Below are 113,906 nucleotides of genomic sequence, written 5' to 3' on the forward strand. Positions count from 1 at the left end.
CTGAGCCCAACCCACCACCCAGCTGGGAACAGTGTCAGCACCAGGGTTTGGCTGAACAGACAGCCCAGAAGTTTCTGTCACACAGACATGTCACAAGCAAGGACAGCGCAGCAGTGACCATACAAGAATGTCAAAAAAATGCATACAAGAAGGAGGAAGGGGAAATGATGCTAAATGACTCCAAAGAGTGAAACATAAAGGAGAAACAGTAAAGAGTAAAAGGTAAAACTTCAGTTTCCTTGTTTCCTTTGAGAGCAGGTTCTGATCTATGCTCACCGTAACACAACTGGAGCTGCAGCATGACACACGAGCACTCTGGGGAAAGTTAAATGTATCTGTATCTTTATATCCAATATCAGACTCTCTCACTACAGTAAAATTGTAAAAGAGGAACATTTATCTGTGTTCTCTGCTGTCATACCCTGTATACACACGCTATAACATCACACCTACAAAACTCTATCCCAACCAGACCAGCACAAAATCTTGCATTTAAAAGAAAACTAGCAAAGTACAGAGCTTGCTTAAAATTTCATTTATTTGTACTGTAAGCCAAGGGAAGTGCACTGCTCAGCCTCCTTGGGAGCTGTAACAATCAGTGCACTTGTCAAAGAAAAATCCACAAGCAATTCAGTGACCGAGAAAAGGGACATTTTCACACACACGCTCCTGCTGTGCACACACGCACACTGAGCAGTTTCCAGTTTCCACTTTAAGCAAAATGCTGGTGAGCTCTATCAATTATACCATTGGAAATAACTAAAATACAGGAGAGGAAGGGGAAATGAGGACATAAAGTCTCTGTAAGTATTTACACATCCCATTATTAAGATAAATGAAGGCTAATTAACATGGAATTAGCCACAAGTATGAAATACAAAATGAATTAAAACTGGTTTCTAAGTAAGATGAATATTACAATCAACTACTGTTAAAACTAAAATATACCATGGTTTCGGGAGCTGTAGTAAAATATAAATTAATAATTCTAACAACAACAAAAATCAAAGTTACATAATTGTTTTAAAACACTTTGGAGAGCTCAAATTATTGCTTTTTTCCTCAGAAAAAGCCCAGCAGGGGGGAACCTCCCCCATTCTTCCTGCCAGCTGATATTACATTAACAAGAGTCTTCATGTTAAAGCGAATACTTCATATATTTAATAGCTGTTAAGAACATAACTCAGTTCTTCCTAAATAAAATGTAGCACCTCCTGTGAACATAAAAAGCACTGCTTTAATCTCTAATCAGTTCATATGCAATAATGCCTTTGTTTTGTAATGAATTCCACTCCTTCATTTGAATGTGCCCATAGTTGCAGCGTTCTGCTGAATCACAGCTTACAAAACCACAGCCTCCAAAACTCCAGAGCCTCAGCAGTGGGGCTGCAATTGTCTGGGCAGCAAGACTTTGCTCTGCAGCTTTCTGTGGCTTGGAGACACCATGGAAATCAGGAATTCAGCCTGCCCAGCACACAGCTCATCCACCCTCGTTAGACCTGTGTCAGCTTTACCCTGATACTTGAAAATGAAGACCAAAAAGTAAGCTAATACTTTATACAAGCTCTCAGAATTGCTGGCCTAAAGGTTTACCTGTCATACATTATTTTAAAGTTTTTAAATCAGCAGCTTCCCATTCTTTTCTCTGCCTTCTGGTTCTGAAATCTTCAATGCTTGTTTGGGCTACATTTCAAACTTCTCTCAGTAGTTAGAAGTGTACTCTCTTTAAATTGGCAACTGCAACTTCAGCTGAAATAGAAAATCCTAAGGCAAGATGGAAAGGCATCTCAGCTCAAGTTTAAGCCTCAGTCCCAGGCTTTCAACCACAACAGTCGAGCTGCCTCTGTCCTTCACATGTCAATTTACTGAGGTGGCAAACACTGAGAGATAAGGGCTGGAGTCAAAACACATTGTTTAATCAAACTGTGATTACAATTTCCAGCAGAGGTGCAAACAAGGTTTCTGTTCCTGTCACGCCTGTGAGGTCCGGCAGTTTCGCTGTCCCCTACTCCAAGCCCCTGTCCCAACACTCCCCCGCTCAGCTGCCTGAAGTCCTGCTCTCTGCCAGGCTGTGTCACAGACACTCCCACACTCCAGGGTCTGGGAAAAGCTTGTTGGAACTCCATCCCGTGCACATCTTATCTGGCAGCCTGGGATGGCACCAAGGTCGTGTTTTCCCTCCTCTCTGGAATTGCCATACAAGGAGAGAGAAATGTGTGAGACAAAAGGAAGACTCCTGGAGTCTGTTTTCTTATGAAACTCTGTATTAGCCCTGACTGGATAGGGGAGAATGCCCAAAACTGCAATTCCTCAGAAATCCTGTTTTAACTTTGGGAACATATCTTTTCCCTCATCTACAGCCCCCAACCATTTCTCTCTGACAAACGCATGATATGTGTACAGGATATCCCATCTGTGCCAGTTTTCCTTTCATTACGGGAAGGCTTCATTATCTCACCCTGCTCACCCTGCTCCTACTTTGCCTGTTAGATACAAAAGTGAGCAGTTCCGAGTCGTGGCTGATGTTTTCTGCTGAATAGACTTGAAAAGTAACATCATTTTCTCTGCTGCTTCCTTGAAGCACTCCTACACACACCCTTGGGGCTTACTCCTAGAAAATGCCCTCTGGGAGTCTGCCCTTGGAGCACTGCTCTGAAGGAGTGAGTCTGCTCTTGGATCGCTGCTCTGTAAGAGTGTCCTCACTTCCAGTTCCCTAGGGACCGGGCCCAAGCACCTTTCAGCTACTGCAATTTAAAGAAGCTCTTTGTGCATATCACAAGATGATCACACTTCGGAAATTTAGGCTAAATATAGTATTTTAAATAAACATCAAAGGCATCTTGTATACTCCTTCACTTTGAGACTATTCATTATGATCCCAGCATAAAGCTCTCAACTCCCCATCTCTGGAAGTATTCAAGGCCAGGCTGGACAGGGCTGGAGTAACCTGGTCCAGTGGAAGATGTCCCTGCCCATGGCAGGGGGTGGAACAAGATATCCATGATTGTTCCTTCCAATCCAAACCACTCTAAAATTCTGTGGTTCTATGATCCCAGAAATGGAAGTGCCAGGCAGAAATACATTTCCATGCAGGAGAGGGGAGTCAGGGGCAGCACTGGCCATCTCCCAAGGCAGAGATGGAAAACTGTCTGGTGGTGAAACACTGCTACTACTGTGCAGGGAATAGCAATTAAAGAGGAAAATAGATCAATATTACCTGGGGTTGTACTCTTCATTGACAATAGTCTTGGACTGTGCCTAATGCAATTCACATTACCAAGCCAGATAATATATTCTTAAACTGTAAGGGACTGGGGAGGCAGGCTACAACTGTACTCCACAAAGAAAGGATTCTCCTGCTGTTCTCAGCAACAATCTCAGTAGGCTTCTAGGATTTCCTGCTTTTTGTAATTTCAAGGGTCATTAGGAAATTGGATAAAAAAATATTTTAATTCTGAGTTTCAGTCAAAGAGTTCATATTCTTCATTTATACCCTTCATGAAATGGAGTACAAGACTTAAAACTTCTGTGTAAGAAGAGAGCTGCAGTTAGTATCTGTGGTTGGCCCCCAAATAGACAATGACACGATTTTCATAGACCTTCTTCATAGTTTTCTCAATTTGCTTCAAAAATACTTGTGGAATTCTCCCACATAAAGTGTGCACTGTATCCAGAAACTTCGACTGCAGAGGGTAGTACAAGGACTGGAAGAGATTGTCTTCAAATGGAAACTAAAGAAAAGAAGAAATAAGAATTTTTAGTTTTCACTAGTTGTGAAATGGCATTTTATAAGTTTCTGTAAGAAAAACCTTCCATAGGTGGGAAACGTCTTGTCCCTCACCTGCCCAAGTGTCACCAACCCCATCACTTCACACCCTGCCTGAGAGTGTGCTTTTACAGGAATTTTATTAACATAAGGATCCTGTAAGGAAACAGGAGTTTTGGCAAGCAGAGCTGTATGTACACAACACCTTAAGTGCACACAGGCACTGGTGTCTGTGGGACAAGCTTCTGCCCTCCATGCGCGCAGAGGCTCCAGGTGCTCAGGGAGGACAAGCTTTCCCTGGCAATTTATGGACCAGAGCTGCAGCCCCAGAATGAGAAGCTCCACTCCTGCACCTTTTTTCTTCCTTCAGTATTACAGAAAATTGGCCTTTTTGATTACTATGTACGAAGGAGCAATGTTTGAACCACCCCTAATGCATACAAGGCCAAAGTAACCACGTTCATTTGGGTCTGATGGGTTTTACTCAAACACAACTACCCAGCCTGCTCGCTGGCAGAGCAATCCCAATGGAGCAGGAATCCACCCTGGGATAGAAGGAGCAGCTCTGTGGAGGCAGCACTTACATCTCGGATCACTTCGTAGAGGGCCCTGAAGGTGGGCTGCTTGTCGTCGTGGTAGACCCCTCTGTTGCCATGCAGGATGGAGACCCCCTCCTCCTCCGCCCCCCGGCAGTTGCTGCCGTACATGCAGTGGTCAGGCCGGTAGTTCCACTGGCAGGGAAACACGTACAGACACTCTGCCCACGTTGGCCAGGGCACACGCAAGGAGAAAAGACAATCAGACAAGAGTTACAGTGAATTAAACCAACCTGGGACTGATGATCAGGAAATATTCAGTTACTTCTTCTGCAAGTATCCCCAGCAGAGACACTTCCTTCCCTCATGGGTAACTACACACCCCAGCTGTTGGTCCTGAACAGGCAGGACAATACAAAATCTGGGACCAAACACAACCCAAGGAAGCCCTCCAGAAAGCTGAAGTGGAAGAATCGAACCAGAGCACACACCAGGCAGCACTGTCCAGCGCCCTCTGCCATAGGAAGGAGTTTTTGGAGTGACAGGAATGTCTTGGGAAGCACACACAGCAATGAGGGTTATGAAAAATTCTGACTCTTCCTGGAGCCAGCAAGGGAAAACTTGCAAAGTACATCCAGTGTTTGCTGCTGAAGCTGTCACAGAGGCCATGGCAATTTGTTACACAGCAGAGCATAAGGGGTGGTGTATTTTATCCACAGCCCTCCAAAGAGTCATCATCCATTAATTTCACAGGTCTAGGTTATTTAGAGATGAACCTAATTTCTCAAAAGGGCTCATAACTCCCTTTCTCCTGGTGATTTTTTTTAAACTCTGTGCACACAGTGCTTGCAATCTGCTTGTCATAAATCACTCCAGTCCCTGCAACCTTTCTGCCTCGGCCCTGGGGAACAATGAATCATGGCTGGTGCCAGCAGGGCATGGCAGAAGCACTGAAGATTGAATTCTTCCCTTGGCCTTTCCCAGCTTCCCGGGAAGCCTGCAGCTGGTCCCATGTGGTTCTTGAAAAGCAGCAGAAAAACTTTCTGAACGTTTTCTTCCCTTAAGGGCTCTCTAGCAGAGTTCTCCAGGAAGGGAGAGCGGTCTTTGGAGATGGGCAAAGGCAGCAGCTCCTCAGGTCCAGGTAACAGAGTTCTCTGTGGTTTTAACTCACATCTGTAAAAAGGCACCTGCAGCAGTCTCGGCCAATTCCCTCCCCAGGCAGTCTCAACAACCCAGAGCTTAAGACCCCAGAAAGTCCAGTTTTCTGTGTTAATTGTATCCAGTTCTTTTGTTTTCTTTTCCTGAGCAGTCTGATATTACGCAATTCATAAAAAATTCTTTACCGGTTCCAAGAAAAGGACAGACTGTGGTGCAGAGGAGTCCCTGCATGTGGCTTTGACAGAGAACACTCATCACAAAATTAAAGGATTTTTACAATCCTTGTTTTTTTCCTGCACACTTCAGTGAGCAGCTTGAGTTTGACTTCACTAGTCTGGCTCCATCTTTTTCTTTCTCCAGGAGACCATACTCCCATAATATTAATTTATTTTTGGAAATTAATTCTCACTATATTTTTCCCTAGGACTGGGGGCAATATATGGTGTACCAGGGACACTGATGTTTGACATCTGTCTGCAGTAAACAGATGTTTGCTTTTTGCTTTGCTTCTCCTCACTCCTGCAATTTGCCTGGATTTGGGTACATCCATTACCTACCCTGTGACTCCTTAGAGAAAAAGAAAAGGGAGCAGAATAAATAAAGATAATTCCAAACTTGTTTTATTCTTAAGATCACTTGAGGTGACAAGATCACATAGGAAACCAGGAAAAGCAGTAAGGATGGATACTCAGCATCCATTTAGAAACATGAAAAAAGGTTCTCAGCTTCTCTGGGAAGTGTCTGCTACTCTCCAATGTTTAAATCCCTGCATTTCTCACCAGCAGGACATCGATGACACCATCCTGGTGCCTGCTGAGGCCGGGTCACTCAGTTCAAAGGCTGGAAGCTGCTTTAGATGAGATATTCCAACGGCTATCTCCACTTTCTGTCTATATTAGCTTTGTTACTTATATGCATAAGTATCACAAGTCAGCTGAATTTCAGAAAAGCAGGCCTTAGCTTTGCAGGAAGTTTGGCACTTTCACATTCAGATAAACATATGAAACAAAAACATTTTTGCAGCTACACCCTGGTCCAGTGACACCCTGAAGCACAGACACAACGTGAACTTCACCCCTTCACTTCATCATTGATTTTATACCTCATCATTTTCTCAAATCTCCAGAAAACAGATTTACATATTCAATGGAACCAAGTCCAAGCCCCATTACCTGCAGTAATGTCAGAAATATTTTTATAGGTTATAAATCCTATGAGGTTGCAGTAACACAGTAACTCCATACCAGAGTATTTATGAATATTATAAATAACAAATAGCAGTTTAAAAAGAATCAAGTTCAAGGTATTTTCTCAACACAGATAATCACAACTCCGAGAATCATTCCTTACCTGGGTTAAAGTAAAAAATGATATTTAGCAAATCCTGGTCTCCCCACGTAATGTAATTTTTGTACTTTTGGTATAATGGATACAACATTTCCTCCCAAGTCAAACCACCTGGTATCAAGCTGTTCTGCAGGGCATGAAAACAAAAGCAAGGGGTTAATATCAGGATCAGTGCTGTGATATCTGACTCAGAGAGGGGCACACAGAGATATCTCTAAATTCTGCTAAGCCATGTCAGACACCCAGGTAAAAAATTAAGAACTGCCAGGAATTGTTAGACATGGACAGGGCTGTAACAACAGAACCCACTGTGTTAGTCTAAACAGGAAAACAAGGTCTCCTGGGCCCAGCTCTGATGTCGGCTCCTGCTATTCACAGTCTTTCTATTCCAAGAAACAGGAGGGGAAAAAGGTAAAAAAGTGGAAAAATGCAGGGACAAGGTGAAAACCAAGGTATAAAAGCAAGGAAAAACATAGACCAAAGGTCATCTTCCCTTGGAATTATGGTAGCAAGAGCAATGTTTGTTGTTTATTTTTTTACTCCAGCTGTTCCTGTAAAAATGCAGGAAACCTGTGGCCTTGCCTGAGGAACCACTTGGGGTAAGCAAAGTTTTAGTGATTACAGAATATGTGCTCAATAACACGGATCTGTCGTGAAAATGTTCCCTTCTCACTTACACCAGTTCACAGAGTCATTTATCTGCACCAGGATGCAAAAGTCTATTTACAACAGCTGCAAAAATTCCCAGTTTCTCTTGGTACTCACATCAAGCTTTCCAATTTTAAAAACAAGACAGCAACTGCGCTGAAGAGCCTTGAGTTTGTTCTTTCATGTATCTTTTCAGGGAAAAGTAAGAAGTTGGGGAAGCCATTTTTAACATTGCTACCAGACTGCTTCAGCTGCAAGTTCTCACTGCTCCAGCCTTGAGGAAGTTTCATTTATTTTAGTAATCATGTTCACAATTGCTTTTAGTATCCAATTATACATATTCCATATTTCTCTGATTCTTTGTATTACGAACTTTAAGTAATTTTACACTAAGCTTTCCAAGATGTGAAAAATACACCAATCCTGAGCTTCTGCAACAGCTGCATCTGTTCTCACCTTGAACTGAGTGCTGCGGATCCGTGTCAAATTCATCAGCATCACGCCGGAGTTGACGCCAGTGCTGCCATAATAAGGGTGACGGGCGAAGCGGCTGTACCAGCCTATCTTGGGGATCTCGTGCTCCGGGGCCATGGCAGCCAGCTGGGTGGAGTTGAACTCTCTCAGGAGGTGCCAGATGTCATCGATGGGCCTCAGGAACAGCACATCAGTGTCCACGTAAAGCAGGGAATCCACGTCCTTTAAAATCACCTTTGGGGTTTGCGCAGCGAGATGAGAAACAAATCAGTGAGACCACAAACAAAAAGAGTATTGGCAAAGTACCTTTATTTTAAACTGATAATTTGGAAGAGGATATTGATTTATCAGCTAAATGTAATTACACAGAGGAACAACAGTTATCAGATTATTGGCTTGTTGTTTGCGGTGGGGTTTTTTTGAACTGCACAATGAAACAGCTACCAGAGCACTGGGGCTGAATTAACCTTCACATAAAGCAGCAATCCACCGAGCTCCCAAAAATACCTGCAAGGACTACTTAGTATCTGCTCAGAAGTTACATGTATGTAACATATATTTACAGAGCTCTTTTCAAGATCTCTAAGTGGTGAAGCATACAGTGTTCTCCACTGGCAGAAAGGGTAACCCAGGAGAGCAGAAAACTTCTAAGCTTATATTCAGTATTAATATACACAACTGTTTCACATTAATTAAGACAACCCCATTGACCACAAATATATGTGCATCCCCCTGAAGAACAAAATTTGGATGTTAAACAGAAGTGTCACATTGGAACATACCAGGTCGTATTCTGAGCTCTGTTACCAGATTCTGTATGAGGAATAACCACAGTACAGCTGGTCAGGTCACAAGGGTGTAAACTGCAGATTAGAGCCAGGATATTCCAGCTGGTCCTGCTGACCATGTTCCCCCTTGTGGTTGACCAAATCCTTACACACTCGTTCATTAGTACCCCATGGTGGGACAAATGATCTGGTGCTTCAAATCTTTCTAAAGCAATAAAGATCATTACCTACAGATGACCACCAGTTCCAACTGCATTCTTGCTGCTCTTCTTCATTAATTGCTAGAACTGTCCAAAATTTCCCGAAGGACTGAAATTTTCTTACTTTGGTTTCAGCCAAAACCCCTATTTGTTTCTCTCTCTTTCTTTGAAAAGCAAATCCAAAAGGCTTTGGATTTTTACCATGTTGTGGAACACAACAACCGCTCTCTCATCCAACTGCAATGACAAACTCTCCTATTTATGCAGGTTACAGGAAATTCTACCAAAGAAATTGGGTTTTACATAAATTCTAATGTATTGGGACTGAGGATTACCTGTGAAATAGAGTGAACATTAGGATTTTCAACAAGTGAGTGAAAAATATCACCTCTAAGCATGCTCAACAGGAATCCACTAAGATGCCAAATCCGTGAGTAAAGACTTAAATGAGATTTTTCACCTGACTGAACACCTTGGGATTCAGACTGACATTTAGTCAAGTTTAACAAATCCCTGACCTGTATTTCTGACAGGATAACTACATGTTCTTCCTACAGAACAGGGCAAGCAAGCAGGAGAAGGAACTGTCTCTGCATTTTAAACAAAAGTTATGCTTACAACAAACTCCAAGTAATCACATTCAACACAATCCAGATCGCTCTGCCTGGATGGAAGATTATAGCAAACAGCATTTTCCCACAAAAAAACCCACAAACCAGCATGTGGAGGTATCAATAAATGAGTGACAAACAGTTCAATAATACACTAAGAGCTCAGAGTAAATATTTGCAGATGTTAAGTATCCTCAAGCCCAGTACTAAAAAACCAAACCAATAAAAAAGACAGCTACTGTAACAGCAAATCAATAGAAGACAGACAGCCTGAAAGGAGAAAAGGGTTGCAGTATAAGGATATCCTGGATATTGTGTATTAATTACTCTGCACTACCTAATTCATAGGGGCCTGCTATACGAAGTCACATAAAAGCAAAATACATTAAAAAAAGAAAAATCACCCAAAATTTTATCTGAGACAGGAGGTAACTCTGGAACACAAGCAGAGCAGACTGCAGACCACAGCACACTGCAGACCATGTAAGATTTTTGTCTAAAGGGGCCCTGGTAGAGAGACAAGTTCAGGCATTTTCCAGCAGGAAAAACTTACCCCAGTTCAGGGGGAAATTTAACAGGTACCTACAGACCCTTGTCATCCTCCCCAAGCATAAGTGACAGCCCGGCCACTGCCTCTTCCTGCAGAAAAACATTCTTTCAGCAGCCTTCAATGCACAAGTAAATTTAAGTTTGTGGAAGTCCACAGACTGTAACAATTTTCCTACAGATTCAAGCAGGTACTTCAGTTCTTTGTGCAATGGCAACCTACCAGCACCTGACCCTACCTGGTATTCCTCCTCTCAGGATTCACATGCCCTCCTTTCTGCTGGTCAAAAGATTCTTCCTTCTCCTGTGTCCAAGGTGTTGCCCTGCAGTGACACCCAACCGGCTAAAAAAAGAGCTCTGTTACCTCCTTTAAGCCCTTCACACTTTCTCTTTCACATGTTAAGACTCCTTTAAACCCTGCAGATGTCAGTTTGAATTGCTCACATCTCTCCTGGCTGTGCCTTGGATAGGGGGGATTTAATTTCACCAACTGCAGCTGTAGGAGTTCCTCACAGAGCAGAACCTGCAGCGCAGGTTAAAAGCGACACGCAGTGAGCTGGAGCAGGAGCTTTGCCACGCTGTGTCTGGAGGTCTGAACTCACACAAGTCATGCAGACACACCTGACAGCCTGGGATTTTGGAAAGGGATGGCCAGAAATACGGCTTGCTGTGCTTGTCTTCCCCTTGTTCTACAGGCACTTACAGCTTAAAAGTGTGATTTTTTTTTTTTTTTTTTTTTTTTTTTTGCAGCTATACAGAGTATTCTTAGTAAATCTGTCGAAAAGTTCTGCACAGAACTGGCTATATTTAGCCTGGCACTTCACTTAAATACTCAATTATCTGTAATTTGATTTCACAACTTCTGTCTCCATAGATTCTCTCTGTGTTAGCAAGGTTGGCAAGGAATAACACACTCCTGAGTAAACACACGCTGGTGTACTGTGAAGCTGGGCTACCTAAGGGTTTGTGAGGGCTCATATGGCAGCTTAGCACAGCTTTATCCAAAATTAGGGACAAATCACAAAGCTTGATGCCGGAGTAACAGTACCACAAAGTTGAGTTACTAAACCTCATTGTAGTAAGAGATTAACTCAAGTTACAGCAGAGACTTTTGTCTAGATAAGGCCCTGGCATCTATTCCCACTGGGCTGGATACTTGAGCATCCCTCAAGAGGAGAGCTGTAACACAGGGATATTGCTAATCTATCTTAAAAGCTCTTAAGTAGATTAAGTGTTTTCAGAAGGACTCTAAATGTTCATCCAAAAATCCATTAAGCATTTCAGGATACTTTATCTGATTGTTTTGGTAGCTCCAGAAGAGCAGCACAGAGACAGCTGCAGCCAGCCCTAAGGGACCAACATCCCTGGGACCAGAAGACGTCCCTCACCTGCTGCCTTAAAACCCATGCCAGGAGTACAAACCAGTTCTAAGTGACTGCTGAGAGCACTGCCCTCCTAGTTTAGTGTTAAAGTTTCATTCTGTATTCACAAAAAGATCCACATCTTCCTCCCGGTGTCTCTGCAAATGCCCTGGATGGTTTTATTGCAGCAGAGTGCAGCAGGAGATTGACTTGTAAGATTACACAGAGCCTCCATCTACATCCCCTGCATCTAAGTGGCAAATGTGATCAGATGTCTCAAAATGCCTCTAAAAAATGCAAGATGCTGTACAGTCTTCCTTAATATTTCAGCATCCTGGGTAGTAGATTCAACAAGTTGGGAAATGTGCACCTCAACCTGTTGCCCAGGACAGAACAGTTCAGTACTGCAAACCACAGGGTCACATCCCACAGCTCTACCTTCATCAGTGGGTAAAACCACTGAAAGGTTCTTACCCTATTTTCCCTGAACACATTCCTCAGACCCTCCTGTCCACTTTCACACGCCTGCTGGTGCTGCAGAGGAGATCTCTTTGGCAGGAGAGGCACTTGTGAATCAAAGACTCACATTCCACTCGGGCTTAGCATTATCAGGAGCAAGACAATTTGCACAACTGAGAGCTAAACAGCTGATAAACTCAACTACTGCTCTCCTGGGGTCCTCCCTAAATCCAGGCACATTTCATGCTGCTGCAGGGAAAAATGCTCAGTACGGGGAAAGATAAGAAAAAAATTACGCTGATATTTTGCTGGTATTTATTAAAAATAAAAGTCAAACTAGTTCTCTAAACAGTAACACTTGGAAACCTCTGCTCCCAATGTGTGCTGCCACTTCAAATGGGATATCAGAACCCAGTTATCAAACACCAAAAAACCAAAATAATGGCTGGAATTACCCAGAAACAGCCCAAGGTTATCAGCCTGTGAACTTGAGCACCAAAGCTCGGGGGACCCACGGGACATTTACCACCTCAGCTACGACTACAGCTTGTTTTCTTTACCATACCCACATCAGCCGCAACTTTACTATACCGTGTCAGCTGCAACTCCTCTTGGACAGCCCCTCCTACACAAAGCCATAAACCTCAGCCTGACCACATACAGCGTTTTGCAACTGCCCCTAGAGAAAGAAACATCTACAGTCCCAGCTGCCCTCTCATTTTTGTAACACGGAGTGCAACAGTGTAATATTCCTTAAAGGAAGTTGCTGGAGAACTTCAGCAACGTGAGGGACAAAAAGGAATCAATAAAAACACTGTCCAGCCTGAAGGAATCAGCATGAATGCATATCCCCTTTCTGTCATCAGAACAGTGATGAGAAATAAAAGCTAAATCATTCCTATGATTAGTATTCCAAAATGACAGAAAATACCACAGAAGAACAGAGATTTCTGTTTACCCAGTACATCCTGGCACTCTGTATGGAACAAGCTAACACTTAGGGATTCTTTTCCAGGTGATACAAATATTTACTCAGGGGAGAGAGGACCCCTGCTGAAGTTGGAGTTACTTCCAGCCCATCTGGCCTTTGTGCTGTTGATAGTCCACCCCTAAATGGCAGATCAGCAGAACTGCTGACAGCACATATTTTCTCACATATGTATTCACAGGCTACGTATCTGGACGTGCAGCTGTCTCCTGATTGCTTCCATCTGAGAGGGGAAAGATTTCTTTGTCGTCCCCCCCCACTTCTCCTAAGACAGCGATGAAGAAATCTGGATTATGTGAACAGCTTGTCACTTCACTGGAGTCACCCCAATCAACAGCAACCCACAAGATATTTTTGATAGATGTTCTCAGTTCCACAGAAATTGCTTTATGCAAATGTTCTTTCCACTTCTGATATGCAAAACTGGTATCAACACTTCTCCCCAAGTTTATGACACTGAGTATAATACAACTTTTCAGTGAACTTGAAGATCCCAGGATACACCAAGCTCTTGCATGAAATTCAACTTCAAACACACTGGAATTATTACCTTAAGGGCAATTCTGACAGTCTTGGAAAAAAGAAATAGAACTCAGGGAAAAGGGGTTGCTGAGAGCATCAGTTTAAGGGCTAACATATGGAAAGGAAGATGGTGGGTAAAGAGGACAGGTTGTAAAGAATGTTATTTACGAAAGGCACGCAGCATCTACCCCAAAAGATCTGCCCTGAGAGAGCTCTCACACTCTCTCTGGAGCCTGGAGAGCCCTAGGAACTGAAGACAAATCAGAAACACACATCCTTTGTTAGCCAGGAAAAAGCCAGGCTGGATTTCTGTGGTTTTTTTTACAGTGTCTTAAGCACAGACTAAAATATCTTTAAGCAGATGTTTCAGCCTGAAAATGGCTTTAGTATTACACCAGCAAAGCTTCCTTTCTGTGGAATTAACCTTTTCCTGAAGCAACCTACTCAGAAACCCAGGTGCCTTACCGGAAGAAACAGACGCTGGGCAGCACATGGTTTGAATAACTTTTTCCATTCCTGAGCATTTCCTACTGAGAAGGTTATTGGGTAAATGTTGGACTCAAACTTCTTTGTATACGAGGAAGGCCACTCCTTTAACTGAAAGAGACGGTGGGAGGAAATTAGACACTACACGTTATACAGCTTTTGTAAAAAAACGCATGCATAAGGAATTTGTAACTGTGTACAGTAAACAACACTCTCAGCTGCTACTCGTTGATTTCAATTTAATTTTTCGCAAAAATTTACAACTTATCACTAACTCATTTATTTATTTACCAAATGACAAAGAAACTCGCCTTCTTCTCAAATTCAGGCTTAAGGGAATCCTCGGCAAAGATGTGGAAGCAGAGCCTCCTGTTGCTGAACAGAACTGCTGATTTCAGCATGATCAGCGTCTCCTCCAGCCGGTCCCCACATGCCACCACTGCCAGATGCATGCACTGCAAGGATGGGGGCTCCTTTGGATGTTTCTGCTCCCCAGGCTTCCTGAAAATTCAGAGATAGGCATATAAAAATTACTGAGGTAGACAGTATCCCACATTAACAGACATCAGGGTGGTTGATTTTTTCCTTCAGCATCATTTTGCAAGGGATCGGGAGTTTTTTTCTGGTTAGATGTCCACAAACATGCAAACGGCATGCTAATTTTTGTCAACGGGACCAATAAATAGTGTTACAATCACAGCACAAAGATACAGGCTATTTTCAGAAATTTTGTCATTCCTACATTTCTGCGTTTGCAAAAATCACTGCACTACAGACACTGATGAAGCCAATTCCACAGCACCTCAAACCAGACACCACCTTGCTCCGTGCAAGTGACAGCTCTTTCCCCAGCCCAGAGGTCAGGAAGCCAGAACAGAGTTAGAACTACCCAGCCAACTTTCTAACACAATGCAGATGGCACAACGGCATCCAGCAACTTCATTTCCAAGCCCGTAATGGAAGAAGACATCCATACTTTAAAAAAAACCCCCCACTCCATCCATATGTAAATTGTTCTAACAGTTAATTAATTTTTTGCCATTAAAGATGCATGCCTTAATCCTGGCCTGAAGGCACTGGCAGAGTTTCAAAGGACTGCTGTCCATTTCACCCCATGGAATCCATGAGATTTTGCTAAAACAGAGATTTTTGAAAACAAATACAGTCACATCCCAGATGAATCAGACTATATTCCAAGGGCCAAACTGTGGGATTTTCACCTAGCACCCACCTGCGTCGGCTTTAAGTACATTTCAGCCAGATACAGGGAGCACAGTAAGAGGCACACTGAAGCTCCCTGCTAGCCAGAAAAATCAGGTTCTCCTGGGGAGTTGAAGACCTTTTGAAAATATTCTCTTGGTTCTGTGTTTAGTGTGGAAGTAAAAATTGCATCCTCCAGGAATGCTTCCACCATGGTGTATCCACATTCCAGCACAGATGGCACTTAGCCTCTATTACACGGGATGGAGCTGACCAAGCAACTAAATCCCAGGCACAGTAATCATTCCAGGAGAGTTCAAAAGGCAAACCATAGATCACTGCTTGTTCTGGACATACCTCTGAGCGGAGGACATCAATCCCAGCCCCTGCTCAGCACACACAATTACACACACACGATTCATCACCGAAGTTAATGCTACAAACAGAAGTTCTAAATAAAGAGAAAAATAACAGTTTTAAGCTGTTATTATTTTTTTCCAGACATTGAAGTGCTGCTCTGTGTTAACAACAGCATTCTACCCTTCAGAGTAACCCACCTCTGTGTAAAGGAGCACCAGCCACTGGCACTTCACTGACTATACAAAGCAACACATTTCATTAAGCGCTTAAAGTCTTCTGCTTTAGTCTTAATTAACCCCCAATTTCATCAGTGTATAAATAATGGAATACTACATCTATGTGAAGTGGTATTTACTTTCCAACCTATTAGTGTAAAAATCGCTGAATTATGGAAGTGAATAATTAGCTGCTCACACAGATCACCTTTCCCCCCTTCTCCCTATCTGTTTAATGTTTCTCCTTAATTGAGTCTCTAAATCAAGCCATACACAGTCTGGGAGCCGCTTTGATGTAGCTTCTGGCAGTGGAATTCACTGGGAGAGGGACTAAACCCTGCACTTTTATTGCAACATTTCAAAACCCCACACCAAAGCACTCAGCTTTCCAGGGCAGTTTTAGCCACGGTGAGCTCTGCATTACACAGCTGTTTTGCAGTGAAAAATCCAGTATGTGTGGACAGCACTTCCAACGGACAGACTCAGCAGAAGCAATCCTTGGTGAAAGCAGAATGCCTGGAAGGCCCATGGGAGTAGGGATAACAAGAGACATCCAACATAGACACTGTGGGAGAGAAAGCTGAGCCTTGGAGGTGAGGAATTACCAACAGTGCAGGGGTTCAGAACTCTGGAGTGGCCTGAATTGGAATAAAAATCCCAGAAAAAGGAGCTATTTGAACTACATCAGTCATAATCTGGGACACTGAGGGCAATAACCACTGAGAGAAGTAGCAATGAGGTACTGAAAGAAGAATTTTGGTTTTTTTTAAAAGTAGCTAAAGAAACCTAGAGGACTGTGAAAACAAAGGTGAGCTTGAATGGGAGATAAAAAAGTGCCACAGCAGGATGCATTGACTGCAATTTTAACTTAGCCTTCAAAAAATAACAATTATCCAGATGCCTGAGAAGGGGCAGGTGTAGAGGCAAAGTCAAACTGCTTGGAGGGCAGACATGCAGATCATGGCAAAGAACATCCCAGCTCTTCTTCCCTCCTCTGATCATACAAGCACCTCATACAGGGCAAGGAGAACAGAAGGGACAGAGAGGAACAGCTGGATGAAAGGACAAAGTGTAGGATACAGCCAAGTTGTCCTACCTGTAAAATGGGAACAGCTCTCACAGTTCTAAGAATTTCTTACCCCAAGAGACTCCCAAGATATTAAAAAGCCCATAGATCCATAGAGTAGTGCAATTATTATCATTAGTCAATTCTTCCTAACATTTACATTCACTCCTTTATAGTTCAACTTGTCTGTTATGAACAGTCTGTAGTTGGATTTTATAACCTAAATTAAATGTTTAAATGCATCAAAAGCAATGCAGAGACCTGGGCCCTAAAGTTTAATGTGTTTGACAAGAACAAATACAGAAACGAAGATTAAGCACTCCAGAAAGCATCACAAAATACTTGCAGAACACATCCCCATGGAGTGGCTGAAGACAGAACTCACTAAGATGGAGCACAATAAAATGTTTATAGCAAAGACCTTCCAACAGTACAGAGCAACTCCCATCCAGTTGCTCACTGGTATTTTATTTACTACATACAATTTTTTCAGAAAGGCACTGACACAGCAGGAGCAGCCTGAGTGCTCAAGCACAACAGTGTGCATTCCTAGGTCTTAAAGTTTAGATTACATGTAATTTTCTTATTAGTCACAGCCAAAGTGTCTCAAACATAATTAACCCAAAACCTGTCTAAATCAATCCAAATCCGTTCAAAATAATGCATTACTGAGCCTGCTAATCTATTCAAGCCTTCAAATTTATTCCTGAGAGAAAGATAATGCATGCAGACACTTCCAAAATGCAATATAGTTGTTAATTTTTGAAACCTTCTTCCTATTATGATCTCATTTACTTTTGCAGCACAAACAAGGGTAGATTTAGGCATTGTATCAAAACTGGTGATTCACTGAACAGGCTCCTTCCCTGAAAACCACCCCTGAGGCAATGTCCCAACAGGGGCTCCATGGTATTAAACACATTTCCTTGCACACTTTGAAATATAAATGTTTTTAAATCAACATTTCTCACTTTGCAGCAATTGCACAAAACCAATTGTAGCTGCCATCAATGCAAAAATGGCTGAAGTTTCCACCTTCTACAACTCAGAGAAAGGGAAACCCACTGAAAACCAGAATGGATGTTTCTCTCTCTTTTCATGAAGTGGGTTCTTTATGAAACAAGTATGAAATACTTGGGGCTTCAGCATGTTATTATCAAACTCAAGCCAAGCTTGCATGTGTGTGCACACAGGCTGCACAGAAAGAAAAAGTATCTTGACAGGTTGCCATGCAAGGGATGTTTTGCTTTGAAAAAGTTACTTTCAGGGAACTAAATGTGCTGGCAAAGGTTCACTTCCCCAGCATTGCCATGCTGGTTTAAGAGAGAGCGTGGTCACATCTGCCCTTCAAACGTAAAACAATCCTGCTTCTTTTTGATACTTCGCACACATTGGTTTGGCATGTATTTAAAATTCTTCATATAAAAAAAGTCTTACTGAAGGCATAGGAATTGCTACTACCAAGAGAAATGAGCACTAAAACCACCATGAAAAATCAAGTTTTCAAAGCTAACCAGAAACTTACTTAGATTTGTCAAAATTATCTGATGACCAAAGCAGGACACATGAATGTCATTGCTAACATTTGTGAAGCACCAGCCAGCTAATGACGTGTGCCTACACTAAGCTTTTATCATGTACAGCTACTTATGCTATACAAGACTTCTGCACTTCTTAAAACCTGATGTCTTCTGTTCTTTTGTGACTACAGAAAGCAGTATTACAAATCCCAGTTAAAATACATCTTCCCTGCAAGATGTTGATTCTCATGAAGCAAACAAAAATCCTAAGTAACACCTTTGTTTCTGAGCTGAGCCCAAAACTTGCATCCTCTGATCCAACTACACAAACCAACGTGGCAAAACTGAACTCAAACGTTTTACATTCACGCAGACAGAACTTCACTAAGTTTCTGTTGATCAATCATGCAGTCTCATATAAGCATGTACACTGTGATCACATCACAAGATCTTACACGGTCCTGATCAGATTTGTTATTATCATGAAGAAATCTGCTAGACAAGGTAGGATTTCTCACATCAAATTAAAAAATAATGTTCCTTTGCTCATAAGGAAGAATTAAAATGATAATCATGACCTGTTTCTTACAATCCAAATTCAAGCCCCCCCCCTCCCCCGGCTTTCAGTTTAGCTTGGATCAGGCTTTTTAAGGCCAGCAGATCCCACCACCTGACACCTTTCCAAGCAGGCAAGCATCACCTCCGCTTGAAACACTTATGTCACACCCCCCACAAAAATTCATTTTTAATGGATACCCTCACCTGAGCAAATTTTAGTACTAACTAACACAATGGAGAATCTTTCAGCAAGTGGCTGAACAGGACCCACAGAATTGTGCTTCTCAGTTATATAAATTCCTGCTGGGGCCAATGGCGCAGGATCATGAGGGGAAAAAAATAACCACCAAACCCCACAAAACCCCAAAATTTTGAAGAACATGCATGGTTTGAATACTGAATTCCTCCTTTTTTGCTGTTGTGTTGTAGACCTTGTGAAAAGTACTTGCAAAGTCAACAAATAATCAAAAAGTTAGATAACGTCAAATTGTGAAACAAGATGCCACTGAAAAGCTCATTGAAATGGAATGGTTGTTTGCACTCTCTGGCAGTTCCATACTTTCCGGACTCCCTCCTTCAGTGTTCTTCTTGTTTTCCATGATAATCACAAAGATATGCCTTAAAGAAAAATGACTTCAGGAGGTACAGTTGCTAGTGGAAATAATCCTGCTTTAATACTGGCATTTGAATTCTGTCCGTGGCCCACTCTCAGCCCCAGAAAACATCTCCTGCATTCAGTAGGGCAACAATGCTGGGGAGAAACCAACTGCTTTAATAAGTTAAGGAGTAAGAGCTCAAAAAACAGGAATAGTCTTTCATTCAGAACATCTCTGTGAAATCATGAATCAGAGACACAAAGACATACCAAGTTAATTAGATATATGAGGTCACACTGACCATAATATAATTGGAATGCAAAGGGGAAAACAAGTCCTCCACCCACCGAAAGCTGCCCTTTCTCAACTAATTAGTTTTTTAAAAAAATACCCTGCCTGTAAGGTGCTGGGAGAGGAAACACAACACACCACGATTTAAAACTCCTTTAAAGTTCTGCTAAATTAATTTACATATAAAAAACATTCAAAACAAAAAGCTCGAAAGCTTAAAATCTGCCAGTGCCTCTACAGTTTGGAACCCAGAGGCAGCACACGGCAATAACCAGCCGTCCTCCCTTTTCCCTGGAAAACCCGCAAAGTGCAGCTCCCGAGGTGACAGCAGCTCTCATTCCGGACAGCGAGTACCACACTGCCCACGTCAGACTCCGAAACGAGGCCAGAACTAATGGAAAAGCCGCTATTTCAGAAGCTGCTCACGCAGAGGAGGGAACCCCCCGCTCGGGCACAAGGAAAACCTCCACGCGCTTTCGTGGCATCTCTGGCAACTACGCTGCCGGTGGAAAGACGCAGGGGAAAGTCTGTTCTTGTGAACCCCGGCAGCTCGCACAAGGGTCTCTCATCACCGGTCAATCGTGGGGGAAGAACATCTGGGAGAGAGAAGTGCCCGACGCACCGGCACCAAAGCGACACCGCCGAGGGGACCCGCGGGGCGGGCGGGTCACGCGTGGGGCTGGCACGGACACAGCGGGCAGGGAATTCCCGAGGGCAGGGGCCGGGGGATGGAGCCGCCCCCATTACCTGGCGCTGGCGCTGCCGCCGCCCGCGGGGCTCCTCCTCGGGGGGCTCCGGCCGAGGCGCGGCGGGCGGCGGGCGGGCGCGGAGGGCGCGGGCGGCGGGGCCGCGCTGCCCGCCAGCAGATAGAGCAGCAACAGCACGGCCAGGCACAGCAGGGCCGCCGCCACCTTGCAGGGCCGCCGCATGGCCGGGTCAGCACGGCCGCATGGCCGGGTGGGCACCGCGGCACGGCCGGGCCAGCAGCGCCGCGCGGCCGCGTCCCGCCGGCCGCATCGCCACAGCCCGGCCCGAGCGGGGACGTGGCCGCACAGCCCGGCCCGAGCGGGGCGGGGCGGGGCGGGCCGCGCCTACCGTACTGTCTGGAGTAGCCGCCCGGCCCCGGACCGCTCCGTGCCAGAGTCTGGTGTTCCTTAGCGGGGCGGCGCAGCGAGGAGCGCCAGGCACGGACCGCGGCTACTCAGAGGTGCCTTTGGTTTCACGGGTGGGCAGTGCCGGGAGAGCGTGAGCGTGCACAGCAAGGTGAGCAGGAGAAAAAGGGGAAACTCGTCTCGGCAGCGAGTTTCCTCTGGCTGTGCTAACAGGGAAACCGAGTCTCCCTCCGCCTTGCAGCCCCAGTTTATCACCTACAGACAGTACGCATTTCTCACTCCACCTGCACTGAAGGCAGGTACACGATAAAGTGCAATACTTGTAGAACTGTAAAGGAACAAAGCGCTCACTCACTTGTGGGTGGCTTTGAAGTTGTCCCCATGTGACCCATCCTAGCAGTCTTCTGTGGGATATCAGCAGAGATCGTAACACTGAATTTCACAGAAATAAATCTTACTTGGGCTCATATTCTATGACCTTTAAATGTAGAGGATGACAGAAATACAAGAATTCTTGCTGCCCCATGGAGCTGGACTATCAGCTGTGCAAAGAGTGGAGACACCAACGCTGGAATGGGGAGGGAAGGGAAAGTGGAGCCTCACAAGTCCCTCCCAGGGTTTAGTACTGGAGGAGCCTCACGTGTCCCTCATGGAACCACTGGAAGTGACACTGGCATTCACTTGGCAATGGCCTGTCCATTTTACACTGCTGACCGCACATGCTTTCAACAGTGGTATCCCAAAATGTACTTTGCCTTAGCACCAGTCCAAATGCAATGAACAACTACTCTTTCAGAGTTTCATCCAACTCGGATTGTGGCCAGATATGAAAATGTAAATTCTTCCATGCTAAGAGAAAATAGCAATACTAAATGAGAAACTACAGAAAAACCACAATGCATAAACATATGCTCTTTCCTGAGAATATATATACTATAATAAAACCCTACCAAACTTTATACTTAATGAAAAAGAGTAGCAGTAGCAACCTGCTGCAATCCTCAAGCTGTTCAAATGTGTGATTTTTGTATCATCAATACAATCGCTTTCTTCTCTAGATGTGTAAATTAAGCCCTTTTAGTAAGTTGGTTTGGATTACCATTTCCAAGGCAGCCAGATTTACTCATTATTATTAGCCACCTAGAGCCAATTGTGCTTATAAATTGCAAAGCTTCATGTTTCTATTTCTCAAGCAGACAGCAAGTTGTCCTAATTACTTGCCCAAAACATTGTAGTAATGCATTTTAATTCTTCAGTGCTCCATTAAGTATACACCAGCCAAAGTCCCCTCATCAGAAAGATGCACTAAAAGATGTAGTCTTTGACGTTTTCACATAAAACTTTTTCATTACAGTTCTAAAAAAACTCAGCATGTATTATTTTACAGAAGAAAGCAAGACACGCTCATTAGAGATGCTACTTCATCCTTTACTTGGATGGAAAAGCAGAATGCCCGATGCACCGCTTTCTTCACTAAAATCAGTATATAAATAGTTCTTTTACAACAAAGGTATTAGCACAGAAAAAAAAAAGGCTGGGAGTTCTTAGGCTCTAAAAAAATAATTCTGAGGCAGTCTTGGAAAGTATCAGTTAGACAAGAATAAATTCTCAGATGAAACTTCTCTATCTTTCACAGACTTGTCCTGCAAATTTGAACTTACCCAGAGAAGATGGTGGTTACTGGTTCATAATCCAGCTTCCTGTCCAATACACTTATTACAGATTACTTTGGCAAGGTCCAAAAGTTCATTAGTACTCAAGTTCTCTGGAAATGCATCAAAAGTTTCTGAGGACATGACTGAGGCCTTGGTCCAAGCCAAATCAGCATCTGAAATGAGAGAGCATTAACTTCTTAATATAAAAAAAAGCTTTTTCTATGCCATGCATCTTCAGTTTCTGCACGTGAAACACTGGGACACAAGGAAGTTTCAGCTGAACATTAAAACCATCCATCAGTTTTAAATTTTGGAGAAATTTAAAAGGGAGAACTATCTATTTTGAAGCAAATTATTTAATTTTTGTGCAGTACTTGAACTGCTGGTTCAGTTCAGTTCAAGAGTGAAGAAGTTTTCTCATAAAGAGTTGTCATATTCACTGGATTTCCAGCCTGGAAGTTTGTCTACTTTTTTTTTTTTCTTTTTTTTTTAAGAAAACTTTATTAGGAAAGGTTACATAATTATGCTTTTTCCCTCCAGCAAAAATATTTGAATGCATTTCAGAGGGGGCAGTAAGAAGAAGACAGTCAGTACCATTTAAAAATGTGGACAATTACCTGGAACCAGAATACCTCTCATGGTGTGAAGGCAGAAAAATTACCTTAATTCTACATTAGGTGCTATATTTAATAAATCATAGCATTTATACCAACTTTTCTGCTATTGAAGCTTCTTGTTCTCCTTAATGCTGTATTTCTTTTGATCCATCAGGATATGCCTGCTGTTCACGCTTGTTAATGTTTGCATTAATCCAGTAGCTTAGAAGAGCCTTATGTAATTGGCAATTCCCACTCTGACACTGCTCGTGGGGTCACTCTTCTGTTTACTCATCTTCTACCTTACCTGCAGCAAAGGAGAAGACAGATGAGTGTAAACGTAACAGAAACAGCGCGTTTGTTCACAGGAATTAGCACTGGATTACCCACTGGTTTCACAGGAAAGAAACAAACCATCTCCCCACCGCTCAAGTTCAATTTCCACACTTCTTTATAAAAAGCAGCTGCTGAAATAAAGTATGTTCCGTCTGCGCAAGATATTTTATGCAATCGCAGGTAAGAATTCATTCTTTTCATTTGTCCAGATGACAGATTGCGATTTTTAACCTAAATGACCTAGCTTTACACAGTTACACTGCCCACGTTCACACTGTTAATCGTTCCCTTTCTAACAACGCTTGCAAACATCAGGAAACTTCAAATTTACGGACAGCGAGAATTTAAAGCAGCTCTTTAAATCGCGGCACGTTTCTGCAAAGGAGCAGAGCTATAAACACCGAGCCCCGGCGCAAAGCCCGCAGGACGCGCGGCCGGAGGCCCTGAGGGGAGGCGGCCATAGGGGGCGGGCCCGTCCCGACTGCGCAGGCGCAGCTCTGCCCCCGGTGCGGGCGGGCGCGGGAAGCGGCGGCGTGGGGGGTGAGTGAGCGAGCGAGCGGCGCGGGCGGGCACGGTGGCGGCTGTTCCCGGCGTTGTTCCCGGGATTCTCCCGCTCGCAGCCGCCTCCCCCGAGGGCTCTGTTCCCTTGGGGGACCCTCAGGGGGGTGGCTGGGGGGGGGGGACGGCCGGAGGTCGGCGCGTGGCCCGGTGTGACGGCAGCGGAGGGAGGCTGTGTCCAGTTCTGGGCTCCTCAACGCAGGAAAGACAAGGAGAGGGTCCAGCGGAGGGAACAAAGGTGATGAGGGGTCTGGAGCGTCTCTCTGATGAGGAGAGACCCCTCACGATGAGGGAGCTGGGCCTGGTTAGGCTGGAGAAGAGAAGATTGAGAGGGGATCTCATTAATGTGCATAAATATCGGCAAGGGGTGTCAGAGGACGGGCCAGACCCTTTTCAGTGATGTTCAGCGGTAGGACGAGGAGCACTGGCCGTAAAATGAAACCCAGAAAGTTCTGCCTCAACGTGAGGAAGAACTTTTTCCGTGCAGAGTGGCGGAGCACTGAGCAGGCGGCCCGGGGAGTCGTGGAGCCTCCCTCTGTGAGGACATTCCTGTGTCACCTGCTCCAGGTCACCCTGCCTTGGCCGGGGTTGGACTGGAGGATTCCCCGGGACCCTCCCCGTCCCAGCGATTCTGTGTTTTAACGCCGAGCCTCTCATGCACCATCCCTGTCCCTGCCAGCCCCTCCCGGTCCTGCTCCTTCTGCATTCCCCTAATGCACAGCTCTGTCCGTACAGGAAAGGCTGGGAAGCGTGTTTATTTGGGATACCTGGGGTTTGAATGTTGTATCTCAGTGGTTCCTCGGCTGTGAGATACCAGGGATTTGTGTGGGACCCCTCAGAGGTGTTTGGGGTGATTAATTTGGGCCGGGGATGCTCCAAGTGCAGCAGGAGCACACGGCAGTGAGAGCTTTGGGGAAAATAAAAATGCAGGCTGGCAAGTCATCCCTGAAGGCTCCAAATGAGCTATTGGAGTTTTGCTACCTCTTACCCCAGCTTGTGTTGAGAAAAGAAGAAAGTCCACAGGAAAGCACATCAGGTGTGCAGGTGTTCCACAGGCCAGGTGTTTCCTATTTAGTTACAAGTCAGTGAAACACGTGGCAGCTTCTCAGCCTGGAAAGGGTGGGAATGTTGCCCCTGGAATACATGATATGGTGAAATGGGGAGTTCTGATTTTTTTCATACTTGCTAAACAAGGCTGAATACCCATATGAGAAAAACGGTGATCTGTTAATTTAGGCTTGTTAATAGTTAATGGTTTCTGGCTGTTCATGAAATTGTCACAATGGGGGTAAGTTCAGTAAAGATAACTGAAAGTTAGTGAAAAGTAGCTCTTTTCCGGGTAATAGTTCTATTCTGTGTGTTTTGGTTAAACATATTTTTGTTTTGAAAAGTTAAGTTTCAAAACTGTGTGACCCTTTGTAAAGACATCCGCCAAAGCAACGAAAACCCCAGTCCTTGACTGGGTTCTAAATTAAACCTGAGATAAGAAGCTATTGAGGGGTCAGACAATTGTACATGAGGTGAATAGTAGTGTGTAAATTCCTTCTGTCATGCTAATTATATACATATGCCAATGTATATACATACATGGGGTTCTGAGGGATGTTATTCTAAACTGTCCTTAAATTTGTTGCCCTTATTCTGGCTAATATGTGTGTGAATTATAAAAAACAGCTCTATTTTTGTAAGTATTACTGGGTTTTAGTATTTCTTAATAGTGATTTGTATTCAGTTCACTAAAGAATTTTAGAGACCTAAGGTCTGCTATGTGTGAAATTATAAATAACAAAACAAAAAAAAAAGATGGAAAGTTTTAGGACTGAATTTTAGTGTGGTTTTCATGTGGAATGTAACAGGTGCTTTCCTGTACTCCAGCTTTACAATCAGTTGTTTCATTAAGGTGCAGAGAGGTGGTACCTTCACATTCTTGATGACACTTTGATGTTGTTGGTGTTGTCATGAGTTTTCATCTTGACCACGTGGGAGATAATTTTGTGGGAATCTGAAATGTTCTCACAGGATTTTGAAGAGACACCACTCACTCTTATAAATTGGAACCTACAGTAATCTTTTTTTCTTTCTTTTCCTGTTTCTGTAGGGCCCGACAATTGGTGTTTGCTTTTCCTGCTGGATTCATCATGATTACTCCAGCTTTTGAACTGACCCAGGGTCCGGATTTTCTTACTATAAAAATCAGAGTGCCTTATGCCAGAGCTTCAGAGTTTGACGTTTATTTTGAGGGGGAAGATTTCAAATTTTATGCTAAGCCATACTTCCTCAGGCAAGTAGTGGAAAAATTTTTCAAAAATTGACCTTCATACTAGGAAATGAACTTAATTTTGGTCCCTTCAGAGTGTTCTTCATCTGCACCTTTTAGTCTGTTGACTACAGACAGCGCAGTTCATGCGAAGATTTGGGGTTTTTTGGATCTGGCCTCTTTGTTCCTAGGCATTAAATCATGTTAAAGGGAGTTGAAAGAAATGCTCTTCTAAATTTACTGGACAATGGCTTTTTAATTGTAAGTGGCCAGACAACTCTCTGGGTGTAAATTCTGTGGAGCATGTCTTTTCCTGGGAGGAATCCAGGGGGATTGAAGTGCATGGATTCCATTACTGTGAAAAGGAGTCACGTAGTTAAGGCCTTTGTGCTGCTTTTGGAATGTGCCTTACATTTTTATAGGCTGAGACATTAACTTGCAGAATTAGTCAGAGTGAGGCATGTCATTTTTTGCCTGCAGATTGACACTTCCTGGAAGAATTGTAGAGGATGGCAGAGAAAAAGCATCTTATAATGCAGATGAAGGTATTGGTTGATGTATTGGTATCTGTGTCACAGAAAATGTTGCTATTTCCAGTAATTTATACTTAAAAGCAATAAAGCAGTAAATTTGTTGCTTGCAGAACTTTTATTGCATGACTTAAGACAATAATGAGATCAGTGAATGTAGCTTCTGTGGATTGTTTGGTAGAAGGATTAAAAATTAAATAAAGCTTGTATTCTTCTGTTGGTTTGTGTTTATACAGTGTATGTCAGGAGACTCTAAGTAGTTAAATATTCTTTTTCGTGTTTTGTCATTAAAATCTTGAATTGTTATGAAATAAGGTTAAAAACATGCACAGGGATCAATGCGTAATAGAACACTACCTGCAAGTGTCCTACTTCCTCTGAGCCTTTCTCATTGGAGGAAAAAGGCATGTTTTTGTTTGTCTTGAATATCTTAATGCAATAATTACATTCTGACTTTTTTTAAGGTACTTTTACAATTCAGTTACCCAAGGAGAATCCTGGCCAATATTTTGAGGGGCTGGACATGCTGACATCTCTTCTAGCACCGAAGAAATCAAGATCAGCGAAACCTTTGGTAGAAGAGATGGGTATGACAAAATCAATCTTGTTTATGCAAGATGATACATGTGTGTAATGAAACAGTTATAGACCTGTAGAGTGATGTATGTAGAAAAGTACAATGTTTCTATTACTGACCAGTCCAAGGTATGAGAAAGGTGTGAATAAATCAAAGTATGGATAAGAGTGGAAATAAATATGTAGTAGATGATAAGCATATCAACTTTATAGGTTTAGTTATTTTTAAATTTTTCCAAAATGTGCTTTAAAAATATACTAATGCTCTGTAGGTCTTTGTACCCCTCTAGTGGCTGTAGAACACACACACAGTTGAATCTTCTCCTTTCTACAAACTACAACTGGACTTTTAGCTCAAATGAGAAGCTAATTAAAACCACAGATTCTAGTGCAGGTCTTGCTTAACACCAGTATTTAACAGACAAAAATGTTTGGGTATCTCTGTTTAATTTTTTAATACTTGCCTTAAATTATTGATAACATCACTTAGGTTCTGTCAGGGTTCTCCTAGCATCAAATGCTGATCTAGTTGAAATCAGTGGAACAAGTATTTCGGTCTGAGGGAGTGCACTTAAAATTTAGTGTTCCTGATGTTCATTTTTGAAAACTGGGGAGTTTGAAGCAGGACCTGTGGGTTACAGATCTGTATGACCCAGTGTTGAGTAAAATTTCTTAAGAGATGGAGTAAAATGAGGGAGGTTTATTGTGCTACCAGTTTTACCTTTCTAGGAAATAATATATATTTTTTTGTGTAATAATTTTCTTTCTCTGACCATGGCATAGCTACAGCTGCTTCTGCTGAGCTATCTGAGGACAATGAGGAAGAATTTGACTGGGAAGTGGAACAGATTCCTTATGAAGAAAGCACTCCACCACTGCAGCACCCCTATGGATTTGGGAATTTGCGCTCAGGGGTGTTCCAGAGGCTGCAGGTAGATGCATTTTTGTCTTTTCCTGTCTTAAAAGTCCCGGGTAGGCTTCCTGGCTCACAAGACAACTTTTGAAAAGTGCAACTCAGTTATGTGACTCTAACTCATTATTGTATGAACTGTAGTAGTCACAGGTTTTGGAGCAGGATTGCTGTTTATGGGGAAGGTATTTACATTCTATTAGGACATATATGTTGGTTTATTGCCATGAAATTTGTGAAGAAATACATTTCCCATCAGCATTAATGGGATGGGAAATAACTACTTAATGATGTTTAAAAGGGCACTGCAATTGCCTCTTAATTAATGTACAGCCACTTCGGAGAGTGAGAGTATTCTCAAAAGTCACAAGAATGGTGTTTGATTCTTGTCTTTGTTGGGGTTCTGTGCCTTTGTTAAACATTGCAAATTTATCTTAATACAAAATAACCTCCCTGCCTTATGATAAAATGGTCTGAATAGACTTGATAATATCATGAATTCTAAGGAGCTTCAAGTAATTGCGTTTCCTTGGAATTTTGATGTTTTATTTGCACAACGGAGCCTGAATTTGGAAGACTTGAAAGGGAGGTTGAAGCTTTTCTAGGGACTTCAGTGCAATAGTGATAAGCATCCTTCTTAAATTCTTACTAAATAAATCTTGTGTGTCATACCAGTGGCTTGGTCCTATAATTTTGTTCCCATTTGCAGGATGAGCTCAGTGATGTCATTGACATTAAGGATCCAGACCAAACTCCTGCAGAGGAACGTAGGAGGAAACGTTTGGCGGCTGAGGCTGCCAAGTTTGAGCCTGATCATTACCTGTGAGTACTGATTGACTTCATCTGGCCAAGTACCTCTGAAACACATTCCCTTTTCCTTTTTACAAATGATTGGATTTAAGATCACTTTTGGAAAGAATAGCTTTACTTTTGGGCTGGTTTAGTCTCATGGGAGCAGGCTATAATGGGTGTTCTTAGTGTGACACTGACACAGAGCATTGCTCGTCTGTTTTGGGGTTACTCAAGTGTTTAATTACTGCTTAAGTCTGTGTGCAAAGGGGGGCTGCTGTCAGCTCTTTGCAGAGCATTGTTTCATAGTTAATGTCTTCAGCAGCTGAGCAGCCACTCCCTGCCAGCATTTTGGGTTGACAAAGTCAGAACTTTGTTTTCCTGTTGTGAAACAAGGACTAATGAGCCATCCTGGTCTAGGAAGAGAGAATTTGAGTTTTGAAGTTACAAAGATTTTTGTCTTGGCCACTTTGTTTTTTGCCTTCACCACATGTAACCTGTTTTAGAGCAGAATGAGGAAAATGTCCAAGACTTTTTGTGTTTCTTTTGTGCTTCATTCCATGTGGTGAGGTGAAAATGATTCTTTATGCCTTTCAGGTTGGAGTATTTCAGGTCAAATTAGATTCAGATAAGTAAAATAAATGAAAGCCATGAGATTACTAATGTAGATTGATTCCTGCAAGATGGGTTTGGTGGGAGAAGAGGGTAGTCCCCAATAGGGAGAATTAGCACTGTGGTGTGTTTTGTTGGGGACAGGAAGGCTTAACCTATTTTGAGTTTTTCAGAAAGTAGCTTTGCAAGCCTGGAATTTTTCCTCAGTTGGATGTTTCAGAGGCAGCCTCATGTCTTCCTGTAACACACAGAAAACAGAAGAGCTTTCTTGAACTACATTTCACTAGAACTGAAGTAGTTCCTAACCTCTAATGAGATACAAATTGCAGTAATTTTAAGTTTCCATTTTAGACTCTGTGTTCTGGCCTGGTAGAGCTACACTATTTAGTTTAATGGCTCTGTCTTGGTTGTTTCAGAACAGATGATACCAGCCTTTCTTCAACAAAAATTGTTTCCTGAGGAGAACTGAAGCTCTGGTAGAAATGGGGGCAAACAACTGTTCTGGTGGCTTTGAGGAAAATGTACCCTAGCTGATAGCTCTAAGTTGCTTTGACATTGAAGGGAGGCAACAAAAAAATCTGTCAGTGTAAGAGTGAAGCAAATTGCATTCTGTGTTCAGGTTTTGTGTGGTGGTTAAGAAGGTATTAAGAAATTTCCTGGTGGTTTTTATTTTTTTCAATTCTCAGTAGTTATACCATTGTTTGGCTTGAAGAACAAACTCAAATGGTAAGAGGAGGCTTAGGATAAATCCTCCCAGAATTATTAGATTGAAATTTTTACCACAGTGGCTTTGTGCTGAGGTGGACGTGATCTCTCTTCCAGAATTCATGTACAACTCTCCTTTTTCCACCTTGCTGCCACATGTCCTTGCTTACCTTAAAGTCCATCCCCATCCAGGCTTCTCCTTCACCCTTCAGCTGCACAACTTCCTCCCCACAAATTCCCTGGGTCTTAAGCAGGAGAGCTACTCAGTAAAATCATGTGATTTGTGTGAGAAGCCTTTGGAGTGTTTTCCTTTAGCTACATTCAGAATAAATGGGGTTGGTTCAGTTTCATGTGATGCTGCAAGCTCATCAGTTTCCTGAGCTTCTGGGTGGCTCAGGGAAGGTGGAGGAAGTAAGGAGGGAATACTGAAAGATAGAGAATATTGGGGTTTTTTTTTTTTAATAATTATTATTCTCTGCTTTAAAGTCAAAGAACATATTTCTAACATGGAAAATAACCTGGAGCCAAGTGAGATGTATTTTATGGATATGTTAATATGTATCCACATATAATATGAATTGAAATAAATAGCATATGAAAGTTCTTTTTATTTTTCCTAGAGCTGATTTTTTTGAAGATGAAGCTATTAAGCATCTTTTAAAGTACAAACCCTGGTGGATTGATGCTCATAAAAAGATGACAGACTTGCAGGGAGAAAGTCATCAGGAACATGACAGTCCTGCATTTGGTGAGAATATACATATATATGCATATATATACACACACATCTGCTGCTTGAATGATAATTGCTGTGGTGCCATGTTACAGGTTATTGTTCTTAAAGGAAATGTATTACTCTACTACATTTATTATTTATTACTTTATTACATTACTTTATGGATCTCAGAGACTTTTCAAAGAAAACTCTTTGTGTCCATTTAGAAACCTAAAGGCATGTTTCCAGGGTGAGTCAGTGACCTTGTTGGGAGCACTCTTAACAGATAACTGAGGCTGCCTCCCTGCACACAGTGATTGCAGAGAGCACTACAAGTTACCATTGTGCATTTTCTTCTATTGTTCTTTGTTCATTTCCTATGTCGTATGAAAATCTGATATTACTAAAGTAGATGATGATAATCCCTTCACCAGAGGTTCTCAGTACACTGATAATACTTGCACTTCCACATTTTCTCTGGGAGAACAATAGAATTTGGGTAGATGTTGTGTATTTTACTGTGAATGTAATCTGATCTTCATTCCTGGTCTCTTTTCAGCCTCTGAAGCCAAAATTGTTAATTATGTCCATCATAAACACTTGATTTAAAAAGCACTGGACAAAGGTACAAGAGGCTTGAAAACACAATAACGAGGGGTTCCTTTGTTTGTTTTTATCCATTCACTCCTTCGTAAATGAAACACTTCTCTGTTTGCTTGGTTGAGGAATATAATTAAAGTGAAGAGCTGCTGGATGATTTTATTGATAAGGAGTGTTTCTCTTCCAAATTGAGGTAGTGAGGAAAAACATGTATATTGTTGGGTCTTAGAGGCACCAACAAACTCCTCAAAAGCCTGGCAAGCCTGCTAATGAAAATTACACAGAAAAAGGATCATCTTTTCTCCAAACCATTTCTTATAACATATTTAATAAGAATGATCCAAAAAATGTCACCTTTGTGGGGCTGAGTGGAGAGGCTCATGCAGCTTTTTGAATCTTGAAGAAATTTAAGTAACATAAGAGGCAATCTGGAGTTTGGTGATGTTAATGGCAACAACCCACCCTTTCCCTTGGAAAGACCTCAGTTTTGGTAACAACTGTGCTATTTGAATAAGTGACTGAAATCAGTGGAGGTTCCTAAACCTGAGTGAGCTGTGGTGAAGGAAACCACCATGAGAGGGAGTGCAGGTTCTACTTGAAGGTCTCCTGTGAATGGGAATACAGAAGGGCAGGATGTGGCTCCAGGCTGTTCCACCTGGAATCTGCTCATCAGCAGGATGCATCCCCTGTGGTTTTATATTGCTTTATCCAGCCAAAGGAATGGTGCGGTTAATCAGGAATTCCTGTCTGTCCCGTGTGAAGGAAGGATTTGTTCTTGATTAAAGATGTGCTGCTCCTCAAGTTAAACATGTAAAAGTGACTTTAGGGTGGGAAAGACACCTAAAAATCAGCAGATTCTTTAAAAGTTTATTTTCTTATTCAGAAACACTGAATGAATGGAATTATTTTTTTTCTTCCTTTTCCTGACTTACATTTATGTCTTTTCAGTTGTTATCTTCATTGGTTTCTTAGAGCCAAAAACTCGATTACTTTTGTCTTTATAATGTCTTTGGCTGCAAGGAGCAATTAGAAGTACAGATGGCCTTTTTTATTTTTTGCATGACATTGCAATTAACTGAAGATTTTCTTTGGTTGATTGCTGCTCTTATATTTATCTCTGGTTATTTTCTCTTTTGTTTTTACATCATCAGGTGCTTCTAATGTCTCATTACCAAATTTTTTCTCTTTTTGGTTCATCTCATTAACATTTAGAGTTTTCATCTCTCTTCTGTCCTTACTTTGAATCTATTTTTATTTGACCTTTTTACTTTTTCTCCAGCTTGTGTGCATAGTTTGTGTATATTGCCTTTTTAAAAAAATCTTTTCTTATCCTAAGTGTCTCTTCTTTCTTTTGTCCTTTTTGTACATCTCACTGTGTGTTCTTTTCCAGCCCTTTTTGTTCACACTTAAAATGTCTTAATTCAAGTCAAGTAATACTCCATAAAGCCTTACTAATTACACAGCCTTTCCCATGAGGGGATAAAATTTTTGGAAACCTTGCCTTCTGCTGCTGCTGAAGTTTACATGAGTATCTTGCTTCTACAGATTCCAGATGAAACGGTTTGTATTTTCTAACAGTCACATTCAGCTTGGTTAAAAGTTCATTTTTATTCTACTTCCAATTGCACAACTGTAAAAAACTCCTCTTTAGGCAACACAATAATCTTCAAAGGCTCAGGCTGACATATGTATTTAATCTAACATTTATATGCTCCAAGGATATCTTATTTTGTTCGGGGTAACCTCTCATGCTTTCAGTGACTGTTTTCTTTCTCATTTCTTTATAGAAAGAGAAGCAATTTCCTTTTAAAGTTCCACCTTTCAGTAAGGCTCAGCTCAAATGTATGCCATTACTGCTAGATTCATAAGTTTAAGATGGATTACTTTTCTTTTTTTATCAAATTTCTGCAATTGTGCTGTCTACCTGCTTTGCTCAGTTTTCAGGGCTTTGCATCATGTGTTCCTTCCTGGCACTGCTCTACTGCAGAGCAGGTTTTTGTTACATGAGGAAATTCTGCATTTTATTCATGCAAAACTCTTAATGATCAGTCTCCACTATAAAGTATCTCACGTTTTAAAAGGCAAGAGCAGTAGGAAGAAAGAATGATGTATGGTGTTGATGTGTTTGCAGGAACTGTGGATTTCTTAAGGAATAGTAAGGAAAATGAATATAAAGGAAAGTGTGAGACCCAGGAAAGGCTGTCCAAGTCCAGTGATTCTGTGGAGAATGCCTGGAGGAAGAAGGTCAGAAGTGATGTGGAGGAAATGTGCTGGAAATGTTGATTTGAGAAGTGGAGGTGGAGGCTTGACAGTGAAGAAAAGATAAGTGGAGGAGATAAAATTTGGATGAAAGAATTGCAAAGACAGGAGAGGGATGAACAAACCAAACCGTAGTTAGCATGAATATGGGTGTGCTGAGGGGATGATTTGTGTTTTTAGGACTTTTAGCTCACTTCCTGAAAAACTGAGGCTCTTCTGATCACAGTCTACCAGACAGAGCTTTAGGGAGTATCAAAGGTGGTCACAATCTGCAGCTTTCCAAAAATGGCTCCATGTACATGGAGAAGAGCTTTCACTGAATCTTCAGTGCTACCTTTTGAGGGGCAGAGTCTGTACAGGAAAGAGGAAGTGGGAAGTTCCACTAACCTCTCATTCCTCTGCAGGCTGCACCAAATTCAAGCAATTTAACAGAAAATCAGCTTTATTATTTCAGTTACTTGTTTAAGTTTACATTATTATTGAGTATTTTTAAGGCAGCCCTGGGGAAAATGCTGACTCTGCACAAAGGCTTTGGGCAACTGCAGTCAGAGTAGTGCTGCCTTTCATCTTGTAATGGCTTAGGAAGAGCTTGAAGAGAGACTTGTTTGCTACTGATTAATATCAATAACTGACTTTATTCTGACTAATCTGCTCCTTTAGCTGGTGTTGCTGATTCCTTAACCTGTAGGGATAGAAGCACACATTTAAAAACCTTAGAATTGAAACACACTAGTTTAAAGAAAAAAAAAAAAAAGAGAAGAAAGGTCAGTTCTGCTCAGTTCTCTCCCTTTGGGAGAGCTGGGGGGTTCAAGACTTGGCTTGAGAGGGCCATAAACTGAGGCTCTGCTCTCATCAGGAGATTATCAGAGGTACTTCCTGACCTGTACTTTCCTGACTGACCACTGAGTCAGCTCTCTGTGTGGGTCCAGCACATTTTATCTAAGTGCTCCTAACACATTTAGAACTGGAAGTGTCATAGTAGTCTCGAGATACAGATCTCACAGTGATTTAAGTGGTGTTATCACAGTGTAAAATACCAGTAGGGCTGTAACAAAACACCCTCTGGCTGTCAGACCTCATCCTCTCCTCAGAGATTAAACTCTGCTTCACTGACACTCTGCTACTGAAGGACAATTTGAAGTATCTTCTTTTTTGACATGAGGAATGACCAGCTTAAAACAAGTAAAAGAGGTGATTAAAATGTAAAGGTAATGTCTGCAGTCTCATCTGTCTGTAACTTTGTGAGATGAATTTGTCTGATTCCTTTAGATGTGGATCTATTAACACACAATTATACTCTGGCATGGTTTTGCCATTGGCAAATACACAAAACAATTTTAAATCAAAGTTACAAAAAACTTGCCAATTTAGCTTACTTGATAAGTAGCAGCAAGTGCTGCTTTGCATTAGATTAATACTGATTGTGGTACAGATTGTTAGCTACAATTTGGCAGTGTAAGTGTACAAAAGTGTACAGGCTTAGTACAGCAGAAAATGTAATTAGAATTTTAATTGTTCTGATAATTTCACACCATGTACTTGGAAGTTTTGAACTGGGAAAACAAAGTAGGTGGTGGTTTGGACATGTTAATTATGAGTTTCAGGCCTGGATAATTAATTGTTCAAAAACTTCAGGCAATGGGTAGATGTTTTGTTCTAACATTGAAGTATTTTCTCCAGACAAAGATATTTTATTTAGATATTTTTATTTAGAACACCTGGCACTTTGCAGCAACTTAATGAACATCTTGTAACATTTACCTTTGGGAATGGTCTAGTGTACATCTTACTTGCTGTTATTTAGTAGACTTGGAATTCCTGTGTTTATGGTCCAGTTGTAGATGTTATGATGCTTCAGAGTTTGAATTTTAGAGGAAGGAAACTTTACTGCTATGTTTTATGAATTTCACTTGGAGTTTCTTTGCTTGCTGTTTAAAAGTGGAGTGTGGCTCACATTTTCATTGGAGAATCAACTTATAAAGAAATTTACTGATAGAGATACATCATCTATAGTTGTGATTCAAGGGATGGTACTGAACTGCTTTGCATGAACAGAAAACCAGAGTTAGAACTACCCTATCTTTCTAAATTGTCACTTGCCTCTGGATTTTTATCCCATACAATGTGGGCTTAAGAATCCTCATTTTACTCAGATCCTGATTGTATATTTATCTCTGTATAAGATATCCAGGCATCCACAGAAATCCTTAGCATCTGGAGAGGTTCAAAATCATCAGTGTGCACATGCAGTGCTGGAGCTTGACATTGAAAGGAATACACCAGAGCTTAATAAAAGTTAAAGAGGAAAGTAAGAGAGATTTAGGCTTTTACTTGAGTGATGGGTGACTTGTGATTAGTTACATGCTCCTTTTTAAAGACACTGTTGAAGTAGTATTACCACCTATTAAAGTGAATGTGCCAGCTTTAAATTCATAATCAATTATCCTTTTACTTTTTATAGTTGTCTTCTCGGAGGAAGAGAGAGAGCAGATGAGAAAGTTCACAAATAAATCTTACCTTCTGGATAAAAGAAGCCGTCACCATGTATATCTTGGATTAATTGATATTCTTCTGGCATATTGCTATGAGATCTGTGTCAATGAAGGGGACAAGAATGTAAGTTTAAAGAAGTAAAAAATAATAATATATTTTAGGAACCTAGTGCTGGACCCTGCACTGCCATTTAAGAAACTTACCTTTTAAAGCGAGCTTACTTCCAGGCATCAAAAATACATGATGAAGTTCAAATGAAAGACTCTCCATCTCTAGACTTCATGCACGTGGGGTTTAGTAGGATTTCTGAATACTTGTGTTCTTCTACAGCAGCATTGTAATAGGAGAGATGTGGAGTTGCAGGAGATTCCAGACAATTCTCTGTATTTCTGATTTGTGTGTCTTGATTTATTCAAATGCAAATTTAACAAGATAATTGTTCTTTTTTGTTCTGTGTGGATCCCTTGCCCTCTTGGAAATGGAATTGCTTCCCAGATACAACTTTGTGCCTTGCATCTCCTGTGCTGTTATGAACCAAAGAGATGCCTTTTCAGTGCTTTTGATCAAAATATTGGAGCATGTAATCAAAACCATTCTGTCTTAATGAGACTGACATGCAGGGCATAGATTGTAGAATGACAAGCAAAATGTCCAGACCTGCTGATTGACCAGAATGATCTGGAATTGCTGTTGTGTTGCATGTTAGTGCTGCACAGAACTGCAACTCTGCCAGGAACACAGTTGTACAATTCTTTATTGGTTTTGCAGTAACTGTATGGTGTATGTGGAAAACACACTGGGGTTTTTTCCCCTTGCCCCTACCTTTTTTTTTTTATTCCTATTTAACAGGAAAACCAAGACATTTGGGCCACACAAATCTTCACTAGAGCCAGGATTATAGATCGAGGTTTTCTGGCTTTTTGCCCCAATCATCCCACTAGACCACACTTCCACTCAAATACTATGAATCTGTCACATATTAAGAATAATGACATTTTACATGTACTGCTGGCTTTAGGACCCTCTCTGAAAGCCAAAAGTCTTGAGCTGTTTTCATGAGACAAGGTATTTGAGCTTGCTTTTGTTGATTGAAGTGTCTGTTGCTTTGTGCAAATGGACTGAATTCCACTAAAGTACCATTTCTCAGTGTATTGCTGTTCCATTTTAAAGATTTTGTGCATGGGCTGCATCTTCCCACTATGGAAACCAACTCAGTTACTCAACATCTGCATTGCAATATAATTTTTAATGCTGTCCTGTGGCCATTTCAATGCACATAATGTAATGACTGCTTCTTATTCACAAAGGTTCTTAAATTGCTGCCAAAATGTTATCTTAAATAGTTTGCCAGCAGTGTTGGATTAGATAATACTTGTTTTACTGTCCCCTCTGAAAATCAGGTTGAATCATCTTGGAACATCAGGAAACTGAGTGCAACGTTGTGCTGGCTGGAGGTAAGGTAAAAGTAAAGTTTTGTGTTATATTTTTGCTGTATTACTTGAGGATTTTTTGGTATTTTATGTTGTTTCTGTGCCAAGTTTACTACTCTTTCGGTGTTGAAGATGAATTAAATGCATGTCCTGTTTTTGATGGTACCTGAAATTGATTTCTGGGCTTCAGAAATTAGTGGGCATGTGTTGTTTTACCTGCCCACTTCTTTTCACCCTTATTCTTGGAATAATAAAGGTTGGAAAAGACCTTTAAGATCATCAGGTCCAACCATAACCAGCACCATCACCATGTTCACCATTAAACCACGTCCAAGGGCCTCATCCCTGTTTGTTTAGTTGCTGCTCACTCCTTGGAACCAACACAGGTTAGAGTAAACCCTGAATTCCACTCTCTCCACATTCAGATTGTTCACTGAAAGCGTCCAGGCCTGTGTAAAGAAATTGTTACAGCGTTGGAGGTGGAAAGGACTTGACCTGGCCTGAAATCCGTTAATTCCTAAAATGCAGGAAGGTGGAAAGGACTGTCCCAGCCTCAGTCCTGAAATGACTGAGCCAACTCTCACTTTGCAGGATCAAAACTGAAACTGGACAGGATTTTTGGGTCCAGTCCTTCAAACTTTTCCAGTAGTGGTGAATGTTATAGTCAGTTATAACTTGTCCTTTGACAACAGGTTTTATTTTGAGTTCTGCAGTAGCAGGTTACAAAGGAGTGCAGCTAAAATGCCCTGCCTTAATTCACAAGTTTTTTTTGTTTTCCAGATCTATGTCCTAACATAGTGAAGGAGTTTTCTGCATGTGCTTACTGTGTGATAGAGCAGTTCTTGGTGCAGCCTGTGCCAACAGTGTATTTCACACCCAGAAAACTCACAATCCTGGCACCAAGCTGTTAATAACTATCTCTGTTAGACAAACCGTTAGGGCTGAGAGTTTTCATCACTCTGTAAAAAAAAAAAAAAAATTCCCTCAGCTCTGATTTGTTTGAGCTCACTGCCATTTTGCTGGCCATGGCATGTACACACCTTAGCCTCTAAATATTCAATCACAAACCATAAATGATTTAAATGCTTGCTGGTGATCCATTAAAATGAACAATGGGTTGAGGTAGTCACAGAATGCAAAGAAGTGCTGGCTGTCAGCATAGTGCTTTTATTAATTTTAATAGATTGAGAGGTCAAGATGAAATAGGTATTTTTTTTAATTATTAATTAATAAATGGAGTATTTTGTCTCAAAGTGAAAGCTGGAAAGGAAATGACTCTTAAGAAAGTCTTTAATAACTCCTTAATGCCTCTGGCCTGAGTAAATTAGAGGTGTTCCTCACTGATAAAGGAGGGCAATGAACTGTTCTCCCCAGGCAGGTATATTTATCCCTGTCTTGAATATCTAGAATTTCCATGAAAAGCAGAGTTGTGTATCATTTTTAAAGATCTTATATGTCCACATGTATTTGGTTAATATCATATGGATTTAATTTTTCTTTATTCTTAAAAGGGTTTTTATAGCTTCTCCTTAATATATATAATAATGTGGGGCAGATGTAATTTATTACTTTAATCTAAAGGATGGCAACATCTTGAGTTAGATGTTTTATTCCCATGTTCTTTTTTTAATCCCAAACCACTAAAATGTAAAAGACTTCTGTTACCTTGCCATGCAAACTAAATGTGCAGGGTCTCGTTTCTATTTAACATGTACATTTCCATATCTATTCAAATGCAGATTTTTAGAGGCATAATAAATCAAAAGGTGCTTTTTTTTCCCCCCCATTCTGCTGTGGCTTTTTCCTTAAAGGAAAACAAACAAGCACACAGACTAATGCATATGTTTCACTGATACACACAGAGTTTCTCCAGCATCCACGATGTCCTGGTATCTTTTGGAAGAAGAGTGCTGTGCTATCCCCTGTACAGGCATTTTGAGCTGGTGACACGTGCCTTCAATGACACAGTCATGATTCTACAGCTGGGTGAGTGTTTAGGGACTGCAGGCTGTACAAAACTGTCTTTGTATCTTGGGTTCTTGAAGTTACCTGCGACTTTTCTATTTAGCATGAGTTACTTCTTTGAAAAAAGCATTAGATTTATTTTTTGGACAGAAGGATCACTGAGAAGCAGTGCTTCAGTGGTTTATTTTAAATGCTTGGGAGTTGCAGGATTAAAAACCCACACAAATAGCAATATTAATCTTTACTACTGCCAAAAACTGTTGCTGATTGAAAATACCATTGACATTATAACAGTCAGGGAATGAAGTTTCGAGGGGAAGATGAATGCTGTCCCTCCTCACTTATCTCCACTGCCTTATGTTGCTGTTCATAAGTGTGAAAAAAGAAAATTCTGATATCAAAACTGCGGTGATACAATGCTGACAGCCTTTGGGGGTTTTTCTGAGGAGGGTAGTACATGAGAGGTAAGAAATTTGCTTTTCTTTTAACGTCATGGTGGAAAACGGTGTTGCAGTGAACATTCAGTGATCCAGTGAAATATTGCCTGACTGGGTAAGTTATTACCAGGATGTTTCAGTTTAGAAGTCAGTAGAGTTCTGTTCTTGTGTGTCAGAATACTGTTCCATTAAAAGGAGAGAATAACAGCAAAGTTCAGTTTATCTTTAGATGAATGCTCCTCCTTGAAAATGTGGAAAAACACACAGAAGTCTGCGGGGAAAAATAATGTAAAATAGAAATATATGACTTAAACTTGCCTTCCAAATACACAGGATGAAAGCTGCTAGAATTTCATGGTGGTGTAAAATCAGATTATCATATCAAATGGCAGATACAGAGCTGGGGTTAAATTATATCTGCATTTTGAAATGGTCTGTGGAAAGAGGACTGGATTTCTGCATCTATAAAATTCAGGTTTCAGGCTGTTGTCTGGCAGCTCTCACAGCAAGGAACTCCTGAAGGATCCAGCGATCTGCAGACCATGCTCTGACTTTATGTTACACATGTTGGAAGCTTTTTGATTTGTACTTTTAAATACAACTAGTGGGGTTTTTTGAATAATCAGGAAGTAGTATCTGCACATAACAAGCAATATATTTATTGGTCAGAGTAATGCAGACCTGTAACCATGCAAAAACTGTTAAATCCTATGGGCCCATGTTCTAAAAGCAGACATTTGATAGTTTGCCTGATGCAGGATTCCCTGTTTCAAGTCTGGCAAGATTTGCAGCCTCTCATTAGAGACCCATTAAGCTACTATAATCCAAAACTTTTCATTTATGAAGAAAGACATTTTTTGTTGCAACTTACTGTAACATTCACTGATGCACATTGTTACTTGGCAGATGAGTAGCAGGAGTGGATGTTGGAAATGGGTTGGGCTGACAGCTTGACAGCTGGAACCTGAAAAAATCAGCAAAATTTTAATTCCACACATCATTTCTTTGTAAAAGAGCATGCTTCCTTTTAGTCAAAATAGTGATGTTTGACAAGCACTGATGGGGATACAATTTAAAAGTTATTAGTTATATTTGGGATTTTATGTTTTCTTTGCTGACTTAGTTGGTTTCCTGCTAGTGAGGTTTTTTTGTTCTGTTTGCCATGGCATTTTGCTCTCCACATTCCTTCTCCTTATTGCCATCTTCCTCACTCTTAACTTTCATTCTCTGGCTGTATTTTTTCAGCATGGGATTACTTACAAATAAGCAAACAAATTTTGTGCTTGAACAGCAGGGGGAGTGCTGATCTTTTTTGTTTCTTTTTTTTTTTTTTTTCTTTTTCCCCTCTCCTCTCTAAATCTGTAAAATGTAATTTCATCCCTGTTCAGGTTTCATAGCCTAGGAGGAGCCAGCCTCTTGGGAGAGGGTTATTAGATTCCATTTGCAGTGGTGGCTGTTTTCATTTGAATGTGGGTTTTTTACCCCCACCATTAAATGAATGGTGAAAATAATTTTTTTTAAGGTTTCCAGTTCTTAACCCTTTAGCAGCTTAGTCATCAGAAAACTAAGGGAGGGGATTCCAGCTAATTGGATGGATGCATATGAAGGAAAAACCAAACTGACAACAGAAAGCTTTCTGATTGTGGAATGAGAAAGCTCACATTTTTTATCTTTTACTGTATTTATTGACTGTGTGTCAAATGGCTCCTTCCTGAGCCTGAAGTGAGTTTTTTCTTTCATTTTGCTGAACTATTCTGTAACTAGCAGAAGTAGGAAAAGTTCTCCCTAATTCCAGGCCCTGGGCTGCTGTTAGGTAATCACTACATTGCCTCACACAATTCCATGTGCTTGACCCTGCTGTGAGCTGTGTGTTCCCAACCTTATTATTTTCCAGCACTGGTACTGGTGTAGGCATAAAGGGAAAAATGCTCCTCTTAAGAGAGATGATGTGGCAGAACTTCTTGTTATTTGTGAGGTACTTTCCAGCTTGCTTTTCTTTTTAAATTCAGTGCCCTGGCTGTGCCAAAGTTTGGGCCAGCAGAGCTTGGTGCAGTGGAAAAGCTGGGGGAAGGGGCTGCTTCAGCTGTGGAGAATTACACGCATGACTGGGCCTGCAGCCTTTGGTCTTGCAGAGATTCCTGCTGAATCCAGAGGCTCCCATGCCCAGGGATGTGGATACTGAAGGACACAGTTACAGTGCTGCTGTTCCCAGCCTGTGAATCAACCCCAGTTTCCAAGGTGGTCGTGGATACTGTGGTTACTAAACCCTCAGATGTGAGATGATAAAGATGATCCATTATGATTTTTTGTGAATTACAAAAATAAAAATCTATTTCCAGGAAAAGCTGCAGTTTTGAAGTGTCTGCTGGACATTCACAAGATTTTTATGGAGAGTGACCCTGCCTACATCCTTAATGATCTCTTCATTACGGACTATTGCATCTGGATCCAGAAAGTCAAGTAAGTTCTTCAGCAGTTAGTGATGTGGGAGATGTTTTTAGCATACTTCATCTATGAACAAGTGTCAGTAAAATAAATTGTCTCCTATACACAGGAATATGATAAATTTTTTTTGTTTAGTAACAGTGTCTGTCCAGCAATTCTTGATACAGAAGCAAAGACATTCAGTACACTTTTTAAATGCAGTGACATCACTGGAGGAGGGAGGGAGGAAGGAATTGCATTTGAAATAAAAATGTGAATTTTCATTAATATATTAATTGAGGTTTTGGGGGGAAAAAACAAATTCTGGGGAATTCTCATTACACTGTGATCTTTCTTAGGAAGAGAAATGTTTATGCAGCTCTTATGTAACTTCAGGGTAAAGGTTGGAAGGAGCTTCTAGGTCAAAATTGACAGCACATGCAGAGCATTCCCAGCTGTATGGAACATTGATTTATGGGCTGTAGCAGTTGCACCAATTGATTATTAACACCAGAACAAGTGTCACAAATCTCCATGTGCTCTGCGCTCCTGCTGCTGCAGCTCTCCCTGGCAGTGTGGGAAGCTTTGGCTGCCACTACTAGAGAGGAAGGAGGGACTCTGCCACCTCCAGACAAAATCCCTGCAGTTGTGTGTCTCACCTGTGTTCTTTTAAAGGAATCAGCATGGCTTATTTCCAGAGTTTTGGGAAGTTTGCAGCCAGACTGGTTGGAATACCAGCATGTTCTAGTGGCTTAAAACCAAAGGTATCAGTAGGAAAACAGTGGGAAGTGGATTAAATGATTAAAGCAAGCTGCATGTTCAAATCTTACTAAGCTTTATATTGTTCTTGTCAGATTTATTCTGTTTTTCATACAGCTTTTGTATTACTTTTCCTTCCTTTTTATGTCTTCACAGCCTTCTCTGAAGGCCCACAAAAGAAGGTGTGAGTTGGAACAGGCATGACTAATATACACACAAAAAATGGCATTGTCTTATTTGTTAATACAGCAAGGCAGACTCCTAAACCAGTGGCTAAAATAGTCTTTGTATTTAACGAGAGACTGTGGGGGATAAAATAACTGAAGTGCACAAGACAGTGAAGGGGATATAGAGGGAATTTGCCAATAATCAGGATCAGAAAGGGGAATGAGACAGAGAATTGAGTCAGCCTGCACAGGCTGCATGTTTAGGTGTGACTTTAGCAGTACTTCTTGGAGAATTAAAGAGCTTCAGTTCATAGCTGTTTATTATGTGTTGTAGATGTTGATTCTTATTCTGTGTGTGCTTTCAGTGACTCTGTTCCTATAGGTAACAATATATAAAGTACTTTAAAGCAATTACAGGTGTTTCCAAATGTTTTGATTCATCAATCCTAATGAATTCCTGAAACAGCCGGTTTATTTTACACTGTCATATTTGAGGAGGCTTTTTTCAACCACGCCTTAAATGTGTGGGAAATTCACCAAGTGTGGGGAAATTCAGGTTGAAGTTGAGTTGAAAAAGTGCAGTAAATAAAGGAGAAAGTTATTTCATGGGTCTTTCACAAAGAAATGAGTCATTAAGCAGTAATACCTCTGCTGCCCATATCAATGAATATAATGTCTAGCAAGTTAGTCATAAAACCCAGTTTTCTTTAAATCCAGCCCAGGAAAATGCACAGTAGCTATAAGTGACTGATAGATTAACACATTTCCTCCCAGACTCTCACATTATGTCCCAGTTAAGCAGAACTGACAGCTGCTGGAAAGAGGGCAATTAAGCTATCTTATTGTCAGAGAGACATGGCACAATAGCTGTCTGTCATTAGGGGAGCAAGAGAGAGAGAGAGGAGCTGCAGAACCCAGTCCTATTTTTAGGCCTAAATCAGGACAGCATTTAAGCATATGCTGCAGTCATTGCTGTGCAGTTCAGCAGTGTTTGAAGTTCAGCAAGTGCGAAGGGAATGGGAACACTTGGTTTTGTTCCTTTATGTGGAAGGGAGCAACTAAGCTCACTTGTCACTCCAGAACATACCCTGACAGGGTGGTGATTTGTCTGTTCAAGGCAAGGGGTCCCAGCTCCCCAAGGTGAGGCACCTGGAGAGGAGGGTGCTGCATCTTCCCTTCCAGGGGCAGAAGGGTTGTGACATCCCTCTGGTAATTAATTCCCTCTGAAGCACTGGCACAGGGTGCCCGGAGCAGCTGTGGCTGCTCCATCCCTGGCAGTGTCCAAGGCCAGGTTGGATGGGGCTTGGAGCAGTCTGGGATAGTGGAAGGTGTCCCTGCCCAGGGCAGGGGATGGATGGAGATGAGCTTTAAGGTCCCTTCCCACCCAAACCCTTCTGTGATTCTATAACTGCTGTTGTGGTGGAAGAGTTTTGGGAGGGGAAGGTATTTATAGATGTTATTGTGGTGGTCTTTGAGTGTTAGAGTTATTTCTACCACCAGTCAGTCTGGATACTTCCCTTGTTTTGTTTCTTAGCTATTATTTGCTCCATACAGGCTTCATTAACTTCCTTTGTCTCCATTTCCTCCTGTCCTTTTGTGGCTGAGAACACTCTCAAAATCCATGGAAGGTTTTCCTTTTCTTCTCCCCTTTCCCTGTAAGTAACAAATTCCTGGTGGAGGCTGAGCCCTCTTTGTTTAAACAGTTAAAACAGACTGTAGGTCCTTGTTAGTGAAGAATTTGGGCAGTTTAAAACCAGCTGGAAACAAGCTCTTCAGCTCACCTGTGCTAGCAGAGATCTCTGGATTTAGGAAGAAAGTTTGGCACTGGCAAAACCATAATGCATATATCCACTGATAGAGAGCACACAGTCCCATTCCAGATGAAGAGAAACACCCCTGGTAGGTACTAGCTTTTAAATATTCCATGTGGAAACAAAAACCTTATAGCCAGCAGTGTGTCAATAGCTGATTATAAATTTGGTTTGAGATCATAGTTTGGCTGTGGGTAAATTAGATGAATAAGTGAATGTGTCACTGGGCTGGCAAAAGCTGATTTATTTTAAGCACAGTGTATCTGGAATTGGAAATGATGATGCTGAATAAAACACAGGTGGCTAATAGTCAGCTGAGGATGGGGAGTACAAGCTAGGCCTGGAATTCTGAGGATTTGTTTGTTTGTTTCCAGAAAAATTACTTTATTCAGGCACCTGTTACTGAGAGAAAAGTAGATTCTCAAATGTCTTAGACAATGCAAGATAGTAGCAAGCATAGTTAAAATTTTCTCTTCCTGTTGGCAATCTTAAAGCTAGTTTTACCTGCTTTCTAGGTTCCTAGTATTTCCCTTCAGGCTGCTTGTGAACTGACTATTAATAATTCCATCCATTGTGTAAAGGGGCATGTAAATCCTTCTAAGTGTTGTTAGGTTTTGAAGAAAGGGAGCATGTTGCTCAGCCAAACTTATCAGAAAAGAGGGAAAAGTAAATGTTAACCTGGGTAACAAAAGCTTGACAAAGACCTATGGAGGCAGCTTGTGGTAAATCTCAGCAGGTGGTGTCAACATTTCTGTTGAAAAGCCAGATGCAGCCAGATGGAAAATTGCATCTTTAACCCCTGAGGTCATAATGACATGTCATCACTTCATTTGATCCCCCTGCTAAGTGAGCTTATCATCCACCCTGCTGTCACTTCTGTTATTGCTTTCATTTCCATAATAAAATTAAATTTAATTTGCCTGGTTTGCATGCTTTTGTTCTTTAGGTCCGAGCTTTTTACAAGCCACTCTGATACGTATGGCAGTCTCTCCGAGGTGAAATTAGAACTGAACGTGTGTTCTAAGTCTGCAGTTTTTTCCATCTTTCACACCTTCCTTTAAGCAGAAGGGGATGAGGGAGAGGAGAAGGGTTTTTGGGGAAACCACTGGTTGGTTGATGGCTGCAATATGGGCAGCTGGGACCAGGGGAATCCAGGTGTGCATTTCTTGCAGGAGAGCTTTTTCTCCCTCAGTCAGGAGTCTGTCTGTGACCCCACAGGAGTTGTGTCCTTTGTAGAAGTCAGAATAGTTTACCCACTGTCTCTTGCTGTGCTGAGGTTCCTTTGTGTGGCCTGATGTCTTTCTCCAGTGTTTTGTGTTCCCCTTTGTGCCAGGCCCTATTCACATGGTGTTTTTTGGCTGCTGTTGCACATGTGTGCCTGCTGGCCATGACATGGGTGAGAGGCTGAACAGCTTCCTTCAAGTCCTTGGCCAGACAGGCAGTACAGGCAGTTGTGCATCCCTGCTTGAGGGAACAGCTCCAGCCCATGGCAATTTAAAATATTTTTACCTAATATTTACATGGATATTTAACTTTAAACATGTACCACTTTAATATTGGTAAATGTGTATTTTCTGTGTACCTGAACTGGAGGTGAAGCTGTGAGTGTTCCTGGCAGTTTTCCAGGGTTTAGTGCACTGAGTATAGAATCACAGAATGGTTTGCATTGGAGGGGACTGTAAAGATCATCAGGTTCCAACCTCCTGCTGTGGGCAGGGACGCTTCCACAAGACCAGGTTACTCATCCATCCAGCCTGGCTGTTGTACAGTTGCTTGCTTCTCACAGTTTTATAGTTTTATGGGTATGAGGTGCGCAGGAGAATGTTTGATCCCATGTACAGTTTTCATTATCACTATTTTTCTACTTTTTAACTTAACATAAAATTATAAAAAGTATTGTTTGTGTTGTATTTTGTAATAGCTTCAACACGTGCAGTGAAGGAGAGCTGCGAGCTAAGACAGATGAGCTGTTAAATTGCCTTGCTGTGTTCTGTGGAACTGTATCTGCAACTTGCTTTGTTATCCTTCACAAATACGTGCTCTGCACCCTGAGACAAATGTAATGTTGCTAATTTTGGTGACTGTAGGTGTAACATGCCAGTTCGAGCATGGACTCCTTGATTTACAGTAAAAACCAAGATTCCTGGTGGCATTTTTACAGTCTCTGTAGAAGCTGCTGTCTTTATTGGAACTAACTAAATTAAAGGCAGATATCCTTGAGCGTGTCATATTTGCCTCTCCTGGTTTGCAGGTGAGACAGCCCCTGAAAGGTGGGTTGGCCTCGTAGGTCTGTTTTCCCTTTCATCTCTTCCTTACAATCGAAGCCTAGTCCTTGTTACACCATAATTACCCGCTCTGAAGCCAGCAGGGAGTTGCTGCTTGATGTGTAGGATCTGAATTTCCCCTAAATAAATGTAGGATTAATTACATTCACAGCATGTCACGGAGGTGATGAGATCGACTGTGATTGTTCAGCCCCCCTTTTCTTTTCCCCAGGTTTTCTGACTCCCTTGTTTAATCAATACAGTGTAATGTTGCCCTGAAGTGTTAAGGCCTGATGCTGCAAAGGCATGAAGGAGTCCAGGAGTATGAGGAAAAAGAAGATTTGTGAGAAAAAGGATTTTTACTGCCTGCATCATGTCAGATCCTAAAGTGCACAAGGGAGTAAAGAACTCAACCTTAAAGTATTGTAGTTTCTGTCCATTGCATTGGTTTTACTTCAGGCTTTTGCTAGATTTGGGAAAATGGTTTGTAACATACAAACATGTTTAAGTTTCTGTAGTCAAATATGATCTTTCAATGAATGTAAATAGAATTTTAACATACATTCTGATGGTATATTAAAATAATTTGTGAAGTGGATCATTTATCTGCAAACTGAAGAAATTTGGTTTGGTTATTATTTGCTAAAATCTGTAAAACTTTGAAAAATGATTCAAAGTATGTAAAAAGATCTTGATTCTGCCATTTTGGCAGCTGTTTCTTCGTGGCATTTTTGTTTACTTTAGTGTTTTGGGATTTTGTAAAGCTCAAAATACTTGAAAAGACACAAGCCAGGCTTTTGAAAGTATTTTGGTATTTGCTTTTTTGCTGCTTGTAGGGTTGATATTCATAGATTAATAGAATGGTTTGGGCTGGAAGGGGCCTTAAAGCTCATCCAGTGCCACCCCTGCCATGGGCAGGGGCACCTTCCACTGTCCCAGGCTGCTCCAAGCCCCAATGTCCAGCCTGGCCTTGGGCACTGTCAGGGATCCAGGGGCAGCCCCAGCTGCTCTGGGCACCCTGTGCCAGGGCCTGCCCACCCTCCCAGGGAAGGATTTCTTCTCAATATCCCATCTAAACCTGCCCATACTCATGAAGTTCTATTTTACCTTTATGGCATTTTCATGTTCCTAGGAAGGGTTTAACTGTAACCTTTGAAACTCAGGACTGTCCTACTAAATGAGGAGTAAATGGAGTTACTCTTGCAGGCTCTGCACCTCTCCTGTGAAAATACTGATTTCAGGCAGGAGCATTCAGGAATAAAACTGTCCTAAAAGGTTTTCAAATGGTGCACTGCTAATGTTAGTTTATTAAATTTTTGATTTGTGATGGGGGGAAGAGGGAATGTGTTAACACATAATAAAAATGAATTCGTGCTTTAAAGCATTCTCAAATGTTACAGGAATATGCTAATTTTCAGCTGTTAACCTCCTGGATCCAGCAGCCGTGATTCCAAAGAACAAAGGCATAGGCAGTAATATATTCTGGATGAAAATCCTGCCTCTTGGCTCTGTGGGATTAATCTGATTTGTACAGCATGTTTAAAGCACTTCATCCCGTTGAGGCGTGAGGGAAAATGCCCCTCATGGTATTGTGTTTCATGTGTGTTACAGGGTCATGGGCAGCTGTTCCCTGCTCTGGCAGGGTTTGGGTTTGACTTTACCTTCATTGCTGCCCGTGTCAGCCTTAGTTTAGTGGAGGCTGCAGTAATTTCAGGTTTGATAAAAAACTCAGTTTTTGAAGTGTGTGGTGCAGAGAAAAGCCAAATTGCTTTCATGGTGCTGCTTTGAAAGCAGCTTTGCCATTAGCATGTGCTTTTAGTGTATGCTCTTCTGTAGCCAGTTGTGTTTACTTATCAGGTAGAATAATGACCCCATCACAGAATTCCTTAATTTGATCTGTTTTATAGTGAGAGGTTTATATTTTTGATGATATCCTTTTTAATGATACTGTCATTCTGGATGCACTGAAGCCAGGTAATTCTCTGCCCTCACTCCCTGCAAAACAAAAGCAACTCCTATTTAGCAGAGTTTTAATTTGAAAGCTATTCTTTCCTTTGCTCTTTGGTTTGAAAAGAGCCATGCAGGTACAAGGGCAAACCCCAAAACCTTGGTGCTGCTTGTGATCACACCTTGAGCACAAGTGAGGCAGCTGGGGTTTCTCGGGCTGCACCCTGACTGTCCTGTCCGGACTTGCTGCAGGAGCTCAGGACTACAATCCCCAATATTGTAGCTCATGACTACAATCCCCAATTACTGTAATTCCTTCTTAGCAGGTTTTACAAGCTGGCATTACTACTGCTGGCAGCCAGTTCAGTGTGCAGCACTGTTTGCTGCCTGCTTGGAGTACTCATGCTGTGCTGGCTTTGCTTCCCATTCACTTCCTTGGTGGCCTGGAGTGCTGAATTAACTTTGAGCTGCACCAGCTGCTCTTACCAATAATGGGAGTAGCTAATTGAAATGGTCTCTTTGAGATTCATTTTATGCATATTTAAAAATCTGTAAGAAAATATATGTGTCTTGTTAGAAATTTTTTTGTGGCATTAAATGTTATTTATTTAAAGGTATAAAATGAATTGCACAGGCTGCCCCCGACTGGCCATAAGTGCTTATTTGAACAATGTGCATTTTAATACAAGCAAGTCTAAAATGACACACTCAGTAAAAGCTTGTAGAGCACAGTTATGGATTGGAGAATAAAAGACAGCTGAGGGCAACAGCTTCAGAAAAATAGGTTGGGTCATGCTTGAGAACAGTTTGAACCTGAGCAGGTGAGAGAGTGAGTACACTTGAGCTGAAGAAGCAGAGTAGTATCATTTAGAAGAAGGAAGTGGCATGACCTTAAAATGCATCATTTTAAGACTGTTAAAACACTGATTCTAGTGCTTGTTCAAAAAGATGTTGAAAAATGGAGAGGATTACGGGGGAAAATGCTTCATGAATGTAAATGCCTGAGTGACCTGTGTTAAGCCAAGACAGCAAACAAACCCAGGAGTTCATTGGTAAGAAAATTAAAGGTTGATTAGGACTTGTCTACAAGTATGATGTGACAAAGATTGCAGGTTTTAGCCATTAAGTTTTATAACCAAAAAAACAAATCATGCATCACAGTCTATTTGAACAGGAAAAATTCAAACAGCAGTAAGTTCTCACATTTTCCTATACTTTTTAGTGAAAAGTAATTGAGTTGACTCATTCTCTCTGTGTTGTTGGGTAACTCTGTACAGTCTTACTTGTTTTCTATCAAAATTGCACAGCTCAGATGAACACCTTGTGATTCAGCCCCAAGCTCTGGGTCTGGTGCAGAAAGTATTGGAGATTCTGAGCAGTTTATTATGCTACTAAAGCAGGAAATCCTATCATTTTCCTTAAAACTTAGGTAGGACTTTACCAGTTTATCAAAGCTTACATTGACTGTTGCTAGAAAACCCAAATTTATTTATTTTCATCCCAAGTCATCTGTTCTTATACCTTGGATCACAATTCTTGGATTTAAAAATAATAACTACTAATTTGCAGGCACATTCTGTGTGTCTCCTCTTTCACTGTTTTGATGCATGTTTTTAATACAATTTCTGTTTGCTGCCATCACGAGCTGCCAGTGCCTCTCCTTGGGTGCTGCATCTTGTTTAGGGCCTGAGCTGTCACTCCTGTCTGTAAAGCAGGAGGTGCACACAGAGCACTTGTAAATAACAATACACAGCTAATATAATACACTGACTTAAGAGCCTTAAGGCAAAACACTGCCCTGAGGGCTCAAAAGAGTGATAGACAGGTGTGTATAATACCAGAAATTCCCCCTCATGTATGTTTTAGCAAGCCCTGTAAAACATGGATTTTTAACAAGGGATTTAATCTCTCCTTCCAGCTGCTAGCTGCAGTTTCCTTTGATGTTTTTGCTCTCCTGCCCTCTCTTGTTTTTTCCTATTTATTCCATTGCTTTTCTATAGCTCAGATTCCTTCAGGCTGTGTCTGAATGCACCTTGCTGTGGGCAGAGAAGGCAAAGAAGAAAGCCATTTTTTCCCCCCTCAGGCTACTGCTTTGATTTTCCAAAGTTGTTGGGAGGCAGTTCCTATGTGCCTGCAGAAGGGTCAGTGATCTGTGTCGTGTCTTTTCAGTCAGCACAGCTCAGCTGAGTGGATTTCTGGTTTGATGAGGGGAAGGATGAGCTGCTGCAGCCGTTGCCTTTTGGAGCAGGTGGAATGTGCAGCTCTGGTCTAAGGGGGGGAAGCTGAGCTGCAGGCTTGGGAACATCTTCCTGGTTTGTTTCCAATCTGCTCAGCAGCTAGCATAATAATAATAATATAATAATTTCTCTGAGGCATGATCATGGACTCATGGAACAGTTTGGGTTGGGAGGGACCTTTAGAGGCCCTGCAATGAGCAGGGCCATCTTCAACTTGGTCAGGTTGCTCCAAGCCCTGTCCAACCTGGCCTTGAATATTTCCAAGGATGGGGCAGCCACAGCTTCTCTGGGCAACCTATTCCAGTGTTTTATCACCCTCGTTGGTAAAAACTTCTTATATCTAATCTAACTCGACCTTGCTGCAGTTTAAAACCATCCCCCCTTGTGCAGTCATGCCCCGGAGCAGCTGGTAACAGGTGCCCAAACACAACAGGGGGTGTGTGGGAGGAGCTGGGAGCAGGCTGCTCACTTTAGGCCCTTGGGAAAATCTGCGTTTCTGCCAGGAATTTGCAAGATGCTTAGGTTTGGTGTCTTCTGTTCAGACTGTGTGAGTTGAGAATGGACTGAGTTGAGAAGGCTGCAGGTAGTGTTTTCCCTTCAAGTGCTCCGGGTGTCAGAAGCAATGGAGCACTGGAAGAGTTAAACTCTGATCAACCCCACTGTGTTGTTTGGGGGATAAACTCCATTGCAGAGGGGTAGAATCGTGTTGGAGTCATATTTGTAATTGTGCCTTTAAGCCTGTTCCCTGCCACTGTTGTTATTTTTGTAATACAGGCCTTTGCTAGCATTATCCTGACACTAAAATTCACATTTTCTGCCCTGCTGTGTGTACCTTTCATTCCCATACTTTAACACAAATTGTGTAATTTGCAGCATGAGAAGAGCTTTCTCCTAGATCACCAGCAATGATGGTGAAGACCAAGTTCTAGATAATGGCAGCAAAGAAACTTGAGGGAGATGGGGCTAATACAGAACAGTTGTCAGCGTTCCATTTCTGTAACACAGCCAATACTGCTATTGTTTTATATAATCTTTCTTTCTCTGCATCTGTTTTGTGGTGAGTTACCAATTCATCTTTCATTGTTTGTGTTTATCATATATTATTTTGGAAGCTGTGCCATTATCAGATGTTGGGACTGGCTGCAACTTACTGGAGCTATTTTGGCAACAAAGCTCCGTTGAACTATTCTTAAAACATATAAATACTCTTCAGTTTCTTTTTATAGTCCAATGTTAATTCCAAGTCTGTTTCCTCTTATGAATATTTTCATAATATCATCTATATAAGTAAGCTGTACTTGATTTCTTTTATAATCCATGATCTGTTTGGTTTCAACTTATCAAAAAGACCAAGTAATGAAAGTAAGATGTTATACTGGAAAGCTTCATCTTTTTTTAAAATATTTATAAATGTGAAGTTCAGCTCATGCAGTATTTAGATTCATTATGAAAGAAGCACTGTGGAATTACAGAGTAAATATGGGGGAAAGTCACTTGAAACATTCAGACTTATTAACATAAAAGAAGTCACTTAAATTGAAATGATGGTGCTATGTTTTATATTTGATTTATGGTTAACAAACTGTAATACTTTGAGCTATGCAGATAGCAGTTCATGTTTACAAGACTGCCAGTTGGATTGCAGTGTAAGTACATCACTCTCTTGGTTTCGGAATCCACATAATGCCCTTTGAAAGCCAGAATTCCAAGATTAAAGCATTTTATGTTCCCCTTAAGCCCGCTGGATTCTCTCCATCAGCCGTTGTTTATGGCGCAGGGCTGTGTTCTGTCACCTGCACAGAAGGGGGGTTCTCATGTCCAGAGTAGTTTCTTCATGCTTCATTTCTGCTTTTCTGATCCTGTCCATTTGAAGTAGGGGCATCTTACTCATGGGGAGATGCATTTTCCAGACTTTTTTGAACCCAGTGCTTCCTTTTTTTGCGGTGTGGTTTTCCTGTTTGCAGTGAAGATTTGTTGTGCAGGGAAGGCTGTTCCAGTCTCTGGTTTGTCTGAGATTGTGAGGGAAGGAGGAAAAAAGACTTGATAAACTTCCCAACCCAAGCCTTGTGCTCTTGTCCCTTCCCCACGTAATTTTGACACCTCCCAGGCACATCCACAGCTGGAATTAGCAGGGATCAGCTGGCTGGTGGGTGCCTGCCCTGGCCTCCTACTAAGACAAGACATAATAGCTGTGTCCTGCCAGCCTTGTCCCAGGAGGCTCATTATTTATCCCTTTGCTTATTTTCATGAAATATGTAGGAGTTTAAAGATCCTTAAATTCTACTTGCTCTTAAATTTGATGAAGTTGCCTGATGTTTCCAGGAGTTGTTAGAAAGGAAATGATTAATGGTCAGTATGGACATAGACAGTGTAACTGTGTAAAGCTAGGTTATTTAGGCAAAAAAATCAGAGTCCATCATCTTGAGAGATAGAAAGCATGAATTCCTACCTGCAGTTGCATAAAAGATCTTACACAGACTGAGCACCTTTTTTTTGAGCACTGACTCTAGAAGTTGGGGAGATGGTTTGTTTCTTTCCTATGAAAACAGTGGTTAATCTAGAACTAATTCCTGTGAACAAATGTTGTGTTTTTGCTGTTGTGTTTACACTCATCTGTCTTTCTTTTGCTGCAGATAAGGTTGAAGATTAGTTAAAGTTTAGGTCAATTTTTACCTGAGTCCTGAAGAAAATGATTCTGTTTTTCCTTTACTAACATTCTTCCATTATCTCCTGTACTCATTGATCAGAGCCAATGAGATTTTAATGGAGTTATTTATGGCCTCTGCCTCTTACTATAAAAGTGTATAATAAACTGAGCACATGAAACTGTTGGATGGTGCTGTTTGTGTTTATCTCTGTTAATTGTATGACCTCTTCTGTGATTCTTTCAGACCTCCTAAGCGAGGTAGGGTATGATGAGCTAACCAGCTAAAAAAGGCTGGGAAGGAATTTAGTAGATGTTACACATTCACTTTTCTGATGATTATAAAGGAATATTTTCTGTGCTCTTCTGAATTAGGGCCTTTTGTTGCTGTGAAAGGACTGCCCTGTGGTTCAGGTGCTGTGTGTATTTTCCAGTTCACGCCTTAACCTTCATGGTAGTATTGTTGTGCTTTAAGTTTTAGCTTAAAAGGAATAGTTGTGTTCCCAGATCTGCATGAAATAAAATTTGTGCCCAGATTCCCCAAACTTGTGGAGAATTGGGGTAGAAGTGTGTAGGAAGGTACTTTAGCAATAAAAACAGTGTAAAGTTAGTTGTTGTCCTGGTCTGTAATACAGCAGTGTGCATGACGGGCCAAGTGGGTGGCACTATCTGTTAACATTTACCAAGATTACTTTCTGCTCTGAATTTCCTTCAGAACTTCCCTTGGAGTATTTTTGTTCCCTGCTCCTGGACTTGCTTTTTCAAAGCAATTTCACTATGATTGGAGGTCACTGACTGGTGTATAATTGAAGCACTCATTATAAATAACCTTGAAAGTGAAATAATAAATGGTGAAATATGTGAGATGCTATAAAATACACTCTAAAAGGCGTAATTGAGCCTTAGTCTCTTGTCTGCAGGCAGATTTTGAGGCTCAAGTCCTTCTGTAACCCATGACTTTTTAAAGAGTGGTTTGGGCAAATGGATGGTGCCTTTAGTGTGATGAGTTTCTTATTATTGTACCTAAATGTCCATTTGTGAGGGTTCTTTTCCTGAACTGGAGGGGTTTTGTGATATAACCTCATTGTTGGACCATTTATGCAATTTTGTGCCTGTTGACTTGAGCTGTTTCTGCATTAATGAGTTCTGCTTTAGTATTCAGTGCCATCATCCTTATTGCTCCTGTGTCTCACCAGTCAGGGCTGATCAAACTCAGGCTCTTTCATGTCTTGAATATTTTATTAAAATCAAATTGTCTGTCAATTCTGTATCATAAGAATTCAATCATATTTTTTTCTTTCAAGCTGCTTGAAAGTGCATATCAGGTATGGAGGGATGTTTCTCATTTTTAGTTGCCTTTCTGAAGGAATTGTGCTACTTTTGTGCTAAACCCCTGAAGTTTTAAGTTCTGTTACAGCCATTCAAGAATGTGCCTTTCCTCTGCTTTATCCTCCACGCCTGGCTCTCAGAATGTGCTGATCAGTGACCAGGGTGATCTCAGTTAACTATCAGCTTCAAGCTTTCCCCAAAGATGACCAGTTTGGTTGCTCCAGTAGCTGTTTGGGGCTAGATAGAAGCTGCATCTGAATTTTAGAGCAAAGAACAGTTTATTTTCTTCTTGATGGACTAGTTGGGTGCTTTGCCAGCTGTGTCATTCTTGTATGAGCTTACTTTCTTATCTTTTGCTTTCATGTGTGGCTGTAACTTGTTGAGCCTTCTGCTTTGAGAGAACTTGAGCTGTAGGCTTACTGCCATAGGGATATTAATTTCCATCAGGATCGTGACAGAGTTCCTGTGGGGAGTTCATTTGGCATTATCAGGCGACTGGACATTGAACAATGTCTCTTCACACCCCTGATGTCTGGGCAGATATGGCTTGGGCTGGAAGACAGTGATGGATGGAATCCAGCAAGATCCACTGTGGGCAGGGGGAAAATGAGACCATCTGAAAGGTGTGGAGAGGCTGTCCCTTTGCAGGTGCCCTTTTATTCACTGGTGACAGACCCTGCAGAAATACCAGGGATGTCCTATTGCAGCCTGTCCTCAACCAGCCTGGTGGCAGGGCAGAAAATTCCATTATTCCTTATAGTTTAACTGACATTTCAATGTCCCACAGATAGTAAATTTGCACACTCTGTATCTGAACTGCTGAGACTCTGGGATAATATCTGGTGATGTCTGAGATAATATTAACTCTAGAATTGTCTTAATACTTACAGTGCCTCTGGCTAAATGAATAATTGTGGGAAATTGTGAGCAGTGCTGCCAGGTATGTAATTTGGAACACATTTAAAGTGGGGATACTTGTCTGGTTGTATTGCTTGGTATCTTATCCGTTTTATCAAAGAAAGATGTTGTCTGTGAAACTTTCTCTCCTAAGTTTGAGTTTTGCCAGGCCTTGTGAAGAAAGGTAGTGTAAACATAGCCTGATGCTTTCTCTTTAAACTTGGTAACTTCTTGTATGTTAAAGAGATAAAATTGAGGCTCTTGTGATGCAGCAGACAGGAAGCCTTTTGCTTAACACAGCAGCTTTACTATTAGATGGATCCTGTGTGTCCAGAGCTCCTGCTGAGTGGAGATAAGTTAAATAACTGCCCTTTCTGTGTCTGTCAGCCCTGCTGAGTGGCACAGCGTGCTGCTGGTTTGTGTTTGAACGCATCCCAGGGAGCTGCAGGCCCACCAGGGCCAGCTGCTTGGCAGGGACACAGCCCCGTGTTCATCCCTGGTGGAAGCCACGCCGCTCCAAAGGCACGTCTGCGCTTGAAGTCTCTGCTGCCTCTGAGACTTGTTTATCTTGCCTGCAAGGCGTAAAGATAATTAATGGAAAGTGTTTCACACTCTAAAACGGGGCTTGTCAGCCCTGTGGAGCCGAGTCTTGCTGGCATGGAGGACTGATTCCCACTGGAACACTGAGTGGGCCCTAACCACATGGGAGCAGCATGATCTTTAGTTAGTTCCAAGATCGGTTAGGTCGCGTTCAAACACCAGGCTGGCCAGCAGAGCTGCTGTCAACGTTTGTGATACTGAGGGTCCCATGTTTGGTTCCTTTTCTGCTGTGCCAGGGCAAGAGCAGCTCGATATGTCAGCAGCTCTGTGCTGTCACTTGGCTGGGACTGAGCCCGGGGAGATAGCAAGGTGATTCTGCTGGGTTTTGCCATGTCTTACACCTTGTTTACACTGAGTACTTCAGAACAGGGGATGTTTGTACACATCTGTGAATGCAAAGCCAAATTGATGAGGCAGTAGAAATAATCCTCCTATTGTTTACAAAAACAAAAGCAAGCTGGAGCTTGTGCCTGTGCAAAGTCACTTTTCATTCCACAGCTGGATGTTACTGACTCCAGCTTTGGGAGGTTGTGTTGCCAGCGTGACTCTCTCATAGAATCATGGAATGGTTTGGGCAGGAAGGAACCTTAAAGAAGATCAGCCAGTTTCAACCAGGGACACCTTCCACTATCCCAGGTTTCTCCAAGCTGCATCCAGCCTGGCCTTGGACACCTCCAGGGACCCACAGGGAAGCCACAGCTTCTCTGGGCAGCAACATTCACTCCCATGCTTGCAAATAATCTGCAGAGTGTTTTAGATCTGTAATTCCCCTGCTATGATTGAGTATGCAGTGCCATCATCATTTGCAATGAAGAGCAGAATGCTGATTTTCATATTTTCAAGTTCTCTTTGAGTTGTTTTGTTTTAGCAGTTACGTTAAAAAAACCAGAGTACTGGATGTAAGGGAAGTACCAGGCAGATGGGAAGGTCTGAGTTATTAACACTCTTTGTTTAAACCTTTTTCCTTTCATAGTGCTGACTGATGGACATAGTGTACAGAAGCATAATTATTCTTTTATTTCATCATTTGGGAAAAATGAGAGGATTTTGTGGCTGGATGTACTGCCCACCCAAGCCCTGCATTTGTTTTTTACTGTTAGGGTTGACTTTTGTCTTCCCTTCCAGCTTATGTGAAATCTTCCTTGGAAACAATCAAATCCCTGATGTCTGTCTGCAGTGAGACTTCTTCCTCATAGCTCTGTGTTCTGGAGATAACAGATCTCTTGACTCTTCAGATCCTGGTGCTCTCTGTACTCCCTGGAACAGAAGGCAGAACTGAAGCTTGTAGGAGTTTGGCTTTTCCTGGAGCTGTGTCCTGCTCTGCTCCCACCCTGGTTGTCACTCTTGTCTCAGCCCTGCAGTCAGTCCCATCACTATCACTTCTCTTCATGCTGCCACAAGTGGCCTTTGCAATAAACCTCTAATGATTTCCCTTTCCTGTTGCCATAATCCTCTTTTTATTTTTCTCAGAGTTTTATCCATCTCCCTTTATTTGCTAAATCTCCTTTGAGTCTTTGTTCTTTTCAGCCCAGTTTCACTCCTTTATAATCTAAGATCTGTAGAACAAGGTTTTTTTTATTCTTCTAGCACCTGAAGAAACTCTCTTGTGCCTAGACAAGGATTACTGTAGTTCTGTCTTGGAATTTTAATTCCAGACTACATGGACAAGCCCCGAGATGCTTCTCTTATCTGTTCCTCAAAGCTATGCATTAAACAAAACATGCATCTGATCAGTTTAACCTGTAATTAAACATTTTCCTTAAGCAACTGACATCGTGATAACTAATAATTATCATGTGTAGCACCTTTAAAACCTATTATGCATGTTTATGTAAGAACACTATTACCATAATAATAAGATATCATTACCACAAATGTGCATACTGAATGAGCATGTCTTAAAGTAATCATGGATTCCATTAATCATACTTGAAAAATTAAAGTATTTGCTGTCTAATCTCTCAAACACTACTCGAAAGATTTTGGAAACAGCAGGGCCTGTTTACTGCAGGTCTCTCATACATGAGATCTTGTTTCTGGTGTCTAATTTTTGTTTCCTGAATTGTTGCCTATCTTTCAGCTTGGAAAACCATCAGCTCCAAGACCCATGGTCTCCCATTGAAAGCATTTCCATGCTCTGATTTTTAGGCTGTTTGCCTGGCTTTTTGTCCAGGGAGTGCTGCCACCTTTTCTTAAGGTTGATGTGAAATGCACTCCTGAAACTTGGTTCTCTTCAAATTAGATAATTGCCTTAAAGGAGATGAACTGATGGTTAATTGTAATTCTCTTAGTCCCTTGCACAGGGGCAGGAAAGAAACAACCTTATTCTTCAAGTGTTCTTTGTTTGGTTGTTTTTTTTAATACAAGATTGCAAAGTTGGGGAGTGGAGTTTTTTGAGTTTATGTATAAAATTGTCAAGAGGTGACAGTTTTGAGTTTGTCTCATATTGCAAAGTTGAGCTCTGTAGATTCTGATTGAGACTGGATGAGCAGAGTGAAAGTTGGGAAGAAACATTTGACCCACAGAGAAAACAGAAATGAGACTTTTTTGTAGAGTCAGAATATTTAGGGTTGGAAGGGACCTTTAAAGGCCATCTAGTCCAACCCCCATGGCCAAGAGTTAAAAAAACCAACTTACTGCTCTAGGGAGATTGTTCTTTTACCTGTCAGCAGGACCATGTTGAATTTAGTAGCATAATGTGTGTTGAGTCAAATGAGTTTATCACTGTGTATTTTCTTCCTTAACATTTGCCATTAGGTAACCTGGACACAGCAAAGTATTTATTAATGCCAAAAAGGCACATTATGTCTTAAACTCCTTAATACTTGATGCAGTTCTGTGATATGTTTCTGTATCTTAATATATAAACTGCATTATAAGGGAGTAGTGAAGGAGGTAGAGAGGATTTTAAGTACTGAGAGTCTGGAGTAGGGGAAATAGGCATGAAGAGGTAGAAAAAAATAGGCAAAAATAGGAAAAAGGAAAAAAAATACACATGGAACTGGGAAGCAAATTTACAGGGTCAATGGAAGTGTGGGGGGAAACAGGACTTTGAAAATTGCTTTTCTGTCTGTAATGGCAGCAGTAAAACAGGTGGGTGAGACAGGCAATGGGAGCTGGGGGGTATCCCCAGAGGAAATTGTGCCAGAGGGTGTGAGGAGTTGCTCGTGGTGTCAGTGAAATTAAAGGGAACCACATAAAATGGGGACAAAACAGGGTTCTGTCACAGGGCACATCCAGCCTTGGAGCTCCTGTGGCTGTGGACAGTCAGGGAACAGGAGAGGAAAAGGAGTTGAATCTTCATGTTCTGAGCAGCTCTCACAGGGAAAGGGACACATGCACAGAGTTAAAAGGAAGGAAAGAGGCTGTTTCAAAAGCAAAGCAAAATGCTTTCTGAAGGGGTTATAAACTCTTGTGACTCGGGGTATAAATCAGCTTCTCCCCAGTGTGCTCAGGAAGCAGATTTCCCTGCAGCCACTTGTTTTGTTCCCACCTACCTGCAAGGCTCCATGAACCTCTCAATGTATCACTTGGCTTCTTTTCCTTTCTCTTTACTGATGGAGCAGGGAGAATGCTCACTTTGTTCCAAATTAGGTTGGCAATTTCTCAAATCCCCCCTAACTTTTTGAGAAAAATGCAAGTCAGTGACAAAAAAATGGAAATAAGTTGCCAGAAAGAAAACATTAGAATAATGTCTCTTTAAAATTTGGTACCCTTCTTTATATTAGAGGCTGCTAGGATGATGTTGTAGTTAATTTTTAGCTTTAGATTTGAAAATTCTAGAAATATTCATTGTTTTCTGTTGCTTTACTTCTGGGAAAGTTATTTCTCAGTTTCCTAGGCTATGGGTTGAACTAAGGAAGTTTAGTGTGTTCTATTCCAAGTTTTTAAAGCATTTAAATGTTGCACTGTCTGTAAAATGTGTAAGGAGCTGCACTGAATTTCCCTTCCCCCACTTAAAAATACAATTCCTTTAGGAGCAAAAAAAACCCAAAACCTGGAAGCATCTACGTTATACTGAGTAATTATGCCCCCTGGGAAATAGAATATAAAGATCTTTAAAATCATTCAAGTGAGAGAGCAAGCACTTTAACTTCTGCCTCGCAGGAGCTGTGTATTACATCCCCAGCTCCCTGCTCCAGTGTCAGTGTGTCGTGCCTTGCAGGTTCACAGCTCTGGCAGAGGAAATGAAACCCAGTCAGTTACTGCAGGATTTATAGCAGACCTGCTGCTGCAGGAAGTGGTGAAAAGCTGATTGATAGTCTGAGGCAAAACTCCACAACAAGAAACAGGATGTATGTTTGGGTTTTCATGCCCATTTTCCCCTCTGCCCTCACCCCCCCTCCATTTCAAGGCACTCTCTCACTTTTTAGTCTCTATTTATAAATCCGTGGTGCCCTTTTCTGGTAAAGCACATGCTGGCTTCCAACACTCGAGGAAATGGATAGGGCTGGACCCGAGATTTGAAGCCAATGTGGTGTGTCTGCTTTATTAGGGGCATTTATCTAAATGGTCCTGTTCCTCCTGCTGAATTATATTTCAGCTGAATTCCAAGTGAAGGGTAAAGTACATCTGCAGACAGAGTATTGAACATCTCCTGTGTTCGTGGGTGCACCAGGCTGGCTGGGAGGGGAGGAGAGGGATCACTAATCAGCCATATTCCCTTGGTTCATAGGCATTTCACAGATATATTTGGGAGGGTAGGAAACAAGAATCATTTTGCTGCACATAAACTGCAGCCAGCCAGCCCTCTGCTGCAGAGTGTGCAGCTAAAGACAGCAAACCTGAAAAGGTTTCTTCTGAAATCTCCCTCACTGTGCACGGCTGAAGCATCCAGCAGCAGGATCTTTCCTGAAAATATCCTCAAAGCCTTTCAGTGGGATATTGTCTAACCTTGGGGGAAAAGTTACCCTAAATAATTGTAATTATGAATCCTTCTGATATTTTTTCCTCCTGTAACAATCAGAGTTGAAGAAGAAAGTTGTTTGCATCCCAAGCAAATGAAAGAAATGTTTAAGATTCATGTTCTCGTTATCAAATGGGAAAGTTCTGTCAGGTTCAATAACATATCTTGTTCTTTGTTAAAGGTCAAAAAAGTTGGCTGCACTGTGTGAGTCCTTGCAGAAAACCATGCTCAGCAAGTCCCACATGGGGCTGGAGCTGGAAGAGCTGGAAGCAGCAGCAGTGCTGGTACAGGAGGAGGAGAAGGCGTTAAAAGCTGCTGGCACAGTTTCCAAGCAACAGCTGCTTTGCTCCGAGTCGGAGACAAGTGACTCTGAAGAATCCAGCAGCACTTCATCATCTGAGACAGAAGGCTCTGATTCAGATGAGCAGGAGTCCTCGACCAGCGAAGATGGGGAAATAAATTCTTTCCAAGGCACGCTCCAGGAGGAGAGGACAGCTCCACTTATTGACTGTAATGGATTAAGGCAGGGCACAAGCACTTCGGCGGTGGAGGTCGGTGATGGAAAATCAAAGGTTTCCTTGCAATCCACGACTCCTGGAAAACTGGTAGAAGAATTAGAAATGCAAATCCACTCTGCAATGAGACTTTCAGAGCAGCCTGAAGGATTGGCTACTGCAGGCTGCATTTCACAGGAACAAGAAGAAAACCCTGTACCCAAGCCTGACAGATTTTCAGAAGATGCTGCTGGGAAGGGAAATTTCTTGGAGGTGTCTCCCAAGCCAAATCCATTTCTTTTTCTCTGCAGCACAAATGAAGATGAAGACTAAAGGACCATGCAGGAGTACAGAGTGACCCACTAGCTCACAGCTTGTTCTGTAATGAGCTGTCCCAAGGCTGTCCTGTGCTGCACAAAAATGTTTTTCTTTTTTGTTGGAGGATAAGACTGCTTTGAAAAGAATTGATAGGACTGTATGATACTCTCACAGTTAATTTTTATTTTCCTCCAATTCAACAGAGCCTCATATTTGATGTGAGAATGTATAATTTCAATAAACTTCTAGAAACTGTTTTCATTAAGCTTATTCAGTGATAGAATGATGTCCTAATCAAATACAACTGAAATGACTCATTTTAATTTCTTTTAGATGTTGGAATTTACTTGAAAAATATCCTCATTATGTTTGTATAAACTTGTTTATGGCATTGTACTGTTATTTTTAATGCTTCATAGCAAACCACATAATGGTTATAAGTTTAAATAGTGATGGCAAATTATTTTAAATTATATAAATTCTGTATTTTTTGTACAAAATAAAAGAAATTTCTATGCCATCAATACAAGATCTTATATGTTGTGTATCTTGTATGGTTGTATCTTATACGTCTAAGAGCTAGAGGTTTCTATTTCTGCAGATCTTCTGTAAGTTCTTTCAGTTTTGGCATGTATTCATTCTTTTGTGCTGTTTTTGAAATGTTTCTATGTGGGGACACTTCTGATGCTGTTCAAAGAACAGAAATCCCAATTATTTAATGTTTCTTTCTGCACATGCTCTCAGTACCGCCACAGTAATGTGAACCAGAATGAAGGAACAACAGAGTTTGTGCATCTTGGAACAGGACTGAGAGCAAACCTGGCCTCTGTAGTCCTGGCTTTGTTAGTCTGGCCCACAGCTTTGGCCAACTTGTTTATCCTTTTTTTGCCTTTATAATGTTCAAATAAGCCAGTCAGGTTAATACAGTTTGTTGTTGTTGTTTTCTGTTACTGAAATCGGGTGGCTGCTGCAAATCATCTGCTGTTACTACTCTACAGAAGGACTTGGGAAGATGGAACATGGACCACCAGGTCTGGCTCAGTAGGAGCACAGACCCAACAGGAGCACCTGTTTCATTCCTCTGCAGAAGCAAGTTTTGATTACTTTTCAACCTTTTTTCTATTAAAAAGTGTATAAAAATCCTAAGCTAAAGGACTTACTCTTCACCAGTGCTGTTCCCTGCTGGAAATCAGCAGGTGATCTCTGTTCCTGCACCAGCTCCTGCTCAGTGAGAGCTGCAGCCCTCACCTGCCAATATTTTTTATGTTCTTAAATACCTGCTGGTCGCTTAATCAGTCTCTGTGTTCTGTTCCCTGGGGGAGAAACCTTTCCCATCCTGTGTGTCAGGGAGCACTTACTCTTCTAAATGCCAGCAATAAAATCCACACTGGAGCTGCCAAAGTCTGAGAGAAGGGGGAGAAATGCATTTGAGGAGAAAAGAGCAATTGTCCTGCTCTCCCCAAATTCCAGGGATGAACTCAGGAACTTCCTGCATCTGAACAGGGGCTGGAGAAAGCTGTGTGAAACTTGGTGTTTTCTGGTTGTGCAGCTGATAAGGGATGTTGATTGTTGTGGATTGATTGATGGCAATTTTATGTGACCTCTGTAGGCGTGGGGTGTGAAGTTTTTCCATGGGGGCGATTGGAATTTCACCTGTGACTGAATTACCCAGCACACGTGGAGTGCTCAGGGTGAGCAGTGTCTGTGTGAGAGGGAAGCCTTGCTTCTCCGGAAAGAATGCACACAGACACTTGTGAAAGAAAAGTGGAGCTTTAATACCGTTTAACCAAAATTGAGGCTTACTGAGTCCTTTTGGGAAAAAAACCAAAAGTTAAGGAACTCCACTAAGGAGTCACATTTATGTAGAGGGGAGGGAGGGAAGCCTTTGCATCCAGGAGTTGGCTGGAAAAGGATGGAGTTGTCTTAGGGATGTGCTTATTCATGTAGTGCTTTAAGAATAATGTGTTAAAATCAACAAGTGGAATACTGGAAACCATCAGAAGGAGCTAAACAAATGTGTTTTGATTTTTATTCCTTTTTCTCATGGGGACAAGTGCCACCTTTTCCTTTCTTTCCCTGAATTAAAAATTAGAACCAAATTGATTAAATATCTTTTTTCCCCTGGCTTTTCTTAATTCCAAACAGATTTGCGAAAAGCTTGTAGAGGCTTTGCTGCACGTCAAAAAAAGAAAGCATCGATTAGCTTTGATTTACTGCAATAAATGATAAATATGGCAAAGGCATTGATTCACAGCCCTGAGTGAAGGGGACGGGTGACCCTCCACCAGTGCTACAGCTGAGTGTTGTCACAGCCCAGCCGATGGCTCAAGGCTGCAGAAAACAAACAGGGAAACACATGTCAGGCAGATAAATTGCTCTGCTGTTTAGAGCTCTCCGTGGAGGCCATTTGTCTCCAAGATAAGGAAGAATGCACTCCAAAGCCGGCGGGAGATAAGCTGGGAGAAGAAAATGAATGTGGAGCCGCTGTGGTGGCACTTGGGCGGTGGCACAGGGAGCAGAGAGGGTCCCCCCCAGCCCAGGGTGCCTGCAGGGAGCAGGGTGAGCACCCAGGGAAGTGTCTCACGGGAACTTGCAGGCTTTTCCTAATCGTTTCAGTAGTGGATGATATTTATACCTTTACAGGAAACAAACAAATGGTGCCGGTGTCAGTTGTCTGAGTCACCCAAGTGTTTCCTGAGCCTGTCGTGGATCTGTTCCTCCCCTTTTTCGTGGTACGTGGGCTGCAGCCTGTGGTTATGTGGGCACATGTGAGGCATGATTTTGCATTGACACAACAACTCTGGGTTTGTAGTACTGTGGTACCCATAAATCAGGCTATTTTTATATCCTTAGGTTTTGGAGAAGTGACGGTCCCACTTCGACAAATGCTGAATTTGGTGACCTGACTTGAGATCAGATCCAAAATGCACTTGGTAATGTTGGTTTGTATTTGTTTAAATGTTTTCTCATATCATAAGCCACCATACAGCATCAACTGAGCATAGCTGGTGGCACTTTGAGGATACTTGGAGACAAAAACAAGATCTGTGTCCCTTAGGTGAGGACTAAGATGTTGGCAGAGCTCCATGATAGACAGCTCTGGCCCCAGAGCAGCTCATTTCTGTGGGAGAAGCTTCCTTTATAGTGATGAGCATGGAAAAAGGCAAAAAGTTTGATGTTTAGAAAGCAGCAAGGTCAGTAGGTGATAATGTTACTCCCCAGTGACCCCAGGAGCTCTGTGGCCAGTCCCTCTTTAATGCTGATGTGCTGAGTGACTTCAGAAATAATTTTCCCTGGTTTCACAGAGGTACCAGGCCTAACTCAGGAAGGTCCAGACTCTGGAAGAGGAGTGAAAAGGAGTAAAACTCAAATCTGGCAGTGGAGATTTCTCAATCTGCTACCGACTTGTGCAGGGCAAGGGCGAGCAGCTAAAATCTGCCATTTCTGATGTATTCCTAAATACCCTTCTGTGTATCAGTATCCAAGTGACTCAAGGTGCCTTGGGAGCTGTGGTGCTCACCCACACCAGCTGGAGTCACTGCTCCTCTAAATCCCTGGAAACGTGACAAAGCTGGCCAAAATCAGATCCCAGAAACCTCTTAAAAAAATGCATCGTGTCTGAAGGCTTGGCCTCTATTCCACTGTGTATCAGTACCTCCATAAAACACCTCAGAGCCCTCTGCCCAGGGCATCTGTGAGGCCTCAGCACCACCTGAACAAGACTTTGGTGGCTCTCAGAGACAGGTCCTTTTCTCAGGCAGTCCTGGGGCACAGCTGACTTTGATTCCATAACCCAGGATCAAACCACTGGGTGTGTCTGAGACCATTTCTAGCACTGGAAACAGATCCCTGGTGCTTCCTCTTGGCAGGAAGATTGCCTTCCTTGAAGAGCCAGAAATGTAAACGCCTCTCTCACTCGTCACTGATTTGGCTTGTACCCCTCTTCTCCATGCAGAGCCCCCCTTCTTGAGTGTTACCCTGCTCCAGGAGGTCCCATCTCTGTTCACAGGATGCTCCTCCACAGCACACCTGCTCTTTATGGCAATATATTTTATTTTACATCATTTTTCATTTTCTTGTTCTGCCACTGGGATATGGTGAGACCTCACCACGTCCTGCTTTCTGCAGGGTGGGAGCTGCAAGGGCTGGAGAAGCAGCAGAGAAGCTGCTGAGCAGGGAGCCAGCGCTGACCTTAAACAAAGCTGTGCCTGGGGAGCGACAGGAGGAGAAGGTTCAGCAGCCACTTCTGTCAGGAGCCAGCAGCTGTGTGTGCTTGGCCTCTGCCGGGCAGGCCTTGGCTTCCCAGGGAGGGCAGGGATGGCTGCTGCTTGCAATGAGCATTTTGCAACCTTCAAAACCTTCAGTTGTGCTTTTGGTCTGGAGTCAGTGGTGGGGTGAGTGGCTGCAAACATTCCTCTCTCTAATTGTGCATGTGTGAGAGATTTGGGAGTATAACTCATAAATGGTAATGAGATGTTTAAAGCATAAATCAACAGTATATCAAGATGAGAGCAAATCCTCTCAGCTGTGCTCCAAACAATCCAGGTAGTGACCTGCTGGCTGCACCCTACCTGCCAGGGCTGTGATTACATTTCATCTCCTGTCCGCAATTTTTGGCAATTATGCAGAAATATCCCGTTTCCTGCAGTAAATAAATAGGGATCCGTGTTTTGCCTTGATGTAACTCCACCTCCTCTAATATGCTGCATTGTCCATTGATTTGCCTAATTATGTGTATTACAACTGCACGAGGCGCTGGGTAGCAGCAGGGGTCCGTGCTGGGGAGAGGAGGAGGGTGATTGCTCCATCTGTTCCTCCGAGCTGCCGGGAGAAGCGTCGGGAGTGAAGTGGGAAATGGAGGGAAGGAATTACCATTTAGTGCAGGTGCCTCTGGAAGGGGAATCCCACTGCCAGGTGCTGGCAGGCGGCTCTCCTGAGCTCCCCACGTGCTTAATTACCCTACAGCGAGTCCTCCCATCTCGAATTAGAGCAGGCAATTGCTACTGAAGCCTTGAAACAAAACGGGGAGCGTAGCAGGGTTTCATCCATCTCGCTGCAGAGACCTGCATTTCCCATCCAGCAAGATTCATGCCCCATTCAGCTGAATTTAAAAGCACTTACCTGGAATTAGATGATTAATTTTAAAATCTGAATGTAGGAGTGCAGCAGACAAGGTCAAAGCATTCGAGCTGTGAATCTGGGTTCCAGTGATGACATTAAAAAGAAGCAAGTGCGATGCTTTGTGCTGTGGATTTAGGAAGAAGTTGCTCAGGACTGTGGGAGTCAGTGCAGGGAGAACCAGGAGAGCATGGGATGAGCTGTCAGTAGTTGCTGTCCTGAACAAGGAGCTTTATTCCTCCCCAGCTGCTTCTCTCTCTGTCACGCTCCCAGATCCCTGATGGATCAGGGGTGGCAGTAGGGTAATGTGCTGCTCGTTCTCCTGCTGGTTCCTGCTGCTGCCAGCAGGTAACTCAGCAAATCATTTTGTTAGTCCGACTGGAAAATATCCGAGGGATAAAAACTGCCCAGAACCTGTTGTGTGCCATCATAACAAGCAACGCACAGGGACTGTAACATCCCGGGAACAGCGCACCTGGGGGGGAACACTATCAAAGTTAAAGTTGTGGTGTGTATCCTGTGGCGTTTTAAATTGCCTTGGCACTTCTTTGTGGGCTTCTGCACCCCAGGGCAGTGCTGTGAGAAGTTACACACAGTCTGTGCGAGCTGGGCTTGTCCGGGTGATCCTGTGGCACCATGTGGGAGGATCCCAGCTTCATCCACACAGGCTGCATCGAAGAGCTGTGGGTATCACGTACAGGAGCTGTGAGACTGAACCAAGGTGCCTGGCAGTGCTCCAGTCCTTTACCCACGGTGTGAAGGATTAGACAAGGATTTGGCATGGGGCACCAGAGGAGAGTTGCCTTTTACCTTCAGATGTCTGACAGCAAACCCCATCGGTCTCGGTGGTGGAGGGTATGGAGGCTCTCAGAGTAAGGGAATAGCACTGCCTAAAAACTGGGATAAGTCTCTATTCCAAGAAGAGACTGGTGCTAACATGATTATGCTCTGAATTCCCCAAGGTTTGAGCTATGAATAATTGCAGTGATGCACCTTTCCTGAACCTATTACACAGCAGGTTTGGACAATGCTCTCAGGCACAGGGTGGGACTCTTGGGGTGTCCTGTGCAGGGCCAGGAGCTGGATTTTCATGATCCTTATGGGTCCCTTCCAACTCAGGATATTCCAGGATTCTGATAGCTGAAACTGCTCTTAATAACCCTAAAGGAAAGTCCTAAATCACACTTTGCTTATAAACTGCGAAGCTGTTGGGTGTCAGTGCAAAGCCAGCATGGGCGTGTGTGCGCCCACACAAGTGTGTGTGTGTGTGTGTTAATCAATTTGTTTTTCAAAGTGGCTAAAAAGAGAAGCCTGAGGAGTTCCCCCTGCGAGGTGATTTCCCTGGATGCTGCTCCTTGCGCTAATGGTATCCTCTCACCAGAGAAAACATCCCACTCCAGAGCTGAAGTGGTTGGCAGGAGCTGTAATTAAGGTGTGAAGAGACTTTCCACACAAGAACCTGCCTTCCCATGTTGGGCTCCTCGCTTGAGAACAGAGACTCTTTGGCAATTGGCTTTTACAAATGGGCTTGGAAGCCTGTTTGTATTCCTGCTATTCTGTTTGGATTGCTAATCCTCCAATTTGCACCTTAAATCCCTTAAAATAAAACAAGGGCAGAAATGTTGTTGCACCGATTTGCATTAATAAGTGTAAGAGAACAAAATATTTATAATTTAAATATTTATAATACAAGTACTTCTGGATCCAACTTTATCAAAACCTCTTTCCCAAACTGCAATTAATATATTTTTTAAATTCTGCTAGTTGCTAGAACAGTAATTCTGAGGCTTAGAAATATGGTTTAGATATTTTTTTCTTAAAGAATTGTTGGCTTTATTAATTTAGTAGAGATTTATAGGGGGAAAAGAGAAACTAAAGAAAATAGTGACGCATTAGCTGGGTAGGAGAAGTGATTCAAAGTAATGTGAGGAAAGTCACAGACCAGTCCATTAAGAGAATCTGTTGGATCTTGGCGAGTCATGGGAAGATATTTCATTGATAATATGAAGCAGACCCTGGTGCACGTGGGAGTGCGGGAGGCTTTGTGCTGGGAATGCCCAGCCCTGAGCGTGTGGCTGCTCAGGGATCCACGTCCTCCTTCCCCATGGGCTCTGACCTGACCAGGCCCTGCAGAAAAGGCTGGAGCTGCAGTATCAGCTTTTCTTGGCTGCTAATGTTGCTTTAAACCAGCCCTGAGTTCCTTGAAATTGGCTGGGTATTTCCACAGGATCCCACCCCAGGCACAATGAGGGATGAGGATGAGTAATTTTCACTCATTACTCTGTTTTCTTGAGTGACCACGGGCACCTCCCTTACACTCCTGGCACCCCACATCCCTTAAGATTCCAGCAGTAAAGCTCCCTAGCCAGGCAGTGGTGCTCCCCAGCTAGAAGCAGGAAAGAGGTGAAATCTGTGTTCATATCCTATTTTTCTCTTCAATTTACATTTTGCTGGCAAGTTCCTGAGGTTACAGGTTAATCAATGGTGCAGAGAAACTGGGTGATCTGGTGTAACTGGGCCTGAACACTGGAGCAAAGCAGTGGCAGCTACGAGCTGTCAGGGCCCTGCTGGGATATCAGTATTAGATGGATGTTTTATAGATTAGGGAAAAGGGGCCGGATGAGTGGCAGCGGTGGGGAAAGTGCAAATACCCGGAGACATCCAACGCTGGGAATGTGGTTTGAGTGCTGAACTGCCCCTCGCATTACACACGCAATTACAAGCTGTGTGGTGAGCAGATGGGAGCTCCAGGGAGGCTTTAAGCTGGCGGAACGCGCGTGAGGGAAGGCAGGAGAAGATATCCAAACCTCCCCTGGAGAGTGCGAGCCGCGCACGCCGCGGTCCCGGCTGGATCCGCTCCACGGGCGTGCTGGTGTAACTCCACTCTGGGGAGCTGGATGCTGCTGCTGTGTTGAATCCATCCTAAAGATGCCACAAGAAGTGCCTGTGGAGGCTGGCTCTGTGCTCAGCCACAGGAGATGCCATGAGCCCACAGGCTGTGCTGGCCTTTCCTCAGCATTCCCTGAGCTCCAGGACTTCCAGGCTTTGATGAGACTTCTGGGCGCTGCCGTGTGCTGGAGGAAAGTCCCCTGGGAGGACAAGGATATCGTGACTGGAGTGTCCTTTGCTTTTCAAACTCACTTGTGGCTGCTGCCGTTCTGTCCCGAGCTTGACTTTGTGTCCTTCCAGCAGCCTGGCACGCTGGAGTCCGTGGAGAAAGAGGTTGGGAGCTCGGCCAGAGGTGCGACCACAGCTTTCCTGGCCTCGTCCCTCACTGGTAAGTTTGCATCTTGCTTTGGGGAATAAAGACAGGAAAAAATGGACACATTTGGCTTAAAAATAAGCTGCTGAATTGCAATTTCCATCAGCTCCAAGAGGCTCCAAGGTGCCCAGCAGTGGCCTCTGCCCGCTGCGGGTGGGGTGGGAAATTGAAACCTGGAGATTTCACAGGCGACAGAAGAGCTCCATGCAAAACACACTGCACAACTCGAGGAAAAAAGGTCTGCGAGTCTCCAGCCTGAATTTTCACTCCACCCTAGTCCGACACCAGCCCCTGGCAATTCTTTGCTGGCTGAGATTAGTCCGTGGGCGTCTTTAATCTCACATGCTAAATCGGAGCAGAGTTTCAGTCTGTGCAAGCCCGCCCGCCTGCGCCGGGAGTTCTGATTCTCTTTTTCCGTTACTTTTTCCCTATTGCTACAACAATTAATTAAGAATGGTTCTGCTGAACCCTGTTGATTCATTTGGCACTTGGAAGCTTAATGAGGTGTGAACCTGCAGACTGCGGCATCGGTGTAGCTGACACGGTAATTTATATCAATTGCCGTGATTAGTCCAGGTCCTCAATCACCGCGTTGTTTCTCCGAGCAATCTGTCACAGCCCGGACGGGGGGACCTCAGTGCTGGGTTTCTCTTACACTGGCAGCAATGTTCTCGAGGTGCTGCTAACAAGGAAAATACAACTCATGGGATGCTTTGAGAATAGCAACACACAAATTGCTTTGGTAATTACATGTGCTTTTCTCTCCCGAGATGACTGAGATGCAGCCCTGGTTTGCAGTTAGAGCAGCTGCGGGGTTGGGGTGCAGGTATCTGCCCGAACGGCGTTTTGGGAGGGTGTTCTTTCGAGGTCAAAAGGTCTTGTTGCTTCAGCCTGTCAGGAGCTGGCTGTGAAAATCACTCTGTGGGCTGCCGTGTTCGCTGTGCCGTGACGAGATTATTCATCAGGAACTTTAACTTCTGCAAATTCAGCCCAGGGCCGTTGGAGCCACCCCGGATATCTTTGCCCATAACATGGGGTTGAGTAGAGCACAGCAAGGGCTGTGTTACCTCTGCAACCACACTCCCCCCCCAGTCTGTCCTTGGTGATGCCACTGCATCTTATTAACTTCCATATTCTAACAAAAATCATGGAATCGTGGAATGGGTTGGAAGGAATCCTAAAGACCATCCCGTTCTATCTCTGCTGCCACGGGCAGGGACACCTTCCACTGTCCCAGGCTGCTCCAAGCCCCAATGTCCAGCCTGGCCTTGGACACTTCCAGGGATCCAGGGGCAGCCACAGCTGCTCTGGGCACCCTGTGCCAGGGCCTGCCCACCATTACAGTGAAGAATTTCTTCTTAGTGTCTAATCTAAACCTGCCCATTCCCTCTTGTCACTACAGTCCTTGTGAAAAGTCCCTCTCCAGCCTTTTAAGCCCCTACAATCATGCAAATGCAACTGTTTGGAGTTTTGAAAACAACTTGATGTTGAGGCATAATGAGAAAGAGAGCAGCAAGCTCTCTTTTGGCAGCCTGAGCTCAGCAAAGCCACCACAACATAAATCATCATCTGTGCTCTCCAAAAATACCTGCTGGATGGGTTGAAGGTCCATTGCCTGCTGCTGCATCATCTCCAGGTATACCTGTACACACCTGCCTTGTCTGTTGTGTGAGGATGGCACTTTGTGGGCCACCAGCGAGCCCATTGCCACATCCTGGCTGGGGACAAGGGCTGGGATGGGCAGGGAATCCCTTGGTGGCAGCTGCTGGAGGCAGAGGAGCATTGAGCACAGCGGGACGCGGGAGCGGGGCCTCTGCGGCGCCGGGCAGGGGCTGTAAATCAGCCCTGCTGATGGGGAGTGGTTTAAATCAGCCTAATTGAGCTGGTGTGGTTTCAATGGAGCTGGTGCTACTTTTGTTTATTTTATGCCTGATTAATGGGAAAATAAACAAACCACCCCCCTGAACTGAAAGCAGAAATGTGAGAAACTGAGCTACAGCGAAATAAACCCACCTTGAATTATTCCCTTAAGCTGGGTCTCTAAACAGGAGACATGGATACATGAATAAATCTAAAAAGCTGAACAATTAGGGTAAAGATCTTTTTAATGTTCACAGGACCAGCAGGAAATCTTAAAGTTGATTTTTCTGGAAAAGGAAATTCTGCATATTCAATGTTAATGCTTTTAAACTGATCAGTGAGGCAGGGGCACATCATTTCTGTACCATTGCAGATGTGTAAACTAATTTTAACACCCTTTCTATTTTCAGCACAGAGTCCTTAGAGTAAGTGAGCGTTTGACCTGTAACCGCTGAGAGTAGTGTTCACTTTGGGGCCCATGTGTAGAGAAATATAATTTATTTTAATGATATTTAAGCTAATGAGCTTGGCTAATAGATATTTTTGAAGCCCTTTATAGGGGTTCAGTCACGGGACAACACGCCACTGGGTACAAATGCTCATTTACTCTGCGAAATGTCAGAGAATGGCCCAGCTATTAGTAAAGTGCATTCTGTTTGATTTTTAAGAATATATTTCCATAAATTACTGGCCCTGGAAGTGAAATAAATCAGCCAGCTATTCAGTGAAATCTTAAATGTTAATTGAGAGTCACGGGAGCGGCTGGAGCCGAAGGAGAGGAGGACATGGGGGATCTCCCTGGGTGCTGGCTCAGAGGCTGCCTCACCCCATGGCTTGGCCAACAGGCCTCCCATCGATGTGTCCATCCCAGGTCTGGATTCACTTCTGCTGCTGGGGATCCTGGCAAGAGCCCTCCCCATGGCCGGGCCATTGTCCTGCCATCCTGGGTGCCACCAGTGAGCAGGTTGGGGTCGGCTGGGCGGGCTGGGGCTGCTCTCCTGAGCAACTTGGACAGCCTGGAAGTGAAAAGTGAGCCCTGGGGGAGGATGGGGATTGAGAAACTGGGGACCACAAGGGTGATGGTCAAATGAATCACCTGGGCTCCACCCTGAGTGTCTGGGTGCAGGCACTTGAATTACACCATGTAATGGTGTAGGCTCAGCTTCTTCCCTCTAGACCTGCTTGAATTTGCGATATCAGGATGGTTCCTTGCATGTTCCTTTCTTATTTATTTTGCTTAATGCCAGCAAACCAATGATTCCCATTGAGGGAAGATGTTTCTTCCACTGGCACCAGCTTGAGCTGGTCACGTTTTCAGCAACCCCAGAACTCTGCAGGACTGGGCAGGGGAAAATGTATCCGTGATGTCATTGCATCAGGGAATACCAGAAGGAAACAGACCTTGCAAGGTCTCTTTTCCTGCCCTCAGGCAGGTTGATCCCTGTCAAAATCATTCCCAGAAGCTGTTTATTTAACCCCTTCCTGAGCTTTGCCAGCACTGGAGATCCTACAGTGTGTCCCTGTCAAGCATTGTTAGAGTTCTGGTTACAGCCTGTGGCGTGGATGTGTTGTTACACAAGTGCTTCACAACAAGGACAGCGGGTTTCTCTTCTCTCCTTATTAGCAGCAAAGATGTGAAGCTCCTCCATGCCCCAGAACAGCAGTAGCAAAGGGAGGGGGCAAGGGCAGCAATTAAATCTGTGCCAGTGCTGTCTGTGGGCAAACCCTGAGGCTGCTCAAGACCCCGGATCTGAACTCCCCCATCTCCTTTCCTCTTCCTTCTGTCAGGTGCAACGGTCTGGGTTTGTGCTGTGCATCCTCCTCCCGGTATTGCTCCAAAAGCTCCGTGCCTCCAGACATGCTGATCCACAGGTAAAGCTGTGGCACCTCCACATGCCAGCAGCCCAGGCCTGCGCTGAGCAGATGAAAGATTATAGTGATCAATTTGGTGAGAAGGGAGATTTTTCTCCATCTGTCCACCCTCAAGGCTCTATTTCCTCATAAACCATTCCCCGAGACATCAGGAAAATTGAAGCTGTTCAGAAATGGAAAAGATAGTTAACCCAAAATGAATGAATATCTGACACACTGGCTGGCTCTCTGGAGCAGGAAAGGAGCAGCCAGCCGAGCCCACGGCTCTCCTGCACCACGCTGGCTTCTGCAAAGAGGAAAGTGCCTCAGATGCTGATGTTTTCACCCAGCATCACTCCCCTCCAAGCTGCTCCGCTCAGCCAAGCACATCCAAACCCTCCTCCACTCTGCTCAAAGATGCCTCTGCCCCAAACCACGCAAGAGGAGGGCTGGGATGGACCCCCCAAATGGAGCTGTTGCATCCGTGTGGGAAGTGCTCATTAGCAGAGCCCGGGGCTGACGGGCTGGTCCTGGCCGGCCACAGCGATTTCCTCATTTGGAATACGGGCTCCGGGCCCCGGGGCTCTCTGCTCACTCAGCAGTTCCGAGTGTAATGTGGTTGCACTGGTTTGCATTTTAAGGGAGCAGCAAAAGATGAAGAAGACCGTTTACAGGATCTATGTTTGTGCAGCGTTCACGTCCCGTGATTCCAATCCTCCCAGCTTCATTAGCACTCAGTGCAAAATTTTTTGGAAGCAGGAGGGTTGGGGCAGGTTTCCAGGCAGGACTTCAGGACACAGCAGGGCACCTGCCTGCATTTCCCTCTTGGGGCTGGATGAACCGAAGGGATGTAATTCTTGTCCTTATCCAGGTGTGCCTCCCTCCCCAGCCTGGTTCTTTTAAGGAATTTAACTCTCTTCCTCCTCCATCACTTCTCCTTTTTTTTATTTTCCTTTCTGCTGCAATGGAGAACATTTGTTACAGCCCCACACAGACTTCTTGGCAGCCAAAGATCTTCTGGCCATTCCCCAGACAGAGCAGAAGAAAAGGTGTGAGCCACTGGGTTTGGAAAGATCCTGCAAGGAAAATGGTGTGGATGAATCTGCAGATGAGCCTGCTGAAGGAGAAATCCGAGGGTTTTCTGTAGGTGCACAGGGGTGGCTTTCCTGAGGGGCAGGCATGGCCAGGGATCAGGAGTGGGAAGGAGCTCCTTGGAGAAGTTGGGAGCTGCAGGGCAGACCTCAGCCTTCCTCTTAACCATGCTCAGCCTACGGATGCTCCAAAGCCACGAGGAAACGCTGGCACTACATGATTTTATTTTTGCCTAAAGCCAAGTTTCTGCCAGGAATATTTCTCCCACGTATCCTGAACTGAGCCTGCGTGGGCAGCCCCCAGCAGCTGGTGCTGTCTCCCACCAAAGCCCAGTGGCAGCAACGGTGGCAGGGAGGCCAGAGCTGCATCCCAAAATAATTGGAGTCCTCACGAGATGGAGAGCAGTGAGCTCAGCCTGGGGGAATGAAAACCACTTAATCCTGCAAAGATACCCCTGGAGCCGTGGGTGATGCCGGGGGATGATGGTCCAGGGGAGAACCTTGTGGCAGCACCTCAGCCCACTGACACTGCAGGAAAGAGCTCAGCTCTTCCCACAGCCACCATCCTGCTGCCATCCCTGTCCCCATCTCCCTGCCATCCCTGTGTCCCTGCCAGCCCCAACCCGCAGCTCCCTCTGGGCTTTCAGATGCTTCTACAATGCCAGCTAGGGTTGGGAGCAGCATGCTATTGTAAGCATGAATGCAGAACCAGTCCCTTTCCTACCAGCTGTCAAAAAGTATTATTTAATCTCAAATAGCTCTCAGTAGCTTTTTTTTGTTGTTGTTTCCTCTAGTTTGTTTTAAGAAGGTTGTTGAGTGTGAGAAAGCAGGAAGCAGTGTCAATAACACAGTGGGTTTTTTTCTTTTCACAGACACCCTTTGAACTCCTTTTACTCTGCCTTCCCTCCAGTTACATTTACACACCCTATAAATAACCTTCCAGGGCTTTGAAATGCTTTTATTAAAGCTAAGAGTGGAGTTTTTTTCCAAATCCAGTGTTATTTGCTGCATTATCTGTAGACAACCTTCAGCATAATTACTATAAATGGCTTTAGATTTTAACCCGTGCCTGTGTGTGCTGAATGAGAAGGAAAACTGGGCAGGAAAGTGGCAGAAGCTTGGGAAGGAGATGATGGATGTGCTAGGACCCCATGGCCTCGGGTCTCTGGGGTCTGTGGGGTGAGGGGAGCTGAGGCGAAGCCTGACCCAAGTCACTGCCCACGCTCATCCTTGGGGACAGCTGCCCTGGACACTTGCAAGGTCCTACGTGAGCACTGGATGTCTGAATCCTCCGGTCTCTGCAGCGACAGCTCTGCTGGGAGGCACTGAGAGCAGTGTTTGGGGAGTGAACACAGTGGGTCCATGAGCAGGGTGTCCCCAAGTCCAGCCTGCCCTGCCCAAAAGCCCTGCAGGTCACCTCTGCACCCGGGGAGGGAACCTGGACCAACATCATCGTGTTTGGGGTCAGTTCAGCACAATCTGGCTTTCTGGGATGGATATTTCTGTTGCTTAGTTGTTACTTTAGGCTTTACCTTGGTAAATCCCAATTTTCATCCATTTAAGCCAGAAAATGATGGTCTTTCATAATAATTCTCTGCTGCTTGAAGTGCTCTGTTCCTTGGCTTCCCATGCCAGAAGCTTTGCAGATCTTGCAATAAAGTTTTGGGATTTCTCTGCTCTGGATTCCCTTCCTTCCCACTGTCCTTTGTGGTGCAGCAAATTGATGCAAGCCACCTGTACAGCTTTCACTGACCCTCATTTTGCTCTTCTCCCTGTTTTTTTTTTCTATTAGTCATCACGAAGGCTGTGGCTTTAAAGAAGTGCTCAGGTAAGTTTTGCTGTCTCCTGGAGCCAAGTCCGTGGAAAACCACCAGGTCCCCTTAGTGTAGCCCTCGGTGACAGCAGATGAAGCTTTCTGGTCACTTAACGAGGTGTGAGGTAAGACCACTCCCACCAACCTTGCAGCCCCCACAAGTGTTTATCTCTGCCTCTTACCTCACTAAATGATGAAAATCTCCTTCACCATCATCAATCTCCAATTTTCTGTGCCACCAGGCTGATGCAGAAAACTCCTGCAGCTCACCTGGGCTGGGGGTGGCTCTGCTCTGATGAATGTCCCTTGCAGCCACCTGCCGCAAGAGCTGGATCTAGATGGCCTTTAAGGTACCCACTAACCCAAACCATTCTCAAATTCTATGATTCTATGAATTTGAATGTCAGGAAATGACTGAAAACCAACCCACGATATGTCGAATTAATTGAAATATTTCTGTTTGCGAATGAACACTTTTTTCTTGCTTTCTTAATATCTACGGATGTACAATTAAAAAAACAGCTCCTTAATATGATATTAACTAGAAAGTTAAGTCTTTATCGTAATTTTAAATAGAATAAAATATTACAGTTGTGACAGTGGCGGATTAAACAGTCTTTAATGCATTTATTCCTTCCCGATGGATTTCACTGTTTTCAGGTGGACACTTTTGGTAAGGGGAATGAAAACCACAAAAAAAAAAAAAAAAGACTCATGGGAGAATGTTATTACTACCGAAGAATAAACCCAGTAGTCCTGAAATATTTATAGACACATTGTTGGTATTATTGGGATGATGCATTTTGTAGGAACTGAAGGAAGGAGGAATTTTCCTGACCAGTGTGCTGGGAGCCTGGCAGGTAATTTTCTATTCTAGATGTAGCTTTTGCAGGCGAGTGCGAGCGATGAAGGGCATTAGCTAAATAAGAGATGATTTAGTGGTGATGGCACTGTTGGTCCACAGATCCCACAGCTGCTAAATTTCAATATAAACTCCATAACTCTGGAGGCAGAAAGAACTGAACACGCACAAGAGACTGTTTCTGAATATATTTTTCCCCCTCTCTCCAATAAAAGGCACAAATAATAGCATATTTTTCAAAGTGCAAAGCACTTTACATTGCAAATAGTTGCATTAAATTTACATTTCATGGGTGAGTGGCCATAGCTGCTGCTTGCCATATCCTTGCTGGTGGCACTCCAGCAGTCGTACATGATCTAGTGCCCACTGGGCTGTGTGTGCCTGGGTTGTCCAGGAGCAGAGTGGCCTGAGGGCAGAGCACTCTCGAGCTCCATGAGCACCTCCCACAGTTTTGTCTTCAAAGTCAGAAGGCAAAGGAGTGGGCGCACAGGGAAGCAGGTGCTGGGAGAAGGCCTTGTGCAGCGAGGTAGTGAATTCTGGGCAAAGCCAAGGGGAAATCCATTCTTCTGGCACAGGAGGGACATGATTGCTGTGCCCTCGAGGCCGGGGGAGCGAGACACATCCTTTTGTTCAGGGTAGCAGCCAAGCTGTGCGTTCCAGCTCGGCAGCGGCCGGCGCAGATACGCGGTGCTTCCCTGGAAAGGTCAGCGCACTCGCTGTCCCCGTTCTCTCCAGAGGTGATCGATGAGATGCAAACACTGTGCTGACAGTTGTTCTGGCCATGGAAAACTCATTTTCTGCTGCTCCTCACTGGGAGGTGCAGAATGGCCACTGTCACCCTGATAATGGGTGTGCTGCTCCTGCCACGCGCCACCTTTCTGGTTTGTGTTGGCAGAGACAATTTTCATGGAATCACAGAATAATTTAGGCTGGAAAAGACCTCTAAGACCATTAAGTCCAACTGTTAACCCAGCACTGCCAGTGCCAGTCTCCAAGTGCCACATCCACATGTCTTAAATCCCATGTCTCCAAGTGCCACATCCGCTTCTTTTAAATCCCTCCAGGGAAGATGACTCCACCACTGCCCTGGGCAGCCTGTTCTAGGGCTTGACAACCCTTCAAGTGAAGAACATTTTCCTAATAGCCAGTGTCAGATAATTTCCTATATAATATCCAATCTAAGATTAATTCTCACGCCCTCTTTGAGGAGCTCCCTGCCGGAGCCACCCTGGCAGTTACAGGCTCCCTGATTTTCCTGCTTAATCAGAAAAGGTTGCCCTCCCCTCCTAAAGAAGTGAGGGCTTTCCCTGCCCCTGCAGATAATTGGTGCTGTGCCCAAGGCCACTGGCCAAAACCTGGGTGCTCCCTGGGGCTGGGTGTGTTGTAGGAATGAGTGTGCAACCCCTGGCCATAGTCCTGTCCCTCTGCAAAGTCCCTCTGCCACCAGCACGTAGTGTCGGGCAGGAGCCCAATGCTCCTTCACTGCCATAAGAAAATGTGAGGGCTTTTTTTTCCTTTGTTTATTTGCAACATCCTTGATGGCTTTTCTGATCAGTCCATACCATGACCTTCTCACTGAGTGCATAGTTTCACTTCTAGTCTCAAGGCTTACTGTTTGTCATTTTTCTGTGTTGGCTTTGGCACCTGTGAGCCCAGGGTCTGCACCCGAGTCACTCCTCACCTGCAGGGATTATTCCTCATTAGTTGCTGTGCTGGCATTTACCATCCTGGCAGCCTCTAGAGCCTGCCTGGTGCATGAGGCCAGGCTGAGTCACAGCTGGGTTTGCATCTGTGGAAAATTAGTGGAGACCTGAGAAGGCAGAGTGGGGTCTGATCCCATCTCCAGAGAGCACAGCAGGGCAGGGGTGCCGGCACGGGGAGCCCTGGTGGGAGTGTGTTCATTCCAGGCATGGAACAAGCATTTATTTCCCGTGGGACTTATCCTGCTGTGGTTTTTGTCCACCAGTGCCCACACTCACAGATTAAAAACCCACATGGGTTTGCCTGCCTGTGCTGCGGCTAGGACTTCGCCGATGTGTAACTGTAGATGCCTGTTGGGATTTGCTCTTCTGGATTTGTTTGCAGGCTCCTGGGAGAGTTCTCCCATTTTATGAATCTTTTTCCTGCACACTGTGCTGCTGTTCCCTGCGAGCAGCAGCGCAGCAGCACCGTGTCACCGAGCCTCACACCGTGCCACGGCCTGTGCCACGTCCTGGGGCCAGCTCCTGCTCTCAGCATCATCATTGCCAGAGCGGTCCCCCATGAAAGAATCTCAAGCAGTTCCTTAATAAACTAGTTCAGCGTATAAAGTATTTAACTGTTGTGTAATTTCCTGGCAAGCCAGCGGGTCCCCTAATAAATGCAGGAGCGTCGTGCTGGCTCCCAGCCAGAGCTCAGGCGTCCCTGGCCACTTGCCCTGTGCCAGCTCATAAAATCCTCCCTTGCTGGCTCCCCTTCCCATCCCACTCCCCACTCCAGATCCTTGCAATGGCACAGCCAGGCAGGGGGGTCTCTGTGAGCCCCTCAAGGCCTACTTAAGGCTCATTGCCCTGTCCTCTACAGGGGGGAGGCTGGACAGTGTCACCTGGCCACCATGGCCCCAGCATTCGTGTGACAGAAGCAGTTTTTCTCCTCCCGTTTGCGCACATGGAGCCCTTTCCCCAGGGGTCAGGTGGTTTCTGGCGCCTGCAGCAAAGCCACAGGAAATATCACCAACTTCAGGGGTTTCTCTGGGTTTTAGCAGTTTCTCACCTTTCCGGGCAGGAGGAAAAGCATGGAGAAATGATTCATCCCACCCCTGAAAACCAAGCCAAAACCCACCAGGGAACCAGCTGAGCCTCGGGCAGCAAGTCAAACCTCCCCATGCTCTAACCCAAGGTCACGGCTGTGGGGCCTGACTCACATACCTCAACCTTTAGGGTCTGATCCCAGGGGCCTTATGCCTCACCACAGTGGCCCATCCGTTCTTTCTGTTCATTAATTCCCTACAAAACCCCCAGCTGCTGCCTTCCCCACAACTTTCTCCCTTGAGGCTCCTTGCTCCTTGCCAAGTACTTGGGGTCTGTTGGGCTGCTGATGCATCTGCTGAGGTGTTGGAGGGTCTGCTGAAGTGCTGGTGGGTTTTTTAGGGTGCTGGTGGTCTGTTGTGGTGCTGGTGGTCTGCCAGGGTGCTGCAGCCCCCATCCATGTGCTGTCCCAATGTGCTGGCCAGCTGAGGGAGGCACACGGGCCGCGCTGCGTTTGAACCCGGAGGGAGGTGGGACTGGGATGCAGCTTCAAAGGCTCTGAACCGGTTGCCAAGAAGTTCAAAGTGGCAGATTTGGGGTTTGTTTCAAGTCTTGATACCTTATTTTCTGAGCTGTTGGGATGCTGTGGTGGGGTTTGGGAGGCTCTCGTGGCCTGGCTGGGTGTGTGGATGTGAAACAGGTCCTGTGTTTGCTTCAGACCCCTCTGGGCAGGGGATGATGCAGCAAAGCCTGCAGGAGAGAGGAGGAGGGGGCCAGATGCCTTTATGTGTGAAGTGAAACCGTCTGGTCACAGATAGACAGACATACATCCCACACTCGGCTGTGTGGGCCTGGGTGTGTGGCAGGGTCTTTCCAGGGAGAAGGATGAGGAGAGAAGGACACGGAGCTGGGCTGCCTGAAAACACCTGGGCTGCAGTGTGGGAAGATTCTTATTCACCTGGCTGTGGGACTGGGCACACTGGGCACACTGGTCTGCCTGGGTTTCCTGTGATACCACCACAGAAGGCAACAGCTGACCTGAGCTGCCTGCACAGCAGGGTCTGCTGGAAGTCCTTTCTCCGCCTGAAATCAGTTAGGATTGTCCAAGATGATCTCTAGGATCCCTTCTAACCCTTCTAATGATTCTACATTTTACATTTTTATTCTTCAGATCCTCCACATCTCTACAGAAACATCCATTTGGGTGTGAGCGAAGGTTAAGTTCCCACAGACGTGTGTGGGCCTCCCCTGTTAAACAACCCCCTCAACCCCATTAAAACAAAGAGTGAAGGAGATCTGCTGGCACCAGGCCCTGTGCAAAGCTCACTGAGGCTGATGAGTTTTCCTGATAACTTTGAGGACTTTGGACCCTGCCCTTTGGCACTTGTGGCTGAGTGCCCTCAGAAGGGATTCGTGCCACGTGTGTAAGAGAGGGAGCTGCAGGGAAGCCCCTTCCATTTTCTCATCCACAGTGGTTTTTTGTATTAACAGATATGTTTTGGGTAGGGCAGATAAAACTCATGCAACATTGCTATCCATATTTCTGAAGGAGAATCACAGGCTGTTTCACACTGTTTGGAAGCATGTGCTGGCCTGAATCTGCTTGAGGATGCAGTTGTGCTAGGGATGGTTTGGATCTGTTTGGATCACTTGTGCCAAGCCAGAGAAGCAGCAAAACCATCATGCTCTAAATGCTCATTGGAAGGATTTCGTTCTTGTGGGATTTCTGTTAATTGTCTTAGTAGGGAGTGGCATGTTTGAATTTGACAATTCCTACACTAAGTGCACAAGAAGGCAAAATCTACTGGCAGACCTTCCCCTAGAAATGCTCCCAAGCCCCCACCTTGAGCCCATTCCTTATCAGGTCACATTTTAGTCCTGTACATGTGAATTAGTGGGACTTACACGTACGTCCTCCCCACAGGGAAGACCTGAGTACCTGCTCAGTGCTCTGCTGAACCACAGCTTCGGAGCACAACTTGTGGCTATGATACAAATCAGGATTTTATTCACTATTTTATACCAGCCCTATCCGTGCCTTGCTGCTTAATGTAGGGCTTTTGTCTCTTTCCAGGCCAGTTTCAGAGCAGTTTCTTTGCTTGCCTATCCTGCATCTATTTGCTCCAACCAGCTTCTGCTACTGAAGGTTTCATTTGGAAGCACCATCCCATGAGGAAATCAATTGTGTTTTTGTTTGAAATTGCACAGTTCTCCCTCATTCCTTATCTTTGGCTGAGTGGCCATCACCTCCTAATTATAGTTTCCTCTTTTTTTAACTACTGTACTCAATTTACAGCCTAATTACTCTTACCTTGTTTGTTTAATGAAGCTTATATAATGTTCCTGTGATCTTTATGAAATGTTAGGCTGGGATTTTATTTTTCACTTTATAAACTGCAATTTTATATTAATGTTTTTAACCTCAGGTTTCTAATCATAAAGTCATAAGGAGTTTAATTGATTTGACACTAGCCATGCCCTGAAGTGTGTACATGTCAGATTGATTCAAATTGATCCAACGTGTTTAAATAAAACTCGTGCCAAAAGCCCGTCACACCTTATGCTACCAGATATTTGCCCAAAGCCCTCCGGTTACTTAATCATGCTGTAATAAATTATTGATTAGGATGTGTTTTTATGTGTGTTTGTTGTAGTTTGGGGATCCAGAAAAGCCCCCCATTCCCACAAGGCAGCGCAGGCACATCGTGTTGGAGGGAAGTGGTGCAAACCCACGTGGTGCTGGTACTGGAGGCTCCAATCACTGCTCACTGCAGCAGTTTGCAAGTGTCTGGTCACATCCTTGTGTCTTCTCACAGTTTGGGTCAGTTTTGGTGCTCTGAGAAGCTACTCCTGCAGTTCAAAGAAACAAACAGGTGGCCAGCGGGAGAATACAAGGTGTGGAGCCAAGCTGACACAGCAACAACCTCTTATTTCAGACTGAGTGGTCAGCCTGGAAATCCTCAGTGTCTGATCTGCTGGGTCTGCTTTGCACATGGACCTGCACAATTTGTTGAGATCTGACAGACCCAAATGTTACCAGCTCACAAACATTCAGCTCTCTCGTGACAGACACAGAGGCTGCAGCCCCCAAGGCAGCCCTGCAAACTGTGGCCAGCTGCCTCCCACAAGGTGCTAAATTGGGTATCTCTGGCTGAGGGATGCAGCAGCTATTCCTGCTGTTGAAAATACCCAAGAAATACCAAAAATCCCTGTTTCATGGTGAACACTCTGAAGCCATGGAAATGCCTTTTGGAAAGTAAGATCTGATCCAACCAAAGACGTAATCAGCAAAATCAAAGGCTGCTTCTTTATCTGAACCTGCCCAAGCAGTGCTCAGGTTGTGTCACCATCAGCAGGGTGTCTCTCCAGGGCCCTATCCCTCCCCTGGAATTGTCTACATGCCTAGAAAAGCCTGATGAGCTGACTGACATGAGTACAAATTTGTGAAGTAAAACAAAGACAGTTCAATCTAGAGAGATGGCAACAGATTTTCATCCTTAATTAGACCTCAGTATTATTGTTGGATTTTTATTTATTCTGTAGTTGGATTAGATTTTAATAAAATAGCTACATTTGTCACTACAGATGAGCAGAGACAAAACTGCTGAGTGGCCTAAAACATGGCAAAGTTGATTACAGTGACTGGTACACTCAGAAGTAATGGAGTCAGTTTTGGTTTTACCATCTTGGATTATTTTATTATAAATTTATGCCAAAAATCATTGGCTGAGCTGTGATGTATATTAATGCAAAGGTGCATAAATAAATAAATAAATAAAAACCCAACAGATGGATGTTGAAACCCAGTAAATATTTCCTGGCACAGCCCTCTGTCACAGCTGTGTCTCCTTCCCAGTCCCAGGGGTGAGAGGTTGTGCCTGGGGTGAAGAGCTTGAGCCGGGTGAAGTGAATCCCACAGAAAAACTTCCTTGGAGTACTGCACTTCCCTGGTGTGCCAGAGGCAGCAGAGCAGGTTCAGAGAGCAGGGATGTAGTAAAAATGCAAAATGCTGTTATCAGTCAAGTGCCTGATTTCCAAGTTTCAGGGTAGATTTCCTGTGAGCTTCAAGTTGGTGCTCCAGAGTTTGAGCCTCACAGTGCTCTTTTCTGTGGAGCTGACACTAATTAACTAAATGAGCAGAGACAGGACTTTTGGATTCAAAGAGACCAGAAAACTCAGAGCTCAGAAAAATCATGTTTGTTTGCTTTTATTTAACTGTTCGTGCCCTTGAGCCCACGGGTAAGGGAGGGCTTTGTGCACACTGGAAGTGCACTGGAGGTGTGACTACATCTTGTCTACATCACTTGTGTGCTCCATGTGCCATCTTGGTCTACAACAGACACAAAAATCCTGGCTTAGGTTGTCATTTCTCCACAGGCCAAACAGAGGCATTGTGCCTTGATTCCAGGGGAGAATTCCCCATGGAGCACTTGTGCTCCTGTTGCCCACGCTGGGGTAGCCCTCTGCACACAGTGTGTAAATCACACATCTCTATGTTGCCTCGCTAGTAAAATATTGGAGCTCTAGAAATAATGTGCATTGCTCTCATGAGAATATTTTTTATCAATTGGCCCATAAAATCCACCAAGGAATTATGTGAGTACCAATATATCTCTACCATCCTCCCACTGATGAGACCATTTATTTGGTATAGACGAAATTGAATTTTAATTTGTTCTCTTTCACGGGGGCAGTTTTCTTCTCCGGGTGTAAATACTGTGCTTAAACAAACCAATGAGTCTTCTGGGACGTGGGTTATGTGCATCACTACTTTTCATGCCTTGGTGGCACTGGCTGATGGCAGACACGGCAGCCCAGTGTGTCTGTGGCCAGCCAGCTCTGTTTGAGCCTCCTGAGTGCCTTGTAACCACTGCTGGATACATTGGAAGGGACAGATTTCCCTGGGTGGCCATGGCAGCCCTGAGTGCCCTCAGCACCATCTGTGCCCACACTCTGGAGTTACACACACTGCAGGCAGTGGCTGTCTCTCTCTGTATGCACATCCTGAGATTTGCAGCAGGTTCTGGCACCTGAGGACATCTCCGTGCTGCCTTCACAGCTCTGATGGTCCCTAAGTGCTGGCGGTGACATCACCCACACGGGGCCTGGGCTGCTCTGACAGCCCAGACTGTCACTGCTGTCCCCTCTCCACACCCACCACAGTGCCAACGCTGCCAGCAGTGCTTTGGGCTGGAGAAAACCCTCGCTGCCACAGCAATACGGCAGGATCATGGAATCACAGGACTGTTTAGTTTGGAAAAACCCTCTAAGATCATTGAGTCCAACTGTCACCTCAGCACAACTGTATTCACCACTAACCCACGTCAAGTGCCACATCCACAGGTTTTTTGAACAATTCTAGAGATGGTGACTTCGCTGCTTTCCTGGGCAGCCTGTTCCGGAGCCTGACCACCCTTTCAGTGAAGAAATTTTCCTTAATATCCAACCTAAACCTCCCCATACAATCATTTGGCCCATGTGGTTTTCTGCATCTCATGGATCTGGTGCTGCCAGAGGTCTTGGGGGAAAATGTGAGTGGTGGAGCCAGATGTTTCCATGGGATTTGTGTCTAGTGGTGCAGCAGAGCAGCAGCAGGGCCTTGGGGGGCTGATGGACATGGGATCCATGGGACCTGCTGGGCAGCCAGGTTGAAGGCAAAAAGGGACAGGGACACCCGTGGAGCTGGTGATGGCTGTCTCCAGAAAAAGGAGTATTGCCCAGCCAGCCCCTGGTCCCCAGCTGCCCCTCAGGCTCCAGCCTAGGGATCCAGCTTGGAAACCAACTGATCCAAACACTGTTTTTCCTGGTGCACATATTTAAGCTGTGGTCCCGATGGCTCTGTAGAACAGGGCATTCACAGCTGCGCTGTAAATTGAGCATTCTCTGCTTTCCCTCACTGCGGGGAGAGCCCCAGGGCGATGGAAACAGCCCCAGCCACGCTCCTGGCCCTGGCTCTGGCAGCTCAGTGGTGTGACAGTGGGAAGGGGCCAGGCAGAGGTTAGGCCTAATGGCAGCGTGAGGACAGGATGATTTATCCCGAGTCACTGCTGGGCAGGGGGATATCTTTATCTCTGCCGAGCCCCACAGCTGGCTGATAGAGCACAGCTCGCTCTCCTTGATAAGCGTGTGGGCAGCATATATAATTCTTGCAGAGCTTTCCTGCTAACCTAAACAGAGATTCTGCAAACTTTATGTGCTCGGAAGATAAAAGGTAATGAGACTCCATACATTTCCTGGCTGAGCCCCTTTACCAACCTTTCAATTGCTTCCAAAATGCCCTCTCGTAACCTCTCCATTAGAAATAGATTGGCGGTCTTAATTCTCCTCTTATCACAGACAGCGCCCAGGGGAAAGAGTCATGTCCTTCCCCTGCTGCTCTCCGGGAGAGATTTGCTTCCCGATCCGGCTGTAACCTGGAGCAGGTCCTGTGCTGCCGGCTGTGCCACACAGATGGGGAGGCGGCAGGGATTTGTGGCAGTTCATATATCTGCACTGATGGAGAAGAATTAAAGGAACAGGAGAACACTGAAAGCAGGCGATTGTATTCCTGAGGTCGGGCTATTACATTTTATTTATCATTTAAAAATACCGTGTCTGCTGCCCTTTGAAACCTGCTGAAATCCGGCCCTGCTGGTGCTGTCCTGGATTTGCAGAAAAGAGCAATTTCTGTTCTTCATTAAACAAAGATGCCATCCGCTCCATCAGCTTTTGGGTTTGGTTTCAAGCAGCTCAAAGCTATTTTATGCTTCCTGATTTTTTTAAACCATGGCTGATGCCCACTTTTCTTTGCTCCTGGCTCCCTGGTCAAGCCAAGGAACAGAATCACATTGCTTTATCCTGGTCCTGTGCTGGCTCAGGAATCCAGGGACAGTTCCCAGCCCTGAAGCAGTGATCCTGTTTCTAGCCCTGAATTCTGTAATTCCTATTCTGTTTCTGGAGGTAAATAAGCCAAGGTGAGGTAAATAAATTGGTTCCTACACTTCGTGCCCTGTAGTCTCTCTGGACGAGCCTGTGGCTGATCTGTGAGCTGGCCCCAGGATGTTCCCTCTTCCTGCACTCCTGCCACAGAGGCTCCAGGTACCCACACTCCACTCTGGGGCCACCTGTTGCTGGTGTAGGCTGGGATGTGTTTCATACAAATTTGACATATAAACCTGTCAGGGCTCTAATGAGGATGATGCAAGGTGTGCTCCCTGTTTTCCAGGACTTTCAGGATGTGTTGGGAGAAGTGGGACATGTGCTACCCTGCTGGGGGAGAATGTGGAGAGCCCTGGCTGCTCTCTGCCATCTGATGGGCTGGGGCAGTCCCTTGGACAGGCACAAAATGAGACTCCTGAGGTTTTGGATGGATGTATCAGGCTGTGCTGCTCACATGGCCCCAGAGTATCTGCCCAAGGCCAGTCTGACCCTTGCTGGTTTCTGCTTGCTCCAGGGACTGGCGAATGGGAGCTGCTCCTCCCAAGCATTGTGATGCAGCCAGCCAAGTGCCAGAGTATCACCAAATGGCTATTGATTTTCTAGCAGGGCGTCTGAGCTGTAAGGAAGAGAACTGCTATTTAGCCTGGCTTCGTGTGGTGAAGAAGAGAAAATCAGCAAAGTGTCACTTACAGGCTCCAGTGTGCCTTGCTGACCCCTCACACCCTGGGTGCCAAAAAGAGTGTTACTCCCAGGGGCAGCAGCAGGCATTGGAGTTGTTCTGTATAACGTGGATTGAACACTCTAGGGCCTGTGCAGGCAAAGGAGGCACACGGAGCTTGCTTTTTTGGGAGTCTGTGCCCACAGGTGACAGTGAGAAAGTGTCTGGGGAACTCCCAAGGCACCTGAGGCAGGTGTGTTGCAGGAAGGGGGCTCATGCAAAAGAATCACAGAATCATTTGGGTTGGAAGGGACTTTAAAGACCATCCCATTCCAATCCCCTGCCACAGGCAGGAGCACCTTCCACTGGACCAGTTCGCTCCAAGCTCTGTCCAACCTGGCCTTGGCCACTTCCAGGGATGCCCAAGCTCTTGCCCATGGGGGTTTTGATGGCTGTTTCTGCTCAGAGGTTTGTGCAGCGAGTTGCACTCTCTGAGGAGCAGCTGGGAGTTGTGTAACTGCTGCCATCAGGACAGTGCCTGTTGCTATAACTACAGTGCTCAGGATCCTGCCTGGCCAGCAGCACTCCCACTGTGGAGAGAGCAGTAGGGCTTGTTTGAGTTCATGTTTATGGTATCACTTATGATGGAATTGCATCCTGAAAACAAATTCTGACAGATTTGTATCTGTGCTTCAGAGATCCCAGGAGGAGATTGTATCTCCTGTTTTTGGTTGGCAGAGCTGGGGGTGTCCCACAGCCAGTGTGTCACGGTGTTGGCAGCTCTGGCCCTGCTACAGTGCCTCCCTGAGCTGCAGAGCTGGCCTCCAGCAACAGGCAGTTTCATCCCCAGGAGGGATATATGTCTGGGTCAGGGCACTGGAGCAATGCTCCTCCAGCACCTTGGGAACTGTTTGTGGTGCAGAAAGTGCTGCCTCAGTTTCCCTCCATCTCTCCAATAATCTCACACCTGCCCACGGTACAAACACAGCTCCTCCCCCCATCTGTTAGGAAAACGTGGCAAGGGCAGACCTGACCTGTGTGGACAGTTCTGTCCTTGCTCCTGCATCCCCACTGCCCCCAAACATCCTGGAAAGCCCTGCCTGTCCCTGCCATGGCTGCTCCTGCTCAGGAATCTCCACAGTGAGTCACAGTTCCATTCCCTCAGGCTGGAGGGGTTTCCCTGAAAGCCACGCTCCCAGCACAGTCTGATCACAATACTCTGGCCCAAGATGGCATCTTTTGCATAACCTGCTCTGATTCCTCAGTCCCAGGCATCGTCCAAGGGATGTTTTCCAGCAGAAAGAGCATTATGGTAGAAGGAACATGTCAGTTCTGCCTTGGCAAGTGCTCCATCAGAAGCGATGGCCAAAATCCACCAGCATTTCTTCCCACTCATACTTGAAGCTGCAGCATCTGGGGCAACGAGGGAGGCAGCAGGCAAAGCCCCCCAGAGTTTATCCCTTGCTTTATTCCCATCTGCCCCAGAGTGGTCAGTCAGCTGTGAGGGAGGTCAGAGGGCATGAAACCCTCTGCAGAATGTGGCCAGGCCAGGTCAGGGTGGTTTGGAACAAGGTTTATATGCTCCCATCAGCTCCTCCTGTGCTGCAGCAGGACAAGGTGGCCGCTCTGCAGGGCCAGTGATTTGCAGCTGTGCTTCATTTGAGGCACTGAGGGTTTCCTGCGATAAGTAAAGCCTCCTAGCAGACTGTCTCTGTCGCTCGAGGAGATGCGTGTGCATCCTCTGCTGCCTTGCAGTGAAGATCTCAGGCGGGTAATGACTTTGCTTGGCTAATTTAGCCCCTGCCCAACTCTGACTAATTACAAGCCCTTTTAGCTTTATTCTTGCGTAACCCTTTAAGTGTTTCCTTTGGAAAAGGCATTGCTTGTGCTAAATGCAGAGCCTGCGAGCTTCTCAGAGCCTTTTTTCCAGGATCGCATCAAATGCAAGCTGCCAAGAAACCAGGCTGCAACATGTGTGGAAGTGCTGTTGAGCCACCTCGGGAGTGCCCGGGGCAGGGATGGGGCCAACAGCAGCCAGCAACTTAATTTTCCTCCTCTCCTTTATATGGAGGGAGGGAGAGAGAAGGAAAGCCGCGTTGGACATCTTCTGACTGCACTTTGAACTGAGTAATAAAACTGTACTGAGGGATGGATTTTTTGGTGCCTCTAGGCACCTCTTGCAGGAGAGGTGTGGGATGTAAATTTTTCTGTCGGGTCAGGCTTTGCAGCCAGCTGAGGAGGGAGTGTGGGGCTGCTGCCCTGGCCACTGCTCCGGCCCTGCTCCTGCATCTGGGGGGTGATGCTGTGCCCAGGGCAGGTGTTTGTCACGGACTGGGCAGGGGAGTCACCGACGGCCTGAGAGGGGCGGGAGAGTCGCTTGCAACCTGAGAGGCTCCTTCTGCTCCAGCTGTGCTATCCTAGGGCTGCTCCATGTGCAGAGGTGGGTGTTGCAGATGTGCACCCTGCTTTGGCCCTGTTTGATGAGCTGGGGGTCATTTAGATTCATTTAATAAATGAGGTGGAGCAGGAAAGGGTCTCCGTGGGGGATACTCCCTGGAGGGAGCAGATCCCAGCTGTGGCTCCCCAAACCCAGCATCCCCAGCAATACAGGCTGGTGCTGCCTCTAGCCCAGCACCCTGGCACGGGTTGGGGCAGCTCATGCCCACATCTGTCCTGATTTGTCAGATTGGAGAGGCAAAGGCTGGGGCAGGGAGGGGAGCTGGCAGTACCCTCCTGCTGGGCACCTCTGGGCTGGGATCCGTGCGCAGCCTGGGAAGTAGATGGGCAGTGATGGTGTTAAAATAAACACAAACTGTGTGGTGTGAGCAAAGGTGATTAATGGCTATAAGCAGCTACCAGAGCTATGAAATGGGTCTGACAATGGCTTGGTGTAATAAGCTGTGAGGGGAAGATGCAGGGGTAACATGTGGCAGAGTTATGCAGGGATCAACAACCTCTTCAAAATTCATTAACAGTAAAGATTCAGTCTTGATGTTTTAATTATCTGCTAGACACAATGCCCTGGACAACCAGTGGCTTATTTTCTCTCTTGGGCTCTAAACCAGGAATGATTCTCTCTCTCTGAGCTTAAGAAGGGATGGAGCACTGTTGGAAAAAGCCAGCATGCAGGCTAGGGAGATGGGGAAGGACCTGGGTGTGTTGCCAGAATCACAGTGTAACTTCTCCTGCAGCCCCACGGAATATGTGGCACCCACCACGCTCACAGGACAGGGAGGTGTGTGTGGCATGGCCGTGACACAGAGATGTGTTTGTGAATGTAAAAGAGTTATTTAGCAAACCGCCAGAACCAGAGGCTAAGCGATGGTAAATGGAGCAGCTGTTGGCGTCTATTTTCCTCCAGCAGCTTATCAGAGATCATCTCTTCAATCAAAGGCACTTAAAAAATCTTTGACAATCAATTCATATTCTCCTCTGTGCTGGGGAGAGAAGAAGTACTAATAAAAGACCTCCCATGATTGCCTCTGTAATTTCCTTTGTACAAGATAAGTTTAGGTCCCAGTTCATAAAGTACAACACGTAGAACATTAAGTTGTTGTTTTATTCAGAAAAATGCTGCCAGCCCCTAAAGAATTCAATTTTGTGATTCATAAAACCTTTATTCCACATCTCTGTGTCACGGTTCTTGAATACATAATCCCAGACAGACTTGATTGGTAAAAAGATAGTCCTATTTTTAGCTTGGAAAAACATCTATACAACAGCAAGGAAAACTTTCTTAGCAGAGCAAGGAAAAATATAAGATCCTGAAACATCAGGTAACAACAAAACACTCATTAAAACTGATGGCTTTGTAGAAGCGACCTGGAGCCAGGGAAAAGCCCGTTCATAAATACTCGAATGGCACTTTGTTGTGTCGTTATCCCTTGTTATTCATGTCCTTGAAGTGTCTCCTGCAGGAAACAAGGTGCATGTTGGGATCCCATGGAGATGAGCAAGACTGGTGCTCCCAGTGCCAGGGGAGGGTCTGACTGGGACACGGGAGGGGAGGAGCTGCTCTGCTGCTTGCCCGGGGCAGCCAGGCAGCGCTTCTGCCCGAGGAGGGCAGGGGGCACGACCCAGGGGGTTTCAAGGTTAAGATGTGACTGTGCTGCTGTGGCTTGTTTTAACCTTTGTACCCCAGTGAAACAGGTTTGCAGACTTTGTGCTGCTCGGGGATCTGAGCTTTCCTCTTTGAAGAATGAACTGGGGTCTGTAGTTTTATTGCCTTTTCCTTTTGGTTAAGGTCTGGACAAGAGGCTGGCTGCCCCGAGAGCTGGAATTGGGATGCTTGGGATGCTTCAGAAAGGAGCTCCACTCCACTGGAGCTACAAGCCTAATAGGAAAATGCAAATTCACCAGAGAGCAGGTATCAGCTGTAGATATTCTCCCTGTCCAGGTGTTTGTGCTTAGGATACAGGCATTTGGATGTGCCAGCCTGGATTTTGCTCTTTCTCCTAATTTTAAGTAATGAGAAAGCAGATGTTGAGGGCCATATTCAGCAAGGCACTGAGGTATCTAATGACCATCGAAGGGTTTGTGAGCCCCAAACACACATATTGAACTCCCTTCCTCCAAAACCTCAAATCCCAAAATGTCGGGTTTTTTTTTTTCACATGATGCTCTTTTATCAATTAGAGATCAAACGGATGAGCACACGGCAAAACTGCACCTGCAACACCTCTGCCTCACCCTCCCCTGGACCCAGCTCCCAAACCTCCGCAGTTCCTCCTGGTGGATTTGGGGTTTTACTTTGTGATTGAATTTTTCAACTGGGCAGCTTTGGGCAGCCAGGTACAAAGGTGCCCAGCACTTTCACCCTGACCAGGACCCACATAAATCCCCAGGATCCCTGTGCACCCACTTTTGCCTCACTTTCTGCCAGTCCTGCTGGGAACAGAGCTGTTTGTGTCTCCTGATTGATGGCAGGCATAAAACGCTCCTGCTGAGACGAGCGTGGTTTATTGCTCCGTAATTCATCCCCGGGGGGAGGTGGCTGCCCTGCGCCCCGGCCGTGATACCCGGCCGTGCTGATGAATGGCTCCAAGGCCGCCGTGTGCCCCGCGGTCCCCGGCTGTGCCCCGCGGTGGGACGGGGCTGGTGGCGGGGGGAGAAACCCCTGGGACTGCAGGAAGGGTTTGCTTCAGGCTGCTCAGGCTGGAGCTCTGCCGTGCACAGTGCCAGGGTGTGCATATATGCGTTTCTATATGTTATGTGTACGCATACATCTGAAGACCGTCCCCTCAGGTTGGGGGGGTCCAAAATCTCCCAATTAGCTGGAAATCAGCCACCGGGCCATGCAGGGAGCAGCAGCCTGTGGGCATCTGCCGCTGTCTCAGGGCAACAGGTAGCAGAGCCAGCGTGGTGCAGGAGCATCCCATCGCCTCACGCCTGACCTTTATCTGCCCGAGGAAGGAGAGTGATAACTCACCGGCAGCACTGTCACCACCGGCTTAATTGGTCTCATCCCACGAGTGAAGATAAAGGTCGCCTCGTAGCTGAGTTCAGCCAATATGTTCTCCATATGGACAAGAAATGTTGCTTTTGTGTTAGCCATGTGCTGAAGCAGGGCTTTCTTTTTTCTTTTCTTTTTTTTTTCCGCGGAGTTTTAAACTTCGATGTAGCTAAGCACCAGTCATTAAAAGTAGCTCCAGCTATGAGAAGAACTTATGGTATTTATAGGCAGTTAAAAGAAATCGCTGCTTCCCATTTAATGCTCCAGTTCAGCAAATCACTTAAGTGCACGGTTAAATTGCAGCGTGTGATGAATCCTCCCCACACTGGGCATGTATGCACCTTCCCGTGCTCTCCGAGGGACTTAAGTGTGCTCTTAAAGAGAGAAAAGCAATAGTTATGGGCTTTACTCAGGGCTGGGCTGAATCGAGGCCATTTTATTAGGAGAAAATGTAGCGATATTACATCAAAGCTCATGTTATTTATAAAGAGCTGCAGTCCTCTTCTGATGACAAGACATTTGTGGGAAGCGATCAAAGAAGGTTTGAAAGCTACGGCGAAGGCATTGTTTGCGGCACATGGCAGAGGACTCCTCACCCGCTCCTGCTTATCTGCTGCTGCTGCTCCCGAGCCAATATTGACACGGGCTCCCAAACACCGGCTGAAGGGCACCGCGTGTTTAAGTAGTGGTATTTAACATAACAAACACGCTAATCATTGTATCAACACTCCTGGCTGGGAGATCTTGAATATCTGAGGAGGGTTTCAGCCCCCTGGAGCTGGCTCTGTCGCAGTGAAGGGGGTGGCAGGGACAGGGGGAGCATCCTCTCCTGACCCGCCTCTTGCAGAACGAGGATAGCTGGGGAACAGAGGTGCCCAGTAGTTCTCCATCCTCCACCACGCTTTTCCAGCAAGCCCTGGATGAGCAGCCGCACGGGCATCGAGGGGGACACGGATTTTGGACTCCTGACCCTGAGCACTGTGTCCCTGCCCTCTGCGGGGCATCGCTCCGCCGAGCTGGTACCAGCAGGAGGGGACTGGAGGGTCGTGGGATGCTCATGCCCAGCGCAAGCAGCTGTGGGACATCTCCCAGATTCTGCTGCCGCTGGGCACAGCTGAAATCTGGACTAAAAAGCTGAAGTCTGAATTCTGAAGGCAGTCCTGGAGCAAGGAGGCAGGGGCAGGGTGACATGGAGCTGACATGGAGAGGTGGGGTCCCTGGAGCCCAACCTGGCAGGGACATTGCCTGAGGAGGCAAATCTGCATGGGCCTGGTGGGACAGCAGGCGGGAAGGGATGGGAGAAGGCAGGGAGGGAAGCCAGTATGTCTCTGTGCTGAGGAGTTCCCCTTCCATGTCCCAGTGTGTAGGTCTAGGGATGGCAAAGCACATTTGTGAAGGCTGTGTTGCAAGCCTACCTGCTCTGACTTCCTCAATCCTTTGCAGCAGGGTTGACAAAAAAAAGGAGCATTTCCTTTTTTTGGATTTTTTCCCCTTTTCTTAGATTTTTTTTCCCTCTTCTTGGAGTGCTGGCTTTCCTGAGAATATAAATGCCTGAATAATCTCAGCTGATCTTTCTTTACTCTCCTCTTGGGACTGAGATGTGGAAGATAAAATTCCTCCCCCTCCTTCCTGGAGACACAATTTATCCAAAGAAATCCTGTTGTTCTCTGAAGAAATACTGTCCCGGGGAACTCAGCACTGGTGCCCAGAGGGGGTGCCAGTCCTGGCCAGCCCGGGGAGGTGGGAGCAGGGCAGCATCCTGCAGGGATTGCCCCGGCGCCAGCCTGGGCTTCATGGGGGTTGAGGTGAAATTCGATTGTTTCCTTTGCAGATGGCAGTAAGGCTGTGACCCAAGGGCTCGGGAACAGCTCCGGTTCCTGAATTTACTTCCCTTCGAACGCTCAATGCCAAAAAAAAAAAAAAAAAAAAGGGAAAAAAAAAAGAAAAAAAAAGAAAGAAGTAGCAAGATCCCAAGATGTTTTGGTCTCTCAGCACTGGGAGCTCAGAACCACTTGTGTGGGAGATGGTGAGGGCAGCCCTGCCCCAAAACGGGGGGGGGGGACAGACCCACTTTGGGCTGCCTGGGAGGGGAAGCCTGCAACCAGGACCCCTCCTCCTTCAGATATCTGTGAAGGCTTTGAGCCCTTTAAATCCATTATTAAAAACTCTCTTTGACTTCAGCAGGAGCAGGATTTCATCTTTAGTCCGAGTTTTGAGCAGAGAAGGGATTTCATCTTGGGGAAGCTGGGCTGGATTAATCTTTTGTGTATGGGCTTCAAACATCTTTCACATTCACTTTAGCTTTACCTGTGTTGAACCAGGAAATAAATAATGGATATGGGAAGTAGAGTAATGCATTGTGGCACCGAAACCCTGGAGATGGCTGAATAATAAATAAAAGCCTTTTATCAGTGGCTTATGTCCTCGCTGGCTGAGTATCGAGCTGGGCAGCGAGAAGAGCAGTGCAAGGGTGAAGGGAGAGGAGAGGAAAAGGCAGCAGGAGCACAGCATCTCTGGGTGAAAGCCCCTGGGACAAACCAAGAGCAGCAGCAGGCTGCCAGCACACTGGAGAGGATGGGGTTTTGTGCCACAAGGCAGTGTCTCCCTCTCAGAGGGCTGTGACTGTTTACAGGCTGGTGCTGAGAAAGGATTTGGTGAGTTTTGCTCATTGCCTGGCTGGGAGGTCCCACCGAGCCCTGCCAGGGAAACATCCCCTCCAAAATTTAGAGGGGAATTCAGTTCAGAGGGACTAGTTTAGAGAAAAGTGTTAACTCCTGACCTCCATCAAACTTGGAGTCATGAACTGCAGGAAATGCTGGGAGAGACCATGGGGAGGGGGGAGCCTGAGTCTGAGCTGAACCCCAGGAGGAGAATGGGGTATAAGTACCCCAGACCAAGACCCTTTTCCAGGGAAGCAGAACCCAGCCTGTGGTCCCAGACCATGCTGGTGGGAGCTGTGTGTGTATCCCAAGAGCCACTCAGCTGCTTCATGCAGAGGATGCCCTGGAGCTGAAATGAGGCATTGGCAGCTACAGGCGTGGATTGCTTCTCTCTGCACATCTGTCTCCATACCCTGTAACTGCATTGTTCCTATTTGCAGCAAAAACCGCCTGTTTTCAACTTAATGTCTGTCTTCTCCGAGGACGGATCCCAGGGAGCCTGGCAGGTTTCTGGGGCCTCTTGCCCCTGTGTGTGCTCCTGGAGGGTTTGGGACATCTGAGAGAGGGAGCAGATGGGGACTCAGCCCACAGTACTGCTCAGGGGAGGAGGCACAGAGGGATGAAACCACTTCCCTTATGGAGAGAAACACATGGAGGAGTTTGTCTCCGTGAGACCTGCTGAATCCCAGATAATTCCTGCAAGTCTCCATGGCCGCTGCAGTTAATCGATGCCATTTGTTTGCCTTTGGGGCAGAGGGTATCGATCCCTTTGTCTCCCTCCCTCCTTGCGTGATGCCAGGTGTCTGAAACGTGTCCAAGTTGTGCCACTGCCAGGCCGAGTGGCAGCTGAATTATCACCTGGGTCAGCCAGTTGCTGTTGGAAATGCATAATAAGCTCCCAGCCATGAAAGAGAAAAAAGAAAAAGCCAAACAAAACCCCCAGCAGCTGCAAGCCCTCTGTGCCGGCTGGAGAAAAGCGTGGCCAGAACAATGCCCTGACCTGTGTGCTGGGACTGCTGGAGAGGGTGTCCGACTCGTCTGGGGCAGGGACCCCTCCAAGAGGGCTGTTCACAGGGCCTGGGTCCATGTGGGTGCTGGACCCTGGGAGGTGGCTGTGGCTCCCCAGCTGCCCCAGGGATGGTTCTCCCTGCCTGGCGAGCGGCAGTGGCTGTGGCACAGCTCTCCTACTCCTCCCCCTCCTCCTCCTCCTTGTTCTCCTCCCTGCAGCTCTGCTCTCATCCATAAACAGCCTAATGCAATTCCCTCCAGCCTGGCTCTGCAACAGGTACCAGCTCTAATGAGGATAACTCGAGGGGCTGCGTGCTGGCTCGTGAGCCAACTGAGCCTTGTCATTGCTGGGCTACTGGAAGGCGTCCCTGCCCATGGCACGGGGCTGGAACTGCAGGGTTTTTAAGGTCCCTTCCGATAGAAACCATTCTGTGAGTCATTGGTTCTGCTGGCTCCCAGCATGACAGCTTCCCTGGCAAGGTTTGTGCGGGTGAAGGGGTCCATGGGCCACCTTGTTACCAGTGCACTTCCACCCTGTCCAGCCAGGAAGGGGAGCAGGATGAGGCCATCGGTGCTGGCTCCATTTGTGTGAGTGCCTGTCTGTGATGTGTGTGGCCAGCCATGTACGTAAGTATATCTCCCTATAGATGTGCTCCATACTGTGTGTGTGCTGAGGGCACGGAGCAGCAGCAGCCTCCCCTCTCGGGCTGTTGGACCCAGCGTGGTGAATTTTCCTCTGACAGCCAGGACTTTGCCAAGTGCTTAAAACTATATAGTGGGTGCTAGAAATGATCTAAGATTGTGATTCTGAAAAAAACAATTATTGCTGCTTCATTCTTTTGTGCTGTGGTCATTGAGGCTCTGCCTAGACTTTTTGGGGCAAATTGGAGAAGAGAACTCTACACGAGACAGTGACAGTCACAAAACTGCTGGAGATGGAGGTTTGGTGCAAGGTGCTTGGCATCAATCAATCAAACAGTGTTGTCAGTGCCTTTTCAATGCTAGCAGAGCTGGTAAGAGCCATGTCTGGTGGTTCCTCTGGTGCCAGCCAAGCCTGAGTGACCAGAAAGGCTCAGCCTACATTAACTGCAGCTGGAATCTCCCTCCTGTTTGAGCACAGGGATGATCTGGCAGCATCCCAAAGCACCCAACCTTTGGATGCTGGCGCCTCTCAAACTGGCTAAGGCATCCACAGAGTGCTCAGAAACCCATCCCTTGAACAGCCCAGATTCAGTGGGAGTTGCCTGCATGCCTCTGGGAGCAAAAGCAAGCACTGAAGTAGCAAAGCGTGTTATTCCAGCAGAGCAGAAACCGTCAGGAGTGCCCCTGCTAGGGCTGCAGAGGCAGGTTTAATGCCTCTTTTGATACACAGCAGAAGCATTAATAGGAAGCAAGGAGCATTTATCAAACACCTGAAGCATTCGCCTCTGTGCGGCTGATGGGAGCCACCTGCACATGTTTATATGTGTGCCCTTGCTGGGAAGCAAAGAGGGGTTTCTTCTGCAAGGAAATGGTGTCAAAGCTGCAACTGAGTGTGTTTGGGCTGGGGCTGCTGGGCCCACTGATCTGAGATCTGTGTCCCTTGGGCTGGGCAGTGTGATGGGACATCAGTGAGTCAGTGATGGACTGTGAATAAATGGCCAAAGAAAGCTCAGCACAGGCTGGTTCTGGAGCCCCACTGAGAAGAGAGCAGCTCTCCTCAGGTGTTACACCAGGCTGACTCCCTGGGCAGCAAGGGGAAATCCCAAACCAGGGATGAATTTTCACCGCAGCAGCTGGAATGCTTGCACTCACATTCCTTGATCGCTCCTTTTCATTTTCCTGTGGGAAATAGTAGAAAACTCCTTCCTCCTGTGCCATGTGCCACTGGGGAGCTCCCAATTTCCCTGTGCAGCTGGGAGGATCTCTTAGCAGTGCCAGGCATCTCACCCCCACAGCGTGGCCCTTGGGTACCCATGCTGTGGGAGACGGAAGCTGCAGGGCCCTGGGGAGCTGCAGGGCTCTTGGAAGAAGCATCTTGCAGATGTCATGATACCAGCCTGATCTGCACTGCCAGCTGTCGTGTCCCCAGACACCTTCCCTGTAACAGGATGTTGGGGGACAAGTGCCTCAGGAGCAGCAGCACCCACAAGTGCTGGGGATGGTCGCCACGTTTGTATTCTTGCTGCTCAGCCAAGCGTCGAGTTCCACAGCTGCTCTCTAGATGTGATTTAAAATCCTGTGCACACGTTATTGCCATTCACCAAAAGGTATTTTGACAGGGCTCTGTGATACACTAATTAGAAACAGTCACTTAAAATCCACATCTGAAATGCGTTGTGGAATTGAGGTTCAAGGAGTGCAGGTTTGCTACAGACACCAGATTCCTAAAGAACAATTTCCCACACCTAAATAATGATGTTTTCCATCATGTTACATCCATTAGCTATAACTTGGCAGTTGCATCCATCATAATATGGTATTTCAGGGAAATAAATGAGTGTATTTTTCTCTGTGAGAACCAAGGCAAAAATATCTCGCTGCTGAAATATCGAGCAGGTTTATACAGTGAGACCAAGCACAGATTCCTGCTCTAATACATTGATTCAGCCATTAACATACAGCACAGACTAGTCTGCTTTCTCCTAATCCTGTAACTTCAAAATGAACATTTTCATAGTTACTTCTTATTAAGGTTGCTTTTAAACCATGCAATCAGCTTTCCAGCAATGTTATTAAACAATATCATGACTCTGCCAGAACCAGCCTGTATTTGTGGCTGTTCCCAATAGCTGAAGCGCTTTTTAGTCTCCTTGTCTTGGGAGCGTGTTGGCTTCCCTTTCATTTTTTAAAAGCATTTCAACTGAATTTTCCAAGTTCTTTCCCACCATACATATGTGCCAGCAGGTCCCTGATTTTCTATTTCCAGAATGGGGACTCGGGTAGTGCATTTCAGGAAGAAGAGTGACACAGTTCCACACACATATGCTTTCCCTGTTTTCCCCGTGCTGTTGATGGCAAGAGCATTGACATTCCCGTCGTACTCCGTCAGCGTCACTTCTGCTTTGCGTTGGAGCGGGATGTGCTGCTCCGGTGGGATGAGCCAAGGAGGAGGAGCAGAGAAGTGTTTTGCTGTGCCCCGAGCAGCACCCCTCACGCGTGCTGCCCGGGTGTCCTGGGTGCCTGTCCTCTCGCATTTTTCCAGCTGAAAACTGGGAATGCAGGCAGTCCACCGTGGGAGGGATTAACAAGCAGCTGACCCTGCTGGCAGCACAGGGAGTGCCAGGTAAAAGCTGCACCTTGCCAGGCTGAGGGCTTCCCCAACACCTCCGAGGCTGGTGGGATTTGAAACAGATTTACCACCCCTTGGAAGAAGGAGAGGGCCCATCTGGGCTTGATTTAAAACTGGCCCAGGCTGTAGTTTATCTGCATCCATGAGACTGCTGGTGTGAAACTGCTCTTCATCTGGGAGAAGGAAGAGGAGGAAGCAGCGGCTGCCAGATGGGCACTGCCTGTCCACTACAAGCCCCTCTCCCTTTGAGGGATGGTGCATCACCTGCCAGGGTGCAACTGAGTTGTGGGTGAGGTGGACAACACTGAATGGGAATGAGCAATCAAATATACCACCCCTTCCATGCTCCAGCTCCATAATCTGCCAGCTGGGAAGCCTTTCCCTGAAAAACAGGGGTGAAAAAATGCTTTGGGGATTGGGGATTGTAGTGGGGTGTCACTCTGTCTTGCTCTGGGACTGACACCCAGGCAATGTTGTATGGAAACAAGTGTATTGAGGGATAGAGAACCCTGGGATGATTGATAAACAAACCACATACAAACAACACAGACTTTGGAAAATGTGCCAGTTAAAGATTTCCAGTGATATAATCACAGGATATTTAAAAAGCTTGATTCTCAGGGAGCCTAATCAAAGGGCAGCTCCTGAACCTCAGCTACAAAGCGAGACCACATGCTGGAACAACATGAGCACTAATCTCAGGCTTTAATAGACTACAAGAGCTAAAAAATACTCCTGGGACGACGGCAGCAGACACCTCTTGGAGCGAGTGAGCAGCAGAGAGAAACAGGCTCTGGAATCAGCACCTTCCTCTCTTCCACTGGGTGCTGATACAGGAGATGGGGAAACACCAACAGGATCTTCTGTTTCCAACAGTGCAACCCCCATTGATTTCTAAAGCAATAAAATCGGCCTTTAGTCAAGCGCTGCAAAGTTGCATAAAGCATATTTGATGGATTACACCTATCAAAACTTTTAGCGAGAGGAACAGTTACAATTAACAGGCTACGAACAGGATCTTCTCTGCAATTTTTTCCTTGACATCATCAGTAATTACCTGCACTAAACGTGCTGCTGCTGCATGGTGGGAGCTTGTCAATCAAGAGGCAGCTCAGACCCAGAACATCATAAATTTGCTGTCATAAACCTTGCTGCCAAATTGAGGGAGAAGCACTGACAGAAGGGTATGAAGCATCTGCAGGGCTTTGCACCCCTCCTTGTACCCTTGTGGTTGAGAATGAGGAGGGAAATTACTCCAGGGCTGTGCCTCACACACCAGCTGAAAATGCCAGTACTTGCAGCTCTCCAGAAGAGCCATCCCACAATTACCTTATGTGAGCCTGGCAGTTCCCTCCGCTGGAGAGATACAAGGTTATTAAGCAAATATGATTAATGAATAAAAGAACCTCTGGCATGCTGGAACGAGGCTCTGAGGCCTGTTGGGCTCCAGGAGGATTCATCGGCTTGTGCTTTGGGAGCTGCGTCAGATTTCTGCAGTAATATGATTAACACGCTGTGTAATGGGCTAAATCCATCCCAAGCGTCCCTCCAGTTAAGCCTCTGCGTGGACACCTGGGATGAATTTGGCCCCTTTTACAGTGGATTCACTTGACAGAGCTGGAAGAAAGGAGGGTACCGAGTTACTGCTACAGCTGGGAAGGGGGATGGCAAAAAGGATGGAGAGGAGGGATGGCTCTGGAAGGGATCCAGACCAGCCCCTGCCCTCAGCACCCTCCCGAAGCAGAGGAGGGTGGTGGATTGGAGCAGATGTGTGTGGAGCCCGTGTGCCTGCTCTGCCGTGCCTGCCATCCCCACGGACAGCTGCCACTCCGTGGCACCTTCCAGCCAAACCCGTGGGAGCTGGCCACGCGCTCGTCTGCCACGTGGCGCTGCCGTCCCCAGCTCCAGAAAACGAGGAGCTGCCAGACCTCACCGGCTGGAGCAACGGGAAGGATGGGGAGCGCTGCCTTCCTTATCTGCGGGGCCAGATTGCGAGCAGCTGTGGGCAGATAAAGAGCGATGGAGATCGGCTGGAGGAAGGCGTTTGCTTCCCCTGCAAAGCAAACTCGCTCTCCCTTTTCCTAGTGTACTCTGGCAGCAGCCAGGCTGGCTTCTGGGCAGGGAATCTTCTCTGCCGTAGGGGTAAGAGCAGGAGGGTGGATGATGTAAGAGCAGCAACCTGAGTGACTGATTTCAGTTTATTTGCAGAGTACTGCTTTATCTTGCCCTGCCGGGGCTGCTGCTGCTTCCTATCTCCTGCAGCTCGGGATGGGTGTCCCCCAGCACACTTGTCAGGCTTGGCCACAGGTTTTGCTCCAGTACTGGAATGCTCTTTCATAGGTAGGCTCTGTCCTGCACTGCATTAATTGCAATATGATATTTCTTACTCGTTCCAATGTACCTTCCATTTTGGGTAAGTTCCATATTTTTGTGCTGTTTTAATAATTTCCAGCAAGTACCTTTGTTTTCCAGCCTTGGATAGTTTCATCTGTGTGTTCACTGTGGTCCCTTACAGTTCACTTTAGTCTCGTAATTCCTGAGCAAGGATCCTAGTCTTTAGAGGAACTGCGTAGAAAGGGATTAATCGCAACCAGACCTTGTTAAAATCCCGTTGCCACACCAATTCCCCACACTTACAGAACCTGACCACAGTGTGAAAATTGATATTTATGCTGAGGAGTGTCAATGCACTGGCTGTGCACCATTCCCTGATTTACTGTCCCCTGGGGTTTGAGCTCTGGGGATGGGATGCCAGTGAGATGTGCTGCTCCATTTCCAAGCCCCCAAAAATTAAATAACTGCCCACCTGGGCCCTTCAGCACCAAATGTGATCAGCACATTAATGCTGCTGGATTCTGTGGATGAGCAGCTTCCAGCTTTATTGCCTGATCTCTTGCAGCCTGATTCCTGCAACTTGTTGAGCTGGATGAAAACAGTAGCAGAACAGCCAGATTTTGCGATAGGGATTGAAAATCTGTTTTAAATTAATTTCTCTCAGCCTGTGGTCTTCCTCCATCCTGCTGGATAACGGGGGACAGCCTTGGCACATCAGTGGCAGATTTCCAAGGAGACCCAAACCATTGGGGAAAGTTTTTCCAGAGGGGACATGACCCTCCAGGATTCCTGGGGACCTGTCTTTTCCCTGAGCACCACATCCCACGACTGGCTGAAGAGAGCTCCTTCCCCAAGGTCTGCGATGGGTTTCAGAGTTTGTTGAAACTGATAAAAATCTCTCTTAGCTACCAGGATTATGACAAAACAAAATAGAAATTTTTGTGATTTTCTCTACAGTGGAAAAACTCTGCAAAATAAGTGTCTGTTGGCTTTGAAAGTCCCTTGCTCCAATACTCTTACCAGATGGCCGACGGCTCACAGGGATGTGGCTGGTCTGTGTTTGCAACCCTTTGGCTCCCGTGGAGACGTGGCTGTTTTGTCAGGAAAGAGCAAGTTCTGCCTGAGATCATGGCTGTGGACTCTGGGGCTTTTTGGGGTGCAGGAAGAGAGAGTGGGAGCCCCACACACCACACCTGGCAGGGCACAGCCTGCCCGGCCCCGTGAGACACCCAAGGCACTGGCGTGGCAGTTACACCCTGCAGCTTTCCCATGGGATGCTGCTGTGGCCTGGAAGAGCATCTTCCCAAAAAGGATGCCAAGGCACATGCACTGGAGCAGGGGCAACGGGTGCTGAGAGTTCTAATGGTCCTGGTGTGACCAGTAATGGATCTGTTAACGTAGTGTCTGCAACTGGGAAAGACAGGCTTATTTCTGTACCTCCCAGGAGACAGGCTGAAGCTATTATAAAGTTATTAAGCTATTATTATACACAGGTATTAAGGCTGAATGAAGAAGTCAAGGGATAGGAGGGCATAAAAAAGAGAAACCTCAGAGGTGTGCAGCAGAAGTCAGGGAAAGAGATGGTGAGGCATTTGTTGTGGGAAGGGGCTGGTGGATCTGTGGGATCAACCAGAGCCAGAGGAGATAAACTGTAAGTCACCTCTGAGCTCTTGACAAGGTGTGTAAAGCATTCTCTTCTGCCATATGGCTGATTTGTCAGGATTCCTGCAGGGAGCTGAGCCAAAGAGCCCTTGTGCTGAGGACATCCTACTCACCAGATCACTGAATGCTGTTGTGCTCTGCAGCATGAGCAGGGACCAGCCAAGCTCCAAAACCCAGGGAAAAGCCCACCTGGGATTGCATTTGTTATGGGCCTCTGCAAGAATTATGTCATAGCGTGCAAAGCTTGTGTTTTTGGTGTGAGCAAGTGTGCAAAGCCTGTAAGGCCTGAATTCAAGCAGCCAGCTGGAGGAGGGAAGCTCAGTGAGAAAGGAAGGTCCCTCAAAACCCAGGATGGGTAGTGTCCCTGATCCACTAAGAGCTTAGAAGCTCTAAACACAGTGGGATACAGCAGCTGGATCTTTTTCCAGCAATCTGAGCATCCACCACAGGGAGCAGAGCCAGGGCTGTGACACACGAGTGCAAAATGTTAGTCAGAAAGGACAAATGGAATGTGAAAAACCACCAGAAACTCCCAAAGTGGGTCAAATTCCTCGATGCATCTAACAATAGATGTAGGACGGGAAAGACAGGGTGGATTCGGTTGTGTGCCCTCCTGTGCCTCCTAAAATTTGGGCTGCACTGTGGGCCTCAGTCTGTGGTGGTGAAATTCAAAGCAGGTGGCTGAAACTGTGGAAGCTGGTGGCTCCAGCTCTGCCTCCTCCACCCGGGCCTGCCTGGCATAATATTATCTTCACGCCTGAGCGAGGAGGACTTGGCTTATTAAACTTGCAAACCTGCCTTGTGCTCGCCCTTGGGTATCCAGGACTGCCGGGTCTCTGGGGCAGGATGTTCTAATGCTCCTTTTATGCCACGTCTACCACAACAAGGCCTCCTTAATTGGCTTGTGGTTCCCACCAGCACTGCCAGCACAGAGCGAGCGATGGAGGAAAAGCTGCCAGGCACAGCTCCCGCTCGGTGTTGGTGCATCATTAGCTCACATGTTGTCTCTCTCCCCGAAGACAAACACACTGTGTAGCCAAAAAGGTCTGTGGGGAGGATGCACAGCAAGATCCAAGCGCAAGAAGTAGGGGGGCACAGGTAGTTCTAGTCTCTCTGCCCCATTTGGTTTCTCCACTCTGCCAAATCTCAGATTTTCAGTAGTATGGGAGAAACTTGCAGTGAAATATTCTTTTATTTTTCCTCTCTGTTTTTAAAAGAACATCCTCCCCCTTCCTTTCTTTAATCACTTTAAAACAACCCTGGAGGAGCAACACTTGGGAAAATAAATGTGGGAACCAGGGGAGTTCTTGAACTGTTAAAGAAATCAATATAAATCAGAGTAACCTTGCCCTGATGTCTTCCTTATCACCTCTGAAGCTCTACCTGCCTTTGTCTAACAACAATCTCAGTTAATTAGATAATTAATCTAATTATCTAATTAGGTGGAATCACTAATAGCTATTCCACCTAATTAGGCCAGTGGCTGTATCTCAGCGGTAGTGGTTCTCTCTTTCTGGCTAACCCTCCACCTTCTGCCATGCCTTGAAACCAGGCTCTGACACAATTCACAGCTCTTTGTTTGCTTTAACCAAAACCACCTGGAAGCAGTTTTACATTTTTTTACTCAGGCTTTCCTTGAATGAAAGCAAGGTGGCCAGTTGGAAAGTAGAAAAGGAAGCTCTCAGAAGATTAATTTTTTAGCAATGAAAGGAGGAAGCTCTTCATTGTTTTAATTCATTCTCCTGGTGTAAGATTAATTTTAGCTCTGAACACAACAACCTGTTATGAATTGATCCGAGGGAAGTATGTTGCTCTGAGGCTGAGGAAACAACTTAAGTAGCTTTTTCCCCCTTTATTTGGACAAGTTTAGCTAACTCATGGCTGCACTCCTAACTACAGTCTCTTCCCCGCAGAAATGCGGATTGTGCTCCTGCTGCTGCTTTCCCAATCCGCCCTCTGTGTGACAGCACGAGGGAGCTGGCAAGAATTAAAACCAGCCTAAGGCCATTGGTCCCCTGGCAGCAGAGTCCCACTGCTCATCTCTGCAGGGATGCTGTGCCTGGCAGCCCCATGATGCTTGCTTTTGATCAGCACCTCTGTCCCTTCACGAGCTGCAGGTGCCTTTGGGGCTGCAAAGCTGCCATACGGCACTCCTGGGGTTTTTTCCCTTTAATGCCTAAATTGGATTTAAGGGCATTTTTGTGCATTCCAAAACAAACCAACATTTGTCTGCAAAACAGCCAGACTTGGGCCTGAGAAGAGATGGATGTGCTCACGCCTCACACCCAGAGCTCTGCTTTCCTGAGATGCCACCTTACACACCATGAAAAGCCATTCAACATCTGCGTGGTCACGAACTGAGACTCTTCCAGCCCTAGGATTGTTTAATGGCTCACTCCATCCCTACCTGTCACCGGAGAGCACTGCTGGATCCCCTCTGACAGCTTTAGTGGGCACAGCTTGGAGCACTGCTCTGGTTGGGCTCAGCGTCATAGAGTCCATGGGAACCCTGGCTGGAGTCTGGATGAGGTAAAAGGCCCAGGTAGCTTCTGCAAGAGCACTTCAGGAGCGAACCCCTTCTCTCACCTGGAAATGCTTCCTTCCTGTAGTGCTCTCAGCTTAATCTGCTGCAATAGCATCCAGATCTATAATCTGGTTCTGGGGAGAGTCCTGCTCCTGCCTGACTGGAATAATGGGCAACTCATGAATCCACAGCTTTTCATTTTGCTTTTTCTGTGTTTTGGGGTTTTTTTCTATGTGTATATGTAACTGAAGCACCATAAAATGTCTCCTTGGGGTAGCTGGATTTTTCTTCTAAAAAAACAAATTCTATATTATACATATATTTGAACTGCTTGGAGCAAAGTTGTCTCAGCATTCTCATTTTGAAACCCCCATATTGAGGTGTTTATTACAGCGTCATGAAAATTCACATTTAGTTGAAACTTGGCAAATGTTTTCTGGCTTGAAGCAAGTTTTCTTTTGAAGGAGTTTACTATTAAGTGTTTAAGGGGTTTTTTTTTTCCTTTCTCTCTATTTTTCTTTTGAAAAAGCAACACCTTCCAGAACTGGGTTCAGAAGCAGAAGGCCAGCTCTGCAGCAAGTGCGAAAGCTGTGAGTTGAGCACAGAGCTGAAGCCATGTGCTGCAGCATTCATGCTTTTTTTCTGACATCTGTTAAGAGAATGGGAGGAAGAGAAATCAGCTGTACTCTACGAGAAAAGAGGCTTTTTAGTTGTTGTTGTTTTGGTGAGTCCTGAGTAGCTGCACTCCCACCAGATGTTGGTGATCCCAGAGCCAGCTGCACAGAGCACAGCATCTCTGCCTGCCTGGAGCTGGTGCCTTCACACGCCCCAGAGCAAACCAGATCTGCTGTACCTGGGTGACAATTGAGTGTGCAGCAGGCTTATTGTTGATGTGTGACTTAGATGTGTATCAAACAACAACATTCCTGACAGGGGCTGGGATCATGTTGTTACAGTTCCAGTGGAGTAAACGCAGCTACTGCTGCTCTGGTTTGTGCTATGACCTCAATATTGATGACACAGTCTATACTTCGCTCTATACTCACAAGTTTTTCTACTTTTTCAGATGTGCAGACTCATTTTTTTCGAAGTCAGGCTGTGCAGGTAGATAACCAGGTTTAACCAGGTTTATGCAACCCCTGTTAGCAAACTGGACATCCCACAGAGCCAGGAGCAGGAGTCACTGGTGGGAAATAGCTGTTGCTGCCCAGGGGAGCCCAGACTCCCACCAAGCAGTGCTGCCAAACTCCTCTGCCCCTTTTCAGCCTGCAAGTTGGGAGATGGGTGAGGATGAGGACGGCCAAAGCAGACAGCCAGATCTCAGGCAGCACATCAGCAGGACCAGCCTTAGTGGCCTTGTGTCTACTTACAGAGCTGGACAAACATCTCAAGAGAGAGAGCCAGGACCTCTCTGCTGCCTGAGCTGGTTCCTGAACCCAAACAGGATGGCTTCTGAGATTCTGAAATACTGTGGACAGGGCTGATTGAGTTTTTTTCCCCACTTCCCATTTCTGGCAGCAGCTAGAAGTGGGAGTACCTAAGTCTCCAGAGTGAGCCTGCTTTCTCTGGCTCTGCCTTGCAAACTCAGGAAGTTTGAGGTCTGATAATCACCCTTACCTTGCTTATTTATCGGCTTAGTCTCCACCCGAGGGCGTTCCCAGTGCCCTACCTGAGCTGGCTGTGCTCACACCATTGTGCTGGCTGGCTGCCACCGCAGTGCTCATTGTGGTAGGAATACACAGCGTTGGTACTTTTGGTCCTACCCTCCTGTGCTTTTTCTATTTTTGCTCTCCTGTTGAAGATGCCACAAAATTGTGCTTGTGTTGTGGAGATACCGATGGACTGCCACCATTTTGTATCACAGACAGGACAAATTCACTGCAATATTTAAGGTGCCTGGCTGGAACACCTGCAGTTGGACAGGTGTGAATTTGACTTTACCTGTACCGGGGCTTTTCAGCCCCTGCCACGATGCATAATTCACTTAGGTGATTGAATTGCGATGTTGACTTCCTCTTCCCTCCCTCACGTTATCCTAATATTTTTTAATATATCTTATTAGAAGTTATTCTTTGACACTGCTCCCACACATCATTGCCATGCAGATGTTACACAGATCTATTGAGCATTTTCCACTTGCTGTGTTTCCTCAGTCTGTCCAGCAACTTTGCGTCTTTCCTCATTGCAGGCTTCAATGTTCTACAAACAGCGTGGACCTAGGAGATCAAGGTGCTTTTTCCTAGTTGCCAGCATCTAGCCCAAAGGGGGAGGCAGATTTGGAGATGTTGCTTGTTTCTATGGATAATAATCAATAAGACCCATTGGGGAGACAAGTACATGCATCACTAAACTTTGACCTCTGCTCTCCAGATCGGTCCCAAGATGCCTATTCATATGCTGGTGACATCCAGATTGCGCTGTTGCCAAAGCCTCTTTGCTTGGGAAGGGATTACAGATTTAAATTGCACAGCCTTTGCTATCTGTAGAGTATAGCACACGGGATGCTTAGCTAGAGCCTCTGGTTTTTGTTGGCTTTCTTTTCTACTCAGCCGAGTTTTATATTTAACGCTGTTGCATGCAGAGTGTTTTATGCCTCTCTACCTTTCAGGCTGTTTTTCACTTCAGTCTGTCTGGCATTTTAAGGGTTTACAGACCCTGGAGATTCCTGGCACTGGCTGTTGCTTGCATATTGCTCCTCATCTTTCAGACCCTTTTTCTCCTACGTTGCTCTTCGGCAGGCTGTTTCTGATAGAAAGTTTTTGGCTTGCTGTTTGAAGTTCCTGATAGTCGGCATTTGATCACTTGCTAATTCAGTTCTACAACTTTTTCCAAGGAAACCATGAAAGACTATCTAAAAATAGATTTTTAAAAAAAGAAAGAAAACTTTAAAAATACCCTTATTTTGCTGAATACAGGAAGTTTTAAGTTTTCTGGGAGGAAAAAAACCACATACCAAATTTAGAAGCAAATCGGAGATCCCAGAATGTTTGAGAAATCCATTTCTAGGCACAAAAGCTGGATGAAGAGTTTTCTTGTCCCTGTACATCTTCCCTTCCCTTGAGAGAATGTCTATTGAAATCTGTTGGCTGGGAACAAGCCAGATGAGATTCTTTAGTGTGGGTGGGTGAGAAGGGAGAGACAGAACTCTGGTGATAGCAGTGGGGCCTGACCTCAGCAGGGTGACAGGGGCAGAGGGACTGTGAGCAGCTCCTCTGGGTGATTCCTTCTGCAAGTGATCAAGGTCCATCTTTACATTGAGTGCCTCTGCTCCTCCCACTGCAAAGCTGTTTCTGTTTTGTGTTCCTCTGAAGGTTAGAAACAGATGTCTAGTTTCCATCCCACATGTCCAGCATGGATCAGTTGCACTCTTCATTCTTGTCTAAGAGCTCTTTCATTGCTGCAATGTGCTGCCTCCTTCCCCAGTGCATTTTAGAGTGGTCATATCTCCTCCTTTGTTTCCCCAGGCTGAGCAAGTTGAGTTTGTAGAGACTCCTTTCATTAAATACGTTTTCCATTCCTCTGACCATCCTAGAAACTCTTCTCTGTGCTTGTCCCTGCTTGAATACATTGCAGAATTGCCTGGAGAATTCCAACAAGATCTCTCCTGTGCACTGTTCAGTGGCAGTAAAGCTCCCCTGTCTCTGTTTATTGGTACTTCTGACACCCCTACTCAACATTGGCCTTTCTAGGAGCTAAGTCACACCAGTGGCACACAAACACCTGAGACAGGTCTTCTTCCTCCTGTGTGCCACGCCACTGAGCTCCTGCTCCAAGTGAGAAGGGCTGATTACAAGCAGCCAGCTGCCAAAGTCAGTAACACTGTATCTCATCCCATTTCCATTTTGCTCTCTCAAAGCTCCTCTCTGCTTCCAGTGTGACGTTCTGCTTCTCATCTTCAGGTTATAAGCACAACCCCTCCTTTTCCTAATGGAGTCACTAAAGGAAATATCAAGTAATGTTCATCGCCAGGCAGTTTTATGAGGACCTCTATCAATGATCTCTCCAGCTTCTTCTTGCTTCATCCCTTGCCCACTTTGCTATCCTTGTGCTCCCAGCACAGCTAAAAATATCACATCACATTGCATCCAACTCATTCCTGAAGTCTGGAAAATGGAACACTGTGTGGTAACTTCTGCTTATCATTTCCTCACCCCCCAGTTATCGGTAAAGTCTCTGAGTGTCCCTGTATGAATCCAAAATGGTTGTTCATTCAATATGTTTTGCTGGAGCGTGCATAAATGTCTATGTTGCACCAGGGCCATCCATCAGCCAGCTATGTGTTTACACAATCCCTAGCACAATGCTTTTCCCAAAAAGCTTATGAACTCAGCCTGGGCCACATAGTCAAAGATGTTGTCAAGTGCTAAGTGAGATTTCCAAGAGTAGTTTCCTCCTGACTTCTCTCTGGAATCGGCACCCAAAGCCGATGGCAGTTAATGCTGTGCTTTGAAAGCAAGAGAGGGTGCAGTTGGTTGGTCACCAGTGCCTCTGGGCAATGCTTGTTTTCTGGTTTGGCATTTATTCTGTGCTGAAGATTTCCAGGCTTCTGAGCACAGGCTCCTGCCTCCCTTGCCAAGGATGCTCTTATGTATGGCAAACATGCTGCTTTGTGTGAAGTCTGCTGGCTTTCACACAGCCTCTTTTTCTTCCGTCCCTGGATAGTTTCTCCTCATGCTGGAAACCTGTGGAGGCTAGACACATTTAACCCTCTTCAGGAGGACACAGTGAAATAAATGCTGGCTGTTGAGGTGCTCTTGTGTTGCTGGTTCACCATTTCTACCCTCAATTGCCAATTTCCCTTTCTACCCACTTCTACTAAAAGGTGCTAATTGTGTGGTGATACACAACTTCCCTGCCCTGGAGAGCGGCAGCATCACTTCTGGTCCTTTTAGGTCTGGCTAAACTAATAGAGAGATCTGTGTCCTGAGCCTGATTCCAACTCCTATATAACAAATTCCTTATTAAATCCACAGAAAAGTCATTTACTAGTGGTTAGACTTTGGGCTGTTCAGGGCAGCAGTCACTTCTGAGAAGTTACGCACGTCTAATGCAAAATTACAAAAATGTGTATTTACCACAGTGACCAAGGGGGCTGAGAAGCTCAAGTTAATATTTATACTTGGCATTGAGCTCTATGCACAAATAGTGACTTTGGCTGGGTGCAGCATCCCCATTTATTTTTAAATCCTTTTATACCAATGGTCCAGGTGCAGGGAATTATCCCTGCACTCTTGGCACCTCAGGTTTTGGAGATCTCACTGTGCTGAAGAAGCTGCCAACAGGGTGTTTATCTCAGGAGTGCATCTCGGAGCATCCCTGGACAGCTGCTCTGGGGAGGGTATGGACTGTTGGGCTGTGGGTTTGGATTGTTGCCTGTTTCCAGGGCTGAAGCAGGGAAGCAGGAGTAGCTGCCATGCCATTGGGGTGAGGGGGATGCCGAGCTGCTGCAGAGGGGGAATGATGCTCCATCTATCTCACCCCAACATCTCCATACTGATATGAAGGATATACTCAAGTAGTTTGCTCTGGACCTCCCAGCATAGGCTGTGGCTGCCAGGTTGGCCCAAGAGTTTTGTGGCCTGTGCTGTGAGACTGCCTTCCTTGTTGCCATGTCTCTTGTGCCCTGAAAACGGCTGCAACCAGTGTCCCTTTACAAGGTTTTTTGTCATTAAAAATCCACATGGAGAGGGAAGGGTGGAAAGAAGTGTGTTAACAGGACCCTCTTGCAGATGGCAGTGCTCTCAAAGAAGCACACATTTGGCATCAATGAGAAAGCGGCATCTTCTGGAGGCTAGGGTGGGAATTCCT

At 45.0% G+C, this 113,906-nt stretch overlaps 2 protein-coding genes across 9 annotated transcripts; one reads left to right on the forward strand and one right to left on the reverse strand.

The window, feature by feature from the left end:
- Positions 1–512: 512 nt before the first annotated feature.
- On the reverse strand, positions 513–23,829 carry GXYLT2 (glucoside xylosyltransferase 2). 6 transcript variants are annotated; one of them, XM_032121309.1, is made up of 8 exons: positions 23,731–23,829; positions 22,470–23,366; positions 14,202–14,391; positions 13,870–14,001; positions 7,912–8,163; positions 6,811–6,934; positions 4,351–4,523; positions 521–3,731 (listed from the first exon to the last, which is right to left on the reverse strand). In XM_032121309.1, exons 3-8 carry the CDS (start codon positions 14,340–14,342, stop codon positions 3,549–3,551), a joined length of 1,005 nt encoding a protein of 334 aa, XP_031977200.1. In that variant the 5' UTR covers positions 14,343–14,391; positions 22,470–23,366; positions 23,731–23,829; the 3' UTR covers positions 521–3,548. The 6 variants fall into 6 exon arrangements, with proteins under 6 accessions (XP_031977198.1, XP_031977200.1, XP_031977203.1 ...); XM_032121312.1 differs by having other exon boundaries at positions 22,470–22,636; positions 23,177–23,818; XM_032121313.1 differs by having other exon boundaries at positions 22,470–22,636; positions 23,125–23,818.
- Positions 23,830–23,895: 66 nt separating this feature from the next.
- Positions 23,896–63,559, forward strand: SHQ1 (SHQ1, H/ACA ribonucleoprotein assembly factor). Of its 3 annotated transcripts, none has more exons than XM_032121305.1 (12): positions 23,896–23,935; positions 26,052–26,234; positions 26,691–26,755; positions 27,205–27,327; positions 28,100–28,248; positions 28,936–29,048; positions 30,953–31,080; positions 36,368–36,522; positions 37,800–37,853; positions 39,692–39,815; positions 42,571–42,691; positions 62,398–63,559. In XM_032121305.1, the coding sequence occupies exons 2-12, from the start codon at positions 26,092–26,094 to the stop codon at positions 63,041–63,043; spliced, it is 1,821 nt and encodes a 606-aa protein (XP_031977196.1). In that variant the 5' UTR covers positions 23,896–23,935; positions 26,052–26,091; the 3' UTR covers positions 63,044–63,559. The 3 variants fall into 3 exon arrangements, with proteins under 3 accessions (XP_031977196.1, XP_031977195.1, XP_031977197.1); XM_032121304.1 differs by lacking the exon at positions 23,896–23,935 and adding an exon at positions 24,000–24,191; XM_032121306.1 differs by lacking the exons at positions 23,896–23,935; positions 26,691–26,755 and having other exon boundaries at positions 26,157–26,234.
- The last annotated feature ends 50,347 nt before the right edge of the window (positions 63,560–113,906 follow it).

The sequence above is a fragment of the Corvus moneduloides genome, chromosome 11 (assembly GCF_009650955.1).
Source record: "Corvus moneduloides isolate bCorMon1 chromosome 11, bCorMon1.pri, whole genome shotgun sequence".
In the NCBI taxonomy this organism is placed as follows: Eukaryota; Metazoa; Chordata; class Aves; order Passeriformes; family Corvidae; genus Corvus; species Corvus moneduloides.

Coding starts and splice junctions, on each gene's coding strand:
- SHQ1 (XM_032121305.1), top strand. CDS start 26,092: ATGATTACTCCAGCTTTTGAACTGACCCAGGGTCCGGATTTTCTTACT. Junction 29,049..30,952: donor TTTGAGCCTGATCATTACCT/GTGAGTACTGAT, acceptor TATTTTTCCTAG/AGCTGATTTTTTTGAAGATG. Junction 37,854..39,691: donor CAACGTTGTGCTGGCTGGAG/GTAAGGTAAAAG, acceptor TGATACACACAG/AGTTTCTCCAGCATCCACGA.
- GXYLT2 (XM_032121307.1), bottom strand. CDS start 20,625: ATGCGGCGGCCCTGCAAGGTGGCGGCGGCCCTGCTGTGCCTGGCCGTG. Junction 6,935..7,911: donor TCCGCAGCACTCAGTTCAAG/GTGAGAACAGAT, acceptor CATGCCCTGCAG/AACAGCTTGATACCAGGTGG. Junction 3,732..4,350: donor TCTACGAAGTGATCCGAGAT/GTAAGTGCTGCC, acceptor TCTTTTCTTTAG/TTTCCATTTGAAGACAATCT.